This window comes from Hibiscus syriacus, unplaced genomic scaffold (assembly GCF_006381635.1).
Source record: "Hibiscus syriacus cultivar Baekdansim isolate YM2019G1 unplaced genomic scaffold, ASM638163v2 tig00001349_pilon, whole genome shotgun sequence".
Lineage (NCBI taxonomy): Eukaryota > Viridiplantae > Streptophyta > Magnoliopsida > Malvales > Malvaceae > Hibiscus > Hibiscus syriacus.
Genome location: NW_024061867.1, coordinates 596036 through 720720, shown reverse-complemented (window position 1 = coordinate 720720; position 124685 = coordinate 596036). Strand labels below are relative to the sequence as shown.

Genomic DNA, 124685 nt, shown 5'->3' with positions numbered 1-124685 from the left:
TGTCATTTACCAAGATCCACTCTAGAGAGATTGTCTTGTTTTGAAAAAAAATGTTTTTCTTTTTCTTTTATTTTCAAAGTTCTGAAAATATCAAAAAAGAGTTTCGAAAAATGTTTAATCAAAAGTTTTGAAAATATTGCCCCTTTCACGGTTTTACAATTGAGACAAATCATAAAACTAGATTTCATTTGATATCAAAGAATTAATTACATTGTTAATCCTTCAATAAATTATGGCTATTTGACACGTGCCAAGATCAAATCTATTTTTGGGAAATGGTTAAGGAAATGATAAAAAAAGTCTCAGGTTATTGTGTTTGGTCAAAGGTTTGACATTTTTGTTTTTTTGATGCTCAAAGGTTTGATGGCGTAGCTTGTATGCTCATCTATTGGAAGTGTTCTCCGATTCCCAGCTTTCATGGTTATGCTCGGATTGTGCGATACCTTATCAAGGAATTTGTGCGATCGCCTCAGCTGCCCAATTTTTGTATTCGAGCTGCCTTTTCAAGTTTTCAATTTGAATCTTTCTTTGGTTTCAAGACATCATTCGTAATTTATGTCTTGAACCTCCCTTTGTTATTTTTCTCTATCATACATTAATTACTTTGTTTTTTGCAAATAAAGATTAATCCTAATGGGCGGGATGAAATCTGAAGATAGTCTCTTCTGTTTAGAAATCCATATATGATTATGTTGCGTATTGTGAGTACTATAAAATTATACGCAAATAATGTGCAAGTATACACAATCGCTCAAGTAATAAAGTGATGAGTGAGTATCGTCTCCACAGGGATTGGAAGGATATTGAGTAAAGTTTATGCACTATTCCATCTAATTATAGTTAGTCTTGATATAAACAAATGCCACAACAATGGATATGTATATGCTGGTGGATGTGGAGTGATGGTCTGATGGTGTAGCGGGTGGAAATGCAGTGGCAAGAACAAATGTTCAATGTTGGAAATGATGAAATGTCAAGGTAATGAAAAGTGGTAAAAACAGAAAATAAATGGAATGAATGGTAGGGATTGATTTGAGGATGCTATACTTATTTTTCAGACATATTTAAGTTTTCTGGACTTCACTTACTCGACAGGGCTTTCCTAAAGTGTTATCAAATGAACCTAACAGAATAGGATGCCAAGGCATCTGCTCTCATTCAACGATGTTGGCCAGCCTACCCTATTGCCTTTTTAGTCGTTAAAATCATATCCTAGTCTCTCCCGAGATCTAAGGGATTAGGTTATAATATTCCTAGGCCGGTTCAAAGCCCCTTGAAAATACTATAACCCTTTGCTTATGAGGATCTTGTCTTGTGGTTCTCTCGAATACTTACAAGTATTTTTAGCTTAGGTTTCTCCCGAATACCTAAACTTCATCTAAGAAATGGACACTCTCATGCCTCTTACAAGCCTAGATGGTGAAGCATTCATAAGCAAAGCAAATAAAGAGCCAAGATAAGCTTAAATATACCATTAAAATAAAGTTTACACAACCATAAAACAAACCACCACCAAATCAATTAGTTCATGGTGGGCTTCAAAATATCCATAGAAAAATCCATAAAATATTCGTTCCAACAACCCACAAATAAAATAAATAAAATAGTAGCAAAGGGAAGTGAGAAAAAGAACACGCGTCACCGGATGTCTCCTCGGCCACCACGAACCACCATAAAAATGAGATTTTTCTGCTCTATGCGTATCTTTTCTTCCACATACTCTCTCTCTTATGAGGTGTAATATATAATAAAAATATCTAGGGGTAATGATGAGGTTGTTGGGTGATTGTTGGGTGCAAAATACCCCTCATACCCCTAGAGTCACACCTTGTGTGTGAACCTTATCCTCCATGTGGCAGTGGTCCCATAACAGGCTGTTATATCCATCATTTCATGTGCAGAGCCAGCTGGCCTCGTACAACTATATCTTTTTGTCATTTTTTATGCCAGAAATGCCAAGGCATTTCAATTTGCGTGTGATGACGCGGTATTACTTCCCAACTCGCCTATTTTTTTTGTTATTTCTTGCACATCACTAAAAACCACACATTCCTCCTCATATATCACCTTAATAAAATAAAAATAACCCAACCACCAAAAATGCAATTAAATGCAGCTACCTACATCTAAAATGACCTATATGTACCCTTAAACAAACAATAACTTAAGTGAAAAAGACCTTAAAAATAGTCTTTTTACGTTGTTATCACACTCCCAAACTTAAGCTATTGCTTTTCCTCAAGCAATGGATATCAATTAACACAATCAAAATGTCATGGCAATTTTCAACAGTAGGACAATAAGATAAGAATTGAATTTCAACCCTTAGAAAAATTGGCTTCAACATACTAGACATATCAAGAATTCAAGTATTTTTCCCTAGGTCAAGATTCTTTATGGTGTTGTGTATGTGTGATTGTATCTAATCTATACTTAACGAATTTAGGCAATTTCTAATTGAGTTCCCTAGGTTTGCCACGACATTTACTCATTCATTAAGCACATTTACACTTCATTTTCACTTACTACACATTTTTTCTTTTTTTCACTTTTTTTACGCTGCTACGAAGGGAGTCAGCTCATCACACCTACCATCCCACACTCTATGTGAAAGGGAGCATACCTTCCACCCCCAAGCTAGTCAGGTAGAGTCATTCTATGACTACTTTCATTCACTCGTATGCACATGGCTGCCATTTATTAAAGAGAGTTCCAGGCAATGCCACGACAAAGAGAAGTGTCCCTCTACAGCTATGCCGAAGCATTTATTCATGATTAAACAAGATTCAAACATAAGGGAGTTCTTAAACAGTGATTTATCATTTAAGCATAATACCATATTTTAATGGCAAGGCTAACAAGAGTTCTTTCATAAAAACTTCCTAAGTTCCTTAAGTATAGAGAACATACAAATTGTGTAAGAATAATTCATAAAGCATCAAGCCCTAGAGTCAGTTCTATCATTCTCAACAGTCATTTACATTTAATTTCTAGCCTAAAAAATTCATCATCATCGGGTATCATTAAAACATTTCATTTAACTGTCCTATCATTTACTAATGTCATGACATAACATTATGCTTATATTATCATGCACATGTTCTACAAAGAACACTACCTCCCCCAAACTTGAGAGAAGCATTGTCCTCAATGCTGAATAAAAACTAAGTTAAAACTAGACTACATGTTATGCGATGCGATGCAAGGTACCTTGTCTTCCTAAAATGGTGGTGGAGTTACGCTGACAGTGCTAGTAGTATTGCGTCTGGTGTACTTCCTCAGTGATGTGGGGCTTTTGCCAAGATCAGAATTGGGTTCAGTGGGTGGTGTGCTAGGGTATTCAGTGTTCTTAGATGTTGAGGTCTCCATACGCCCAATAGATGACTTCAGACGTCATCTAGTCCATGTTGACTGAGTTAGCATCCGTTGGCTTGGGTGTACTGTCTTGTTGAGTGACATTTGGAAATGTCATGGCATCCTCAGATGCTGGTAAAATCACATCCATGATGATTGGAAGATTATAAGTCAAATGTAGGAGCATCTCCTTATGAACAAGTGTCACTACTGCATCTTGTAGAGCCTCGATTGCATCTAGCTTTGCCGTGGCATATTGGTTTGCAGCATCCTGTGAAGTTCCCTTGTGAGATTTCATCATACTCATCCTTCAAAACACCCTTCATCCTAAAAAGAAGTCACATTGACTTTTCAAAACCTTTTTCTTACAAAATATTAAACATTTGAACTCATTTTAGGAAAATACCACAATATTCTATTAAATTGTGTTTCATATAAAATTTCCAATTAAAAACGTATTTATGAACAGTAAAATATATATAAACAGTACCGTATGAACAATACCTGCTACAATACTTTCAGCAAAATACTTATAAATTCGTATAAAATCTCTATTTACATATAAACATTACAAAACTTAATCATATGATTTTACAAAACCGATTAAAATATCGGATTTAAACCTTTATTTACATGCCAACCACTATCATTGTTACAAAATACATACTATACAATTATTTTCTGATCTGATCTTTGGAAATGAGAAACTGACCTGTCTTGCATAACTTTTACCAATCTTCCCCTTCTCGGAACCTACACGTGAAACAATCACACGCTAAGTCGTTGACTTAGTGAGGCATATTAAACATAAACTATACCCATATATCATTTCATATAAACAAAAGGTATACATATGCAAATACTATCATATCATATAAAAACATATATCATTAACATGCTTTTCAATACTCATATTATTGTTACTAATTCCTTGTGATCATATAAGCATGTGTTGAACATTTCTATACATATCTTAGAACACATAATATCCTATAATCCATGCAATACCGTTCATATCACCACAAGCATATGCATCTTATATATTATATTTGTTATTGTCTCTTTATTAGCCTATGGTACACTGGTGAGAACTGAAGGTATGTGAGTACACTGAGGTTGTGCACAAATGCTGTCACCACAGCTCATATAAATTGCACCGAAGTTCCACGTAGAATTTGTCCCGAAGGACCGCGTAGAAAATGCACTGAAGTGCCACGTAGAATTACACCGTAGTGGCATATAAGATTGTCCATAAGGACCACATATAAATTCCTCAATAACCATATACATATACCAAGGATCAAGTAAGTGTCTCAAAAGACCTCATACATGCTCCAAAGAATACATATACGTCCCGAAAGACCACGTAGAATTTATCCCGAAGGACTGCGTAGACCCTCTACTCTTGGCATGCCAACTATACCTATAGCTCTCGTATCATATAACATGGGCATTATTCTTATGCTTCATATATTCATGTACTCATATTATTGTTATTATGATCACATATCACATTTGCATATAATCACATAGTTTACTTTCATGTCACTTTTCATATGAATTCATATTCATATGTCACATAGCTCGTATCACTTTGCATGGATTCACATAAACATATATATCATTTGATTCATGTCTTATTCTTATATCATCATATATATTTTATCTATGTTTCATCACCTAACCTCATATCATATAACATGCTTTATTCTCTTATGTTCACATGACATATAATGCATACAAATTATATTCACATATGCCTTTACTCACAAATTCATATATCATACAAATCATGTCATCTCTTGTTCTCATATGCTTCACATGCATCACATATATCATATAGCACATATCAGTTTATATAATCAAGTATACATTTCATGTCATTCACATCCTTATAATCAATACTCCATACACTATAACTATTGGAAATAGACTTATCACAAGTCCAATTTCTTATAATCTTATAAACTAAAATGAACTCATAAAAATAATATCAATCATATAACATTTTAGGAGTCACTTCTTACCATAGTAACTCCGTCACTGGCTCATCGCAAGCCAATATTTTTCGATAGCATCAGTACAATTAAATTGCACTAACCTTAGCCTTGCTTTGATTTGAACCTAATCCTTTGATTATTCCGGAACTTGTTTAGGCTCAATATCTACATAATTATAACATTTCAAAACACTTATCAGAAGCTTAAACTTCAAACTTGATGTTAATAACTTAAACCGGTTTTATGAACCAAATTCTATTTTTTCATTTAGGGGGAATCGATACCCCCCAGGGGGAATCTGTTCCCCCTGCACATACTGAAATTTTCGTTCAAGAGGGGGTATCGATACCCCTTTATAGGGTATCGATTCCCTATGCCCAGAAATTGTATTTTAAGTCCGAAAATCATCAATTTTCACTCAATTCTTCTATTTTAAACCCCTATCATGTCATTAAACCCAACCACCATTATTTAAACCAACTTATATTCATGAAAACCATCTTTAACCTCAAAATCCTATCCCTCATATGTAATTCAAGAATCATACTCAAATTTCAATATGTTCTAAATACAATTCTAACACTTTATATTCCTTAATTAGCATGATGACAAGTCAAATTTAACTTCAAATTCAACTTGTCGACTCTTTTCCATAAATTCAATTAAAACCCCATTTTCTTTAATCTCTTATAACTTCTTCATCTTTTGATTATAAGATAACTTAAGCTCTCCTTAAGTTTAGTTATCATCTAATGATCAAAACCCAACTTAAAATTCAGTTAATAATCAAAAATTAAGAAATCTTACCTTTGCTCTCTTGCTCACGATGGAGAAGAAGAAGAAGATAACTTCCCCTTTCCCCACGTGATTCATTCATATATAGGAAAAAAAATATCTTTCCTATCAAATGACCATTTTGCCCTCTGTTTCTTTTAATAATTACTAATAACCCTTTAGGAATTATTTTTAAATAAGTCATTAAACTATTCAACTTTAATCATCAAATTCTAAAATTTTACAATTTAGTCACTAACCCGTAGTTTGGGATGTTACACCGTTGTCGTGGCATCTTTTAATTGTTTGGGCAGCAAAGTCTTTCAAGAAGTAGGGGTCATCATCCTGCATCAATCTGTTTTTGCCATGGCTATTCAAGTACGGAAGCAAAACACCACTAACTAGAAAATTGACAATGTCAGTGTACCATGACAATACCATGGCAAATAATAATTTCTCATCAGGGAATTATTTCTCCATTTTATTCCTTAGTGCTTTAACAATTTCTAGCCTAGAAAAATGGCCAACTAATTGGGGTTGAGTAAATTCAATGAAATCAACAGGTTCAGATTCCGTACCTGGTCTAGCTATGAATAAGCTAGACTGACCGGTCTCCTTTGAAATATCCTTATGCTCATCTTTGTCGTCTTTATCAAGCTTCAAGTAATCACCAGTGCCTGAAAAATTGTCGTGGTAGAATTCTGCAGCTTCCATTTGGTTATCAACTTCTGCTAGTAGGGGTTTTTCTTTTGTCGTGGCATTATTTTGTATGCCACCATTGTGGTTACTCACTGAACCTTCAACTTTGTTCTCCAGCAAATGTGTATCCTCTTGCAAATGAGATTCTTCATGCATAATCTCATAGCTAGGTTCTTCGAGTGTTTCTCCCCCAAACTTAGCATCTTTGTAGATCTGGGTGCCACTCCCTAAGGTGAATGTACTAAATTGCTCACTGTCTTTAGCCTCAGTGACTTCAGTATCACTACGCAATCTGTCTGGTTGGTATTCTTGTAATGCCGTGGCAATTTGATCCACTTGCATTTCCAAAGCTCTCAAAGATAAATTATGACTTTGCAACCATGTCCCTTGACTTTGTAATAATTCTTCTTGACTCTTAATAGATGTGTCATGTTCTTGTAATAGAGTCTTTGCAGTTGCCATAAAGTCTTGCATAGTGGCCTCTAGAGAACTTGTATTAAGTGAAAATGTTGTCCCCTTCCTTAAAGTATGCCATGGCATATACGTTCGAAAGGCTGTGGGCTCATCCATATACTGTTGCTGAGCGAGATGACTAACATTACGAGCTCCTTGATTTTCCCATAAGAAATTAGGATGTTGACTCCATCTATTGAAGTTTCCCACATAGTTGATGGTTTTTTTATTGTTCAGGCATTCACATTCATGGTGATTGCCACAGCATAACATACATGCCGAGCTAGCAACCTTTACTTCTTTCACCTCATTAGAATGTTGCAAATCCTTCAACATATTGGTGATGGTAGAGAGTTGGGCAGATACTGAATCTTCAGTTTCTAACTTGAATGTCCCAGATGCCTTCCTTCTAGTTTCAAACCATAAAGAGAGAAATTGGTAATCATGGTTAGCAATTCGATCAAGAATGCATTGACTCGTCATCAGCTTGGTGAAAAGATGTTATGACATTCCTAAGATGGTTGTTCATATTCGGTGGATTATGCCGTAGCAAAAATATTTTTGCACAATTCAGCCCAAGACCTTATCGATCCAGAAGGTAATCCATTGAGCCATGCCCTGGCATGATCTTTCAAAGAATATGGAAATAACTTCCATTTCAGCACATCTTCATGCACACCTTCTTGTCGAAAGGAGTCACAGACCTCCAAAAAATGATTGAACATGTTGCCTTGCATCCTCATGAAGAGCACCACCAAACTTTCCAATCAAGTCCAACATGTCGAACATAACCGGTTTGAGCTCAAATTGGGTTGCCTGAATCTTGGGAGCTATAATAGCAGGTTTTAGGTCATCCAATGTGGGAGCTAAGTAATCTCTAATAGTTTGTGGTCGAGCAACATTCCCAGCATTTGAAATTGTCGTGGCATTTAGAACTGCAGGATCCTTCACTTGATTATGAGCCTCGGGTTCAATATGAAATAATGGTTATTTGGGTCTTTTTCGTGTCATGCGACAACGTAACACCTGAAAAAGGTAAACACAAAAACAAGTAACAATGTACAAAGAAAAGAAATAAAACGGTGCAACAACTAAACTCAACATCGCCAATTGCCAATCCCCGACAACGGCGCCAAAAACTTGTTGCGTATTGTGAGTACTATAAAATTATACGCAAATAATGTGCAAGTATACACAATCGCTCAAGTAATATAAAGTAATGAGTGAATATCGTCTCCATAGGGATTGGAAGGATATTAAGTAAAGTTTATGCACTATTCCATCTAATTATAGTTAGTCTTGATATATACGAATGTCACGGTAATGGATATGTATATGCTGGTGGATGTGGAGTGATGGTCTGATGGTGTAGCGGGTGGAAATGCAGTGGCAAGAACAGATGTTCAATGATGGAAATGATGAAATGTCAAGGCAATGAAAAGTGGTAAAAACAGAAAATAAATAACAAATAAAATGAAAAGAAGATAATCCTCACGTGACAAGCTTCCAATAGAATGAATGGTAGGGATTGATTTGAGGATGCTAAACTTATTTCTCAGGCATATTTAAGTTTTCTAGACTTCACTTACTCGATAGGGCTTTCCTAAAGTGTTCTCAAATGAACCTAACAGAATAGGATGCCAAGGCATCTGCTCTCACTCAACGATGTTGGCCAGCCTACCCTATTGCCTTTTTAGTCGTTGAAATCATATCCTAGTCTCTCCCGAGATCTAAGGGATTAGGTTATAATATTCCTAGGCTGGTTTAAAGCCCCTTGAAAATACTATAACCCATTCCTCTTACAAGCCTAGATGGTGAAACATTCATAAGAAAAGCAAATAAAGAGCCAAAATAAGCTTAAATATACCATTAAAATAAAGTTTAAACAACCATAAAACCAACCACCACTAAATAAGTTAGTTCATTGTGGGGTTTGAAATATCCATAGAAAAATCCATAAAATATTTGTTCCAATAACCCATAAATAAAATAAATAAAATAGTAGCAAATGGAAGTGAGAAAAAGCCTTCGACGCGTGCCACCGGAGGTCTCCTCGGCCACTATGAACCACCTTAGCTCGCTAGCTCCTTTCGGAACCTAGCTCGCCACTCATTGGAGCTTTATCAATGGAGGAAAACCCAAGGAAGAAGAAAGGGAAAAGGAAAATAAAAATGAGATTTTTTTGCTCTATGCTTCTCCTTTCTTCCACTCTCTCTCTCTCTTGTGAGGTGTAATATATAATAAAAATATCTAGGGGTAATGATAAGGTTGTTGGGTGATTTTTGGGTGCAAAATACCCCTCATACCCCTAGAGTCACACCTTGTGTGTGAACCTTATCCTCCAGGTGGCAGTGTTCCCATAACAGGCTGTTACAGCCATCATTTCACGTGCAGAGCCAGCTGGCCTCGTACAACTGTATCTTTTTTTTCATTTTCTGCATTAGAAATGCCAAGGCATTTCAATTTACGTGTGATGTCACGGCATTACTTCCCAGCTCGCCTATTTTTCTTGTTATTTCCTGCACATCACTAAAAACCACACTTTCCTCCTCATATAGCGCCTTAATAAAATAAAATAACCCAACCACCAAAAATGCAATTAAATGCAGCTATCTACATCTAAAATTACCTATATGTACCCTTAAACATACAATAACTTAAGTGAAAAGGGCCTTAAAATAGTCTTTTTACGGAGTTATCAGATTAGAAGGGACTTTTAATGCACGTATCGTAGGTCATGGTTCATGGTTATGAAAGAAAGGGATAAAAGACCCAAACAAGTGTGTTGAAAACATTTTTTGATATTTCGATATAACAAATTAAGTTAAATGAATTTTAAGATTTTACAAATGATTTTATAATTTTATATTCGATTCAATTAACCGAATATCAAATTATTACTCCAAGTTTTTCAAGATCAATTTTAATCCTTACTAAATGTGTAAAATTGTGATTTGTACTTAAACTATTTTTGAAACAATTTTCACAAAGTATTTTGAACCAAAAACAAGCCTTAAATCAATTATTCAAAGGCATGCACCGATGCATCAGTACATGCATCGATGCATCAATGAATTAATTGAACATCGAATGCATTCCATGCACCGATGCACTCTCCATGCATCGATGCACTCTGAATATTTTCAAAACATCGAATGCATTTGATGCACAAGCCATGCATCGATGCATCAGGCTATTTTTCAAACATCGAATGCATTTCATGCATCGATGCACACTTGGTGCACCGATGCATCAAGTGTTCCAACGGTCAAAATATTTGAATTTTACACGAATGCACCGATGCATACTTGATCATGCATCGATGCATGAGACGCTCCACCTAGAAAAATTAATTGTTTTCACACTTAAACGGCTCTATTATCCCCACTAATTATCACCAACGTTCAGAATTGATTCAAGGGGTATTTAAACAAGTTCTGGAGCCATTGATCAAGAACAAGAAACATCAAGCAACTAGAATCAAGAGAGAATCAAAGAGAAAGCATCAAACCTCAAGTTTGAGCATTTCAAGCCTATTTTCATTCAATATTCACTTTGCTTTCAAGAACACTTTTTTTGTGCTCAATTGTATTCATCTTTGAGTGTTCTTTTCTTTGTTCTATAATTGTGCAAACATCTTACCTTGTGAGGTTTTCTTGTAAGTTTGCAAATTTGTAATCTTCTCTTTGAGAAAAGAGTGTTCTCAAGAGTTAGGGTATACTCTTGAGGGAATTGTAAGGTTATCTCTTTGGCCTCAAAAGAAAGAACAAATTAGTGAATTTGTTGGAAAATCCTTAGTGTGGATAGCTAAGGTAGTGGACGTAGACTTTGTTTGAGAAAGTCGAACCACTGTAAATCGCTGTGCAATTACTTTCAATTTTCTGCAAAAGCTTCCACAAAATTTTTTATTGCCAATTCACCCCCCCTCTTGGCCAATTTCGTCATTCGATTAACTCAACAATTGGTATCAGAGCCTCACTCATTTGAAGGTTTAATCACCTCTTGAGTAGATCCAGGAAGAGTTAAATCGATAAAGATGGCGTCCACTTCCGGTTCATTCTCCATGGAAGAATCCAGACCAATTGACGTGTCTCCTCACTTCAATGGAACAAATTATCGTCGTTGGAAAAGGTGTATGATGATATTCATCAAAGCTTTTGATATGGAAGCTTGGATGATAATCAAGAAAGGATATTCCTCTCCTACTAAGAAGGCAAAGAAGTGGAGTGTTCAAGAACGGAATGAAGCTCAACAAAACTCAAAGGCTATGCACATATTGTGTTGTGCAATTGATCCTAATGTATATAAAAGAGTTTCTTCTTGTTCAAGTGCCAAGGAAATGTGGGAAAAGCTTGAGGAGATCTATAGAGACGAGGAAAAAGAAGAACCAATAAAAGTGATGTCTCTATTAGCTCTCACAGAGCCAAAGGTATCTTCTAACTCAAATAGATTAAATTCAAAATCCTTTAGTGAGTTACAAGATGCTTATAATAAATTGTTTTCGGAGTTTGAGACCATGAACTCCAAATACAATAAATTGATTTCTAGATTTATAGCTAAAAATGAGTTTATTTTGAAAGCTAAAACAGACTTGGAAAATCAAAATGAAATGTTGAAAAAGGAGTTAGAGCTTTCAAAAATAAAATCGGAAAACTTTGAAAAAGAAATTTTCAAATTAAATAACCTTCTTTTAGAAATCAAAATGGATTTTGAAAAACAAAATGAAATGCTGAAGAAGGATTTAGAATTTTCAAAAATGAAGTTTGAAAATATTGAAGAGAAAATTTCGATTTGAAAGTTAAGCTTGAATGCCTAACAAAAGAAAAAGAAATCATTTCAAATAATTCAATAATGACAATATGCTCACATTGTCATTATCATGGTCATAAGGAACATACTTGTCCTTTAAAGAAAGGAAAACGATTTAAAATTAGACAAGTATGGGTTCCAAAAGGAACAAGAGGGATTGAAACTAATGTTCAAGGATCCAAAGCAATTTGGATACCAAATCCACCTAAATGTCTCTTGTAGATGTGTGGGAGCAATGGTGATGAAGATGATGAGATTCAAGATGCTTTAGCCACACATGAAAAAGAAATGGGTAACCTCTAAACTTAATGTTATTATTTTATTTGGTTGCTCATTTAGTTTGTGCATACATGAGGTTTCAAATGTTGAATAATTTTGATTTTGCAAAATTGTTTATTCTCATGTATGTTGAAAATATTGTTATGATGAACATTTTAAGTTATATTTATTTTTCAGAATTTTAGTTCATCATAATAAAACTTGGTCAAAATTTTAACGTAATTGATATTCATTTTAAACCATTGATATAAATTTTCAAACAATTTGATTTTTGACCTTAAATTTTGTTTTAATGTTTATGCAAGTAATTTCAAAGTTTTAATGATATCTCTCTAAATCGATATCAATCTTTAATGCATAACATCTTTATAAAACTTTATGCATAAGCTCTTAATTTTGATAATCAACATTGCATAATGGTTTATATGTGAATGGGTTAAAGCATAATCTTTTGAATAATGAATTTGACAAAAGATACAATGTCTTATTTCTTTTAAATTAAAAGTTTGAAAAATTGATTGACATTGCATCTATTTCGATTATGCTTATTGGTCATAAATAGGAAACATATACATGATGCATTTATATTTTATTTACATGACTATTTTTGTGCCTAGTTGCTAAGGATGAGCATGATAGTTGGTTATGGCATAGGAGACTAGGACATGCTAGTATGAGTGTTTTGCAACGGTTAATTCAAGGAGACTTAGTAAGAGGGTTGCCTAAGCTTAAATTTGATAATGATAAAATCTGTGATGCTTGTGCTAAAGGAAAACAAAAACGAGTTTCTTTTAAATCTATTAATGATGTATCAACTAGTAGAGTATTACAATTGATCCATTTAGATCTTTTTGGGCCAACTAGAACTACTAGCTTGGGAGGAAAACAATATGCATTTGTCTTGGTAGATGACTATTCTAGATACACTTGGGTTCTATTCTTAAGTACTAAAGATGAAGCATTAGAAAATTTCATCACATTTTCAAAAATAATCCAAAATGAAAAAGGTTACTCTATCACTAGTGTTAGAAGTGATCATGGAACTGAATTTGAAAATCTTGGATTTATTGAGTTTTGTAATTCTAATGGTATTAGCCATAATTTTTCAGCACCTAGAACCCCTCAACAAAATGGAGTTGTTGAGAGGAAAAATCGAACTTTAGAAGAAATGGCTAGAACCATGCTTTGTGAAAATAATTTGCCAAAATATTTTTGGGCGGAAGCCACAAATACCACTTGTTATGTTGTAAATCGAGTAATGATTAGGCCAATTTTAAAGAAAATTCCATATGAAATTCTCAAAAATAAAAAGCCTAACATTAGCTATTTTCATCCTTTTGGATGTAAATGTTTTGTTTTAAACAACGGTAAAGAAAATCTTGGTAAATTTGATGCTAAAAGTGATGAAGGAATTTTTCTGGGTTATTCCTTAAATTCTAAAGCTTATCGTGTATTTAATAAAAGAACTTTAGTTGTAGAAGAGTCTATACATGTTGTTTTCGATGATAATCCCCTTCCGAGGAAGGATTCTTCTGTTAATGATGATGTAGGTATTGTACAAGCAAATGACGTTAGACACGACGTTGGAGAATCATCATCAAAGGAAGAAACAAAAGATGAGGAAACTCATGATCCCCTCGAGAATCCAACCATTGAAGAAAGTGAAGTATCTTTTCCAAGAGAGTACAACTATGTCAAAGATGGTGAAATTATAGGTGATCTATCAAAAGGGGTAACTACTCGATATTCTCTTAGAAATATCTGTAATTATGTTGCATTTATTTCATGCATAGAGCCTAAGAACATCAAAGAAGCATTAAAAGATGAACATTGGATTATGGCTATGCAAGAAGAATTAAATCAATTTGAGAGAAGTAAAGTATGGACATTAGTTGAAAGGCCTAGTAATAAATCTACTGTAGGTACTAGATGGGTTTTTAGAAATAAACTTGATGAAAGTGGTAATATAGTGAGGAACAAGGCTAGACTTGTTGCTCAAGGCTATACTCAAGAAGAAGGCATAGACTATGATGAAACATACGCTCCCGTAGCTAGGATGGAAGCAATTAGAATGTTATTAGCATTTGCATGTTTCAATGAATTTAAATTATATCAAATGGATGTTAAAAGTGCATTTTTAAATGGTTTTATAAAAGAAGAAGTGTACGTGGAACAACCTCCAGGTTTTGAAGATTCAAATTTTCCGGATCATGTTTTAAAATTGACAAAAGCTCTTTATGGTTTAAAACAAGCTCCTAGAGCTTGGTATGAAAGATTGTCAAATTTTTTAATTAAAAAAGGTTTTTTAAAAGGAAAGGTTGACACTACATTGTTTTTAAAGAGAAAAGGTAAATATTTATTAGTAGTTCAAATTTATGTTGATGATATAATATTTGGTTCTACTAATGATGTTCTTTGCCAAGAATTTTCTAAGCTAATGCAAAGTGAGTTCGAGATGAGCATGATGGGGGAACTCTCATATTTCTTGGGGCTCCAAATCAAGCAAAGAAAAGATGACATCTTCATCAATCAAGCTAAGTACGTCAAAGATATGCTCAATAAATTTGGACTGGAAAATGGGAAACCTCATAACACTCCAATGAGCTCTTCAACAAAGCTTGACTTAGATGAAGGAGGTAAATGTGTAGATGTTAAATTATATAGGTCAATGATTGGCTCTTTGCTTTATCTAACTGCAAGTAGACCGGACATTATGTTTAGTGTTTGCTTATGTGCTAGATTTCAATCATGTCCTAAGGAATCACATTTACTAGCTGTTAAGAGAATCTTTAGATACCTTAAGGACATTCCTAGTTTAGGACTTTGGTATCCTAGAGACTCTAGCTTTAGCTTGCATGCCTTTTCTGATGCGGATTATGGAGGATGCAAATTAGATAGGAAAAGCACCTCCGGTACTTGTCAATTCTTTGGAAATATGCTGATTTCTTGGTTTTCAAAGAAGCAAAATTGTGTTGTATTATCTACCACTGAAGCGGAATACATTTCAGCCGGTAGTTGTTGTGCGCAAGTTTTATGGATGAAACAACAACTTTTTGATTATGGAATTGAAGTAGGTACCATTCCTATCAAGTGTGACAATACTAGTGCTATTTGTCTCACTAAAAATCCCATCCAACACTCTAGAACTAAGCACATTGAAATAAGACATCACTTCATTAGGGACCATGCCACTAAGGAAGATGTAGTTCTAGAATTTGTTGATACTTTGCACCAATTAGCGGATATCTTTACAAAACCCTTAGACAATGAAAGATTTTGGACACTTAGGAGAGAATTAGGTTTGACCAACCTATCTTCACTTAGTGTTTAAAATAATTTTAGCACTTTTAATAAATACTGAAAAATGCTTACTATAATAATTTTTGATTGCATTCTTGCTATTAGTTAGGGGGAGTTTATGATTCTTAATAAAAATTAATTTTATGTTCATATAAAGTTTGAAGATTAATTTGATTGATTGAACATAATTAATTTTTGATATATGAGTTGCCATTACCATTAAAGCCAAATTATTTAGCATTTTAAGTGTTTAAAACGGATTTTTGACATTTTTGTGCTTCATGCACCGATGCATTTAACAATGCATCGATGCATCCTTGAATATGCATCGATGCATAAGACCATGCACCGATGCATCCGTCGAGTTTTAGGTTTAAAATCCTCATCTTCTTCATTTTTCTCAAACCCTAAACACTAAAACATACTGCCATTCGACCTCTCTCTCTCTCTCAAAATCTCTATTTTTGCTCAAAATCTTTGGGAAAACATCGGATTCTTCAAGATTTTTATCCTACAAACCTGCTACAATCATTAAATCGCTCAAAACATCTTCACATTCCCCTCAATCCGAATTTTTTCAAGGTAATTTTTCAAAAACTCTATTTTATTAATTTTTGAACTTAGGACTCGTTTAGATTAGTTCTAGTTTGAAATAATTATCGGGCATTGGTTATATGATGATTCTAAACTAGTTTCTACAACGAATTTCATCAAAAACACATAATTTTTCAAAATTAAAATTTCGAATTTAAAAAAAAAATTAAAATTAAAATTAAGTGATAGTTTTGATTTAATTGTGTTGTTTTCATGAAAACTATACATATTATGATATTATTTTAAAATAGTTTTCAAAACTTTGCCCATTGGGATTATGTTAGAGAACCTTGAATTATTGAGGACTCATTTGAGTTTTAGGATTAATTGTTGTGCATACATGTATTTTAAAATTGCAGGTGATATTCCTTTTCCGATTTTCCTTACCATGACTAATCCTAAACGCCCTAGGACATCCTCTAGTCGGTCTCACCAAAACCGTCCTCCCGTTCCTCAACATCCTCCTCCCGATCCTCCGATGGAGTAGACTTACTTGCCATGCTTTCTTGTTCTTAAAACTTGGATTTGATTTTTGTGGTTTGATTGATACTTTGAACTTGATTAGTTGTTGGATGTTTGTTTGAGGATGCTTGAACTTATTATATATATTTGGTTTGACATTTTAATGCTTTCTGTTTATTAATTTTGCATCATTAGAAATTTATGACCAAATTATGCCATTTCACATTTTATTATGAATATTGTTTATGAAAACTAATGGCAAATCTCTCTTTTGATTGTGATCTTAGCAGCTTATTATTAATATATCAATTGGCTAATGTTTTTCAAAATTCTTGTTTAAAAAGTTTATATAGAGTCTTTTTGATTTAACAAAAAGGGGGAGAAAATTTAAGATGTGCTATAGTAAGGGGGAGTAAGTTTTTCAAAATCGATTTCAAACAAATCTTAAAATTACTCAAATATTTTGTTATATCAAAAAGGGGGAGATTGTTGAAAACATTTTTGATATTTCGATATAACAAATTAAGTTAAATGAATTTTAAGATTTTACAAATGATTTTACAATTTTATATTCGATTCAATTAACCGAATATCAAATTATTACTCCAAGTTTTTCAAGATCAGTTTTAATCCTTACTAAATGTGTAAAATTGTGATTTGTACTTAAACTATTTTTGAAACAATTTTCACAAAGTATTTTGAACCAAAAACAAGCCTTAAATCAATTATTCAAAGGCATGCACCGATGCATCAGTACATGCATCGATGCATCAATGAATTAATTGAACATCGAATGCATTCCATGCACCGATGCACTCTCCATGCATCGGTGCACTCTGAATATTTTCAAAACATCGAATGCATTTGATGCATCGATGCACAAGCCATGCATCGATGCATCAGGCTATTTTTCAAACATCGAATGCATTTCATGCATCGATGCACACTTGGTGCACCGATGCATCAAGTGTTCCAACGGTCAAAATATTTGAATTTTACACGAATGCACCGATGCATACTTGATCATGCATCGATGCATGAGACGCTCCACCTAGAAAAATTAATTGTTTTCACACTTAAACGGCTCTATTATCCCCACTAATTATCACCAATGTTCAGAATTGATTCAAGGGGTATTTAAACAAGTTCTGGAGCCATTGATCAAGAACAAGAAACATCAAGCAACTAGAATCAAGAGAGAATCAAAGAGAAAGCATCAAACCTCAAGTTTGAGCATTTCAAGCCTATTTTCATTCAATATTCACTTTGCTTTCAAGAACACTTTTTTTGTGCTCAATTGTATTCATCTTTGAGTGTTCTTTTCTTTGTTCTATAATTGTGCAAACATCTTACCTTGTGAGGTTTTCTTGTAAGTTTGCAAATTTGTAATCTTCTCTTTGAGAAAAGAGTGTTCTCAAGAGTTGGGGTATACTCTTGAGGGAATTGTAAGGTTATCTCTTTGGCCTCAAAAGAAAGAACAAATTAGTGAATTTGTTGGAAAATCCTTAGTGTGGATAGCTAAGGTAGTGGACGTAGACTTTGTTTGAGAAAGTCGAACCACTGTAAATCGTTGTGCAATTACTTTCAATTTTCTGCAAAAGCTTCCACAAAATTTTTTATTGCCAATTCACCCCCCTCTTGGCCAATTTCGTCATTCGATTAACTCAACAAAGTGTTTAAAGGTGATTGAACCAAGGATCAATTCATTCTGATGTCTTCAATCATATCTTGCTCAATTTGAATCTTCTCGTATGTATCTCTTTCTTGATGCTCTATGATCTTCGAGTGGATTGATTCAATGATTCAGAAATGATTGTGCTTGATCAATCTCATTTGATGCTCTATGATCTTCGAGTGAAGTGGTTCAGTGATTCGAAAATGATTGTGCTTGATCAATCTCATAGTTTGAATCTCAATGCGTCGTTTGAATCGAGAGAATCTTTGCATATGCATCTTGTCTTCTTTTTTCTTCAATTTTCCTTTGTGTTTTCTCTTTGCTTTTTTTCTTTTTTTTGTTCTGATTGAATCTTCGCACTTGGCATTTGGTTCACCTTTCGATATCTCATCTGAATCAATGTATTCACTCTTGCGAGCATATTTTCTCCACCTTGCCCCCCAGTGTAGAGGGTGATCCTTGGTTAGGGTTGAATCAGAAGAAAAATATTATAGGCTCAAAACGGGACACAAGGGATATATATTTTCTCCTGTTGTGAAGGGGTAAAGAAATAAAGTCGTTCATCATTTCATACATGGAAGCTTTCACAAAAGAGGTATCCCAGGGGGATAGATTTTCAAGATTAATTTTATTCACATGAAAATAATGTAATTAATGCATGATAGAATTATTTCGAGTGAATTCTTCTTTCTGGTTCTTGCCCCCAACATGTCTTAATGTTCAGGCTTCCTGTGAGATACCCCAAGTTGTGTCTTAGAAGAATGCTCATGTTCAAATGAACAACTCAATGCCTTGGGTTTTAATGGTATAAAAATGTCAATTTTGAGTCTAAAAAGACAATGGTGTGATTTTATTGACTCAAAGAAAGGTATGAGTGTATCAAAAAGATAAATCCATTGTTAAAAAATTTCAAAGGGAGGTAATGTCAAAATTTGGTCTTTTTGGTAATGACCATGAGTTATTTTAGGTAAAGAATCAAGGTATTTTATTTTGGGGTTTGAGACAGGATAAGAAAGGTCTAATCTTGTCATATGTCAAAAATCTATAATTCTTGAAGAATTAAAAGAATCCTTAATTCATTTAATAATCGAAGAACTAAAGATTAAAATTTGTTCAATTGCTCCACTTTAGAAAGTAGCATAAATTCAATCGTTTAAAAGATTAAGCAAACATGAAAGACCAAAGACGTGTTCAAACAAAACAATGCTCTAAGTGCAAATGGTATATACAATGTCCCCTTCTTCAGCTGTCAATACCCCTGAATCCATTAGATTTTGGATCTTGCGCTTCGGTGCCTTATAGTTCTTTGAGGAGTATCTGAAGCTTCCTATATGGTAACTGCACACAGCTTCAACATCATAGCCCTTAGGATATGGGGATTCTATTCTCAGATCATACTGGCAGGCTTTGTCTTACAATCAGCTGATCAGGCACCCACTGTATTGATTTCAGTTTTTTTAATTGTTAAAATCTCGCTTCTATGTGGTGTCACGTGATTAGGACCACTTCATCGAATCCTCCATGAAGAAATTTCATGTTTATGAAAATGCTTAGAAATAAAATGTATATGCAAAAATGCATGAAATGCTTGAGGCATTGATCCGAAAACATGTATGTTATTATAAATAATCCTTATTGGGGACAAAAATGTTTTATCTTTTAAGATATAAAAATATCCTGACAGCTTCTGACATGTTGACTAGTCTTTTGCCTTCTTCTGTCACTGGTTGAATAACATGTCGAACCACTTCGGCTTCTCTGGATGAACCGTGCAAATATTGAGTTACTTTTTGTACTAGTCCAAGAAGTCTTGAATGACTGCATCTCTAGCATTTATCTTCTATTGAACATGTTCTCAACGAATACGTCATTGGAGCCCTCAATTGATAAGAACTATGTGAAATTCATTTGTCTGTTTCTTGAATTCGTCAACAATGGTCTCCAATTTCAGATTCGTTTTGCCATTGTTGTATTTGAAGGGACCCCCAAGATCTGTAATCTTCATCTTGCCCCTGCAACCTCTGCCAGTCAGTTCTTCCAAGATAGACTTTCATTGTGCTTGATGTTGACCCGGTTCATTCTGAGTCATTTATAATGCAGTAGAGTAATATACTCTTCAATTGTGGGCACCACGTCTTCTGGATTGAATGTGACACGTAGTCGCCTTGTAGACTGTCCTCTGCATTTTCATCTCTTGTATTACAACCCCTTTGTCCATTAATGCAAATTATTTATGTCTAACAAACACGTTTTTGGTGGATCAACACCTCTTTTGAATGATGCAAATGATGAAAATAAAATAAAAAAGAATAAAAATGAAAAGAGTTAGTGAGACAAAAATAATTAAATCAGTCATGAAAATAAAAGTATTACCCCACATGATATATAGCCCACATGCTCATGATTCCTACCCGGACATGATCTCTATCCCGCAAGTTGATTTTGAGCAAGTCCTAACCGCATAAATTTCTAGTTCACATGCTTTGAATATGAAATAAAGCATGAAATAATATCAAAGCAGCCTAGGGTTTGGAAATGAGGTTTTAGGGTGGGCTCTAATTCCCTGTACTCTCTCGGTTTAGGTTCTAAAAAAAGGTACCCGAGTTCTCCTTGCTGGTGCCCCCTTGGGCTTGCCAGACCCTTAGTCCTAAGCCTATTACAAGCTTGTGTGGACTAAGTTAAACTCGAGAGGACACATTGCCTTATGTCTGTGCGGTGAATAAATTCACACGAAGACATAAGGTATATGAATCTCAAAGGTTACTTGTTAGGCCTGTGCGGTGAATAAATTCACACGAAGGCGTCGTTTTCACCTCTACTTAAATAGGGTTCGGAGCTCAGGTTTATAACCTTAAGTGAAAAACAAGTTTGGGAGGCTGAAATCATTAGAAAACGATTAGTACAACTATTTACTCTAAAATATAATCAAAAGTAAGCAATAAGGATCGAAATGTTACCTTAAAATTTAAACTTACCCTTCTCGTTAAAAAGGTAACTGGAAACTACCTTAGCCTGACTCACTTACTTGTCCCCAGCGGAGTCGCCAAGCTGTCGTAACCGTCTTTCGGGTGGACATAGAGTTTTACTATGATTCAAACTCCTAAAAATATGATAGAGTTCTACTATGATTTAAACTCCTAAAAATAGGATCCATAAGCATTATAAATAGTCATTGTAACTCACTATTGTAACACAGGATTTACAAACAAAAATATAGAGGAAAGCACGAAAAAATACAAAGGCAAAGCTATTGTAAACGATTCGAAAAATAAATAAAAGGTAGCATCTTTTTTACCTTGATTCGTTCATTTCTCGCATGTGCATGTTTTTTTTTCTTGAGATTTGGTTCGAATAACCCAAAACATAAGTTGCGCCGATGACCAAAAAGGGGTGGGGTTTCGAACCTAGATTTACCCTCGAGGCGTGTTCCTTTTTTAAATATTTAATTCTCCCCCTAAATCATTTTTTTCTTCGAAATTTGCCCATCGATTTGTTTTTTCATTTTGATTTGGTCCCTTAAATTTACGTTTTAATTATATTATTTTATTTATTTAACTTTATTTATATGCGCATTTCCCTTATTACTCATTTTATTTAATTGATTTGTTATTTTTCTTTTCTTTTTTTATGTAACATTTTTTTACATCTTATGCATTTTCTTTTTTTACTTTAGTATATATTTTTTATTTTTTTAGATTACATATATATATATATATATATATATATATATATATATATATATATATATATATATATCTTATTTTTATTATCTGTTTTATTAATTTATATATATATATATATATATATATATTTACTATTTTTTATGTTTTTATTTATTATATATATATATATTATTTTTACTTTTTTATTATTATTTTATTTATTTGTTTTATTTATATATATTTTTCTTCTTTCTCTTTATTTTTTTTTATATTTTTTTATATATTTTTTATTCATTTTACTTACTATTTTATCTTTTCTTTCTTTATCTTATCTTTTATTTAATTTATTTTTTCTTTATTTTAATTTAATTAATTTATTTATTTCTTACCTTTTATTTAACATGGTTTTTTAACCTTCTTAAGGGCACACATTTAAAACTAATTAAGGTAAGTAATTGGGATCGTATTTTCACCTTTTAATTTTAAATTACAATTTTCTTAATTTAAGACAACTGAAAATTACGTAGTATCGAAAGGGCAGTTCAAGGGTGCTAACCCTTCCTTGACTGTAACCGACTCCCGAATCCGACACATCTTTGAAAAGACGCAGATCAGGTAAGAAATAGGGTATCTGATCAATCCATTTGTTTTAAAATAAATGGTCAGTGGCGACTCCAATTCGTTTAATCCAAGTCGAAACCTAAATTTGGGGTCCATCCGAAAGACGATTACTACAATAAGAGTTAATTGCAAGTGAAGTCCCAAACTATGTATACCATTCTAAATTTTGATTTACTTTTTATGTTAATCCTCAAACTATAAATATTAATATATTCTAGGGTAAACTACAGATTTAGCATCTCAACTATCACTTTTATTTTATTTTATTTTATTCATTTAATTATTTTTAAAATTATATCTAACGTTTAGTTTTAATTTTAATTTAATCACCGTATCGTTAAAAATGAATAGAACTAATAACATGATAGTTTTTATCTTTTAAATAATAAAATAATATTATCTTATGATGATATATCAATTTCATCATTAACATTTTAACAATGAACGATCAAAATAAAACTATATTAAATATCAAAATAAAACTAATTTTTTTCCAGGTTTTCGAATAGGGTTAAATTAGGGAGAATGTCTCATTTATATTATAACTTATGAATCCACTGAACTAAATGTAATTAGAAAATTTTAATTATATTCTTTAATTTTTAAAAAGAGAACTACAAATTATATTGTGAATATAATTACATGTTTTATTTTATAATTAATATAATAATCAGTAATTATATAATTATAATTTATATTGTTAAACATAATAAAAATTAAATATAATTAAATTTTAATAGACTAAATATAAAAATAAATGTCTAAATTATACTCAAATGTGATTTTTAGTACTTCAAAAAAAATTCATTAAAAATAGGTGCTTAACATTTTCTCGTTATACTTTTAGGTGTTCGACTGTAATAACTGTTAAATTATATTGTTAACCGAGGTACTCATATTTTTCTTAAATTTTTATTTAAAAATAAGATAAAATAAATTTATTATTTAAAAAATTCCAAATGTTTCAAAATACAAAATGACCCTTAAGATTACCAAAAAAAAAAAAAAAAACTAAATTCCTCCCTTTCGTGCCTCCCCTACCCCAATCCCCAACTGCAACTACCTTCCCCTATTTGCAACCTTGGGGTCACCCCAACCACAGCGTATCTGACCTCATGTATGAACATCGGCGAACTGATTTTTCAAAGCAATTAGGATTTCGAAATTTAATATTTTATATATAAGAGTTTAATATTTTGATTTAGGAATTTAGGTATTAAGATATAAGGATTTCAGTAGCAATGTTGGGGTAAAAGTAAAGGGTTTCAACCAGTGAGTCTTTGGTCAACAGCGTAGACCGATCGATAGTGGTGATGGAGGCCGATGAGGAAGGAGGATTAAAATTAGATATTTTAGAGATTTTAAGGATTTTGTGATTTTGTAAAGTATATTTATTTTTTTTAATTTAAATAAAATTTTCATAAACGTGACATGTGTCACTTAACAATCAAATTTAATGTTAGATACTTAAAAATGTGTAACTTAACAATCAAATTTTAATATTAGACACTTTAAAATGTAATGAATAAAACATTAAACGCCAATTTTGAGTGAAATTTTTTTGGACACCTATTGTCAATTTTAAGTATAGTTAAGGGATGAGTCTCCAGCACACGTCGCATACCGCAACGTACTACTAAAGAGACGTACCAAAACACACCACTAACTAAAATGTTCTTATTAAGTAAACATTAGAAGGGTTAATTATACATTTAGTACTTACACTATCATTTTTATTTCGTTTTGGTACCTAATTTTTTTAAAAAAAACTATTAACAACAATGTTGATGTGGCATGATATGACAATTTTTTTTTTCATGTCATTTTTCTATTTCTCCTTTAATATTTTTTAATCAATTTTATTCAACCAATAAAATGGTGAACCTTGTCACCAAATATGAGGATAAAATAAAAGCAAGTATTTTTGCTCTTAGCATGAATTAAACCTAGACCTCTTATACGAATAGGGATGGCAAAAAAACTCGAACCCGACAGGAAAAACTGAAAATCGAATTAAACGGGGACGAGAAAAAACCGTTTATGTTAAACGGGGATGGGGACGGGAAAAACCATTTATGCTAAACGGGGACGGGTTTGGTAATCCCCGCCCCGATTACCCGCCCCGATACCCGACCCGCTAAATATTAAAAATAATTATTATATATATATAATATTAATAAATTAAATTTAAATTCATATATATATATATATAATATTTATATATTTAATTTAAATATATATATCAGGCCTGATATCCGTTTAAATAACCGTTTATGCTAAACGGGGATACTCGTTTCCCCGATTACCCGATGGGGATCCCCGTTTAAATCCCTGCGATTTTTTAAGCGGTGACGGGTACATGTTTTTTAAACGGGGACGAGGACGGAGGACCAATACCCGGCCCGAACCCGACCCGTTACCATCCCTATACACGAAGTGTTGGACACTCAACCATTAAATTAAGCTAGTCATTTATGTTAAATTTACCATATTTTGTATTTAGTTTATATAATAATATCACTTCAAAATCAATATTTTCTGATGATTATAAAATTCGAATATGTGACACTTTAAATTAATGATCGAAAGCTTAGTCATTCAACTATAACGAGAATCTATTTCCATTATATCGAACTTAATACTTACTTGTATCATTATTAAATTAAAGAATGATTTTTCACTTTATTTGGAAATAAAAAATAATTAAATAATTCTGTATTTATAAATTTTAAATTAAATTATTCTAAAATGTTTATTTATAATATTATGAAAACATTTAAAATATTTGTTTAACTTTTAAAATCATATTATTTATTTATCTAAAACAATATTATTTATTTATTTGAAATAATATTACTTTAAAATTATCTATTTAATTTTAAATAATATTGTACGGAACCAATGTGATAATTGGATACTAAACATATAATTTACCCTAAATTTAAATTATTTAAAATTAAATAGATAATTTGAAAATAGTAGTATTTTAAATAAATAATTAGTTGGATTTTAAAAATAAATAAATATTTTATAATATTGTAAATATATTTTTTATAAATATTTCATATACTTTTTATAAAAATATAAAACTATTTAATTATTTTTTATTTCTAAATAAAGTAAAAAATATTTTTTTATTTAATTATGATATAAGTATTAAGTTCAATATAATAAAAAAAATTTACATTATAGCTGAGTGACTAAGCTTTCGGTGATTAATTTAAAGTGTCTTATATTTAAATCTTATAGTCATAAAAAAATATTGATTTTGTGATGATATCGTTATATAAGTTAAGGGTTAACTACATGGTTAGTAACTTATCTTTTAGTTTTGTACACTTATAGTCACTGATTTCAAGATTCATAGGATATGGTCACTTGCGTGTTTATTTGAACAAGATTTGGTCACCCGAAGCTAACAACCGTTAACAACAGTTAAATATTTTGATATATTCATATATTTGGTTCCTATTATTTACATATTCTCTCAATTTATTCATACTTTTAATAAATTAAAATAAATTATATATTTTTAAATGAAAATAAAATATTTTGAAATTAAGTTAATAATAAAATATATTTAATAAGTTAACATAAAAATATTTTAATTTAATAAATATAAAATTATATTATATATAATTTGGGTCACATGTACCCTATTCATAATTTTTATTTTTTTTCTTTAAATTATATTATTTTATAAAGAATTATATAAAAAATTATAAAATTTAAAAGTCTATAATATATCTATAATCCACACATAAAATTCAAAAATTCAAATTACATAATTGAAATAAAATTTATTAAAATTTAAAATAAAGAAATATAATTAAATTTCAAATGTTTTGAAGTTAAAATAAATATTTTAAAAAATAATTTAGAAAGTTAATGTGAAATCATTTAAGAAATTAAGAATTTATAACGTTATGATATCAAAATTTAATAAATTAGGATTTTATAATGTTAGAGTGAAATAATTTGATAATTAAGAATAAAAATTTAATATAAAATGAAATGAAAATAAAAATATATAATAAATAGGGTATCAGGTTAAAGGGCACCTAATTAACTAACATTTTGTAATCCACGCTCGACCCATAAACATGGGTGATATTAAGAGCAAGAATAATTTCTATCTTTTTATCTCGTACCTAATTGGTTGAATAAAATTAATTAACAAATACTGACAAATAAAAAATGTGATGTGACAATTAAAAAAAATAAAAAAATAATATGTCATGCCAGATAAACATTATCGTCAATAATTTAGAAAAATTAAAGCTTAAATACTAAAATGAAATAAAAGTGATAATTTAAGTATAAAATGTGTAATTTATCCTTTTACTATTAAACATGTTACGGTTTGATATGTCATTTTAATGGTAAATTGTGATATGTGACGTACACCGTCAATTTTTCATAATTTAGACACTTATTTTTATTTTAAACTTATTTTATTAATCAAATGAATTAAAAAAAATTAAAGGAAAACTTAAGTAAGGACGGTGCATATCTAGGAAATGGCCCATTATTGTTATATTTTAGAATTCTCAGGGTCCTAGGTCATGGATCATCAACGGCTCTCACATGCTTGACGTTGATTTCGAATTTTCTTTTTGGGACGTTGTCTGATGTTATGATTAAAGAAGCCTCAATCAATCACATGGTTTCATCTTAGCCTCTATCATCATAGCCATGCTCCGTCCCATCAAATAAACTCTGCATTCTTCGTTCTTTTGCTTTACCATACCATCACAAATTAAACAGAAGAATAAACTACACAAATTATATAACGAAACAGCGTCACAGGTTAATGTTTAAGATTCGTTATCTTTGAAGCAGAGATGTGATGCGATGTACCCCATTATTTTGCAGAAAACAGCGGGCCATCTCCTCAATCAAATGATGTGTTTCTAATATCTATCAAGTGATTTGTTAACTAAAAAACATTATTTTTTTAATATAAATGAGACGGGATTTGAATAATTTAAAAAACAATATGCTTTTTAAAAAAATCATCAATTTTATCAAAAATAAGAAATATTTAAAATTGCAAAGTTCATAATAATAATTATTGTAAATAAAACATATATTTAGAATATTTTCATATAATCATTGACACAGTAGACTAATCACTTACGATTATATCATAATCATATAAAGACAATGGTTAAAAATCTAATCAATAAATTTGAGACCTAATTATATCGATAAATGAATCACGAAAGGAGATCAAAGTACTGAAATACTCATCTGAAAAAACTATAAATCAATGACAAGCGACGTGAGAATATTATCCACGAACACTAACCGTGTATTAAAATCCAATATGATGGTCAAAAGCAAGGAATATCAACAAAAATACATATAAATGTCATATTAAATAGTTTAGACAAATGTTAAATTCAATCTTAAAACTTTAGTGAGAACCGATCAAATAATCGAAATGTGTAAAAAAGAGAAAAATACACCATAAAGACATAATTATTAGAAATTAAAAATAGTAACGGAGAATTAATATGTGATATTATAAATAAAAATAAAAATTCAGCCGATAGAGAATCAATTATGAGACTGGTGCCTTTGTTTGTCAAACAAAGGTTAAAAAAAAGAAAAAAAATAGCATCGAAAGAAAAAAATATTTAAAAATTCAATTAAAATTAAATAAATAATATAATAACAATAGAAAAATTAAAATATTTAAAAAGGTCTTGTAGTGGTATGTGAAAGTTATGAAATTAAAATATTTTATTAATAGAATATAAAATATTAACTAATATTACAAATTTCAGAAATTTGGCAGAGGGGGAAGCGGGGGGCACCTGTGGTCCAATAAAAGCCTGCCATCCATAGCCCCTTTTACTGTTCCTGCCTTTTACTAACCTCACCTACCGTTCTTGCCCTTCATCTGATTTCTTTTCTCCTTGGGGTAAAATCGGTCCATTTCCACAATCAGTAACTTAGGATCGTTTTATTCAGGTAATTTTACAATTAGTAATATCATATTCCGAAAATCAAATTATCCCATTTAATTTTGCACCATTGTTTGATGAGAGAATCTTATGTTTTAAATAAGTGGGGTTGTGTTGGCTCAAATAAAGATTTTGCCTCCAAACAAGAAAAGTTACATGGATAAAGCTGTCACATCTACTGGTCTATGGACCGAAACCCATTACTACTTTCATTAATTGATTCAATTTATTAATTAATAATTCATTTAAATACTTTTGTGCTTATTTTTTTTATTAAATTAAACTCAAAAGATAATAAGATTCCTTTTTATTAAAAGGTAATAATATTAATATTTTCCGCACCTATGGCTTAATTTTAGATATTATTAATATAAATAATAATACTACGTCAAAAATTTTAAAAGTTGTATTCATTAAATTTATATTACATGCAGTGAATTATGAGGAAAACGGTGCAAAGGATATTGACAGACAAAAATTGTGTTTTCCATTTACTTAAAAACATGTCACAATATCATTCTGCATCCTGTTTCTTTTTATTAATTTCGGACATTGTTGTTGGCCGTTGCTACTTGCAATCTTCAAAAAGAAACACAAATAATATAAGCTCCAAAAATTGTCTGTCTTCGGTCCTCTCCTGCCTTTTTGAGTTTGAACATATCCACTCTACTGAAAGCAGGAAGATCTCATCTGGGTTAACTGAGAAAAAAAAAACAGGTTGAAAAATTCCATTCATATTTTGTTATGTCTAATGGCTAATGCTGTTAAAAACCAGGTTTGTGGTGTGCCAGAAAACTTAAGGAAACAGCTTGCAGTTGCTGTAAGGAGTATCCAATGGAGCTATGCAATCTTTTGGTCTTTATCAGCTACACAACAAGGGTATTTTTTTCATCAACTTCAATCATATTTTTTTATTTCAAGTCTCCATTTTTAACTGTGATGAATCACCAGGGAGCTTCAATGGGGAGATGGTTATTACAATGGAGACATTAAGACTAGGAAGACCGTACAAGCATTTGAACTTAAAGCAGATAAAATAGGCCTACAGAGGAGTGAACAACTGAGGGAGCTTTATGAATCTCTGTTGGAAGGTGACACTGATCAAACTAAAAGGCCTTCAGCTGCATTATCACCGGAGGATTTGTCTGATACAGAGTGGTATTACTTGGTCTGCATGTCCTTTGGTTTCGACACCGGACAAGGGTAATACTAATGATTCACTAACGTCTTCCATGTGTTTGTTGTTTTGCTTAATGTATGTTTTGGTGCTCTGTTTTGTTATCAATTCTTTTTATTACATTGTTGCATAGGTTACCGGGAAGAGCACTGGCCAGTGGTGAAACCATATGGTTATGCAATGCTCAACATGCAGATAGCAAAGTATTCTCCCGCTCTTTGCTCGCAAAGGTTGGTGTTTTGCCCCCTTGGCTCGAGTGCTGTTAATCTTATGCCAACTGACTGATATTTTTTGCCCGTGAACTTGCTGTTTACATGACTCGATGTCAAAACGTTTCCCTTAGAGTGCATCTATTCAGGTAAGATTGTATCGATCTTGTCATCTGATCTTCATATGCTGATTGGTTATCTTGGGATTACTTGATCATATTGGATATTGTTTTTGTTTTGCAGACTGTGGTATGTTTTCCCTACCATGGAGGTATTATTGAGCTTGGTGTTACTGAACTAGTAAGTTCCTTTTTGATCTTGGTTGGGAGATTTGAGTTTATAATTTAGAGATGAATGCTATTTTCTCTGAAAATTACGAGTTATTTAGGTTCCGGAGGATCCAAATCTGTTACAACATATTAAAGCTTCCTTGCTGGACTTCTCAAAGCCTGTTTGCTCCGATAAATCTTCTTCAGTCCCTCATAATGCAGATGATGACAAAGATCCTATATGTGCAGAGATCAACCATGGGATAGTTGATTTGTTGGACTTGGATAACCTCTATTCCCCTACTAAGAAAATCCAATTCGATCATGAGGAATTCGACGAATTTTGTGAAAGTATCAATGAAGATTTCAATATCGTTTCCCCTGATGAGTGTTCGAACGGCGGACAAAATCATCAGTTGGATGACTCGTTCATGCTCGAAGATGCGAACGGTGTTGCTTCTCATGTTCAAAGTTGGCATTTCATGGATGACGACTTTGGTATTCGAGAAAAAGCTGCAATCTCCTCTCCCAAGCTGGAAAGTGCAGGCCATTCTCGTTTTAAAGAACTCCATGAAGGCAATCACATGACACTGAGCTCATTGGATCTCGAAGTTGATGATGACTTGCACTACAAGAGAACTGTTTCTGCTATTCTAAGAAGTTCGAACTGGTCGATCGAATGCCCCGGTTTTCATACCTGTGGCTATAAATCTAGTTTTATAAGATGGAAGAAAGAAGGGATGGCAAATTTTCATAGACCAAGGGTTCAACAAAACATATTTAAAAAGATTCTATTTGCAGTGCCTCTAATGCATGGAAGCAATTCTCTTAGGTATGTGAAGGAAAATGGTAGAAAAGATTGCCTTCGGAAACCGGAAAATGATGAGAATGCCATAGGATGTGCCTTACCAGAGAAATTCCAGATCCTCGGGTCAATGGTTCCTTCCACCAGTGAGGTTAATGGACTTTCATCCATTGTGACACAAAACATACATATACATAGTGTTCAGTGTTCTACAAATATAGAACTTGTTTTTGCAGGTTGACAAAGAATCAATTCTCAAGGATACGATTAAGTACTTGAAAGAACTAGAAGCAAGGATAGAAGAACTGGAATCTTGCAAGAATTCGATTGAGTTCGAGGAAAGGCCTAGACGGAATTGCCTGGATGCGGTGGAGCAGACGTCGGATAATTACGAAAACAGGAGGACAGTCGACAATGTCAAGAAGTCTTGGATAAACAAGAGGAAGGCTTGTGACATTGATGAAAGCCGCCACAAAACTGGTTCGGATTTAAAGCGGAGCACTCCAAAAGATGGCTTTGCACCCGATGTGAGAGTAAGCATAAAAGAACTGGAAGTTATGATTGAAATAAGGTGTCATTCTAGGGAATTATTGTTGCTGGATATCATGGAAGCTATAAACAACCTACATCTGGATGCCCACACAGTTCAATCGAGAACTCTCGACGGTCTCGTTACATTAACCCTGAAATCTAAGGTTCGATCGATCAGATTCTCATTTTTAATAGAATCCTGAGTTCTTTAGGATAACCAGACTTTTTATTTTTTATTTTAACAGTTTCGAGGAGCCGCCATTGCACCTGCAGGGATGATCAAACAAGCGCTTCAAAGAGCTGCAACTAAGTGAGGATGAGAAACGAAATCATAAACTAATCATCAACCGGTGTCTACTTTGTAGGATTTCAGGGTTCAGTATGCTGAATTCTTGTTTTTGGGTTACTTGATAACCAAGAAAATGCAGTGGTAAATGAAGAAGAAGACTGATAACAAAGCATTTGTTGTCAGCCATTGTAGCCTTCCTATTGGCTACTATAGTGTTGACCAAAGTCTTCAATTTATTTCACTACCCACTTCCAGTTTATTACAAGGCTTTAAGTTGAATCTCAGTCAAGAAATTACTTAATTTGATCTAAAATTATTAAACCAGATTTCATCTTAATGCTTGGTCCCCCCTCCCCTCAAACCATCAGTTAAATATTGATAAATAACATCGCATTGTATGCACTTACAATTTGAAAAAAAAATCACATAATATAGTAAATTCTAGTTAACAATTAAAAAGTATGCCACTCAAAATTTTATTTTGTTTCATTTTTTGTACGGTAAAAATATATTATTCTTTTTAGAGGTCTTAAATTTGAGTAGTTAATTTGAGTAGTTATGTGTTGAGAGTGTATTTGCTATTAATTGACTAAAAAATTTGAGTAGGGTGTCCGTACCATTATCAACGGGTTAAAAAAATTTCTGAACATATACTATAAATTAAATGTTAAAGTACACAAATGGTCCGCTACTATAGGATATTACTTTGTTGAGTTTCTCGACTATCAAAAGTTACAAAATGATATTATGAGTATAGGATGTTATTTTTTAGTCCCCGACTTTTAAACGTTACAAAATAGTCAAATAACTATTCATATGTTCCAAACTCATCATTTTTCGTTAAAAGAATTACGTATGTTTGAGCTAGACGTTAACTTGCTGACTGATATATGATGAAATTATATTTTAATGATGTCTATTAACACTGTCGTTGATTTCAAGCACTAGCTCGGCGACATAATGTAAACAGAGATTCAATCCACAAAATACAACTCAAGTTGTTATGAGATCATATTTTATCATATCCAAGTCAATAAGTTAACGTCTAACATAAACAATCGTCAATTTCTTTAATGGAAAAGAATGAGTTTAAAACATATGAATAGTCAAATGACCATTTTATAACTTTTAATAATCAAGAGATTCAATACAACAATACCCTATAATTGAAGTATTATTTTATATCTTTTTAATAATTTGAGGACTAACAAAGCAACACACCAGACTATATGTATACTTTACCTTAAATTGAAGTATATAGATTACATTTATAATTTACGGATAATACGGGGACTAAAAGAAAATTGTATCCAAAATTTTGTGAATGGATTATTTTTCTAAAATATGAATTTATTTGCAATCATATAAGAATATAAAAAGCAAATACAACCATGTCAAGCCTGTCCTATAATAAAAAAAATGTCTCCGTCAACCAAAGAAGCTATATAAATTTCTTGCAAAATTTTGAAAACCCATTATCTATTTTCTTTGATTCAATCATTGTTTTGAAAATCGGATCGGTCGGTTCAACCGATTCAATCGAAAATCATTGTCTAGTCCGGTTCAATCTAAACCGGTTGAACCGCTACTAGTGAACCGACCAAAATTGCTGAACCGTTCGAACCAGACCGGCTAAAAACCAGAAAAAACCGAAAAATTTTATTTTTTTTAAAAAAAATTATACCAAACGTCGTTTGTTAAACGAGCAAAGTCGAACTCGAGTATTGCTGAGCTCGACTCGAACTTGAAAACTTTAAAAGTAAGCTCAACTACACTCAAACTCACAAGTTAAAAATTATCAAGTTCAACTCGAACTCGAAATATAATATTAAAACTTGAGCTCAAAAAGGCTTGAACTAAAAAAAATTTAGAAGCTAGATTGAAGCCTAAAATTCGAGCTTAATTGAAGTGAAAGAATAGTTCACTCAATGCTCACAAAAAGGCTCCATGATTTTGAATGCCAAATTACCTCTATTATTTATAGAAGTTAGTTGTGATGCTCTTCTATGTTTCTTAGCATTGTGAGATTATTTTGTTCTCATATTTTTACTCTTTAGACTTTTGGGATTCTCTTTTATGTTTCTTAGTATGTGTGATTGTTTTTTTTTTAAAAAATTAAACTAAACAATATCATTTTGTTATGATTATTTTAGCCCCAAATTTATTTTTTTAATTATAGTTATATAATTATATTTATTATTTAATATGTTTTACCTTAAATATTATGTTGTAGTTAATTTGAATCATTTTGTTTCACTTGATTTTATGGTTTTTAATTTATATATGTTATGACTTGTTTTGAATATAACTTGTGATATAAAAATTATTTTTTATTAAATATTTTTTGTATTTTATTTAATTTTTTAAATAATTATGACGTCCTCCGGTTCTTCCGACCGGTCAGACCGGTTCGATCGGTTGAACCAGAGAACTGGTAACATGGCCGGTTCGATAACCGATCCGGTTCTGAAAACCATGGATTCAACCCTTTGCATCTTTATTTTTCCTCGTTCGATCAGAAAACTGAGGTAGAACCCAGAAATCGTACGGTCAAGATTCATTGTTATGCAAAAAAGAAAGTGGTTTTAGTGCGTTCCTTTTGGAAAGATGATTAGGAGGGAACGATTTCCAATGGTCCTCAGATTGCTTAATATCGTCAATAGTTTCGAATTCAAATCTCTTTAAAACCCTTTAAAGGTAAAATTGTTTGAAGAGAAAAGAATGTTAACGAAAGACCGTTGCTTGCAAACATTACTTCAAGCACAAGCTTTTATTTTTCATATTATTTCCAGTGAATTATGCTTTAAAAATCTAATAGAAACGACGACCTGTGATTGTAAACAAAGCAGCATCTTTTGCTTTTACTTTCAGTTATAAATTCAAAAAAGTCCTCAAATATTGAACCCCCACTGACCAAATTTCCATGGTTTATTGGCAGAGCTGAGAATAGTGGTTAGATTTAAGCTCAAATGGAGAATTTATCAAAATTCTAATGAAAACTACGATCTGGGTTATCAGCTTTCGCTGCCTTCTGTCGATCAAATCGACCAGTCGATTCCAAAAACTCCGGGATACTCGACGTTTAGTGGCGGTTCTTTTGTGTATGGCAGAACTTTTTCTGGAAGATCTGCATTTTCGGAACCTGTTGATGATCGTAGCTGTTTTAGTGAAGCTTCGCCTTTTCACTGGGAGCAACAAGATCCGGGGCACAGAATCAAGCTGTTCTTAGCAGGCTTCGAACAAAGAAACTCGAAAATAATGTAGATGAAAAACAGTTCGAGTATCTACAGTCATTGGAATTAGGTGAAAATATTTGGAAGAAGTGTATTTGTTCTGAATTATGATGTTTCTTCTTTATGCTAACTGTTGTAAAATTTTGTTGATAGAACTTGAAACGATCAGAGTGCTGAAAGTATTAAAATGGTTTTCAAGTTTCGTAACCAACTTTGAAAAAATGATTTTCAAAGTTTGGTGAATGTTTCTTTGAAAATGGTTTTCAAAGTTTGGTAAATGTTTCTTTGAAAAATAGTTTTTCAAAGTTTGGTAGATGTTTGTTGAAAAATGATAATGGGATAATCACAATTAATCCCTAGGTTTTAGGGTATTTACAAGATTAAGTCCTTAAGTTTCAACTATAAATACCCTAGCTCATTTAGCTTCAAAACCATCCCAAAAATCATTTTTTTCTCCCAATACTAGAGAGTTTTCTTGTGAGTAGTGAGTGTTTTGTAAACACCTGTAAATTTTATCTCTTAGTAAAAGATATGCAGCAGTCCGGAGACGTAAGCACAATTGGCTGAACTCCGTTATCAATTTCGGGTATTATTTTTCCGTTTTTATTTTGCATTCTCAGTAATCTGGTTATAGAGAAATTACTTGTACTTGGTTTATTTCCCAACAACTGGTATCAGAGCTTTTGGGTTGTGAATTTTGTCAATTTTTTGCGAGGTTACTATTTACGTGAATAGTGAATTTCGTGAATAGTGAAATTCGATCGGCGATACGAATTTGTCGACGGAGGTGTTCTAATACACGGCGGTTCGCAAAAATTGTCAGAAACGATCCAAACGAAGCCAGATTCGAGTGGGAGCGATGGCTGCAGACGAAGGGAATGTGAAAATTGAAAAGTTCGATGGTACGGACTTTGGATTTTGGAAGATGCAAATTGAAGATTTTCTATACTAGAAAAATCTATATCAACCCCTCTCAGGAAAACAACCAGAGGGCATGAAGAATGAAGACTGGACTCTTCTCGACAGACAAGCCCTCAGAGTTATCCGACTGATGTTATCCCCCAATGTTGCTTTCAACATAGCAAAGGAAAAGACCACGGCGGGTCTTATGACGGCTCTCTCCAGTATGTATGAGAAGCCATCGGCCTCAAACAAAGTTCATTTGATGAGGCGATTATTCAATTTGCGGATGACGGAAGGGGCATCGGTGGCATAACACCTAAATGAACTCAACACAATCACAACTCAGTTGAGTTCAGTGGAAATTGAATTTGATGATGAAGTTCGAGCTTTAATTCTCTTATCATCTTTACCAGACAGTTGGAATGCTACTGTTACAACAGTCAGCAGTTCGTCGGGAAACAACAAATTAAAATTCGACGATGTTCGAGATCTGGTACTGAGCGAAGAAATTCGACGGAGAGAATCGGGTGAAGCATCAACCTCCTCAGCCTTGCACACGGAGTCCAGAGGGAGAACTTCAGAAAGAAATTCAAATCGTGGCAGATCGAAATCCAGAAAGGGAAAATCAAGAACATGAAATAAAGATTTTACCTGTTATAATTGCGGCAAGAAGGGCCACTTCAAAAGAGATTGCCGAGCACCGAAGAAAAATACCGGCGCACAGGAATCTACCAACATGACGGAGGAGACAGGTGATGCCATGATTTTAAGCGTCAACAGTCCGATTGAATCATGGATTTTGGATTCAGGGGTATCTTTCCACTCCACGCCATGCCAAGAAATCATGGAGAACTATGTCAGTGGTGATTTTGGGAAGGTTCATCTTGCTGATGATGAAACCTTGAAGATCGTCGGAAAAGGAGACATCCGACTAAAGCTGCCAAACCAGACCACCTGGAAGCTGACAGGAGTGAGACATATTCCTGGTCTCAAAAGAAATTTGATTTCTGTAGGACAACTTGATGGAGAAGGATACAGTACAACCTTTTCAGGTTGTGAATGGAAGATTACCAAAGGAGCACTCGTCATTGCTCGTGGTAAGAAGACTGGTACTCTCTATGTAACCTCAAATTTAGAGAATATCATTGCAGTAGCAGATGCTGATGGAAAATCAAACCTATGGAACCAAAGGCTTGGCCATATGAGCGAGAAAGGGATGAAGACACTTTTGTCAAAGGGGAAGCTGATGGATCTAAAGAATGTAGATGTCGGACTATACGAGGATTGCATCTTTGGCAAACAAAAGAAAGTCAGCTTTGCAAAGATTGGTAAGACACCCAAGGCTGAAAAGTTAGAGTTAGTTCATACTGATGTATGGGGACCATCTCCAGTTCCATCTCTTGCAGGCTCATTATATTATGTCACCTTCATCGATGATTCTACAAGGAAGGTGTGGGTTTATTTTCTGAAGAAAAAATCAGAAGTTTTTGATACCTTCAGAAAATGGAAGGCCATGGTGGAAAATGAGACTGGTATAAAAGTCAAGCGGTTGAGGTCTGACAATGGATGAGAGTACAGAAATAGGAGATTCAGAGATTTTTGCGCAAACAATGGGATCAAGATGGGGACAACAGTTCCCATAACACCGCAGTAGAATGGCGTAGCAAAGCGCATGAACAGAACTCTGAATGAACGTGCCAGAAGCATGAGGATACATGCCGGATTGCCCAAATTTCTATGGGCTGAAGCTATCAACACTGCATCTTACCTGATCAACCGTGGGCCCTCAGTTCCTTTGGATGGCAAAATACCAGAGGAAGTTTGGAGCAAGAAAGAAATAAACCTTTCACACTTAAGAGTGTTTGGTTGTATTTCTTATGTACATATAGACTCTGCTGAAAGAAGTAAACTTGATGCTAAGTCCAACAAATGTGCCTTTGTTGGTTACGGTGGTGATGAGTTTGATTATTGGTTTTGGGACTACAAAAATCGGAAGATCATTAGAAGCAGAGACATCATTTTCAATGAAAATATGATGTACAAAGACAGGTCAACCGCAGAATCAAGTAATACCGAAGCTGAAACAAAGGAATTTGCTGAGTTCGATGAGATTTCTAGAAATGATGTTCATACCAGTCCTGAAGCAGTTCAAGAGGAAGAACCAGGCACATCAGAACTAAGACGCTCCTCCAGAATTCCTAAACCAACCCAACGGTATGCTCCTTCTTTTCACTACTTGTTGCTGACTGACAATGGTGAACCAGAGTGCTATGATGAAGCAATGCAAGTGGAGGATTCAGTCAAGTGGGAGTCTTCCATGAAAGATGAGATGAACTCGCTTTTGTCAAATCAGACGTGGGAATTAGCTGAATTACCACCAGGCAAGAAAGCGCTTCACAACAAGTGGATTTACAGGATCAAAGAAGAGCACGATGGGAGCAAACGCTATAAAGCAAGATTGGTTGTCAAAGGTTTTCAGCAAAAAGAAGGTATTGACTACAATGAAATTTTCTCTCCAGTCGTGAAACTGTCTACAATCAGACTGGTGTTGAAAATTAAAGCTGCAGAAAATTTACATCTTGAGCAGTTAGATGTAAAGACAGCTTTCCTTCATGGTGATTTGGAGGAAGAAATCTATATGAGGCAGCTAGAAGGCTTCATAGAGGCAGACAAGAAAAACCTGGTATGCAGGTTGAAGAAGAGCTTGTATGATTTAAAACAAGCTCCTAGACAGTGGTACAAGAAGTTCGATAGTTTCATGAGTAGCAGTGGTTTTACCAGATGCCAAGCAGATGATTGTTGCTACATCAAGAGGTTCGACAATAACTTTATTATTTTATTGTTGTACGTTGATGACATGCTCGTTGCAGGCTCAGACATGCAAGAGATTATAAACTTGAAGCAAAAATTGTCAAAGCAGTTTGCTATTAAGGATCTGGGCGCAAAGCAGATTCTTGGGATGAGGATCAAGAGAGACACAAAGTCAGGGACTTTGATATTATCACAGGCTGATTATATCAACAAAGTACTCTCCAGGTTCAACATGCAAGATGCTAAACCAGTAAGTACACCTTTAGGTGTTCATTTCAGACTCTCCAAAGAACAGTCACTAAAGACGGAGGAAGAACGTGCACACATGGTGAAGGTGTCGTACGCCTCATCGATTGGAAGTCTGATGTATGCCATGGTTTGTACCAGACCAGATATTGCTCAAGCAGTGGGAGCTGTTAGCAGGTACATGAATAATCTGGGCAAGGTACACTGGGAAGCAGTCAAATGGATCCTCAGATATATGCGGGGTACCACAAACAAAGCACTTTGTTTCAAATGTGGAGATACGATACTGACAGGCTATGTAGATGCTGACTTAGCCGGAAATGTTGACATCAGAAGGAGCACTACAAGGTATGTCTATACTCTAGGAGGAACCGCAGTGAGTTGGGTTTCTCAACTACAGAAGATAGTTGCTCTCTCCACAACTGAAGCAGAATATGTCGCTGTTACGGAAGCTAGCAAGGAGATGGTTTGGCTCCAAAGTTTCTTGGAAGGGTTAGGCAAGAAACAAGAAAACAATGTCTTGTATTACGACAGTCAAAGTGCTATACATCTAGCAAAGAATCCGTCTTTTCATTCCAGGACAAAGAACATACAATTGCGATATCATTTTATCCGGTCTCTTCTGGAAGAAGAGATTTTGAAACTTGAAAAGATCAGTGGAGCTCAAAATCCGGCAGATATGTTGACAAAGACGGTGACTACAGACAAACTGAAGTTGTGTTCAACTTCAGTTGGCATGCTAGAGTAACAAGACTAGAAAAGCTGTTGCATAGATCGAGGTGTGAAGACAGATTAAAATCAGTCTTCAAGTGGGAGATTGTTGAAAGTATTAAAATGGTTTTCAAGTTTGGTAACCAACTTTGAAAAAATGATTTTCAAAGTTTGGTAAATGTTTCTTTGAAAAATAGTTTTTCAAAGTTTGATAGATGTTTGTTGAAAAATGATAATGGGATAATCACAATTAATCCCTAGGTTTTAGGGTATTTACAAGATTAAGTCCTTAAGTTTCAACTATAAATACCCTAGCTCATTTAGCTTCAAAACCATCCCAAAAATCATTTCTTTCTCCCAATACTAGAGAGTTTTCTTGTGAGTAGTGAGTGTTTTGTAAACACCTGTAAGTTTTCTCTCTTAGTAAAAGATCTGCAGCAGTCCGGAGACGTAAGCACAATTGGTTGAACTCCGTTATCAATTTCGGGTATTATTTTTCCGCTTTTATTTTGCATTCTCACTAATCTGGTTATAGGGAAATTACTTGTACTTGGTTTATTTCCCAACAGAGAGAAAGATTTACAAAGCTTTTACTGGGAGAGGATATGTCAGGGAGTGGTAAAGGGGTCTGCTCAGCAGTTACAATCTCCAATGCCATAACCAATCTCTACGGTAACATAAACATGTTTTCAGACAGAAATTGACTTTGTTTTTATTTTTTCCCGCTTATTATTACAAGATGATATCTGTCCAGAATTTTATTACTCAATTGACTACGCCGCACACACACAATTGCTTAAACTGAAGTCCTTTAGAGAAAACAAGATTCACTTTTATCACTACTTTCACTCACTTTTATCTTTCGATTCTATGATTTGTTTCTGCAGCAACTGTGTTTGGATCAAATTTGATGTTGGATCCATTGAACCCTGAAAAGAGAGCACTGTGGAAAAGAGAGATGAACTGTCTTTTATCTGTCTGCGATTATATTGTCGAATTTACTACAAAGTCGCAGAATTTGCGCAATGGAAGAGCTATTGAGGTAAGTTTTCATAGTCCTTACCAAAACTTTTGTCTGAATGTGAGCTTATCTGCTTTAACATGATGTTTTGCTTTTTTCTTTTTTCTTTTTTGGAGGGGGGGGGAGTGGTATTTTTAGGTTATGGAAAGCAGACCAAGATCAGATATTTATGTCAATCTTCCTGCATTGAGAAAGTTGGATGCAATGCTCATTGTAATGCCAAAAAATGAAAGTCATAATCCTTTTGTAATTACGAAGGTTCATCTCATAGCTCTTATGACATCCTTTGACAGGAAATACTGGACAGTTTCGAGGACAGAATTCTGGTATGCAGAGGAAGGGAATTTATCGTCAAATTCCAGCCGAAGGCTCGTTTCAATGGATTGTTAAGAGAGACGACAAGAAATTGTGGGTGCCAATGCCATGCATTCCTCCGTCGGGTCTCTCTGAGAAAGCAAGGAAACACTAGCGACACAAACGTGACTGCGCCAATCAGATTCACAAGGCAGCTATGGCTATCAACACCGGTGTTCTTGCCGAAATGGAAATCCCAGACTCATATGTCGAATCTCTTCCAAAGGTTAGTCGTTTTGCTCATCAAGTTGAAGCAAGTACTTCCAAAGTTTGAACAATTTTCTTATTTGGACCCCCATTTTGTGCGAGGAAACTTGTACAGAGAGGAAGAGACAGTATCGGAGACCAGATTTACCGGTCCATGCATGCGCCAGCAGGAAAATTCAGCCCGGACCATCTGCTTGATAGTCTGAATATAACATCTGAACATGAAGCACTTGAGCTAGCGGACCGCGTGGAAGTTTCGATGTATACATGGAGACGTAAAGCATGCATAAAGCATTCGAAATCGTCATGGGTATGGTAAAAGAGTTGATGTCTGATGTTGATTGAAGTGGCAAAAACCATGTAATGGCTGAAAGAGGAGAAAGCATGTTTTTGCCTTGAAGCAGAGGTATCCTGAACTTTCACAGACCACCTTGGACACATGCAAGATTCAACACAATCGGGTAAGTCATAGATGAAAAAGAGAGCTGTTACAGCTTTCTGAATTCGGGCAATTGAAGATATTCGTATCCGACACATTCGAGTCTGAGTAACCTAATTCTTTTTTCATATTTTACCATAAAATGTGGAGTTTCTGATGGAATTTCATCTGTGTTGCAGGATGAGGGGCAAGCAACCCTTGAGAGTTATTCAAGAGTGTTGGAAGGTCTAGCTTTCAACATTGTAGCTTGGAAATGAAGTTAATGGAAACAGGTAGGGGGCTAACTCATTCCAAAAGCGCCTTACTAAACTGTTTCTGCTTATTTCATTTTGTACAAGAATATAATTTATCAAATTTTTGCTTATAATAATTTTATTACATATTTTAAATACTATTACATTACCTTTGAGAGAATGCATTTGTTGAGAGCTAACGAGGCTTTTCTCGCCGGAAGAGAAAATGATCGCAGTGACCAACTGACCCTTTTAAGGTGAAAAATTATCATTAGTCCTCGTACAGTTGTGAATTTTGTTCATGTTCTATAATTTAATCAATTTTAGTCCTTATACTTTTGGAATCCTGAAATTTTAACAATGCCCCAAATAATGCAATTAATATAACTAAAACCAACAACCTACACAATCAAATTAAGTACAAAATTTAAAAATTCAGAGACAAAATGTTACATACCAATTTCTAGCTAATACCAAAATTTGAAATGAAGCAAAAGCTGGCCTTATACATTCGCCATCTGAAGCCTGCCGTATGTTATGTATTTGTTTAACGACAAATACCCATCCATCTTCATACCAATTTAAACACAGTAGTCCACGCGTGTCAGCGGACAAGCGTGTATTCAAGCATGCAGTAATGTATGCATGACAGTAACATAAGCATTCGTGTACATGGGATGGTGATGCATTCCCGTCCATGTGTGTTTCAGTGTTAGAAAGAGAGAAATGAACTTCAAGGCACTAAAAGATTGATTAGCAAGAATAGCTACATGTAATTCTTGAGATATTATACCTGATCAATTGGTAAACTGGAACAATTAATCTCTATATATACAACAAAGCCCGAACCGCACCTCTGAGTACACGGCCCAGATGGCGGTGAGACATAAAATAACAGTAAATCTGCAATGCCGAATACAAGGCCTACATCAGCACATTTCTTTCACAAGGATTCAAGCATGCCCACCCCCAAAATATGAAGAAAAAACAAAAAAAAAAACCCACCCCCCACCACTATCAAGCATGGCCATGGGACAGGCAAGGTCAATGTGCACAACAAATCACACATTATATTACCTGTTCCGAGGGGTCTCGTGAACCTTAGAGACCAAATCTAAAATGAAGTTGAACCTAAAATCAGCTGTCATCGTCCACAGCGCCAATATATGACAGGTCTGTCCGTCTCTCTCTCACAGCCCCCTTAAGCCAACTAGAGGCTCGAAGATTATCCTGGTCACTGCTGCTAATAGCTGCAGTGCTACTAGAAGGACCTGATCCCGCTCCATCTTCCAAAAGTGTCCATGGGTCAATTTCCATTTCATTCTCCTGCAGTAATGGCATTGATTTGGATTTTCCTGCCATTGCATTTCGTGCCAATGCAGCCTGTCTCTGAGGGGCATTCATAGTTCCAGTGTAAGATCCAGGGACAGAGACGCTAGGTTGAAGTGAACTAAGAGCACCGATAGGAACAGAAGGTGGTTGGCAGGAGATCGAGTTGCGAAGAGAATGAAATAATATTGGCATCGCTGCTTGGATTCGCCATCTAATCCTCTCTGGCAATTGCATAGAATCTAATTCGTTCTGTATCCAGAGGAAAAGAAAGGAACCACTTCTGAGAGGCAAAATCAATTGAAAGTCCATAAACCAACAAAAACATTTGTCCAAATTAAAGTTACTATGACGATGCACCTCTTTAGCATATGCAGCATGCACACTTTATTTATATCTCTCATTAACACCTCATAACCTAATTTCTGCACATTATTACGACAACTTTCTTTACCTCCAGAACTACCAAAAGCCCTAATAATTTATTATTATTTATTATTCTTTTACCAAAACAAGCAGCAGTAGATTCAACCAGCAAAATGATAAAGATAAAACCTGCAAGCCCTCCACTGACTCACGGTCAAATCCAGAAAAATCCTTAGCATCCTTGGACTTTAGCCAACTTGGTCTGCAACTGCTCAGCAACCCATGTAGAACCAACAATAAGCGATCAAAAAGACTATCTCCAGATATTTCTGAGGATACAACAGATGGCATCAATTCCAGATCCTCGTGTACAACCCTACTTCCAAGCAATCGAAGTATTACAGAGGCAAGCATGTGCCGCATGTTTCTTGCTGATGGTTCCCTGAATAATCCAACAAATGAATCTCGGTGACTAGTTTATCATATACTTGAAATAATAAAATAAAGATTTCATGACATTGTTGCACCTGGACTACCAAATACCATTTATATCAATTAAGATGAAAAAATCCATTACCAAAGGATGTCTAAAAGTCAATGAATCCTGAAAAAAATATCATAAAAAAAGCAGAAAGATCCCTATCAAGTTTCAAAAGACGTTTTCAACTTAAGAATTTTATCATTTTATGAACTAGAGATTAAAAAAAATTCAGTGGTTAAAGACTGACAAATCACTGAAATAAAAGGTTCTTAACCTAAGAAGCAATGGTTTGCAATTACGAAGTAATACAAAAATGAGTCAGTATTATGGATAGATAACACAAAGAATTAAAGCTAATTTCTGAGATTCCTTTCAACAGAATAAATGGAACTAGAAAGGCTTCAGCTAAGAGTGAGGTAAGATTGACACAATTAACCATGGGGACTTATAAAGAAAATAAGAAGGAAACTAGTACCTATTCATTTCCAGCAGAAATATGCATGTACTAATAGAAAACCAAACCAAGACACTAAACAAACAAATTGACAGAAACCCATGAAACCTTTTCATAGCAACAAGAAAAGCTTCTAAGTAAATTGGAAAACCAAAAAAAAATGCCCGACGAAGCAGTAAGGATAGAAACTGATCATGTTTATTTAAAGTGGAATAAATGAAACAAAGGGAAAAATAGATCATAAATTTACCCATCTGCACATATTATAGGCAGCAATCTCACAATAAACTGCAATCTCAATGACATAGAGGCTCGCAAAGCTGCCGGGGAAGGAGGTGAAGACTCCACAGGTGCCTGTGTTCGTCTAGCCAATCCAGGACTACCACCTCTAGTACCTTTGCGATTATTAATTTTATTAGTAGAACCTTCAATTCCAGAAGCAGCAGTGCCAGTCTGCTTGCTTATGCCACGAGTAACAGAGTTTATCTGTTGCTCAATGCTGTTAAACTGCTTTATCAAATCACTTGCAAATATATTATATGAGTCAGCAGAGCTTTGGTCTATGCAAGGAAGAACCAATTCAATGAAAGCCTTCTCGGTTACATGCTGCTGGCTGATACTGGAACCTTCAACATCCACTTGTGTGGACCCTTTCACACGCCCCTTTGACTCCATACCCTCCTCAATGACTTCACCTTCTTCAAGAGAGGCGACATCAGACTTTTTCTTCTCTCCACTGTTTGTCACAGGATCAACACCTGAATAGGACCATCCCCAAGGCTTCCAAAACTGTGCCTTTGTAGAAAGGTTTTTAGTTTTAGCAATATTACTGAGCCGCTGCCTAACAGTTTTCCGCCCCAAGAGAACATCCGAGCCACCTAAGAACCATTTAGCCTGCATCAACATTGAATCCTCTAATGATTTCCCAAAAAGATGAATCACCTCTGAGAAAAGGGGAGCAGCATCAGGTCTGACCAACAATCTAGTGAGGATAATCTCAATGAAAACCTTCTCACTTTCAGAAGGTGAGGCTCTTTCAGAACTGGGTGAAGAAGAGTGAATAGCATCCACCAAGGACATGTCATGGTTTTCCATCTTATCAATGAGTGATTGTTCATTTAAAAGAAGTCTCAACTCAACCCACTGCCAATGAAACTTAGCCGGTTGCAGAGTGTCCAATGCACGGACAAGTTCATCCAAAAGCTTAGACCAAGTCTCTGCACGCAGCACTTTAAACTCACCATGTCCAGAAACCCTACTCCCATCATCCTGTGTAAAGGCAGATGGCATTTTACAATCAATTAATGCGTTCAGAAAGAGCCTTGCACGAAGAGGGACAAAGGCCATGGATTTCAAATGCATGTCCAAACCATTCAACTCTAGCAAGGCCGCAAACTCAGCATCAGTTGTATCTGCAGCTACAATATCATAAAATCCATGAGTATCCCTCATACAAACATCTCGAAAAGGTCTGTGTTTTACGGCATCACCAATGGCCATTGTTAAAGACCGATACAATTGATGGATATCTTCACGACTTGAAATGTTACCATTCAAAATGAATCGCTTCCATATAACAAAAGCAAATATTGCATAAGCTGGTGGAAAGACCAAATTAATCGGGAGTAACCTTTGCATCCTTGAAAGAGCTAAAACAGACTGTTCACCCAAGAGTTCCAAAACTAGTCCATCACAAACAGTTCTGCAGTTCCCAACAAACAATCGAAACCAATGCACATATACTTCAACTGTGTTGTCTGCCTTAAAAGCCCCAACAGATCGGGCATTACCATTAGAAGTGGTTTTTGTGCTCCTAACAAATTGAACAACGTCCAATCCTTCCTTTAGTCTTAAGACTGTTACCATTCTCTCCAAGCTAATAACCCCATGAATAATGGCCCCAATGACGAGGGAAGAAATAGCAGCTGCCATTTTGGTAGTTCTCCCAAAAATTGCTTTGGCAGAACCGTGTGAATTGTCACCAGATATGTTTAGATTAGAATCAAGAGAATCTGGCTGAAACTGACCCCGAGAGGACTTTGCAGGAGCAAAAGCCCCTGCTAAAGCAGAAGAAGCCTCTGTTGCAAGAGCTATCTCAAATGCTTGGCTTTTGCGCTCTCCAAGAGCTTCCTTCAACAGGCATAAACATAATAAATGAATGTGCAATATGCGCTTAGCAAAATTCAAGGAATTCATAGGCAGCTGATAATTTGAATAATTGCTACCACCAGTAAAATCAAGTATCTTTGCTAGGGTGGGTCCAACATTGCTAACAATGGCAGAAACAGCAGAAGACACTAAACCCGGGTCTCCTTCCTGAAAAGCGCCACCAGTCTGCCTAAAACAATCCATTAGTCTCATGATGATTTGTTGAGCTACTTGATAATCATCATCTCCTTTTTCAGTGACGGGGCTTTTCGGGGCATTGGCTGCAAAATGACGCTGAACAATATCTCTCATGCTTAAACCCACTCTAGATAACCGTCCAACAGTTATCCTCTGACGGCAATAATCATCAGGATCTTCGGTCCCTGCTGGAACTCCAAGTGGAAACCCAAACTCTCCCTCTGTTCGTCCAGATTCAAGTTCAGAGAGAAGTCTTTTATCACAAGTCCCCTTGAAATTCATCTCCCATTCATTCACACTGGCAATGTTGCCATACCTCTTCAACAAATAACGGGCAAAAACTAGGGTTCCAGAACCTGTAATTCTTCCATTTGTGGCTATAAAAGCTGAAGCACAATGCATTGTAGCAGACAGAGCTTCAGGCACAAGATCTGCGGCAATAAGTATGTTCTCATACCTGAACAAAATTCATAATTAAGCATGTAAGACAAATATGAAGGTCATGAAACATAGACAGCAATGACAAAAGATTTTGCCATGATTGTTGCAGTGGCTCAATATTCCAAACTTGAGCAATAAGAATAAGAGAAAAATAAGCATTCTATTCCAATCAGACCCCAAAAAAATGCATCATAACACTGTTCCAGGCACTCAAATACACAATTCACAAACAAATGAACAGTTTGCTTTTAAAAAAATTGCGGAGGAAAGAGGGAAAAGAGGCTAAAATTATTGTTAAAGATAAAAAAACCAGCAAGAGCACCAAACCATACTGCAATACAATGGTCACTAACAAAGAACCAACATAGAGATGAGCAAATATTATAGACAGATGATTTGCATGATAAATTTAATAAAAAAATGAGAAGACATATGATTTCACCTTCGGAGACATGACAAAAGATATGCCTCCCCCACTTCACAAGCATAGTTTTCCACATTCCTGGGAACCACAATATAGTTTCTCCCACCATGAATAGTAGGACTGGGATTACTAATAGCTTTTGGGAACAGCCAAAGGAGAAACTTGACAGCTGAAACTGAATCACAAGAAACATCCAATAGATACAGAATGGCTGATAGCTCATCCTCCACAAGCTTCCACCTTAAAGGACCCTTCTCATCAGCTGCAACAAATGGCCGGCCAACCTTGGCAATAGATTTCTCGGACTCTTCAACAAGATGCCTAACTACAGATAGCAACCAAGCAGTGACAATCCTCTTCTCTACAAAGCGAAGCTGCTTTAAACCCCTTGCAATTGAAAAAATATCTCCATGATGGGTTGTTTTGACCCCGTCAGATGGTTTCAAATTCTCCACCTCAGTTCTATGATGTGGACAGCTTATCTTGTTATCACACACATGACTTGTCGATGCTCCCTGACTATCTTCGATTCTAGCAGCAGCCAACTGGGCTAGACTTTGAGTTTTACGGACAGTCTTTTGCCTAACACGAGATACTTGCTTTGCCGACTTAAGCAGGGGATCAACTTTGGAAGACTCTAAGTTTTTGGTACCCTTCCTCACCCACCAACTATCTTCATCATCTGATGGAATTGGTGAAGATACTTGAAGGCATGAACTCTTATCCTCACTCAATTTCCGTCTTTTCACCCTTTTACAGTCTTCACACCCAGGAGTAACTTCCAATGAATCTGCCCTATTGTAAGTTGACCTGACAGACCTTTTGGCACTCCCTTGAGACTCGTCCACTCCAGCATCAGAAGAAGTAAATGATGAACTGGGAAATTGCAACAAAACTGAGATGGAAGACTTCAGTTCTTCAAGGTTCACTTCTCTCCTGGCAGTCTTTAAAGCCTGAACAGTTTTCCTCTGATCACATGAAACTTGGGAATCAACATCTCTTCCTGAGGTAGAGTGATAGTTTTGCTTTTTAGCTGGTACATGAGAATTGTTTACACTGTTAGATGAATCAAAAAGACGTTCATGAAGGACAAGACGACGCTCATTTTTGTAAACATTTACAGCCTCAAGCAGTTCTGAGCCCTCAGCAATTCTTGCTTCTTCCAAAGCATCAAATAAAAACTGCCCTGGGAGCTGCTTCAAGATTCGTTGGTGTCTCTTCCTTCTCAGGTCAGCCATTGATCCATTTGTATCAATAATTCCACTAACTATCAGCTGCCTCACATATGCTTGAGGATAAAATATTCCAGAACGTATGAGTTCCAATACAAAAAGCTGAAGAAGCTTGCTACCTTCGCCTTTATGCCCCTCGTGCTGATCCATCCAGCACACAATAATATCATGCAGAGGACCTGGGCTGTCAAATATATCAGAAGAGTTGCTTCTTCCATTCACACCTTTTCCATTGCTTTTAACTTCATGTGTATTTCCCAACAAATCCCTGCTGGAATAGCTATTCTGCTTACTGGTGTTCTTTCTTGATGCCCTTCCCTTCTTCAGCTGTTTCTGCAGGTCCTTCATTTTCAGCTTCAAAAGTTGAATTGCATGATAAATTTGTGAAAAATCTTTCCTGCCAGTGAACTTCACATCAGAGGGTGTAGCAGCCCGAAAATCTCTGTAATCGCAAGTTGCCCACTCACAAAGTAAAAAAACTGAGCAAATCAATGACAAATTCACAGTCTGAAGCCATTTTAGTGATGATCTTAAGCATGGACTGACTGCTGCTACCCAGCTTTCGCCAACTGCTGGATCATAAAGGTCACTGAAGACCTTTTTATAAGAATCTATCAGATCTCCTTGCAAAAGGGCTTTATCCAGGGTCTGCACAGCTTTTGCCACACTTTGGCTAGGATATCCAGAGCTTGCACCTTTAGCAAGATTATCAGTGCGTTTCCGGATGGTGGAAACAACATGATTAAACGACAAGGCTTGGTATTGAGAATCAAACCCTTTACTTCTGACAGCATTTGCATCTGCCAAGTAATTTTTTATTTTCCCTGCATCATCTGAGGACTTGGATAGAAAACCACCATCACTCGGTGAATGTGAGAGTACACAAGTCGGTAAAGGAAAGCAATCTAAAACAACAAAAGTATCCGGCACAGCCTGTATCAAATAGCGAAGCATCTCAACCAGCGCAGACATTGTGTAAGCTCTCCGAGAGTTGTCAACCAAATCAGAACCACCAGGGGAAGGTTCACAGATGAAGCGAATAGCTACACCCACAAGATTGCGTACATAGGTCTGACATAGAATGATGGTTTCCAAAACTCCATAAATGATAGGCAATAGCAACTGTAGAATCTCAAGCAATTCCTTCTCCTGGAAAAGCACAAATAATAAGAAAACAGAAAATTCTCATAAGCCCATATTTCCTATATGAACAAGTCTCTCAGCACAGTGGAAAAATTATATGCAATGAGGATAGATTACACGAATATGATACCTGCAGTTGATTCAGAACCCAATCAATGATAAGTGAAGGAAGAACCAGTCCCTCTGCATGATGCCACTGCAAGAGCCGCACTACATACCACCATTTAAAGTGAAGAGATGGCTCCTCACCATCAATAATTGTTGGTGCCTGATCACTCCTATGGTGTGAAGACCCGACATAAACCATTTGTGGCAATCGATCTCTACCATGTTGAGCAGAATGAGAATTATTTCGTGAAAAAAACTCATCCAAAAGATACTGCAAGTAATCAATAACATCTTTTGTCCATAGCTCCGTGCGCGATAATTGAGTTTTATCAGGTGCTCCAGAAGAAATTGCAGAACCAGGACGAACCTGAAAAGATAACCATAAATCCACTACCTTCCAATATTATGAATAAACTAGCCCAATTATGGAAAGAATGACCAGAGGGTATAAATATATTAAGACAATTGTACCTGATTAAGATATGTTACTTTGATAAACCAAGTTGCTCTCAGCAATGGAACATTATTCCTAATAAGAACCTCTATTAGGGTTCTTTTTTTATACCCTTGAGGTACTTGATCAGCCAAAGAACACAGAGGCTTGTGTTGCAGTGATAAGCCCTGACAAACATGAACATAACAAGTCCTTGAGTTCACACAGTATGCGTTTGCCTTTTTCCAAGTTTAATGAAGTCAAAAACAACAAGAAAAAAAGAAAGTCGTGCACAACCACATAGGGGAATATGAACTTACCTCAATCCATTTTTTTCTGAAATCTTCATTGCACGGCCTTTGTTCAGGGAAAACCACAGGTTTACTTAACAGTGAACCAGAGAGGGGGACACCATAAACCTGACCAGCCTGATAAAAACAAAATATAGGACTTCAAGAAGGAAGCAAAAAAGAATAGAAAAGAGGGGGAAGGCACAGAAAACATGTACATAAACAAGAAACAAGTAAAGAAACAGATTGGAGGTATGCTAATGAAAGGGGGTCTGTTTGGAGGGAATTCATTTGTTCTAAATACAATATGGATCCATCTTGGTTAATGTTTGACAGCAAAGTCCCACAAAGAGTATCTTGGATTTGGAGATCGGTGGTTATGAATCACTTTAAAGAAGACAGTATTGGCTCTAAGTTTAGAAGTTTGTATTCTTTCTGAGTTGGGGATGGCAGATTGATTAGGTTTTGGCAGGATAATTGGGCTTTGGACTATCCTCTTATTATTATTTTCCCTCGATTGTTTTCCATTTCCACAAACAGAATGGGTAATCTGGTTGAATTTGGGAATTACAGCTCATCGGGTTGGAGTTGGGATGTGCAGTTTAGAAGAAATTTAAGCGACTGGGAAGTAGAACAGTGGGTTAACTTGATGAATGCTATTTCCTCTGTTTCTTTATCTACGGAGTTATGTGATGGGGTGATTTGGAAAGGTACTGGAGATGGGGTTTACACTGTTAAATCTGGAACTAAGATTTATTCAGCCATTATTTCGGATTCGGAAGAGGTATATTTCTGGAAGAAGATTATTTGGAGGGGCCAGATTCCACCTAGAGTGGAGTCCTTTATGTGGCAGGTGTTGTTAGGGAATCTGGCTGTTGGACAGAACTTGTTAAAAGGGGAATACAAGGAATTGTAGACATTATGTGCCCTCTTTGTAAGAAGTTGGATTTGGCTGAGTATTTTTCCTAGCAAGGTTTAGACTAGCTTCTTGGTTCCTTGCTAAGTACAAAGAGGTGTCTATTGCTAAGGACTCTCTTATTTCAGACCCTTCATTAGGGGATTTGTGCTCTCTTTATCCTAATCGGCTTGTAACTAAAATTCCTTGGTCTCCTCCTCCTCAAGGTTTTGTAAAGTTAAATGTTGATGCGGCTACTACAAGAGATTGGAAGAAGAGTGGGATAGGAGATGTTCTAAAGGATTCCTCGGGTTTGACTTTAAGTTCTTTCAAGGAAACTGCTGGTCTGGGCCCTCCAACTTTTATGGAATTAAAAGCTATTCAGAAGGGTCTAATGTTCTATGTGAATTTACGTGAGAGGAAGGGTCGTCTGATTATTGAAAGCGACAGCAAAGTTGCAGTAGACTGGATTAAGAAAGTGGATCTAGTTCCTGATGTTTATGCTTTTTTGATTAAAGATACTGTTCATAGGCTTAATGTTTTAGAAGGTGTTGTCAGATGGGTTAATAGGACAGCCAATTTAGAGGCTGATGCCTTAGCTAAAGAAGGAATTGGCTGATTCTATATTTATATTTTGGATTATTTATGGTTGTTTCGAGTTTTTTTTGGTTGGTTGGGTGTATGATGGTTGTATCTTATGTAATTTTATGGTTCAATAAAATCCTAAGGCACTCTTTTCCTCCTTCCGCTGATTAAGGAGTTCATATAAGCTCCATTAATCAAGAAGGGGGTTTTTAACGAGGCCTGAAGTTTTTATCCAAAAAAAAAAGTAAAGAAACAGATATATTAATAAATATGAAAAGAACACATGTATTACCTTCCTCTTTCGAACACGAGATTCATTGATAGCCCTTAGACACTTTCTAATTGCCTGCAAAGAAGAGAAAGGAACTACTTATTAAAAGGTAAAAAAAAAAACTGACAGTTACGTTACAAGGAAAACCCTTTTTTTGGTTGAAAAATGAAATTAAACATGCATAGAAAGGTCTGCTTGATGATCATAGCATCCCAAATAAAATGGCTTACATCTTTGCATTTCAAAACAACTGGCTTTGTAAAAGCCTGAACCTGAGTCAATGAAATCTCTTTTGAATCCTGAAAAGATGACAGTGCCATGTTATACAACAAATAGGATGCTAAGTTGCTAAATCAGCATGCAGTCAAAACAGCCCTCACAAAGATACTATAGGATTTCAATCTAAGATAAGCACAGAAAAAACAAATGTTACATAAAAACAAAGGAAAAAGCATCATTGAGAAGAAGAAAGTAATGTTTGATAGAGACTAAGACAACAAAATGAGAATCCTGTGCTAGGAGCACATGCATCAGATATTAGTTCCCAAACCATTAGAGTTAGTATATTAGAAAAATATGATTTCACTCATTTCCTATATCACGTAAAAGAGATAAATATAGATTTTACACTTGAACTTCAATTAAGAATATCAAATAAACAAATAATTCATGACCCAATATTTTAATTTTTTGGAGACTCAATTACAATCATTTTACTCAAGCTCAAAAACGATGAAGTATGGTTATCGCAACACTAAATTCAAAGTATATATATATATATATATATAAAGCGATGTGACTGCAATTCATGTGGATTGGTAAAGCAACCATAATTACCAACCACTTGCATGCATGCAGCAGAACATCCACATACAGATGTTTGTGGCAAAACATAAAACCAGAAGTAGTGAATCTTAATCAATCATAAGACAATACCTCCAGTCCATCAATAGTCTCCTTATATCCTTGCTGCACATTTTCTCTAGTGAGAGTCTCCTCAGGACAATTATGGGTCTGAGGATGAAAATCAGGGGGGCCAAGTCTGGAAAGGAATAAAAAAGTTAGTACAAATGATGTTCAATAACTTAAGAAAATGCATTTTAACCCTATGTTTGAATTGGAATAAAACAAGGGAGATAAATGGAAAGGAAGGGAAGGGAAAGTAAGCACCGTTCTCTTGTTTGGATATTTTTTATCTAAACAAGAAAAGTGAAGGAAGTTGAATATCCCTCGAAACCCTTCATTTTAATTTATCCCAATTTGAGAGGAAAATTGGGAACGGAAAGTAAAATTCTGTTAAGATATAAAATATTTTCTCTATCCTTTAAATCTCCCACGTAATTCATTTTATAAAAAAGCTATAATTGGAAAAAGCCATTATAAAAACTATGTTCCTTTCCTTTCCCTTATTAACTCTAACTACTCAAACAAAGTACACAGGTGTCATTTCCCTTAACCTTCCTTCCTTTCTTTCCTTAACTTTCATTTCATTTCTTTTCCTTTATAATTATTTATCCAAACATGGTGTAAGAATCAAACCAATCAGACCATGAACTTAGGCAGCTTCGCATCCCGTTAAATAAAGCTATAAAAAGATTATGTAAGAATCAAGTCAATAAGACCATCAACAGTCAGTTTTGCAATCCGCTATTACAAAGCAATTATAAGTAGCATACAACCTTATTCTGAGACATTACTAAATCATTCTGCTTAAATATAATTAACACAACAATTCAATTCAATTGCATAAATTACCTGGAATTAAGAGGTTCCTTTTCACACTTCAACCTGTAGGATGCTAACTGAGAATGCCGCCTACAAAAGAAAATATAAAATATGATAGGGTAGACAAAAAGTGTACTTCCGGCAAGTAGATGGCTTTACGAATCTCAAAAATGTCAAGGATAAATACGCTAAGAGAGAAAGTGTGTGAGAGAGAGAGTCTCGTCTCAGTATAGAAAATATATTTCTCAGAAAGCAAACAAATGATTTGTTAAAACAAGAAAGATGTCAGACAATATGCTGAAGCATACGTACAATCACAGAGTCAGACAAAAGGACAGAAAATATGCAGTATAAGGTTTAGAAAAACTCATTCCAAACTAAAGTTTTCTTGAAAGTATGAGCAGAATATTCTCAAAATGTGATCATTAATTGAAAATTCATCGAAGAAAAATATCCTAAAATATAATCAAATACGGGTTTTAGAATCAATTCAAGAAAATGAGTATCTTTGAACAGACCACCAAACAATATGGTGTTTTGATACCTAGAATTCAATGAGAAGTTGGATGGCAGTGAAGATGAGTCAGCACGGGAAGTATCCCTAGCTGTGGCTCCTCCTATACTGTTATTGACTGCACTAGTGCAGCTAGTAGCATGATACCTTTGCATTTCTCCCAACTATCAGAGGCATACTTCTTCCAGCATCAAATTCTAAGAAATGTCAAAGCAAAACTGCACAGTGCAAAAGAAAAAAAAAGGAAATAGAAATCAGAACTACCATATAAGGCACAATTAAAGTGGCATTGAAAATAAAATTGAGAGAGAGAATAGATTCAATGAGTGTGTCACCTCAAACATGAAATGTACAAATTAACATCACTCTGACCTGTTGACAAATTGAAAAGGAAGACATCACATCTTTGGGGAAATTTCATGAGTTTATAGAGTTTTTGAGACAAAGAAAAGCAACTATTGATGAAAGAAATCAAAATTTTAATCACTAATGCAGTTTTTGGAACTAAGCATGAATAAAAAAATTAAAAAAAAAGTCAAACCCTCATTCAAACTTAAGTCAGCAGTATCAGTGCTAAGATGCAGTATCAGAAAATTGTATAAATAAAAAGCACCAGACCACTGACGCTCAAGAAGGAACAAAAACTTAAACAGGGATGAATAAATCAAATTTCACAGGTTCTAGGAGATGGAGTTTTGAATATTTCTTCAGTTGAACACTTAAGAAAGCATGATCTAAAAGTGTAGCTTAGTGACCAATTAACAAGTAGTATATAAGTTGAACCACAAACCATGACAACTGTGGAAATAGTCATTTCTAGATCTTACGTGAATAACACAATTTAACTGCAAAACTCTGGATGTAATATGATTAAATTTAATGCCTTTGTTCTACTAAGAAAGGATCCAACTCACAAAGCTTTTTCATACCATTAGTTTAGATAATATAAGAATTAACTTTAAGTCACACAAACATAATTCCAATCGGAACTTCAAAACTCTAAGCATGTTCCAGTAGTCATTTAAATTTTAAACTTAAGGTTAAATATATCAACTCACAGAACTCAGAAATGCTGACCAGGAAGGCAAACTCAAAGCCGCATGACAAAACAACAGCATTAAACAATCAAATGGCTTTGATCTATAAAAATAAACCAGGAGAAACAATCAACACGTGCCAAAATTCAAAATGCTTCCCTCCCCATGTGACTCAATCCAGTTTACCGTCAAATCACAGAAGAAATGACTAAAAAAACTTACAGACTTGTTTCAGCGATGAACCAAATCTACTGAATCAAGCAAACAAATAAAATTGAACTAAACGCGTGCTACGTTCTTTACATGCTAAAAAAGCTAAAATTAGAAACCAAATCTTTAGCCTAAGACTATGGAAAACACAAATTACATCGCACGAAACGAGAGCTAGGGTTTATGTGAGCTAAAAAGGATAGAAACTTTCCATCTTTTCTTAGATTATTGAAACTAGGGTTTTGATGGCAAATTCGTAAAATAATGCAAAGGAGACAAGAGATGAAACGAGGAACAAAAAAACATACGAAGAGGATTGAGATTGCGAGCAAAGAAATGAGCCCTGCCTCTGATAAAAATTAGGGATTCGAAGCAGAAAGGGGGGCGAAATCTAGAGAGAGATAAAGGGGATTTTAGAGAGAGAAAACAGGTAAACAAAAAAGGGGAAGGAACGCAGAGAGGAAATTCGAAGGGGAGTCGGGTGTGGGGCTTTGACTATTTTTTTCTTTATAGCTTTGGCTGATCGATGCGATTACGATTTTCCTTTTCTTAGCTTTGGGCAATTGGCCTTCTGTTTTCTTGCTCTGCTCTCAAACAATTAAAAAGAGGAGAGAGGAATTTTTTTTAATCAAATAAAAATACTATTTTTTTTATTGTTTTTATGGTTATTTTCCCATTTTATCCTCGAATCGTTTGTTATTATTGTCTGCCTTCCACAGGAAGGCGATGAGAGAAAGTTGGGGCTGTAATGGGGAACTCATTGTTTTAAAGTGTTGATTAAGTGGATTTAATTGGCGTGGAGTGCTTGAGTTGAGAGCGTGGGCGTGGCATACTTTTCAAATCTGTGATTAAATAACATGCACCCATCCAAACCAATAATAATAATAATAATAATAATAATTAATAATATAATATATGTCTTAACTTTTTTTAAATTAAGATATTCGTGATCAATAATATTAATTAAAACACCAATGAACATCATTAACGTTAACCACTTAATTTAATTTGTAACATTTTGAAATTATAAAGTACTCATGATTATTTATAAATTAATTAAAAAAACTAAATGTAAATTATTTAAAATAAGATATTAATTATATTATTTTTTATAATCTTATTTTAAATAATAATTATATCAAATATTAATCTTTAAATTAAAAAATCTAAATATTTTTCATAGCTTTGAATCTCCCACCGTCGTCGGTAACATCTTTCATCGGCGAGATAGTCTTTGTTATTCATCTCTCCCGATGTGCCGGTTGTTCACCGCCGATTACCGTTTATAACTTTTTGTTGCAATAGATGTTGGACACTAACGAGAGTTGCCTATCACATGCTTGACAAATTTAGATCCTAAACTACATGCAATGTCAAACTATGATCAGATTCATGCACTAATAAGCCACTACAGACCTATTTTATTTTTTTCATCCTGATGAGATCTACTTATCTTTCTGTTTCATGGTTTTCGAGGATGGAGTACTTCTCTTTAGAAAGGGTGACTCGATAGGCCAGTCAATTGATGTTGATGGGTTAAATTACCGACGGTGAACGACGATCATGTCGAGAGAAATAAATGATAAAGATTATTTTGTCAGTAACAGATATTGTTGGTGGTGACAGGAGTTTCAAAGCTATAAAAAAATATTTAGGAGTTAGTATTTGATCTAATTATTATTAAAAATAAAATTATTAAAACAACGTAATTAATATTTCATTTTAAATAATTTACGTTTAGATTTTTAACTAATTTATAATTATACGTTGAGTATTTTATAATTTTAAAGTTTTATAAATTAAATTAATAGTGTTAATAATTAGTGATGCTTATAAGTACTCGTCAAACGTTAGTAAAATTGTTCAATTAATTAATTTTTTTATAGATGATTATTTATAAAATAACCAGGTGATCACAATTTGTACTCTATTAATTGTTGGGTTACGAATTTAATGAGTAATTTTAAATAACTTAAAATTATATATATATATATATATATATATATATATTAATTTAAGTTTAAATAATAGTATTTATAAAATATGCGTAAGTTTATTTAAAGAAGACAAGAAGACATATATTATAATATAATCACAATTAAAATTAATAAAAATGTGATATAAATACGTGTGTGTATATTTTATTGTATCATTTTATTTGTGATATCAACTGAATTATGATAAAGTTAATAATTTTAAAATTAAAATATTTTAAGTAATCTTTTTTATTATTTAATTTAAAATATTGTATAAAAATAAAAATATTGTTTTTATAATATTTTTTATATTTATAATTAAAAAAAATAATATTTTTATATTTAAAATAACCTTAATATAGAGGGAAATTATTCATTTTTTTCAAGTCTATGCAATAGTTATTAGGGTTGTAATCGAGTCGAGTCGAGTTCGAGTATTGATGAGCTCGACTCAACTCGAAAACTTTGAAATTGAGTTCAACTCGATTCGAAAACTCGCGAGCCTAAAATTTTTTAGCTCGAAATCATGAACTGAAACTCGTAAAAGCTAAAAAAAGCTCAAAATGGAAAAAAAATCTTAAACTTAACTCAACTCAAGTCTTAAACTCAAACTCGAATCTAAACATTAAATACATTAAACCTTAATCTTATGATGCGTTTAAAAAAAATCAACGCACAAATGTTAATATTATTAATAATTTATTTTTTAAAAAATCTTTATATATATATATATATATATTATATTTTCAAGTTGCTTACGAGCTTTTCGAGTCTAGTATCACATAGCTCGTTTCGGCTCCTTAAGAACTCCAATCGAACTCGAGCTCGAGTCGAGTTCATTCAAATTGAATATTTATCGAGTTTTGGCCAAATCAATCTCGAATAACCAACGATTTGTCTCGTCTCATTTACAACTCATGTCACACCTCAAAATTTTGGGGCAAAAATATTAAAAATTCATTAACTAAATATTAGGATTTATTTGATATTTTAATAATAATTTTAGGTTAAATTTATAAACCAATGATGCTTCAGGGACTAGCCCCATAATTTCTCCTTCTGACTTAAACGCTAAATTAAAAAATATCTTAAGAAGATAAAATAAAATAATAAAAAGCTATGAGCCTTGAACCCATAACCTATGCACAGCCAAGCTAAGGCTTTATCTATTTAGGCTAACTTACTATTGTTGATTTGAAATGAAGAGTATTTTTTAATCTAATAAAATTTGGTTTAACCAAATTCACATAAACAAAAACAATCATATGCTCGTGAAACCCCAAACCCTATTTCCAAATTTAAACTTATTCAATCTTATTCGTCGTCTTCGTCGTTCAACCGATCTTTGGCCGTCCATAGTGGCCATCGCCACCTCCATCGAGTTCAATATCGATCCACGACTCGTCTTCGACCATCAGACCTTCAAAATCGACTGTCATTTATCGTGAATGTTGTGAAGACTGTTCGAGTCTCACCGTTGTTGATCTCCACCACCGGTCGCCGGTGAGTGTCACCGCCTAACCCAAACAAAACGCCTCGCCAACCTGATCAAAACTCTTCCATACGTTGTCGTTGAAGGCTCACCGATCATCGTGGAGATGTCTCCAAATCTTCGCTGGAACTCACCTCAATTTTTCCCGATTTTCGGTCATTCAAGTTGTTGGTTCGCCTCACCACTGTCACCTTTGGACTCCAATTTGTCATTCGCTCAAAACCCATCCCTTGGGTCACTCCATTGATGTCGTTTCCTCTGTCGCCTATGTTAGGTAAGTTTCTATCACTTTTCGTTTTGTTTGCTTCATGTTTGAATAGATTATTGTTCTGATATAAGTTGGAAATGATGATTGGATAAATGTGGAATAGTCAGACGTCTAAAATCGTCCCGCCGTCGTGTGCGCGTGGGGCTCCTCCCCTATATTGGAACTTTCTAGAACCGCTCCGAGTCAATTCAGATCGAACTGAGTCAACTCGGACCAAACTGAATCAACCCGAACCAACCTGAGTCAACCTGAATCGGTCTTATCCATTGACCAGACCCGTTGACTTTGACATTTGAACAGTTTGACCGTTGACCAAAAGTTAAAATTTTTGAAAATTCATATTTTATGTTTTTCAACATCCTGAGTCTGAATCCGAAGTTCATTTTGCAAATTCGAACCCGAAAGCCTCCTAATTAACCCCTTAAACTCGAATATGCATATGTAATTTAAGTATTTATTTAAGTGGTTTAATTAAGTGCATCTAATTTAATTTGAGGGTCAAAGATTAATTTATGTTATTGTATATTAAGGTATTCGTGTTTCTCCCGGCTGTTTGTCTGCTCGACCCTGGTTTCTCCAGATCCACTCATCTGCGAGAGTCCCTGATTACTCGTATAGTTATTTAACCCCATTAAATACTCAGTTTAGTGTGCTACTCTGATAATAATTTTGTTCTGATATGACTTAGGTTCTCGTACAGTCGAAGAGCGTAGTGAAGCTAGTGTTTGATAGATCTACTAGACTGATTCTTTTTGCAATGTGTGTTCTTTGTGTGATATATATATATATATATATACACACACTTTGATTTCATTGCTACTATTAGTTACTGTTTAAAAAATATTCTCTTCGGGGTACTCTAGGATCTAGTACGAAGTCTATGCAGGTTCAGCTTCGATCAAACTGGTAATTCCTTATATATGTTCAGCATCGATCAAGCTGGTAATTCCTTATGAACCTAAGGCTATCCTTGGATGGGCTCCTGGGCCTAATGGGCCTAGTGGTAAGACCTTATGGATCCAAGGTTGTAACATCCCAAACTACGGGTTAGTGACTAAATTATAAAATTTAAGAATTTGGTGATTAAAGCATAATAGTTGAATAATTCAATGATTTATTTATGGATATTTCCTGAAAGTTATTAGTAATTATTAAAGGAATTAAAGGGTAAAATGATTATTTTTCATGAAAGATATTTTTTTATCTCTTTAAGAAGAGATAAACACGTTGAGGGGAAGAGTATCTGGAAAACTCTTCTTCTTCTTGCTGTCTTCTTCTCCAACATTTTGAGCAAATGTGAGTTTTTATTTAGTTGATTATTTGTTGATTTTATAGTTGGGTTTTGATCATTATATGATAACTAAACTTAAGGAGAGCTTAAGCTATCTTAAAATCAAAAGATAAAGAAGTTATGACAGATTAAAGAAAATAGGTTTTGAAGTGAAATTTTGAATAGGAAGGTTTAAATGAATTTGGAGGATGAATTTGACTTGTCATCTATGAGAATAAGAAATTAGAAGTGTTAGAATTAAGTTTGGATAACATAAAAAATTTGGTATGATTATTGATTTCTATATGGAGAATAGAATTTTGAGGTTTAAGATGAAATAAATGGATATAAATTAGTTCAAGTATGTATATTTGAGTTAAGAATATGAAAGGGAATGAAACATGAAGAATTTAAATTGATATAGTGAATTTTCGTGCATGAATAGTGATTTTTTGGGCTTGAACGAAAATTCCATATTACGCAGGGGGAATCGATATACAGATTCCCCCTAATGGAAAAATGGAATTTTGGTTCATTAAACCAACTTAAGTTATTAACATCAAGTTTAAGGTTTAGGCTTATGATATTTATTTTGAAATGTTATATTTATGTAGATATTGAGCCTAAACAAGTTTCGGAATAATCAAAGGATTAGGATTGAATCAAAGCAAGGCTAAGGTGAGTGCAATTTAATTGTACTTAAGTTATTGATCAAACATTGGCTTGCGATGAGCCAGTGACAGAGTTATTATGGTAAGCAATAATTTCTAAAATGTATGTGATCTTTATGTGTACATGAGTACATGAAAATGTGTATAGGTGTTATATGTTATTATATGCGATATGTGATATTGAATTACATGAATATATGAAAAATATGATATCAACTATGTGATATGCATGATATGTTATCTTATGTGCTATGTAAGGTATATATTAATATATGTAAACAATATATGACATATATATATGAACAAAGGAGAAATTCTATAAGCCATATGAAATAAGCTATGTGATTCTATGCAAAGTGATATGAAATATGTGGCATATAAATATGCAACACATGATACATGTTATATGATATGAACCTATGTGATTACGTGAGAATGAATATATGTCTATGAGAAGACATAAGAACAAGGTATAAGCTATGTGACATGTGAATATGATTCATATGAAAATGTTCTACGTGTAAGTGAACTATGTGCTGATGTGATAATTATAAAAGATAATGACCATTTTATGTGTCATGAGATTTAGAGGTATAGTTGGCATGCCAAGAGTCGAGGGTCTAAGCGGTCCCTCGGGACAATTCTACGTGGTCCTTCGGGACATATATGTATTCTTTGGAACATGTATGAGGTCTTTTGAGACATCTACTTGATCCTTGGTATATGTGTATGATTCTTAAGGAATTTATATGTGGACCTTATGGACAATCTTATATGGCACCACGGTGCATTTCTACGTGGTCATTCGGGACAAATTCTACGTGGCACTTCGGTGCAAAATTATACGAGCTGTGGTGACAGCATTTGTGCTCAACCTCAATGTACTCGAATACCTTCAGTTCTCAATAGTGTAAATGGGCTAACAAAGAAATTTAATAAGTTTACTGAACATGATATGTATATGTGATTTGTTATATATAATAGATCACAGGATTTATGTAATAGTATATTGCTTGGTTAATGCATGATACGTTATGTATAAGATTGTTAAATTATAAGGATTAATGATAATGAATATGAAATGTTAAATGTGTTGATAATGGTATATGTGTTCCATGATCTATATATAAATTTCATGATGATATGTTTATTCCTTGGTATAGTGATATATGTGTTATATGATGAATATATGGTAAGTAAAAGGGATTAATGATAGTATTTGCATATATATGCCTTTTGTTTATATGAAATGATATATGTTTTATATGCCTCACTAAGTCATCGACTTAGCGTGTGATTGTTTCACACGTAGGTTTGGAAAGCGAAAAAGAGAAGATTGATAAAAGTTATACAAGACATGTCAGTTTCTCCTTTCCAAAGATCATATCAGAAAAGAATTTAATAGTATGTATTTTGTAATACTTATAGTGGTTGGCATGTAAACAAAGATTTGAATCCGATATGTTTTAATCGGTTTTGTAAAATCATATGATTGAATTTTGGTAATGTTTTAAACGTATATTTGTAAATGGTAAATGAAAGATGATGAATGTTTTAAATTTTATGAATTTATACATATTTTACAGAAGTATTATAGCAGTACTGTAGCAAGGTATCGATTCCCTGTAGCAGGGGAATCGATTCCTCTTTGATAATTTGGAAAATTTTAGCACTGGGTAATGTAGCAGGGTACTGTTCATGGTATTGTTCATACCGTATTTACTGTTCATAAATACGTTTTTGCCTCAAAATTTTTATAACAAACATAATTCAATAATATATGATCGTATTTTCTTAAAATAAGTTCAAATGTTCTGTTATTTTGCAAGAATAAAGGTTTTGAAATGTCAATGTGACATCTCGGACTCATATCGGGGTCGAATATGGGTTGGGGTGTTACAAAGGTACTCCTTTAGGGTGGCTCTTTTGCTATATGCATTGGGTAAGTCCTTATGGGCGGCTCTTCTACTATATGCATTGGGTAAGTCCTTATGGGCATAAGGATAAGACCTTATGGACTCAAGGTACTCCCTGAGGTTGGCACCTACGCCCTTTGGGCGTAGTTTAAATTCTTATGGATGCAGTTCTGGGGATCTGCATATGGTGTACAATTTGAGGGTTTTTTGTATTTTAAACTACAACTCTACTATCGATTTCATAACTTTGATAATGAACCAATTTTGAAACTTAATTGTATGTTTTAATTTTGCACTGCTGGAACACACTGAGCTCCCTAGCTCACTCCCCCAAACTTTTCTCTTTCAGATACTTTTTGATAAGCAACCCAAACCTGGCACTTAGAGGATCGACACATTCATACATTATTATTTTGTTGTAATGTTTTCATCTTTCGATTTGCCATTATAATGGTTGACATGTGCCTATTTATTTTGAAATATTTGTCTTGCGACGTATATTGCTTTTGCGACTGATGTTAGAATTACATCGATACTAATTTGTGAAAGATTTTGTTTTACTCAGACATTTATAGTTTTATATATTACTCGAATTAGAACTTATTATTAAGAACTATGTTTTTAAAAAGTGTTTATTCATAATATGGATTTAAATTATTGAAAAAAGTTTTGAAATTTTTTATCGTAATCTGTTATATTTAGTCGTAACGCATAAACCGGATCTAAGGGTTACAACCCAATAATCACCCAACTTAATATTTCAAAAAAAAAAAGACATCCGTTGTTCTAAGAGTTAAACTAGTGATTTCGCATCAATAATAATAATAATAAAACATTTTTTCCTTTAAATTTTTGCTTAAATATTTTAAATAACATTGTTTCTCTTATCAAATTTATTGTCAGGTAGGTGTTATACAGTAATAAAATGAGTCGGGTAACAACTAGAGTTGTAAATGAGCTTAGCAGTGTTAGAGCTTCACTTGATAAAAAATGTAAAATTAAATTTGATTTGATTTAAAATTTAATTTAATTTTACATTTTAAAACTATTAAGTTTAATTTAAATTTGAAATATAAAATTGAAATTCGATTCAAAATTTTATGAGTTTAAATTTTATAAGCTCGACTTGAAATAAAAAAATTGAAGTTCAACTCGAAGTCAAAAAACTTAAACTCGAAATATTCTCTTACTTAACTCGATTGAAGTTCAATTCAAACTTAAAATTGAATCTTAAATACATAAAAATCTTATATTGTATTTTACTAAACAAACAACATATAAATATTTAAAATCCTAAAGTTTTATTATATTATTTTTAAATTGTTCGAGAATTTTTTAAATCGAACATCACGTAATTAATTTTTCCTTATTAAGAATTTGATTCAAACTAGAATTAAATTCATTCGATTTGATAATTAATCAAACTTTAATCATATTGATCTCAAATAACCGACTATTCTCACGTGTCATTTACGGCCATAGTAATAACTGTGAATGTATGGAAAGGAAGATGGATAGTGTAAACCTTCAAATATTTGAATCATTAATTGTTTGACGGTGGGTGGGTACTGGCGGCGGGGTTGGTAACCTTCTTTATGGGCGGCGGAACAGCCGTCGGGGTTCATGGACAGGATAAAATGAAAAATAAAACACTGTGGTGGTGGGCACTGGGAAGATAAGACAGTTCTAGAGACTTTATATCTATACATACAGGGTTTGGATCCTAGATGGACTTCAGTAAAATAATTTGAGACTTTTATTTATTTTTCATGTAAGATTTAATCAGAAATCTTAAAATATTTAAAAAGAAATTTAATAAAATATATTTACAAATTAAAATTTTTAAAAATAAAAAAATAGGGGACAAATGTTATTTGTTTTAAAATTTTAGGCCTATATTTATATCTATAAACGAACCGAACGTTCAGTGAACCGTTTGACCGGAAATTCGTTTATGTTCTTTAATTAAATGAACAAACACGAACAAATGCATCGTTCGTTCATTTACATTCGTGAACGTTGGTAATCCGTTCGTTCATTTATGTCCGTTCGTTTATATTCAGCCAAATCTCCATACCCATTTAAAATATTAAGATCCAATCATTAATATTTTAAAACCCAAATAATTTTAAAATCAAATCAGTTAAAGAAAATATAAACCATACCCATTTAAAACCCAAATAATTTTAGTTCTGAAGTTGTATGTTATATTAATAAATAATGAATTTTATGTGGTAGTTGTTGTTGTTGTTTACGTTCGTTTAAGTTCATTTATTGTGTTCGATTATGTTCATTTGTTATGTTTGTGCAGATTCATTTATGCTCATTTACGTTTGTTTGTTTGTTGTGTTCGTTTACATTTGTTCGTTTATATTTGTTCATTTGTGTCGTTTATCATTTAAATGAACGAACATGAACAAACTACATTCCTTAACGAACTAACAATAAATTTTGTGTTCATTTAAATTCGTGTTCGTTCATTTATTCGGTTAAAATTAAACAAACGAACATGAACATACCTTTCGTGTTCGTTCGGTTCATTTAAAGGTCCACTCTTGTCCATTCACATTCATAATGATTGTATCTTCATATAAAGTTAATGATTTTTATTATATGAGTAGATATTATCTTGTATATAATATATATATTTATTTTAATATCATTAGTTTGATGATGTGACATGTTAGTAAGATGATTTAATTTTTATTTTAACCCTTATACTTTAGATAAAATATTGATTATGAGTCTTTTCGTAAATTTAAATTAGTTTAATGACAACATTTTAATTTATCCATTTTTAATAAGTTTTCTTCTCAATCTCTCTAATTCTTCTTCAGATGTCTCTGCTCCATTTTTCTTCTTTCAATGACTCATTTTGCATTTCAAGAATAATGCAAGGTTTCCAATTTCCCATAACAAATAATAACACCACATGTTCAGAGAAAAATGAGAAGGCAGACATCTAGAGATAAAATGAAACTGAGTAATCTTAGTTATACAAACAAAAATTCAATTTTCAAAGATTGAGATTGCAGAATATCAAATCCAACAAGGAACAAGAAGAGAAATAAATTGATATAAATAACCCAATAACTAGATATCACTCTCTGTGGTGATTTTTCCTTTAGAGCGCGCCTCTAGTGAAACATAATCAATGGATCCAAATAACACGATAACTGGTTTTGTGAATTCATCCACTGAACTCAATCTAAAATCCATGATCTTCAACGTCAAATCTTTGTTTTTGCTCAAGAACAAAAAAATAATCCAATTATAGATCTCTATGAACAATGTTCACCTTAACCCCTACAACTTGTGTGATTTGTCGCACCACCGCCATCGCGTCGGCCTCCAAGTACCTCATTTTTACGATGACCCGATTGAACAACTCATTGTCGGAGCAGAACTCCAGTCTCCAGTATTAAGTGAACATTGGTTTGATATTCGTAAACATTGTGGAGGTCGATCACGTTCGGATGCGAGAAAATGTTCTCAACGACCTTTCGTATTACGAGAATTTCGCTGGTCAACCACGAGTCAGAGATGGAAACTCGATACTGTGTTGTCAATATTGTCGCCATTGAATAAGCTCTAGTTTTTTCAGCTTAAGGTGGTGGTGTCACCGTAGTGATGAATCTTTTTAGAGTTTTAATGGTAAATTCTATGCATTTTTCACGATATTTGTTACTTCTTTTTATACTTTTCTTACAATTGAGAACTAGCCTAATTTGACTTAAATAATTATAACTAATAATTAGAAACAATAAGGCTATTGCAATGGAGCATAGATGTATAAAGAAGAAGCAAAGAGAAGATGAGCAATATTAGGGGTTGGAGAGGAAAAATATTAAAAAATTGGTAAATTGAAATATTATCCCTAAACTAACTTAAATTTACAAAAAGACACATAATATGTATTTTTTCAAAAGTTTGAGGGTTAAAATAAAAATTAAACCATTTTATTAATGGGTCATGTCATCAAACTAACAACATTCAACTACTAAGTAACCAAAATTTTATAAAACGATAACATAAGTGGCCAAAACTTAATAAAATAATAACGTAAGTGACCAAAACTTATGGGTTTTTTTATTATTATTTTGGTGATCAAAAGTGCACAAATATGAATGGAAAGTGACCAAAACTTAATTCATATATTCTCTACGTGAAAATGATGTAATTTTAATTTTATATATTTATCGCGTCACGTCAGTAAATTGTTAAATGTTTAACGACCGCTAACCTTCAATGACTATATTTTAATTAAAACAAAATGAAAATGATTTAATATTATATTTTTTGAATTTAATGAAAAAAGTTCATAAAACTCAAATAAAAGTGCCCAAATTTATAGTTTACTCTTATTTTAATATGATATGTCTTATTATATTTTAAGGTTTAGGTTTAAAATTAAGAGCCTAAGATTTTTTAAAACAATTTTTACCTAAAGAGAGAGTGAAGGTAAATTTTACTCCTAATAAATATTAAACTCGTAATTTAGAGAAAATATGATAGTTTAATCGAGAGTTTTTAACTATTTATTTTAGAAATCATTGACGTAATAAGTTTTAGAATTTAGAATTTTATATTTAAATAGACAGTATATATATATATATATATATATATATATATATATATATAATACTACATTGTAATATATAAACTCTAATTCTAAATTTAATTTTTTAACCCTAAATAAAATAAATATTATTAAAATAAATAAAATTAATTAATTTAAATTATATATATATATATATATATATCCCCGATTATATTGTAATAATATGGACCTCTTTATTAATATCTAGATTTCATAAGAAAATCATGTAGAATGATTGATGGCGGTGCAATGGAAGTTGCCTTTGCCTCCAACTTTTTATAATTTATAGTATTAAACTTTTATTTTGCTTTACAAGAGGTTCGTATTCTGGTTTTATAATAATTCATTATATTTTTTATAACCCCAAACCCCAAAATTTCGGTTCCTTTTTTCTAATTTGTCAATCATTAAAGAGTTAATGACAAAGACCATTTGGGTCGATCAGGTGGTGGCTCCGTTGCATATGTCATCTCCTCAGGCTCCGTAAATTTATATAACACGTGACACGTCAACCATCAAATAGTTGAAAGAAGTGGTCATGATTTAAAAATGGGAAATTATCATGTGCAGTAATTTTAATATACGGTTAAAAAAAGTATTATCGATTTTGTTATTATTTAAATAATAAAATTAATAAAAAATTATTAGAAATATTATTATTTATACCAATTTTGTTATTTTTCCACCGGTTTTGTTATTATTGAATAATTTACTAGAAATGTTAAAAAACATTGATGTTCTTGGTAGAAATAATAATGTTTTAGGTATTTTTTATCTGTTTTATTACTATTTAAATAACAAAACCGGCAATACTTTTTTTAATTGTATATTAAAGGTGTCCCACTGTAGAACATCCTTTTAAAAATAATGATATTTTCTTTAGACTTGTCCGATTGATGGAGTTGTTGTCCAAAACTAGCATCCCAATCACAACGAAATCTTCAACAACAAAAATGTTGAAGAATCGGGAAAAGAAAACGAAAGAACACAATAATTTTAATGAGGTTCGGCAATGTGTTTACGTCCTCGGTGCCTAGGCGGCGTTAGAAGTTTTATTCAATGTCACTCTGCTCCATCTCCTGTCCTCTTTACCGATATATTTATGAGTCATATCTATCAAAAAAAAATCCTCCAAAGTTGTTCAGCTTGTCATCAAAAACATTATTTCATAGCCAGCAGAATATAAGAGCACGTGCAGCCATAATTAGAACCAGATAGTCTCGTATATATTTTCTTATGCAGCAAGAGATACCAAACTCACTGAGTGGCAACATTGAACAATTCGCCCAGAAATAAAAAACATCGTGCCATGGTACTTAAAAACGATTTTTCTCTCGATGTATGCAATCGTTATAATAGACGATCGTCTTTCGAAATTAACACGATATCTCCGATAATCGTACACATGAGGATCGAAATAGACTACGATGGTAGTTCTCTTCTCTTAGCACCAGAAATACAAAACGGAAGGATTTTTAGAAAATATTAAGTGGGTGAAAAGCTTTTGAAAGCGTAAAAACATATTGTGTAATAACAAATTGACCGGATGATAATAACAGGTGTGAAAAAAATTATCTTATCCACATTCAACAATTTAAGGGATATTGAACCTAATATGGGATATTGAACCTTACCAAAAAGCTATAAAAAGTGCACCATCAAAAGAGCTGGAGGACAATTAGTATCGCCCGAATTTTCACTTTATGCTGAGAGATGTGGTTATTTGGTCCCATTTTGTGTAAGCCGAGGCATGCAAATTGCACCTGAATTTTCAACCGGCATCTATACTTAATTCTTTTCAGGTTGATAATATTAAGCTGAGGCATCTATACCTATTCACACTCACAGGGACGGAGCCAGAATTAAATATTGGCAGAGCCCAAAATATTAGATTATTTAAGAAAAATATAAAGACTTATTGAGTATTTAAACTCAAAATTTTGCATGAACCAAGCGACCTTAGTGATTAAGGGATTGTTGTTATCTTTGAGGTCCCGAGTTCAAGCACGTATGTAGGGGTATAAGAGTTCATTGTCAAATAGTTGAAAGTTTTTATATATATATTACATTACATTCACCCTAAATTAACAACAACAAAAAAAACTCAAAAATCAAAAGACAACTTCTAATTTATCTAATATTTAAACTTACAATTACTTAAATTGTAATTAGATCAAAAATTTAAGAACCCCTACTTAATTAAATATTTAATAAATTTTTATATTTTTAAATTTAAATATTTATTTTTACATAAATTAAAATATTATTAAATCAAAATTATATCGAATATATAAATTTTAACGTGACGAGTGAGCTTTGTCTCTGTTCAACTAATTAGGTTTTACCCTGAAATATATCTATAAATATCTTCCTAGTGGAAGTTCTCGAAAATCCTTTGAACCGCACAGATTACACTCTTCTGTCGTCATGGAAAAATCTAATACAACTTATGTTATAATACAATATATATATATAATAATACAATTTAGAGGACTTTGACATTTAAAGTTTTATTAAGATAAAATGACCTCTAATTAGTTAAAAATCATTATTCAACTTTTCACGATAAATGCTTATCGTTGACATAAGAATATTATACCATCATTTTTTATATATGATATGTGTCACGTCATCATTAAAACATAATAATCTCACATTAATAATAAATATTGATTATTAATTGATTATCGATTTTTATTTAATCAGTGATATTTTATAAAATAGTAAGTTCAACATCTTACCAATGTATTAAGTTATTAGTCAAAAAAATATTAAAATTGAAATATTTTTCAAGAAAGTTTAAATAATTAGTATTCTTTTAAACGGCGAAAGGCAGTAGGTAAATTATTTTTGTACTTATATTATTTTTTTAAGTTAAGGTGATTATAAAATAATATATAATTTAAATACTCTTAACTATTTGATAATAAAACTCAATCATCCTACTGTAATTGTTAACGTTCGAATTCGTGATTTTAAATAATAACAAAGATTCTTTTAATAACCAAAATAAATTGATTCGTGTGTACTTGTACCATCTCAATTATTAAACAAAGTCGCGTCTTTCTACGGAGCCAAAAGGAAAATCGAATATAAACTCTGACTAGAGAATATCACTCCACAACTTAAAATTTAGAATTGTAATGTCACTGAGAACAATAATCTTAACTATATCGTATTAGTCGTCGTGCATTATTGGATTAAAATTTATAATTATAAGTATATATTTAGCGTATGTTTGTTTGTCGTAATATGAATTACGAAATTGATTTTTTCTAAAATTTTGTGTTTGTTTCATGTAATTCGTTTTCCGGAAAATGTTTTTCTGTATTTGTTTCATGTAATTCGTTTTCAGGAAAATATTTTTCAGTATTTAGTTGGAGGAAAACTGGTTGGTCAACAAAATTTCATTTGTTTTTTCTGAAAAATAACTTACGATCTGATTTTTCTTATATCATTTTCCGAATTTTTCACTTTAAAAAATAAATACTCAAAATAATTTTATTTTATGAATTAAATATTAATAAAATATTTTAATATCATTTTCATCAAAATATTAATTATTAAAATATTTAAAATATATTTATGCGAAACCTTTTTTTTTTCCATATTTAAAGCTGGACTTTCTTCTTCTTAAATGCTCCGTAGATTCCACAAATCTCGAAGAAGCTGAAAGTAAAAGACAAAACAAATGATGCAGCAACAAGTAGAGGAATAGGCGTGTGGACCCGAGCAGAAACCACGTAAGTCCTAAGGCAAAGATTCTTGTCTTTTTAATTTCCAACATGGACAGTATCGTTAATAATCATACCTTGGATTGACTTTCGTAAATTTCCCATGAAAGTTTCTTCCCAGGTAGATGTACAAAACTTGCCTTTTAACTTGAAAACCAGTGATCAGTTTAGGGGCAAATAAGTGGAGAAAACTAGCAATGGATTAGACGGCTGATGGTGCTGAAGCAATATATGTTGCAGTGGGGAAAACACTAGAAGAAAGCAAACACACTTTATCATGGGCGTTGAACAATCTTTCCCCCACAAAAATTTGCATTCTTCATGTTCATCAGCCTGCCAGTTTCATCAACTTGAGTAAGTTCAAATTGGGTGTCTTTACTTCTTTGAAATATGTCAAAATTTTGAATTTTTAGTTGTTTTAGGTCGTAAGAGTTTTATAGCAAGCAGGCTTCAACCACAGGAAAATGGGAAGAAAATTTTAGATAGGATCATGGACGATTACCTTCTTATATGTGATAAAAAATGTGTAAATATCTCTTATTTTTTCCTTAAAGGAATTTGTTTTAAAAGCTGCAGAAAACCATTTTTCTGCTAATGTTGTTGGCCTTTGTTTATGCCTTCTCGTGTAGGTGCAAGCGACAAAGCTAAATATTGAGATGGATAATGCTGCAAAGGAGATTGTTGAGCGAATCCGTGATTACAACATCAAGAAACTTGTCATGGGAGCTGCAGCTAACAAGCATTTTTTCAGAGTAAAAAATAACTTGTTCAAAACTTAGATTATTATCCTGGAACCTATTGTTGTTTTACAACTATGATAATGCAAAATTTGGTTTATTTGCGTGGGGCAACTCGTCCATACAAGGTTCGCGGATCGGTTGTAGTCTTGTTTTTATTCTGTTCTGAAGTTTCTGCATACCTACTTTAACTACTACTTGCTGTAGGTCACTTGTTGAAACTGGAAAATCACACCTGAGTGACCCTTCTTCGAGTTCTAGTTATTTGACATGCTCAGGCAAAGCGACTAGCAATTCGGATCAATCTGCATCTGAGACACCAGGGGATAATCCGGCCTGGCTTGAGTTACATATACTGTTCTACTCAGGCAAAGTCATTGATTACTTTAAAAGCTTGCATCAATGAACCAAATATATACATCTAGAATCTGATCAGATTAAACCATCTGCTAATTGTTTTTTATGGTTTATGAATTTTTCACAGGAAGGAAGTAGTGATGATGATAATCTCTTTGATAAACTTGAACAATCTCTAGTGAATGCTGAAAAATCAAATCAAGAGGCATTGGACGAGTTGGATAGGCGTATGAAAGCTGATAAGGATGCTCTTAAAGCTGTATTACGCCAAGTAATGTCCTCTTTCTTGATTTCACTCTCCTTTCCTCTCAATTTGTGTATATATATTTGCCTCAAACCTGTACAGGTATAGTTGATTGTTGCAATGAGACGTGTTTCTACTATTTTTTTTAGGGAAGAATGGATAAAATTAAGTAAACATTTCATGTTACTGCTTATTCTGTCTATTTTGATGGATATCTACTGTATCAAGTTTTGGCTCAAAGTTCCAAATACCCAGTTTCTGGCCTGAGGTTCTGGTATTTTCATGGTGTCTTTAGCAATCCAACCTGAAGGTTTTTAAAACTGCTATCTCTGATCCCACAACTCTATAATGATAGCCATTATCAACTTGGAGGTAAGTGAAATGAAAAGCTCATACGTTGGAGAGTTTAGACGCCGGAAGGAAACGGAAGCAACACTTCGGAAACAGAACAAGGATCCTGAACAGAACAAGAAGCAGAGATATGAAGCGCGCAACATTGGCAGAACTCAAAAGTTATTATTAGATAATCAAGGTGCCAACTCTGGTCGTGTTAAAGTATTGGAAGCTAAGGTTTCGTCAGCAGCAGAGCAGCTAAAAGTCCGTGAGAGAGAGCGAGATGATTTGCAGATAAAGCTTGAAAACGCTTGCAAGCTAATTGAAGATCACTCTACGAAACAGGAAGAAGACACTTCTAGTGTGCATATGCAGCAATTCTTCTCAGAGTTTTCCGTTGCCGAAATTCATGATGCAAATGAGGATTTTGACCCTTCCTTTAAGATTGCAGAAGGAGCATATATAAATGTACCCTTCGTCACACTGAAGTGGCTATAAAAGTGCTCCATCAAAATAGCTTACAAGGACCATTGGAATTTCAGCAGGAGGTAAGCAAGTATCATCTGAATTATCGCTTTTCGTGACCTTGATTTCAAAATTTGAAGGCAAGCATGACCTCTCAATCCTAAGATAACTGAAACTTATTCAATATATATATATATATATATATATATATATTCAGGTTGATATTTTGAGTAAGGTGAGGCATCCAAACCTGGTCACACTAATTGGTGTATGCCCGGAAATATGGGCTTTGATCTATGAATATCTTCCTAATGGAAGCCTTGAAGATCGTTTGAGCCGCAAGGATAATACTACCCCATTGTCATGGCAAACTCGGATACATATTGCAACTGAGATATGTGCTGCGCTTATCTTCCTACATTCCAGTAAGCCTCAAAGGTAGTTCATGGAAACTTAAAACCCGGGAATACACTCCTTGATACCAACATTGGCTGCAAACTTTGCGACTTTGGAGTCTGCCGTGCACTTTCTTCTCTCGAGAATTCAAGTGATACGACCGATATAAGCCGTAGATTTCCTTATCTGGATCCTCAGTTTTGCTCCACAAGAACATTGACTCCTAGTTCTGATATATACCCGTTTGGCCTTATATTACTACAGTTGATTACTGGGAAACCACCCGTGCTTTTAGCAGAGGAAGTACAATATGCAGTAAATGGACAATATCTTAATGACTTATTGGATCCTTCTGCTGGAGGCTGGCCTTATGTACAAGCTGAGCAGTTGACTCGCTGGGCTTTGAGATGTTGTGATCCTAACCGAAGCTGTCGACCGGACCTTGCTTCAGAGGTTTACAAGATGCTTGAGCAGATTAGAAATGATATTGGACCCTTAACAACATTCCATGCAGGGTCTGATGAGCATAATCAGCCTTCTCATTACTTCATTTGCTCCATTTCACAGGTTAGCTTACGCCATTTCGATTGCCGTATTTATCACGTACCAGGACTAATCAGCTACTTTGTCACGCAACATATAGACGAGAATATGTCTTAAGAGTCTACACGTATGATTGGTTTGCTCATGTTTGCAGAAGGTGATGGCCGAACAATACGTAGCAGCCGATGGATACACGTACAAATTACAAGACTTGCGGAGATGGCTGGATAGTGGTCACAATACCTCTCATGTGATCGGAAATCAGCTCGCTCATCGCACTCTCAACCCTAACTATGCGATTCGTTCAGCAATCTTGGAGGGTGGCAGCAGCAGCGTTAACCAAACGTTGTATAAGTGTTGATCCTTGGTAATGTTTTCTTCATGCTGCTGTTACTTGTTCCAGGAACATATCTGATTGGTGTCCTTTTCCCCATGTTCTATGCTGCATGCTTCTACTTTCTTTAGTCTTCGTATCCGTGTTAGTTGCCAAGCAAAAAGGAAAAATGTATCTTTGTTAAGTTGGAACTTTCATGTCGCTGCTAGTTTAAATAGTATATATATATATATATATATGAATGGAATTTTTTATTTATATATAATTAAGGTAGTTTTATATTATTTATATTTCTTAGTTTTATACTTATTTAAATAGAGAATTAGATGTGAACTAGCTTAAAACTAGTCTGTTACTGGTTAATTTCTAAACGTGTTGTAATAGCTATACTGCAAATATTACATCCAACTCTATCCGATAAAATTATATCCTTCAACTAAAATTCAATTTGGAATTAGAATACGAAATTCGACTCATTTTTGAGACAAAATCTGGCGTGATCCAACTCGATATATATATATATATTAATTTGATAAAATATGAATTCAATTGGGAAAAAATATATAGAGAATGGTGCTATTCCAGTTATTCTTTAATATATATAGGATAATTATATTATTTTTTTGTCGAATAGGATTGAATAAGATATCTTTTACACTAAATTTAAAGTAGACCCAAACATATACTTTAAAAATTTATTTCAAACTTAATTTTTTTTTTAGAAAAATATCTTATTCAGTAAAATCGTATTGAATCGAAACCCGTTCCGGATCTCCATCCTATTCTCTACAAAAAGGTACAAAAGTTTATCAACTGTGAATGGTTCTTTCTATAAGCCATAACTGGCCACATTTAAGTCAGTTATTGGCTGCATTCGTTTCTAAACCATTAAAACGAGCCACGTTGTCAATACAGGATGGACCTGAGTGGGAGGGTTTCTTTGGACGGACGGCACTACAGTCATGGCGAGCTATTCATGCACCATCTTTTACGGTGGAATCACACGTGTGGAAGATGGAATGCGTGCTGATCACCTCTTCACTCTATGAAAATGGGGAAATTGGATGAAATTATATAATTTTAGAAATTAGAAATAACATTGTAATTGTGCAGTCATTAACGGTGTAAATATAATTTACAGGATGAACGTGCATTCTAACTTACTACCATAATTAACCTAAAACATGATTCGGATGACTGGTACACTAACAAGGACAGACACAAGATTTTATTTTATTTGAGGACGAAAATAAATTACTAATAAAAATATTAAAAAAAGATATTTAATGAGAAATTAATCAGAGGGGTAATTGCCCCACCCCTGGATATCAGGGTTATGAAAGTTGAACTAATGAACACAAAAGACAAGCTTCTTTCTTTGGGATGGGGGTTTAGAGAGTAATTTGATCTGACCAGAACTGGCTCAATAAAAAAACACAGTTTCCTTCTTATTTCTTTCTATTATGAAAATACAAAGAGGTTACCCTCACAATCAAAATTGCATACTGACTAAGCACAACAAAGAAACTAAATTTAAAAAGAATAAAAATAAAAACTTACAAAGGATCCACAATACCAGGGATCCCAACCCTTGTAGCTGTCATCTTTCAACGACCTGAAAAAGTATCTTATCAAAATCTGTTCATGCTGCGAGCCGAACGGAGGAAATGCCCATCTTCTCTACTCAGAATCTGGATATCAATACACAAATAATCTACTAGTTTGAACAAAGGGAATCGGTGACAATGCAAACATGTAGGCTTATTTTACATACAAGTTCAATTAGTTAATTTGGCAAGGACCAAAATGGTGTAAAAGCAAACGAAATTACAGTTACAAGTTCAAATACTTATTTTCACAGGCAACATTAGAAAAATATAATAGAAAAGGATAGCATCGTACTTGTGTATCTCCTTAATGAACCATTTCCATTAAGAGAAAAATGCACTGGTTCCCTTTCATGACCAAAAGATAGAATTTCTTGCATTCTTTCGGGCCAATCTGAATTCAATCTACGGGCAAAATCTTCCACCTCCCTAATCAAAAGATTAAAAGATACTGACATTGTTGTAAAACAAGTATAAGATACTGACATTGTTACTACATTCGCTACAGTAAGAATACAGCTTTTCCTAAATTAATATGAACAATAACTAAAAGTAATATGGATAAGTACATAGATTTCAAATCGAGCAATGGTTTCAGATAATTTCCAAAATAGTCCCGATCACAGAATAAATACAATATCGGACTATTTCTATTACTATATAGATGCAGCAGCACTCCCCTCTAGATACATAAAGGGACTTACATGTGTATCACTGAGAAATGAATAAGGTCATGCCATTGTGTCTATTAAGTCCAGTTACTACAATGTTTATTCGGCAGCTAATCCTTTGGGACACTTTTCTGTAAAAGATCAATAGAAAATGGAGGGGAAAGGGGAAGGAAGAGAGACAGTGAAAGAAATGACACCAACACATCCTTAATCCTTATTTTGCCTCCCAAGTATGCAAAGTAAGACACCCACGTGATCATATATATAAAAATATATATGTATACATAAAGTCCAAAACCCACAAAATCATGGATTCTCTATAACCAGATAATTGAAAAAGATTAAAACACCAAGTCTAAGAAGTGAAACTCCAGGATAACATGACCATTCCTTTGATATTCCAGAGGAGGCAGAGGGGGCAATGGTCAAATAGGAAGAGGAAGAGGAAGAGGAAGAGGAAGATTTACAAGGCAAAAATCCATCTTTACCTGTCTATTTTTTCTTTCAGTGCTAGATCAATCTCGTCATCAATATCACCATCATCAAGTTCATTTTTACTGGCAAATATATCATCTTCAACATCATGTAAGTTCGAGGTAGCACCAACACCGGCCCAACTTTTCTGACCAACTTCGGCACTACAGCGCACTGAGTTAAGACCATTTAGCTCCTGGAAGGGGAGAGGAGCTTTAGTAATCTACCAGTATTCCAAGAAAAATAAAAGAAGGCAAAATAGAGGAGGTTCACACCTTATTATGGTTTTTAATGGTTTCATTGGTAGATGTGCTCTTCTGCTGATCTTTTCTTTTTCGGTTCTTCTTTTTACTCTTTGAAGTTTTAATCCCTTTAGAATCTGCAAAACAGAATTCCCTTACCTCCCATGAGGCCTTTAGAAAGAATTAGAAAAAGAAGACTAAGAGGCAAAGCTTTTGGTATCCATAAAAGCAGAACAATTTTAAATGGTTATAGTTCCAGTATATAAAACATATGTGCCAGTACAGAAGAGAAATATCAAACAAACAAGTATAATTAGTTCTCCAAACATTATCCATAACTGAGTGTAAAATCTCAAATGTCAGTTTTAGTTTGTTGGAAAATTATTCCTAAATGATGATCCTCAACAATGATAATTGAAGGAAGCAAATAGGCACATTAATCATCTTATTATCCTGTTCACCAAGTAAAGCAGGCCACCCTGTAACATCTTCAAAGAAAGGTCTGTTTTTTTCCATGCCTTCACAATTTATAGATAGTCAAACTGGTTTCTGATAAAGAAACGCTAAAGAATTTGTTCTTTTTGTCCAATTCAGGTTCTATGATCGACTTTCCAGCCCTCAACTCCCACATGACTGTAGAGAAATAAATGACATTTGGGCATTGAGGTTGAGATTGACACATGAGATGCAACCAGAACAAAACTAAACTATAGTACTATTATACTATTCTTTCTGGGAGAAAAGCTAAGGTATCTAATCAGTAAAAACTCAAAGGTATCTATCAAACTATTCTGACAATATAAGCAAATAAAAAAACAAAGACTCATGAAACATAGAAGGTTTTACAGAACTGTAATCTTTGGGATAAAAAATTAAATATATTCAAACAAAACATATCAGGACATGATTTAAGCATACCTCCATTGTCCCCATTGATAAATGATAAAAGGTCATCAACTGAACGATCATCGACACGCTCTTCTTCAACCTCAGCATTCTGAGACACAGAAGTCTTAACTTATTAACATGCAATTTAGCAGGGAGTAGCATAATGATGCCTTATGAAGTTAATTGGCAAAGCAAGTTCATCTCAACCAGAATTATGCTCCACTAAGGAGTAAAATTGCAGAGGGTAGGAAATAATCAGAGAGAAAAGCCAAAAACAAGGAAGAGACAGTCACCTTTATTTTCTGCCTCTCTTTTAGTTCCTTCCTCTTTTTTGCATACAATCTATTCAACAGTCGAATGCGTGGGTCATCAGTTGTGTTTTTCAAAGGCTCCAACTTTTCTTCCTAAACACCAACAAAATAAGTAATAAAATTACAAATAAGGATTAAGATAACAGACATGATAAATAAAGAAGCTTCAACTAACACCAGACACACCTCAGTAAGATCATCCGGCAAATGAAATATCTCACGTATCTCCTCGGGGCTTTTTCCCTCAATAATTCTCGCAAGAGCGCGACTAGTAAGATCAACTAGAGGTTTTAATTGAAGGCTATCAGCAGCAGATGTCAACTCACAAAGCCTCTTTGTGTCCATTCGGATAAACTTTTCATCAAAAGATTTGCGCTCCTTCAAATAGAAAAAGCAAACATGCAAATGAAGGGGAGAGGAAGCTCTGTGTCGGTTTGCTAAATGAAATTGAGTACCCTCGAAACACATTTACATTTTCTTGACCCAAAACTCAAAGTGGCTAAAGAAATGAATTAAATAAAGAAAGCCGCCTATACCTAATGAAAGTTTAAAATGGGCTCCATATATGCCAATCCAGAAAGATAAAACATCTATTTTAGGAAAGCAAGATGATAACACCAAATATAAGAGGTAAATGCTAATTGAGAAACATTTTTGACCTACCTTGTTAGAATGACCAGGCACTTGATGAAACTGGCAATAATCAATAATTAGGCTTAGCATGGCAGGGTTGACTCGCTGAGGAAGGGATATAGCACAATTCTTGGATGATCCCATGCCCTTTTGTATCACTTCATGGCATATCATGGGACAAAACATTGCAACCTCCCGTTCTACTTGTTGGATTGAGCCATCAGCAGTTTGAAGCCAAATGTACGACTTCATCATCTGAGAAGATATCTGGAGATGCTTCAGAATTAAAAGTTAAAGATACACTCAAGAACAAGCCAAGCACACTCAAACTATGTAAAGAAAGCCCAATAACCAAATAGAAAAATAGTTGCCACCCACACCCATCTCAAGAAATTATTCCATTGGGGTGTCCATCTACCGTAAGTCCGTAACTCACAATATGCAGATTAAAAAAAAATCAAGTTACGCACATTATTGTTAAAATTACAACTAAACAACTTTGTTCACAGCATAATAGTTAGGTCAATATAAAACCAGAGCTAAACCTTTTCCTAGTTAACTAGGATATTTAGTTGCTACGGGAATAAATATAACCTTGAACGATATGCCTTTTATACCCATAACAGAATCCAGAAGAATACGATAGAAATTGCTCTTCTTTTGAACTATATACTAATGATTAACCTAAAATGTAAAGACATCACCAGGAAAATAAATAGTCTATAACTTAAGTGGACTCAATAAAAATCGTACCTCGGGTTTGATGACTGCCATATTCACTTCCGACATTTCAAAGTATATTTCGCACACCAAGAAAGGTCTTCCTGTTTAGCTTGTTGTACAAGAAGTTGTACACCCTGCTTCTCTTTTGCTCAAAGGCTTGGATACAGTAGAAGAAACGACAGGTTTTCACTTCTTAAGTGACAGAGACTCTCAAATAGGTAACAAGTTTCCCAGTGTAATATTATCAGCGTAAATTTCCCCACTTGCAAGAACATTGATTTTTGGAAGTAGATCTCAAGAAGTACTTAAATATGGATCATGAAGATGTTCAACCAAAAACAATAGAAAATATGTGGCAGAGTTACGAACAGATATTTCAGATCAAGTAGAATAACTGCATAAATAAACAATTGTATAAAAAATTAGACAAATTTCTGCAGTTAAGTAGTTGACTACATAACATGTTGCAACTTGCAAGAGAAGAGACATAAACAAGAATCTCAACATTATCAAGGTTCTTATCACTGAAATCACTAGCATCAGAGTCAAAGCCAGCAGCAGAAGTAAAATATTTATCATTTCAGGGGAAAATAACAAAGTAGTTGAACATTTAAATAATTAACCAGGATTACTCTCACCGGAAAAAATGCTTTCCTTCTACTGAACTTGCTTTAAAGAACCAAACATTCCACATTAAGCATACAAATATTTTCAGTGCACCAAGACAAGCAGGAGTCATGGCACGATGATTCCCTCATAGGAAATCAACATACAAATTTCTATCACAGACAAGCCTGACACCTACTGTTATGCTCTCTCCTCTGGTAAACTAAAGTTATCAATTAAACATTCGAAGTTATGCAGCTACAACCCCACTGTTGATGTGCTCGTGATAAAAAGAAAAAGAAAAGAAAGAAGAGATACATGGAACTGTTATACCAAAGTCAACATGTATCCTCTCAGTACCTCACTTCCACATTCCATTTGTCTTTGCTGCAAATGGATAATAAATCTTACACAAGTGTTTGTGTTACATCCAATTTATCCAACTGTACTCCCTCTAAAATTACCTTTCCTGAATTACCACCATTCTTGAATTAGTCCTTAATTAACCCTACTTCCAAAAATTCTGAATTCAATCACTTCAGAATATTATTTCTCATATTGCAACCATTCCACCTCTATTACCATTTTAGGAACATAATTTCATTTAATTGGCTTTTAAAATGAGGTATTCAACTTATTATGGCAATAAGAGGAAAAGCTAGGTCACTCGACGATTATAAGAATACCGAACTACCACGTGGCATCCAAAATTTTCATCTGCCAAGGTTCTGGGTTATAACAAGATAACAGAGCTATATTTCGCCCTATCTAACAGTTATTTTACATAAAAACTTCTTCAATTGCATGCAAACTAAGAGCCAACCTATTTTCTTGCACGTATCAGTTATCAACACAACCTGAAAAACACCTTATAATTCAATATTATAATCAGTTCATTTTCCTATTCTTAATCAAGTTTTATTAGTTATTATTCCTTTTCTCAGCAACCAAACACCTTTTAACAAATACGAACACATATAGCATCAAATAAACATAAATGAATTTGCAAAAAAAAAAAAAAAAAACCTAAACCTACCTAGCTCTGAAAGTCGAGCAGCTAAAAATGGGAAACTGAAAATTTGAACCAAAAAAATCAAAATAAGAAAACGAAACACATTTCCGTTGTCACTCGGTCATATAGACAAACAAAAGCAATGAAAGAACGATTCTCGAAAGTCAATCTCAACAGATAAGTACAAAATTGATTTTCTCTTCCCTTCTAATGTTAGATATCTAGTATTTCAATTACTTATATTTTTTTTCAATTCGTAAACAATACAGCGTTGTTTCGATTATACCTGTGTAGAAGGCAACGGTGGTTGCAGAGCTTTCGAACTGCTCGGATACGGCGGTGGTTGGCGAACTCCGAAACGGATAAATGAGAGAGAGAACGGAAAAGGAAAGAGAAAGACATAGTGTTCCTCTTTTTTATTTTCTCTTTTTTTAATGTAACGCATAATTATTTTATTTTTTAAAATATAGTTAAATTTTTCGAAAAGATAAATATTGTAAAAAAAAGGAATTTGTGCCCAAGGTTTGCGAGCCGAGTCATCCTGTCTTTAGAAGAGCGAGGGTCCGTTAAAACGTCACCGCACAGTTTTTACTCACACGTGAACGCTACTTCAAGTGGGTTAGGGTTTCGTGGTGGCTCTTTCTTTCATTTTTTATTTATAGTTTTTTTATTCAAATCCACCCAACCAGGAAAATAATCACGTGCGACAGTTTTAATATACGATTAAAAAAATGTTATTTGTTTTATTATTATTTAAATAAAAAAAAAAGTAAATTATTACCAAAAATATTATTATTTCTACCGATTTTACTATTTTTTCTATCGATTTTGTTATTTTTTGGACACTTTACTGAAAATATTAAAAAACATTAATATTTTATGTATAAATAATAATATTTTAAGTAATTTTTACTAATTTTATTATTTAAATTATAAAAAAATTGACTTTTTTTAAAACTATATATTAAGAGTACAGCACAATAAAACTTTCCGACCATTCAGCCACCCCTGAAATACCAAATATGCAGTTCTCTTTAAAGAGAAACTAATATTAGTAGTATTTTTTTTTTCAAGAAACTAATATTCCAAAATGTAAAGTTCTAAATATTTATCCATAAACTTAACCTCACAATTATTTACTCTTAACGATAATTTTTTACCATCTTTATTTACTAATAAAATTTAACTTAAAGCATTATTTATTAAATGCTTAATTTACTATTCTCTCTATCTCATAGTTTGTGTCTTATATTGATTATGCACAAAATTTTAGGATGTATATTTGACCAATGAAAATGATAAAATTATTCTTAAAAGGTGATCGATAAATTTAAATGAATTATTTTGATAGATATTAAAAAAATATATGGATAAAAATGAAATATAAGTTTTGATATTTGTGACTTTTCTAATATGATACTTTGAATGTGACAATTTTAAAAATAAAAATGGATGTCCCTTGTTCTCATATGTAAAGGGGAGGTAAGATAGTAGGCTGCCCCCAACACCAGGTTGAGAGCAGCTTCCATAGAAGACCTCCGAATTATGAAATACCCTCCGTGGGACTCGATCCCACGACCTCAAGGTTAAAAATCTTATGCTCTACCAACTAAGCTGAATAGTCATCTCTAATTTTAAAAATAAAAAATACACTTTTAATTGGACAAAAAGAATATTTCTAGTATTAAATTTTGTAACTCAATACTTATACATATTAAAATTAATATTCTTTAAATTATACATAACACGATACTTAACAATGGTAAGCTTCATTTTATTTTTTAATAAAAAGAAATTTACATGTGACATAATAAAAAGAAATTTACATGTGACACGTGTTATGTGCCTCATAACGATTTCTAACTATCGTTACAGTGTAAACACTTTAAGAGTAATGCTGAAAATGCTACGTCTATTTTAAGCGAATTTTTTTAAATGTCCATAATTAAATTTTTGAATACTTATTTTTATATGAAACCTTATGAATATATTCAATTAGGGAATTATATATTTCGATACCCAACATTAGGGTTTTCAGCCGTTTTCTAGACCCTTTTTGTTTCTTTTGTTTCTCTATTGTTTTGATCTTGGGGTTTGTTCGTTAGGGCATCTGAACAAGTGCTGGGAGAGTGATGGGGGATATTGTTAATGAACTAGAGGCATTTGGAGTTGGAGGATGAGGAAGTTCTTCGTTTGGAGAATACAGATACTACTCCGTTAGTATCATTTGAGAATTGTCTGGTATGGAGATTTTTAACAACAGGCAGTGTGAATTTTCAAGCGATGAAAACCATGTTGGCGAAGGTTTGGCATCTCATTGGAGGTGTTTCGATAACCGAATTGGAGGCTGGACAATATTTGTTTCGGTTTTATCATGAGGTGGACGTAGAGAGGGCGTGGAGTGAAGGCTTGGTATTTTTATTCCCACTAACTGATCGATTATAGGATACTGAAGGATGAAAACCCGAATTTGGTGGAACTTAATAATGTGGACTTTTGGGTGTTGGCCAATGATCTACCGGTTGGTTTTATTTCTGAACAAGTTGCTAGACAGTTGGGAAAGCTTGTAGGTGATTATGTGGATTTTGATGCATCGACTATTGCTTTAAGGTACAAGGGTTTTTTACGCATTCAGATTAGGGTGGATGTCAGGAAGCCTTTGAAGAGAAAAATAAGCTAGCTCTGTCAAATGGGGGTTTCACTTACGCCACATTTCAATATGAAAAATTGAGAGTCTTCTGTTTCTTGTGTGGGAAATTAGGACATGGTGAAGGTTTCTGTCCTTTACAGGTTCTTAAACAGAAACAAAAGCTAATGCTGCAGTGGGATATTTCATTGAGAATCCCACCGCGACGTAAACTGTTTACGCCTAGTCCATGGCTTCGAGAGGAGGGGGAGCAACAAACAAGAGAGAGAAAATTCGAGTATAAAGGGGGGCAGTTTGAGGGGAGGTAGTAATCAACGCTGGATTGAGACATCAAGGGGGGTTGTAGTAGTTTGAGGACGAACATGGATGTATTGATGGAATCGGCAGAGGGGGATATCCCGATGCACAAATTGGATGGGGGTAAGAGACAAAGGAGTCTCTCGATGGAGAAAGCAAGAGTTAATGAAAATGATGCTGGACGAGAAAACATATCGGCAGGCCTGAATTCGCAGGTCAACTAGTCGTAATGAAAATCATAAGCTAGAACGTCCAAGGATTGGAGATGACCAGGATGGTTCGTCGTCTCAGGAATGCGCTGAAAGACGTTAATCCCTCTGTAGTTTTTTTTATGGAGATAAAACTACAGAGAATCAGTATGGTAAATATGCGAAAATCTTGTGGCTTTATTAATGAAATTGAAGTAGAGTCGCGAGGTACTTGCAGAGGGTTATGTTTAGCTTGGAAGTCTAATTGTAATGTTTCGTTACGTTCATTTTTTTTTTCGCACACATACGTCTTGATTATATTATTGATGATGAGACTGGGGTTACTTGGAGATGCATGAGTTATTTTGGAGCTCCGGAGGAAGGTAGACGAGTAGAATCTTAGAATTTTCTGAGGAGTTTAAACGATATTCTGGATATGCCGTGGGTAGTGTTAGGTGATTTTAATGAGATTATGTTCTCATATGAAAAAGAGGGGGTCTGGTACGTAGCGAAAGACAAATGAGGAGTTTTTGCGAGGTACTTGATGATTGTCGGTTTCATAGCATAGGGTATTCTGGTACTTGGTTTACATGGGAGAGAGGACTACGGGCGAAAAAAATATAAGAGAGATGCTAGATCGAGGAGTAGCTAATGATTCATGGCTGAGTCTTTTTCGTCAGTATTCGCTACAACATTTAATGCACAGTTTTTCAGATCGTTGCCCATTATTTGTTACTCTGACGACCACGGCAGTTGTACCCCAGTGTTGACACTTATGTTCGAAGGTTTATGGTTACTAGAAAGTTTGTGTGTGGATGCGATCACTAGTTCAATTCCTGAGAAGTTAAGCTTTATGTGTCATGGTATTGATAAATGGTTCAAGGAAACCTGTCATAAGAATCACATGCCAGCGAATGATTTAAAAAATAAATTAACTGAATTAGTGGAGCTTTCTCCTACGGATGATGTCCTGAGAAACATAATTGATACGAGAATGCAACTAAATTTAGAGGCAGATAAGGAAGAGTTATATTGGAAACGAGCACATGCTAATTGGTTAAAAAAAGTGAAAATAATACATCATTTTTTCATCGATTTGAGTCCAGTTGAAAGTGGCATAATCGTATAAGGGCTCTTAAATATGAAGATAGGGTTTTAGAAAGTGACGAGGAGTGGATGGGAAATTTAGCACAATGGTACATTCATAACTTATTTCAATCAATTTTTCCTTCGATTGCTAATGATGTTCTGGATGGTATTGATTCTTGTATTACGGGTGAGATGAATAATTCACTCTCGAGATCTTTCACAAAGGAGGAAGTTACTAACGCGGTGACGACTTAGTGTCCACTAAAAGCGTCGGGAGAAGATGGGCTTGGTGCTTTATTTTACCAACGGTTTTGGCATTTGATTGGTACTGAGCTGTCAGATTACTGCTTATATCTTATCAAAGGAAGGGCATAAATAGATATTATTAATCACACTCGCATTGTTTTGATCCTGAAAGTTGCTTCATCTACTAAATTAACTCAATTCCGTACAATTAATCTATGCAATGTCATCTACAAAATAGTGTCGAAAATGTTGGTGTTCTGCATGCAGTTTATTTGGATAATTACATTGATGAAACGCAGAGTGCGTTTGTCCTTGATCGTTTGATATCGAATAACATTATTACTGCATATGAATTGTTGCATTCGTTCATGAAGAAAAAGGGTGGGGTTGCGGTAAGTGGTAACTATATAATCACAAGAACAAAAAACAGATCACAGAAAGTGGTAATATAAACACAATTCGGAAACTCTTTAGGATGCAGCTATGTAGCTTTTCGTGAGAGATAAAGACAAATAAGTTAATCAAATAGCAAACTAACATATCAACACCCCAATCAATCTCCTCACTTCGCTTTTTCATCATCATAAGTTCAAACTTTCACTAGGGAAGGTGACCCTTCCAAAAGAACCTTGACGGTGGCCACCGGAGATGACTTCTTTGAGGCGATATATCGAACCAAGCACCCTACCAGTCTTCTGTCAAAACCCAAAAGGTAAAAAAAGAAAAGTCGGTCTTTGAAGACAAAGAAGGTAAGTCATAGATGAGAGAAAAAGAAGGGGGTGAAAGGGATACAGAAATAAGAAGGCCGCGTGCTCAAGATGCATAGTACTAGACATTGGCAGATGTAGTCATGTAGACTTTGGCCGGGGTGGACACGTGTCTACCCTAAAATCCGAATATCCTTATGTTAGTAGTTCATTTTACTTTGGGTGCCCACCCTAAAATTTTATTTATGCCTACCCCATATAAAAAATATATGTTATTAATACAAGTGTGCCCACTCTAAAAAAAATTTCTAGATCCGCCACTGGTACTAGAACAGTTCAGATCTAAGACAGCCGCCTACAACGAACAGATATCTCAACTTCCAAAAGTTCCAAATTTATTGAATAAATAGTTGACAAGTTTCTTAAACTTCAATATTGTTGAATAAACAGTTGGCAACTGTATGGTTTCTAAACCAATTAATATTAACATGCAGGGCGTCACTAAAAAATATAAAATAGTAGAGCATAGGATCTTGTTTCCTTCCTCAACTTTTCTTTAATTCCTCTCTACTTAGTCCAACCAAGAAATAGGTTTTCCTTTTTGCAAAATATTACACAACCAACTTTACCAACCGTTTAATCCTATCAATTCCAAAGTCTACATATTATCCATGTTCACATAGATAGTAGACACACATATTCATGATAATATGAAAACACTAGGTAAAATGTAGAACCTGCCTTCTCAAAACCTCTTCCTTCACAAAAGTAAATTTGAGACTGAGCTGCCACTATGTTGCAATGCTTGCAACCTATCTTGTTGCCAACGCTGCCCAAGAATCACAAGGCCCAAGACAGCGGCTGCAACAAAAACAGACCAAAAGGCATTTACCTCTTTTGCATGAGCATACAATGAAATTGCTCTTCTCTTCCACCAAGCTTCACAAGGGAGATCAGAGCCATCAGATTTATCTTGTAGAGGCTTTGCAGACTCAGGCATGTCTGAAGGAAAACCAAAACCTTGCTCAGAAGCTTCAATAAGCTCAGAAACCGTGGTGGTTGATCCACCGAGTGCTTCCTCACTATGGAAAGAACCAAATGTAGCAGCACTATACAAAATCTGGTCCTTGTTGATCAAACCCAGTCCTTGAAGTGTTGTTCCTTCTTCAAACTCTGGACCATGTTTCTCATCAAAAAATTCCATACCTGGAAATTCGTCATGTACATTCAACCCTTTCAAAGACCAATCTTCTTCTTCTTTTGTCCTAGATCTATCACCTTCTTCTACAACACCGGATTCAGAGATCACATCCTTGCCAGCATGTTCGCTAGTACTATCGGGTTCCAGTGGCAAATTTTCATGCTCACTGGGGGGAAAGACAAAGTGACTGGACATGAATAAAGCACGAGAAGTTTCTGCTTCTTCCACTTCATATGAATCACCTTTACTATCATCCTTTGTTTCAACTTCTTTTGGACCAGGAGCGGCAGCATATGCAGATGAGGTAAGGGACACAACTTCCCATTCATTACCACGCGGGATGTTTTCCTTTCCTTCCCCATTATCCGCCATTGTAAGACTTCAATGCTTCCTAGAGTTAATAGAATTAATTATTTTAACAACCACAGAAAACAAAATAAAGGGTTCCATACAGCTTGCTTTCCTTGTCGAGAAAGGGAGGAGGAACTAAGAATTACTAACCGAATAAACCTATAAAACTTACAAATTAACTATTAGAAAGCTAAAAGCAATTCCATAAGATTAACATGGGCCTAAAGATTTTTCACGAAGGAATTAATATGAAAATAACATTTTTAAGAGGACTATTTTCCTCGAAGAAAATACAAAATTTATAGTATTTCCCCTGCACCAAAATCAACAAAATTTTTTATAATAATAATAATAATAGCATCTGAGAATTTTTTGCAGCACGCGCAGGTCAGTCGATTTAGCAAAACACCGATACCGTGTGTATACTTAATAGATAAACGTTAACGGTTCCCAGGATATCTTTTCTATCGGACTGTACAAAAACCAGTACATAAACTTGACCGGCTAAATATCAAGCATCGACCAACAAATCAAATCAGTCTAACAAAAATTAACTTGAACGACGAATCAAGCAGCTATTCAATCATACATCAGAAATTAATCAAAGAAAATAGAGATCAGAAAACGGTATCAAACGTAGCCATACGATGATTACAAGAAACGATCAAGCATCAGAAACAGCGACAAGAAGCAGAAAAGACTAGTCATCGTGAATAGAAAATCAAAAGATGATCAGTAATCTATGGTTCTGATTTCTTCAAATTCAAAAGAAATTAGCAAAAAGATAAAACAAATGAAGACGAAAACCTAAGGTCAATACTTACCGGGAGAGATCTAAAGCGTACTAGATCAGTTTGAGAGAGAAACAATGAGTTAACTGTTTCGAGAAGAGGGAACGGAAATCTGGGTCAGCTTTTATAGATCTCGAAAAGTATTCGTAAGAGGATGATGAAAACCGGAGAAAAAGGTAACTGTCATATAGTGGAAAGGATAAAGTTACCGGCAGTGGCAGGTAAAACAACGCTCCCTAATTCTTCTCGTTAGCCGTATAGTAGGGAAATGGAAATAGTGTGCAGTGGAACTTCGTGCGTTTGCGTGAGCTTTCAAAGCCACATTCCTCTTGCCATACATAAAAATGTTCTAGGATTTTTTACTAAAATAAAACATTTTTTATAATTAATTAACAAAAATTATAAAAAAAAATATATAAAAATAATACTAATTCTAGTCACCTAGTGTAAACTTACATTTAATCAATAATACTTTTAAAAAATAACGATCAATTAAACACATTTTTATTTTATGCGATATTCCAATTGAAAGATGTTTGATTAATCATGTATACTGATTTTTTAAATCATAAATTAACTGTTTCATTATCAATGTTTTAAAATATTAGTGATTTAAGGAATTTGAGATTATTCGTATTTATGATATATGTATGTCGAACTCTTATAGTTTATAAAAGAAAGGTATTAATTTTTTGTTATATATAAGTTTTAGGTTTAATATAAAAATAAATGTTCAAATTATATCTAAGATTAAGTTTTAGTGTCTAAAGAATTTTTGTTTAAAAATATGTTCTTAATGTTTTCTCGTTATACTTTTAAATGTCTAATGATTAAAAAATTATTGAGTGACAAGCGTTACTATTATATTTAAAAAATATATTTTTAAAAATATTAAAAATATTACTTTTATAAAAATAAATCTAAATTCTTTAAAATTACTAAACTCCCTCAAATCTCTATCCTTATTTTCGTTGTCAACGACTACACAACATTGATTATTTATATTTTTCTAATCTCTCTTTTCCGATTAAACTCAACTCACCAAAATGGTCCTTGATGTCGTCCTTGCTTTCTTTGTTGGGAGGTAAGAACGAATGGGATGTTAGGAGGGACGGACGAAGGAAAGGGACTGGAAAAATAAGATTTATACACAAGATAAAATTCATACACGGCATAATTAAATTGGTTATAATTTTGTAATTTGATTTGATTAGATTATATTGAATAATCTAATTTTTATCTTTGATATTGTAACATCCTAATCCGATCTGATCCGAAGTTCGGAAGATTTGAATGTCACACGAAACCATAAAAGTGACTAACCATTTTTTTCATTTAAAACATCATATACTTTTGAAAAGACATTAATAATAGTAATAAATCATTTTTATAAATTGGAGCTTCACTGTTTAAAACAATTAATACAACTTAAAGTTTACAAATCATAATACATAAGTAAGGGTCCTATGAATACACATGCTCACTACAAATAAACATATAGTACTATGTGAGGAATGTTGGAAATCTCGCTGCAACGGTGCTCTTCGAACGACTCAATATACTATCCTAAGAACAAAAAAATCCGAACGTTGAACTTACAAGGCCCAATAGTATAATCACTAATCTAGAACATCATATGAATCTCATAAACATAAGCAACACCATGACTAAACATATATCAGGTCTCTAACCTCAGTATCATCTTATATGCATCATCATGCATCACAAAATGATAGTACTTGGTATCACAAAGACATCAAGTTCAATCACACAAACAATGATAGGCATCATGGCTTAGTTAGAGGATTACTTAGCATCCTAGTACTCACACTCCTCTATTCTACCAAAGGTACCCTAGATTAGACTTGGGTTACATAGCATTGGAATCTTCACCTAGAAAGGCCCTCATTGCTCGATACCTAGGACGCCTCCGAGTCACATAGCATTGAAGCCTACATCCTGCTAGTTTACTCCTCATAGTACTTGGGACGCCTCTGGGTCACATATCATCAGAGCCTATGTCTAACTAGCAATTGAAGTTTCGTCGCACTGACTCAAATATATTTGGATATTCTATACTGTTGGGATTTTCGGAAGCTCGAATCGACAACCGGAACGGTTTGCAAAGAGGAGTCGGAATGGTTTTGTGTTTAGGGAGTAAGGAGATTGAAAGATAGGGAATTGCACATCGATTTATAGTGGTTCGACTTTCTCAACCAAAGTCTTCGTCCACTACCTTAGCTCCTCACCAAAAATTTTCCAACAAATCCACTAATTTGTTCTTTCTTTTGAGTACAAAGAGATAACCTTACAACTCCCTAGTTTTTCCGGGCTGAACTAGAACTTTTCCCCTTTACAAAAGGATAAGAAATGTAAACAAGAAAGCCTCTCTAAGGTAGGTGTTTACAATAATTAAGCTCACAAGAACAAAATATTTACAAGAGAAAAATATTTACAAGAGAAAGATGAAATAAGAATGAAAAACTCTTCTCTTGTGTTTGATTGCTTGGATAGTTGTTCTCTTACTTCTTCAAGTGTCCTTAGCTTGTATTTATAGTTTGGAATGTGTTTGAAGTCGTATATAGCCGTTGGGGATGTTTTGGAGCCGTTTGGGGATGATAATCAATTAATAAAACAGCTTGGAGCGTAGGGAGAATCGATACCCCTCATAAGGAATCAGTTCATGTAGTGTAAAATTCAAATATTTCGACCGTTACACAGGGGGAATCGGTACCCTTTGGATATTTTGTTTTCTCTCGAAGCCAAAATCCTAGGGGGGAATCGGCACCCCTTGGGAATCTGGTTTTTCTTGAAGCCCTTTAAAAATAAAATATTTTTTGGCTCGATTAAGGCTCGAAATACTTTGTAAAATTTGTTTAAAAATATATTTTAAGATTAAAACATAATCTTACACTTGAGTAAGGATTGAAATTGACATTTGAAAAACTTGAAGTAATATTTTGATATTCGAATAATTGAATCGAATATATAATTTAAAATTCAATACAAAATCTTAAAATTCATTAACACTTAATTTGTTATATTGAAACATCAAAATGTTTTCAACAATCTCCCCCTTTTTGATATAACAAAACATTTTAGTAATTTTAAGATTTTCTGATTGAAAATCATTTTTGAAATTACTCCCTCTTACTTTAACATTTCTCCCCCTTTTTGTTAAATAAAAAATAATTCAATCTTTGAAGTTCAAAATAACTTTGGAGAGTAAGTAGTAAATAAAATCATTTGAAAAATCAAAGATCCCCCTCAATAATAGCATTCCAAACAAAATTTAGCTTTTAAGATCATGACACTTAAATAAAATTGAATTTCAACAAAGAATAACAAACATGTTAGTAGCACATGAAATTCAATACATCAAAGTCTAAAATACTTTATGCAATATCAATTATTGAAATTAAGTGCATATGCATAAAGTTTTCCGAAAATGTTATGCATTTGAAAATTTTGATAACAATTGTTAGAGATATATCTTTTTCATTTTAAATCACATGCATAAACATTTAATTTTAGGTCAAAAATTTATAATTTATAAAATCAAAGTATTTGAAAAGTTGATATCAATTGTTAGAGGGATATCATTTGCATTTAAAAACAATTTGACCAAAATTTTATTATGATGAACTAAAAATTCTTAAAAATTAATATATCTTTAAAATGTTCATCATAATCATCTTTTCAACATACATGAGATTAAAACAATGATGCATAATCATTTAAAACCAAAACTCATGCATGCTTAAAATCAAATGAGCAACCAAATAACCAAAAATATAAGTATTAAGCTTATAGGTTACTCATTACTTTTTCATATGTGGCTGAAGCATCTTGAATATCATCATTTTCATCACCATCGCTCTCACACACCTACAAGAGACATTTAAGTAGATTTTGGTATCCAAATTACTTTGGATCCTTGGACGTTAGTTTCAATGCCTCTTGTTCCTTTCGGAACCTATACTTGTCTAATTTTAAAACGTTTTTTTTTCTTCAAAGGACAAGTATGTTCCTTATGGCCATGATAATGACAGTGTGCGCATATTATCATTATTGAACTAAATGAATTATTTAAAATGATTTCTTTTTCTTTTGTTAAGCATTCAAGCTTAACTTTTAAATCAATATTTTCTTTTTCAAAACTTTCAATTTTTATTTTTGAAAGATCTAAATCCTTTTTCAAAATTTCATTTTGGCTTTCAAAATCTATTTTTGTTTTCAAAAGAAAATCGTTTTCGATTTTAAATTTTGAAATCATTTTCTTATATTTGGAATTCATGGTCTCAAATCCCAAATACAACTTATTATAAGCATCTTGTAACTCATCAAAAGAATAAGAATTTAATTCATTTGAGCTAGAAGATACCTCGGGCTCTTCAAGAGCCATTAAAGACAACCTTTGTTGGTTCTTCTTTCTTGTTTCCATGGATTTCCTCGAGCTTATTCCAAAGCTCCTTGGCATCAGAGCCTAACTCGTTTAAGACTCCAAATACTTTGTAAAATTTGTTTAAAAATATATTTTAAGATTAAAATGTAATATTACACTTAAGTAAGGATTGAAATTGATATTTGAAAAACTTGGAGTAATATTTTGATATTCAAATAATTTAATCGAATATATAATTTAAAATTCAATATAAAATCTTAAAATTCATTAACACTTAATTTGTTAAATCGAAATATCAAAATGTTTTCAACATATACACATAAGACGATCATCATACTATTAAAGTAACTCGGGTTTCCTTGTTGTTTCTCGAGTGTCACACAAAGACTAATCTTATAGAATCTTACCTCATAAGGTTATTATGATTATTACACATGTAACATTATTATCAATTATATTATCATTATTATCAATTACCTCATAAGGTCCGTGAAACGATTGATGTAACATGTCAACAGACATTTATACCCTTAAAATAGATAAATAAATAAATAAATAAATTGTTCAAAATAAACATATACGTAAATTAATTTTTCAAAATATATAGATAAATAAATTATTCGAAATATATAAATAAATAAATATTACCTCAAGATTTGTTCGCCAATAATCGAATACATGCCTTCGATTAACTCTCACTAATCTCGCCATAATAATCGTAATGGATTAGATAAAAGAGAGAAAAATGAGATAGAGAGATTTTTTTTGGAAGAAAAGTGTGAGGAATTTGGTTTTGAGGGACATATTTATAGGAGTCCTCGCACCGCCTAAGCGAGGCAAACTCGCGTTGTATAAGACGTATAGAAGAACCTCGTGCTTTCTAGGACGCGAGGTTGTGGAATCAAATTTCAAATCTTTTGAGAACGCGATAATTTTTTGATATCTCAGAGACATCACATTATGCGTAACATGAGGTCATTAATTGAAATATTAAATTATATTCTCTAAAAAGTGTATCCACGTTGAATGCACATCGTGCCTTGTACAACGCGAGACTATTATTCGCGTTTCTTAGGACGCGAGGCAGTCCTACGTGTGCAGTTTTGAGGTATTTTTCTAACAAATCTAATTTGTGGGTATTGTTTCAAAAAATTATATTTTTTGAGGTTTTAAGTAATAACGCCTACAAATAGTGTCTAAATTATCATTGTCACTGGATGGATAACTTATTTTTTATACGAGGTAAGTACAAGATAGTATTTATTTAAAGATAATTATCAACCTTTTGACATTGAATTCCCACTCCCCTAGCGTTCTCAATGCCCGAACCTGAGTCCTTAAGGAAAAGCAACAATTCTTTTATCACATATGCCACTTAGTTCGTGCGATGAATAACTTTTTAAATGTATAACAATTGTGAGATATATATATATATATATATATATATAAGTTATCTATAGATCTTTATTCTATTTTTTTATATAACTATCTATGTTCAATCTATTAACATATTAATTCATATCTAAAATGGTAGAGACTTATTATAAAAAAAATCTTTTTAATTGAATTTATTATATTCACAACAATCACCAAAATTTAAACTTTACATGTTATTTTAAGAAGAGTTAATTGCATCACATGTCCTCAAAGTATGACCCTTGTTTTAAATTTATTTCAAAAATTTTAAATCTTTCATTTTCATCCCTAAATTATAACTATCATTCTAAATTAATCCATAAATTTTTTAACATTTCAATTTCATCTCCAAACTATGACTTCTATTCTAAACTGGTCTCCAAACTCTTTGAACATTCCAATTTCATCCCAAACAATACGTAGATACTAATGGCATCCCTTATTAATAAAATCATAAGGCCATGTTATATTATTATATGTTTGGGAAAAAATAGGTTAAATTATGGTTGGAACTAATTACATATTTGGATGAATTTGGGGATAAAATTGGAATATTCAAAAGTTTTGGAACCAGTTTAGTAAGAGGGTCATAGTTTAGGGATGAAATTAGAATGCTCAAAAGTTAAGGATTAGTTTAGAACGAGTATCATAGTTTGAGGATAAGATTAGAATATCAAAAGTGTAAGGACCAATTTAAAGTGATGGCTATAGTTTGGAGACGTGATACAATTAACTCTTTTAAGAAAAAAATATTATTTGCTTTCCATAAACAAATCTTTTTTTTGGGGGTCAATTCCTAATCTTTTATGGGCCCGTATGTCACTTCGATTAGAGATGAAGAAATGCCCAACAAAATATGGGCAAATTAAACTCAATCCACGAAAAAAAAAAGCATTGGATGGGTTACTCGGTTGTCGTCGACCGGCCATTGATGGATATGGAATGAACGAAAATGAGTGGGAAGTACTTCAACGCTTCTCAACCCTCTCTAGTCTTAAGAGCCACTTTCTAACAATGGTTCATTGAATATTATAGTCTAAATTATAAATTGAGCTCTAAATTTTAAAAGTTAATTCCCTGAGAGGTTCTTGAATTATAGTCTAGATAATAAATTGAGCTCTAATTTTTGAAATATTATAATCACATCAATATTAAATTAATTATATCTTTACATTAACCCAACTTTTAACTTATGAATTAAATACAAACTCAAATACGATGTACACCATATTTATAGTACTTGTACCTACTTCATGACAACCTTAATATGATATGATGTAAAATAATAAATAATCTTCGTTCAAGAGAATATAAAGATATTAATCATTTTTTTAAATAAACTCTCAATCTTTTAAAACTTTTATAATACAACTTATAATTATTTAAACCATTAGGTAATCAGTGAGCCAATATTTACTTATTAATTCATATGAATTTTATGTTTGAAGCATAGTATGTATAATATAAATAAACGACGAATATAAAATCTAATTAAGTAAATTAATTTAACATGAACCAAGGGTTCTTAGTGCTTAAGAAACTTTTTATTATTATTTAAGGTTCTAGATTTGAGCAATGTAAAAATTAGTGTTCCTTGTCAAATGACTAAATTTTTTTGAACATATATTATTTTTATGTATCTCATATTTATAAAAAATTAAAAGTTATATAAATACACAATAAAACACACACACAATGACACAAACCAGCCTTAATCAAAAGTCTTATTTTTCCTTTTGGATGTATTCTAGTTGTCGACATTAACCTTCTTTTCAAGGGAACCTCAGGGATTGGGCAAATGTAGCATCAACAGCAGCTTACAAAACTACAACTTCCTTTAATCTAAAACTTCACCCTCAATCTACAAATAATTATCTATGCCTATTATTATTGATTTAAATCTTACATAATATAAGCTGTATAAAGTTAAAATAATACATTGTATTGTAAACTTAAAAAATTAAATTAAATTTAATTAAATAATTTAATCTAGATTTGGCTCATATTTTAAATAATTTTTTATCTAATTTATTCATTTGATTTACTATAATAAAAGTTAGATAATAAGTTGATTTTTTTTTTTGCTTATTTAGGATATTGAGGATATTATTTATGGGATAAGATATTTACTACAATATTGATAGAAACACATGCGAACTACTTAACGATTTTAGGAAGACGACAAGATCATTCGACATCTTTTGAATTATTATTCTGATAGACTTAACATATTATGATTGTATGTAGCCTGAAAAAATATTATATTTTATGTATCTTTCTGAAAACATTGTATTTTATATTTATCATTTTAATGATATCATAACAAACATTTTATTTCAACAAATAAATTTTTTCAACATTTTAAATGAATCAATTTTTTATCCTATTTTCTATAAATAACTAATTAAATATTTTATGTATGCCACAAATATTTGTATATTAGGAAGAAGAAAATTCATTGTTTTTCTTCAAGAGAAGATGATGGATATAGTAAAAAGGAAATTTTAAAATTTCATCCCAAAAGTATGAGGGGAGCCGTTAAAATAAAAACATCGATGGATTTAAAAATATTTTTAAATATAAATAAGTATAGTAACAGATTCAAAAATATTATTGAAGGTTGACACATATATATTAACAATAAATCTTTTTAAATGGATAGGTATAAATAAAATTTTAAGGTGGATATCATCAGTAAAAAAATTAACTAATCGAAGAAAATTCAGATTTCAAGGTGGACAAGAAAATTTTCAGGGTGAACACTATCAATAAAATAAGTAATTAATCGAAGAAATTTTTTTTATTTTAGGGTGGGCACATACCCGCCCTTACCAAGTTGTGGCTCCGCCATTGAATACACACATGTTAATAACATGAAATTTTTAAGTAGGACAGACGCAAATAAAACTTTAGAATAAATACAATTAACAAAATAAATAATTAACCGAAAAATTCAAATATCATAGTGGACGTGTACATCCTCATCTCTAAATGATTTGATCTGTCACTAAGTATGAACTTTTGTTAGACAATCTCTTTTTAAACAATGATTTTAAAAATTACTTTTAATATATTATGTGACAAATTAAAAGACATAATTGTATTATATTCACAAATATATTTTAATATATTTGTGAATATAATATGCAAACAGAAGAAGGATCTCAAGAAGCAAACGAAACAAACAAAAATTATCCAAAAGATCCAGAAAGAATTTCTTATGTTGCTATGGTGGCCAGCGGTTCAAACTACAGCAAAAACCCTCCCGTCAAGATGCCTCAAGAAGAAATAGTATTTCAAGATGGAGATATCATAATGGACAATTCCGGAGAATTTCCAAGGATAAGCTTTTCTAAAAGAATCCATGACCTGATAGATCAAAACATGAAGCAAGTTGTTATTACGAAACTATTGGGAAAGAAGATTGGGTATAAGGCGCTGATTAACAAAATATATGCGTTATGGAATCCGATAGGAAATTTCAACTTGATCTATCTTGAGAATGATTACTTTTTAGTGAAATTTGAATATCTTGAAGATTATACGAGATTTTTTACTGAGGGTCCGTGGATGATCTATGGAAGCTACCTAACCGTTCAACCATGGTCAAGAAACTTTTCCACATCCGAAAAGCATCCTTCACAAGTCATTGCATGGTTGCGCCTCACTGGACTACCCTACAGGTATTATAATACAATGTTGATTAGAATAATTGCTAACACCATTGGAAGAGTCATCAAAATAGATTATAATACCAAAGCTGGAGAAAGAGGAAAATTTGCCAGAGTTGCAGTGGTTATTGATCTTAATAAACCGCTTATTCCATGCGTGGGGATCGGTGATTTTATCCATCAGATTTAATATGAAGGATTGCAACAGATATGTTTTAACTGTGGTACTTATGGTCATGCTAAAGAAAATTGCAAAATCAATCAGCAGAAAAATCAGATGGAAACTACTAATACTGACCAGAACAGAGAATCATTCTCAACAAAAGATAACAACAAAAAAATGTTTTTGGCCCTTGGATGGTTGTTCAACCAAGAGGCAGAAACAACAAATTTCAAAGAACTCAGAGTAAAAATAAAGAAGTGGAAATAGCAGCAAATCAGGGATCCAGATTTACACCTATTCAAGAAGAAATGTTAGAGGAAGAACCCATACACAGTACTAAAGAGTACCAATAGATGAACAGGGAAGGGGAGATGCATAAAGCTGGCACCATTTCAAAAAAAAAAACTATAAACCAGACAGGAAATAGCTCGAAGGATAGAAGAAGGATGGACAACATAGCCAATGCATCACAGGGAGAAGAAAGTACATAACAGATTCTAAAGAGAGATAACTCCACTAATGTTGGGAAAGACCAGAACAATTTAACTGAGGTCCTTATTATAGAAGTTGAAATGGAAATAGGTCAAGACCCTACCAGGAAACAGGACAATGGAGGAATACAAATTACTGCTAAGGAGAATGCTCACATCAAGGAATACAGATCAAGTTTGGGAACTGGAAACCACACAGCTATTTCGATTCAAGAAAAGGACTACAAAAGCAGTCAAACCTCTAGATGGAATTTCAATAAGAAGCCTAGTCATATTTCACGTATAAAAAACAAAGGTCTGAAAATTAGAAAATCTAAAGACCCTATCACTCCCAATGCTCCACTTCTATCCGATTGGATCCAAGAAAATAACATGAACTTAGAGAATTTAGCCCCACCTGATAATAAAAGTCCTAACACTAATCTGACCCAACTTGTGGAACAGCCTAATCAAAGCCAAATTCAAGAAATATAACAGAAGAGTAAGGAACAGACAGATAATATTACCTCTCTCGCTTAAAGATGATGAAGATTATGTTTTGGAATACCCAAGGGGTCATCAAGCCCTCCTTTAGAAGACATTTCAGAGATTGTGTCAATAACTATAAGCCTAAGATCATTACTCTGATGGAAACCCATATTAATGGGAGAAGAGCAGATAGAATCATCAATAGTATGGGTTACAACAATTCTTTCAGAGTTGAAGCGCAAGGGCACAATGGTGGCATTTGGGTTTTATGGGATAACTCGGTGGAGGTTAAGATTTTAAATGTTTCTAACCAATATATCCATGCTCATTTCAGATGCAGAAATAGTAATTATTGGGAATACTTGACAACTGTGTATGCTAGCCCTAACCAAAGTATTAGAAAAGAGCTTTGGGAATTACTATTGAAGGTTAAACCGGATAATAATGCTCCTTGGATCCTAGGAGGGGACTTTAACTGTATTCTGAAACCTGAAGAACGACTTGGTGGTAACAACCGTTATAGAGTTGGGATCAAGCTCTTTCAATATTTTATTTTCAACAATGAACTGATAGATGTTAATTACCAAGGAGATGAATTTACTTGGCGTAGAGGAAACCTTTGGCAAAGACTTGATCGTTGTTTGATGAATATGAAATGGCTCGAAGTTTTCCCATATACGAGGGTGTATCATCTTGACCGTATTGGTTCTGATCACTGTCTTATTATGCTACAAACTGATCAACATCACAAAGACAGTAGAATTAAACCTTTTAGATTTCTGGCAGCCTGGATGGAGCACCCGGATTTTGTTAATTTTTTGAAAAAAGAATGGGCTAAGCATAATGATTTTTTGGATAACCTCAACTATATCAGACAAAGCATAGGTATTTGGAACAGAGAAACGTTTGGAAGCATTAATCAAAAGAAGAGGATAATTATTTCTAGATTAAAGGGAATTGATAAGGCTCTTCGTAAGTATAACTCTAACAGACTGTCTAATATTGAATCTGAACTGAAGACTGAACTGGACGCTATTTTAAGACACGAGGAACTTCTCTGGGCTCAGAGGGCGAGATGCAAGTGGATTACTCATGGGGATAAAATTACCAAATACTTCCACTCTTGTGCAATAGCTAAAGGAAGAAGAAAGCATATTATGGCCCTAAAAATTGATTCGGATATATAGTGCGATGATCAGGAAATTCTTAAAGATCATGTCAAGGAGTTCTATAAGAAGCTATTCACAAGAGACCCTTTGATTAATCAAAGTTTTAGTAATCAAAAGCCTTTCCCGAAACTAAGTCAAGATCATTAGAATTGGCTTAATAAAGATTTTGACAATATTGAGATCAAAGAGGCTTTATTAAACATGAGTCCTCTCAAAGCCCCTGGTCTTGACGGTTTCCATGCCACATTCTACCAAAACAACTGGGACACTGTTGGGGATAAGGTTTGCTACCTAGTAAAACATTGTCTGAATGAAGGTCAGATCAATGAAGATTTAAACAGAACATGTCTAGTTTTAATTCCTAAGGTGGAAAATCCCGAAAGAATTACTCAGTTCAGACCCATTAGTCTTTGTCATGTCATTTACAAGATTATTACCAAAGTTATTGTCAATCGTCTTAAACCTATTCTGCCTATTATTATCTCTAACAGCCAAACGAGCTTCGTTCCGGGCAGGGTGATTACAGATAATATTATTCTTGCTCAAGAAGTCATTCATTCAGTGAAGAAGAAGAAAGGAAGAAAAGGGTGGATTGCCATAAAAATAGATCTTGAGAAAGCATATGACAGACTGGATTAGAACTTCATAAAAACACTATGGAGAAGATGAATCTTCCTAATAAGATCATGATTGCTATTATGAATTGCATAAGCTCGATGACTATTCGGATTAACTGGAATGGAGAGCTTACCGAACCATTCAAGCCTTCTAGAGGGATTTGACAAGGAGACCCTTTGTCTCCATACCTATTTGTGATCTGCATGGAGAGATTAGCACAAGAAATTAAATTAGCTGTAAATCAAAGAAGCTGGAAACCTATTAAATTGTCTAAAAATGGTCCTAACATTTCTCACATTTTCTTTGCAGATGATCTTATTCTTTTTGCGGAAGCTGACATAACCCAAATTGAAGTTATTCAGAATACTCTCAACAGATTCTGTTACAGCTCAGGATAGAAAGTTAACCTGCAAAAATCCAGTATATATTACTCCAATAATGTTGATACATAAACCAGAAATTCTATTACCAACATGCTCAACATCAAGGAGGTGGATAATCCTAGAAGATACCTGGGAGTTCCTATGTTACATAACCGGATCAATAAACACACCTACAACAGTATCATTCAAAAAGTTAAGGACAGACTCACAGGATGGAAAACCAAAACACTATCCCTGGCAGGAAGAATAATGCTCGCCAAATCAGTTATCTCCTCAATTCCTACTTACACTATGCAATCAATATTAATCCCCAAAAGAGTGTGTAATGAACTGGAAAAACTTACCAAAAATTTCATTTGGGGAAATTCAAATGAGCATAAAGGTGTACATCTCGTGAACTGGGAGACACTCTGCATACATATCAAAGGAGGAGGACAAGGACTTAAGAGTCTAAGAAGTCAAAATGAGGCTTTTATTTTTAAACTAGCGTACAAACTCATTAACAGAATTGGTCTTCTGTGGGTGCAGGTGATGAGAAGTAAATACAACATGAAGGAAATCATACCAGAAGAGCTTAAAAAAAGGGGTGGCTCACAATTATGGAATTACATCTGCTCCATATGGCCGAAGTTTCAACAGAACTTATGATGGAATATTGGAAATGGAAAACAAGTGGAATTTTGGCATGACAAATGGTTAGACAGTAAAGAACCTTTATCCATACTATGCAATCAACCAAGGGAGGTGCAAAATGACAGATCAAAAGTTAAAGAGTGGATTAACAAGAATGGTACGTGGGATTGGAACAAACTTACAAAGTTATTCCCGGATCAAATCATCAATATGTTTAAAGCTACTCCACCCCCATTGGATGAGTCCATCACTGATTCTCTGGGCTGGATCCTCTCGGAAAAAAGGTTTTTTCGGTAAAATCTGCATACAATTGGATTGTGAATATTAGCAACGTTATGGAAGAAAAACTATGGATCAGCATTGCTAAACATAATAACATTCCCAAGGTGAAGATATTCCTATGGCTTATTGGAAGGAATAAAATTCTGACTAATTCAGAAAGGAAGCGCAGGCATATGACAATGGATGAGAGATGCCCTATGTGTGGTTACGAAATTGAAGACATCAATCACACTCTGAGATTTTGCCCTAAAGCTTTGATTATTTGGGCAGAACTTATTGATAACAAGAATATGGATCAGTACCTGAGAAAGAATATGGAGGAATGGATTATCGAGAATCTTGAAATCACCCAGTCTCCAACTTCTAGAACTGAGAATTAGCCTACATTCTTCAGCTCCATTATCTGGTATATCTGGAAAAGAAGAAATCAATATGTGTTTGATTCTGAAATGATTGAAAGAGAATCAATCATACATCAAGCTGGAAGGAATACTCATTACAAATGGAAAAAAACCAGGAAATGGATACTGCAAAATCAATACTGATGGAACCAGAAATCAAAACAACGAGGATGCGATGTGCGGAGCAGTCACTAGGGATTACAATGGTGACTGGTTATGGGGAGTGGGCAAAAAAATTGGAAGATGTACATTACTGGAAGCGGAATTATGGGGAATACAAGAAGGAATAAAAACGGTGTGGATGAAAGGTGAAAGAAAAATTATCGTGGAATCAGATAGTAAGGAAGCAGTGAACCTGATAAAGAACAAATCTTTCGAACACATACATTTAACAATCCTTTAACATATTGAGATTCTACTCAAAAGAAACTGGGTTGTGGAGTTAGAGAACGTACCAAGGGAGGCCAACTGCGCCGCTGATTTCATCGCCAAGCATATGAAGAGCCAACAGGAGGAAAATAAATTTCTTAGTAATTGCCCTAAGGAAGCCGAGGAGATTATTCTAGCTGATAAAATGGGCACCTAAGAGACCCATTATCCTGTATTCAACCAAATATATATATAATACAGAGATAAAAGAAATTCATGTTCAATTTATTTCAATTAAATCCATTTTCTCATATCATCGTATTTGATCTCAAAAATTTATTAATATCGAATAAAATCATTTTGTGTATCACCCTTTTATTAATTACATTTTTTAAATAAATTAAGACAGAATAATGATTCTAATATTAAATATTAAAGTAACATTAGGAAGATAGTTCAAAGATTAAATCATGAAAAAAATATAAACCTGCCAAAGTTTCTTGAATTATGATAGCTCTCCAGTTCATTCAAAATCAAAGCTTTTAATAGAAACTCGTTTTAAGTTTCCTAGGCATTATTCTGGGTAACCGATTAGCCAATTAAATTGGCTACCACTCCCCTGTATCGGAGAGCTTTTGACTATGGTGTGCCGCCGACACAGCCTCGTTAGGCAAATGGCTAATGCCCATTGAGTAAGGCCAAAAGCCACCGGTTCAGCCACTACTTAGCAGCCATATATCACCAGGCACAGAATCCGTACATTATACATCCATTTACAAAAATCAACAAAATTAATTCAAATTTCGTTTTCTGATCGCCTTTTTGTCCCTTTTGGTATATATTGTATCGGACCATACGAACATGTCCAGTCATTTCCATTGTGCATGCATAGATTCAGCAACTTTTCCCTCTTTTTCCAGCCCATCGCTTTGTCATTGTTCATATACCCCACCACGCTCCCCTGTTCTTTGTCAGGTATGCTGACGTTATTAATTAATTTATCTTTTATTTTTAATTAAATTTAACTACAATATTATATATATATTTTTAATGATTTTCAAGTAAGAGTTTCATTAAATAACTTCAATGATAAAATTAAATTTTATTTTATCGATAAACACTAGCTTTAAGTAGTTGCGTTTATATTGTGTATGTATTGTCAATAGAGATGATAATATGTCGGGTTTTTGGTCAATCCGACCTAATTTAAAAATATGCACCCTCCACCTGAACCTGGCCTGAAAATTCTATATCATATATCCGACCCGACCCGATATAAATTAAGGATTTAATTAAAAATAATATTTTTTAAAGAAAATTATATTATTATCCTTGGGTTTGATTGGGTCGGAGTTTTTTTACCCTCCACATGAACCTGACCTGACCCGACTTCACCCCTTAAAATATTCGATCTGATTCAACTCGAACCCGAATATTTTAAAAAAATTTGATCTGATATGGTCGTATCAGGTCAGAACCTGTCAAATACAAATAAAATTATCATCACTAATTGTTAATATATTAAGAAATTTTTGAACAAATACCTATATTAAGTCATTCATCCCATACTATTTAAAGAAAAAAATAAAAGTGCATACGATAGTTCATATGCATTTTATCTTATTATTTATCCTATATATCATATTAATAAATAATGTTATATATAATAACTTTAAGAGATATTAAAAAATTAAAGAAAAAATCAACAATTAGTTAGTTTAGTGAAGTTAAGTGAATTGAAGTACTAAATTTTTTAATTACGGTAAGGGTTAGAATTCTATATATAAAATTCTAATGAATATGTAAACTTAGTTTGAAAGTTAGCAGAAAAGTTACAATAGTATATGGTCATTGAAATTGTTCAAAGAGAAAGGAAGTTGTTTCCAATTTCGTCATCTCGCAAATGATGTGTGCTTACCTCCATTTGACATTAAGGGAGCGTTTGGTTCAGAGTATCTCATATTACCCTGAGAATATAATGTTATTCTTTCGTTTAGTTGACAAATATTCTCAACCCCTGATAATAAGTTATTTCCAACAGTGGTATTTTGAAGGTATATTACCGGAAATGTGATTATTCTATTTCCCTTAAGTATTGTACATTCCTGGCATTTTGGATTAAAATACCCTTAGTTTTTTTTTTAAAAAATATCCTCATTCTGTCGTTGAATAAAAAAAATCTATGAATGTTAAATTATAAATTTATCTTTAAACTATTTTAGATTTACAAAAAAATCCATAATTAGAATTTTATATGAAGTTCAGGGGTTAAAATAAAATTTTACCATTTAATTAAATCTATTTATCTTTTCAATTTTGTAAAAAAAATTATATAAATTTTATGAATTTAATTTTTTTTAAAATATATAAATTAATTATAGTAAAATTATAGTAGAATTCATCTTGTTAAAAAATAAATATATAATAAAGACAATTTGGTAAAATATATGTTCCAATAATATTTTATTCCTTTAACCAAACATTATAATCTTATTCCATCCGATAATCTTACATTTCGTGAATCAATCACACTTAAACGGTTTAAAATATTGTTGCATGTGCTTGGTATTTGGCAATGGAACCAATGCATCTAGACATTGGGATCCCAAACTTATTTTTATCAATTTCCTTTTCCATTATTTGAAGCGTCTAATACTCCATCATTATAGACGCATCGATTACTTTATGAAAAAAAAGTAAAATTGGAAAATAAGATATATTTGGTAACAAAAATTAAATTTAAAGAGAGAAAAGGAGTTTATGGTGAATAACGCGGTTCTTAAACTAAAATCCATCACTCATATAAACCATATATGTTAATACATTTAGGTATTCTTTTATCCTACTTGTTATTGTTTCATATTCTTAACATTAGATCTTTGTATATGTGGTATTTGAACTCGATATCTCAAAAATTAATAATAAAATCCTTAATCGTCGATGACAACTGTTGTTTTGGATGTCAAAATAAATTTCTTATTTTCAATCAATAAATAAAAGAAATACGTAGTAAAGAGAAGTAAGAGTCGATTTCACAGGGACTTAGAAAATTATTAATTTCTGTCTGATTTATTTATATCAGGCGAGAAATAGTAAAAATTGGGAGATTTTGGTAAAAAGATATTAAAATAATAAAAACGATTAAATAAATAAAAGCAATTAAAGTAAAAATAAGAAGATGAAGATTGTGAATAAATATGGAAAAAGTAGCCTCAAGCTTCGCTTTGACTCAATTTCCTTTAGATCATCGAATAAGATTTTCTCTTCGAGATTCACGTCGGTTACTTTGTCTACAAGGATTTTCCCCGTGACTCTATCTTGTATACCGAATACCCAAGGCAATCTTTGATTCCGACTTCGGTAATTGATTCTAACAACATCAATAGTCTTAGATCAATTACCGTTTAAGTTTGTGGCATCCGACTCGGATTGTTGCTTCGATAACCGTCAATTCCGATCTCAATTCCCTCTTGGAGAAGCTATCTCGCCAAGTGTGTTTCCAGGAAGTCGAATTGCTTTCTATAAGCCGAATCTTCCTCCCACACATTTAATCGCAACAACCTCTTGACCAAAGTCGATATTTGATTTTGAAAACTGTTTTGATTTTGAAAAATAAGCGCAGAGATTGAGAGAGATATTCTAAAGATATTAAGGGTCTGTTTCAATTCTCCCGATTGAATTGAGTCATCGCGATAACTCTCGGCTTATGAAAAGTTTAGCTAAGCATGACAAAAGTCATACTTAGCATTTGAAAACAAAGCTTGGAAAATAAAAGAAAAATGAAAAGAACTTGAAAAGTAAAAAGAGAAAGCTTTTATAAAAACTAGAGAGAAAAGAAGATTGTAATTCGAATGATGAGTTTAGGCTTACCCCAAGTGGGTGTTTATAGCCTCTCAAAGTCTAAAGGATAAACAAAGAAAACAAATAAAATAATCCTAAAGATAATTATTTTTTAATTTAAATTCAAACTTAAACTAGTCTCCTAATGTAACTCTTCTCGTTAATCTTCCAGAAGGCGTGCGGAGGAAGTATTCTAGAAACCGTCGCTGATTGGACCTTCTAGAAACTGCCACATCAGACCGCGTCATGCCCAGAGTCGTGCCCATGTCTCCAGTCGTGACCAAATAATAAAGAAAATGTAGAATGCGCCTGTTTTGTCACTAATTCTGGAAAGTAAGGATCTGCACGAAAACAAATATAACACGACCAATTTAGCAGTAATAATTCCTCAAAACCGAAGAAATAACAAGCAAATATTAACGATTATGAACACTCGTAAAATTTCCCTCACTTATCTCATGCTTGTCCTCAAGTATGATATAATCAAATAAGTCAAAAACTTCATTAAACGTTCTTTGTCAAGTTTCACATTCAAGGAAAGCAAGGTAGAGACCACAATAACTATTCAAGTAAATAAATCAATCAATTGAACATCACCAATTGGAACAAGTCAAGTGCAATTGTAATATTCATTCATTCATTCATTCATTAATCTCAATGCTCATAACTCAACACCTTACCATGATTCACTCAAATCACTCAATGTGTTTGGTGTAAAGAAATGCTAAATGTCAGAATCGATATGATATTACCATAGACCTGCAAGTAAATCAAATCTCCACTACTAATAAGAACAAGATGCATAAAGCAAATGGTCTTTTATTGGTTGTAATGGGGCCTAGGTGAAGGTGGGGAAAAAAGCTAAATATATGGCTAAATATTCAAGGCAAAGAACTAACAAATGATAATCTAAACTCCATCAAAACATTAAGCACACCAAGATAAAAAGACAATATATCAAACAACAAATTTCATTTCAAAATACATTTTTTCCCTTTGTTGTTGTTTTGTTTTTCATTTTCACGTCTTTTTTTTCTTTTTTTCCTTTTTTTGAACAACTCTTTTTTTTCTTTTTCTTTTCGAAATGTTACTGTTTTTTTTCTTTTTTGAGCATATATCGGATAATTCCTCACTTGCCATGAAAAAAGGTAGAAAAGAGGGATAAAACAAAAATATTTGGGTTTATAAATGTAGTGAAAACAAAGAAGCGAGAATAGGCTCAAAAGTATTTAACTAAGGGGAAAAATGCATGGGTAAGCTATTTAGTGGGGAAACGTGATGGTTAATCTTAAGGTGCCCAAATCATTTTTAAGCATCATGTTCATGTGTAATCTCGACAGTATTCAACATGCAGGTTCTAGAATATCAATGCCAAATTCGACACTCAATCAAACAAAATACGAGCGAAAATGATATGCTCGTAAAGACTCAAATCTCACCAGATTATTTCATGCATTGAGCTAATCACATTTCAACCAACAAAGGCATGAAATATCACAAAAGCACCAACTTATCACAATTCATGCTATTCGCTATCAAGAACATCCTAACCTAAACAATCATATGTTCCCAAACAAGCATAGCATTCCAAAAAAATTTAACAAGACAAAGACAATTAACAAAATTTCCAACAAATCCAACCAACACATACTAGAATCTAATCATGAAAATAAGCAAAAAGGAAATTCAACTTATACTCTAATCCCCTTCACTTAAAGCGTTTTGCCTCAAAACGAAAAATTAAAGTGCAAGAGAATGAATAGAGTATTCCTCGGATTTAATGTCGACCGCGACCACGGCCTCGACTGCGGTAGGATACGCTCGAACGTAGAAGTGGGCTGACCGGATTAATGTCGTGAACTGGAAACATTATCAGGTGGTATTGTCGGTAGAAAACCAATATCTAAATCCCCTGTAAAACGAGATAATACATTAGTAATAGTTGAACGAAAATGGGATCTGAGTTTACCTTAGGAGTATTATCCGTTGTTGCCGAATGAGTGGAACAAAATGGAAATCCAATAAGCATGGTCGAGAGGAAGAGGTTGTCACAGTTGGCATGGACTAGAATCATAGAGACGACGAGAGCAGCGAATAGGAACAGCGAATAGTGCTTGGTCCGGGGTGGAGGAACGTTGGCGTTGTCGGGTTGGTTTCATGTGCGCACCATCGTGGAGTAGAGAGGAGCGGATGGCATGGGAACTTGTTAGCGAAGCCGTAGGGTTCGATGATACTATCGACGGTGAGGAGAAGAAGGGGCGACGGTTTTGTGTTTGTTTGGGGATGGCTATCGAGTTGGAGAAGCTAAAAGGGGGTGGGTTTAAGTTTGGCTACTGTCGTGGGGTGTTTAAATTGGAAATAAATGGTGGATAAAAGTGAGTTTAAAATTGAAAAGTATATTGATAAAGATTGGGGTTTGATGATAATAGGTGTTGAAATTGAAAAAGTGTAGTGCTAATAGAGGTGAGGTCCGCGGCAAAGAAGAGAGATTTGGGGAGTATGGGCGGCAGAAAAGAAACAAAAGGTGGGAAAAATTGGTTTTGGGTTTTACTAACGTGTGCCACCCTACTCCAAAGGGTTTTGCTAACGTGCGCCATTTATGAAATGGTGCGCACAGTTGGGCTTCTCCCTTTTTTTTTGCTTTGTTTGATTGTGTATTGTACTGTAAGTTCCGAAATTGGCACTGTTCGTATGATGATTCTGCAATTTATCGTCATTTAAGTTCGAATAAAAATATTTGGTTCCTGCAAAAAAAAAAATTAAATTAAACATGCTTGATCGAATAAAAATAAAAAGTGAAAATAAAAATAAAAATAAAAATTTAACGGAAAAACAATGGGTTGCCTCCCATGAAGCGCTTTTATTTAACGTCGTTAGCTCGACGACCTGACTCAGACTACATGTTCCGTGACAGACACTTCCACTTCATTCTCTTTTTCCAACTAAGAAATTTCTTATAAGAAATTCAATAAATCTCATAAAGATTTCTTCGAATATTTCCCAAATTAAAATTCCTGTCGAAAAGAATGGTTGTTAAAACATTTTTTTTACCAAAGAATGATTTCTTCAAACAATTCCTCGATGGTTTCGACTTAATTTTTAGTGCCTGCAAAAGGGAAAGTAAATCTTTAGTTTTTAAAGGAGTTAAGATCAAATTTGAATCAACAACTGAAATATTTTTCAACTCCCTTATGTCATCTTTTTTATCATCCGATTCCTTACATAAATCATCAACGAAGTTAGATTCGTCATCAACAAGCTCAGCAATGCCAACAAAATTAATAATATGCATGTTGTCCGGATATCTCATTGCTTTATAAACATCAAATTTTAAGATCTCACCGTCGAACTCTATAGTAAGAATACCGCTTCGAACGTCAATTTTTGCACTTGCCATGCTCAGAAATGAACGACCAAGGAGGATTTCAGAACCAATTTTGCTACGATCATTTTCCATATTAATCACATAAAAATCAATAGGGAAAATTAAATCTTCTACCTCTACTAGAACATTTTCTATGAGTCATTCAAGATAAATAATTGATTTGTCGACTAGCTGAAGTGTAACTCTCGTCTCCTTCAAAGGCTTGGTGGAAATTAAATTATAGACGGAGAGAGGCATTACATTGATAGACGCACCTAGATCGCACATAGCTCGCTTGATTTTAACCTCACCGATTTTACAAGGTACTGAAAACATACCTTGGTCTTTATACTTTGGTGGAAGCGGTCATTGGAAAATTGCTGAGACGTTCGCACCTAAATCCACCTTCTCGTTTCTGGTAAATCGCATTTTATTAGTGCATAGATCCTTCAAGAACTGGACATACCTTGAAACTTTCCGGATAACCTCAAGGAGAGGTATGCTAACTTCTACCTTCCGAAGTACGTCTAATATTTCATTTTCCTAAATTTTTTTAATCTTTTTTAACTAACCTCGATGGAAAAGGTGGTGGTACGTCATAGGGGGATGGCATCGTGTCATCCATTTGTTCTTTATCATTCTCTTCTAGAATCCTGCGTCAGCTGCTTCTTCTTCCCTTTGGGAGTTTGAAGTTTCTTCTTTCTTCTATGATCTTGCTATTACTTCCTTTGGGTCTGGTTGTTCAACAATTGTACCGCTTCGGAGGGTGATGGCGCTAATATTCTCTATTGGATTCGGCTTAGTTTGTGATGATAGCCTCCTTTGTGACTCTAATCTCCCTACGGCTTGAGTCAGTTGGTTTATCTGTTTGTCAATCTCTTGGAAGTGGGCTTCAATTCGAGTCTGGATTTTTCCTGGGATAGTGCTAACCTCTCGACAATCGATTCTAATGATGACTTCTACGGTTGTTGTGGTGGTGGATGTCTCGCTTGATAGCCTTGGTTTGGTCTCGAGTTCTGAGTGTAACTGAAGTTCGGATGATCCCTCCATCATGGGTTGTATGTATTACCGTAAGAGTTATAAGCTCTTTTGGGAGGACCCGGAAAGTTTCCGATTGCGTTGACTTGAGTTTCTGCATCATCTTGAATCAGTAGACAATTGTCTTTTGGATGATCAGGTAATGCACATATTCCACATGATCGGTTTTGTCATGTCTTTCCTGCAACAAGAAAGTTTACTACTTCGGTTAACTTGTCTATTTTATTTTCTAAGCAAGATGAACTTATCTCATTAACCCTTCGAGAAGGTTCATTGTTTGTACGAAATTGTTAGGAATTTATGGCCATCGTCGATATTAAGTCTCTAGCCTCAGTAGGAGTCATATTTACCAAGGCTCCACCGCTGGATGCATCGATCATCTTCATTTCCAAGGGAGATAATCCAACAAGCTGCTTGATTCCAAGTATTCTCCTTCGTAGTTCACTTACTTTTGCTGCAGGGAAAAACCTGTCAAGAAAAAGACGAGTCATTTGAGCCCATGTAGTTACAGAATTAGGAGGAATATAAAATAACCACCCCTTAGCCGAATCGTCTAAGTAAAAAGAAAAAGCTCTAAGTTTGATTTGGTCCTCGGTTACTCCATGTGGTCTCATGCTGGAGTAGACCATATAGAATTCCTTGAGATGTTTGTGTGGATCTTCGTTCGGCAATCCGCGAAATGTAGGGAGGAGATGAATAAGGCCAGTTTTTCATTAGTATGGAGTTTCGCCTTGGGGAAAATCAATGCACAAAGGCCCTTGTTCAGTAGGTGTCGCGGCTAACTCCCGAATAGTAGGATCGGCCATCGAAATTGTATTAACAGATTCACATGAGTTTGATTATTCTTCTCGATTTGATTATTGTCTCATTCTTTCCCGAGGTGTATGTGCGTGGAGTCTCCTAGCTTTGGCTTCAATGTCTGGGTCTTACTCCACTAATGCTCCCGGATTAGACCTGGTCATATATATAAAAAACAAACAAAAATTAGTAACTTTGGCGAAGTCCCCGGCAACGGCGCCAATTTGACAACTGTCATTTTGGATGTCAAAATAAATTTCTTCTTCTCAATCAATAAATAAAGGAAATACGTAGTAAAAAGAAGTAAGGGTCGATTCCACAGGGACTTAGAAAATTATAAATTTATGTCTGATTTATTTATGCCAGTCGTGAAACAGTAAAAATGGGAGGATTTTTGTAAAAAGATATTAAAATAATAAAAAGCGATTAAATAAATAAAAGCAATTAAAGTAAAAATAAGAAGATGAAGATTATGAATAAATATGATAAAAGTAGCCTCAAGCTTCGCTTTGACTTAATTTCCTTTAGATCATCGAATAAGATTTTCTCTTCGAGATTCACGTCGGTTACTTTGTCTACAAGGGTTATCCCCGTGACTCTATCTTGTATACCGAATACCCAAAGTAATCTTTGATTCCGGCTTCGGAAATTGATTCTAACAACATCAATTGTCGTAGATCAATTACCGTTTAAGTTCGTGGCGTCCGACTCGAATTGTTGCTTCGATAACCGTTAATTCCGATCTCAATTCCCTCTTGGCGAAGCTATCTCGCCAAGTGTGTTTCCAGGAAGTCGAATTGCTTTCTATAAACCGAATATTCCTCCCACACATTTAATCGCAACAACCTCTTGACCAAAGTCGATCTTTGATTTTGAAAACTGTTTTGATCTTGAAAAATAAGCGCATAGATTGAGAGAGTTATTCCAAAGATATTAAGGGCCTGTTTCAATTCTCCCGATGGAATTGAGTCATCGCGACAGCTCTCGGCTTATGAAAAGTTTAGCTAAGCATGACAAAAGTCATACTTAACATTTGAAAACAAAGCTTGGAAAATAAAAGAAAAATGAAAAGAACTTGAAAAGTAAAAAGAGAAAGATTTTATAAAAACTAGAGAGAAAAGAAGATTGTAATTCGAATGATGAGTTTAGGCTTACCCAAAGTGAGTGTTTATAGTCTCTCAATGCCTAAAGGATAAACAAAGAAAACAAATAAAATAATCCTAAAGATAATTGTTTTTTAATTTAAATTCAAACTTAAACTAGTCTCCTAATGCAACTCTGCTCGTCAATCTTTCAGAAGGCGTGCGGAGGAAGTATTCTAGAAACCGACGCTGATTGGACCTTTTAGAAACTGCCACGTCAGACCGCGTCATGCCCAGAGTCGTGCCCATGTCTTCAGCCGTGACTAAATAATAAAAAAATACAGAATGCGCCCGTTTTGTCACTAATTCTAGAAAGTAAGGACCTGCACGAAAACAAACATAACACAACCAATTTAGCAGTAATAATTCCTCAAAACCGAAGAAATAACGAGCAAAGATTAACGATTATGAACGCTTGAATTCGTTTTGTTCGTATTAATTGATAATGTTATAATATATAGAAATATATGACTACAAGCATCCTTAAATGCATAATATATATAATTATTAAGATGAGCAATAAAGAATAATTACATAAAATTAAATATATAAATAAATTAAAAAAATAAACAATTTTATTTAAGAAATAAATAAGGTGTTATGATTACCTAAACCCTCACCCACTAATTATAACGATTGCCTATATATAGTTCACTTGTTCTAATGATTATTTAGACATGTCATACTAATAATTACACCTAAACTAATTATAATACATTCTAATTTTTAGACAGAGTTAATAAACAGTATGCAATTATAAATAAACAACTTATAATTAAGAATATATATTTTAAAAAATTCATCCACTGCTTATTACCATAACATAAACATACCACATGCGTGTAATTAGAGACAATTTCATATTCTATTAAAAAAAGAAGACAATTTCATATGTTTATAAAATTCCAAACAATCCGTGAAAAAATAGTCAGCCGGCGTCTGACATGTATTTAAATAATAAATCATGATTAATTAAACAATAGAAAGTAATAAAACTTTACCATATAATATATTTTATGAATAAATAGTAAATGCGTGTTGGCGTTTGAAATCCTCTTAAGTATGGGTCTCTGTCTTAAACTTCAGACCGTTCATCATTTAATACAGATTTTCGTGGTCTGAGCTAGCCGCCTCTGCTTCACAGTTATCTTCTTCGTTCAGTGTAGCAAATTCCTTTTCAAACCTCATTAATGGCTGCTCTAAGGAGCTTACTCAGGAAAAAATCTTTAACATGCAGCGAGCTGATGATGACAAGGAGGCGTCTCCACTGAACCGATTATCGATTCTCCTTCTTTTGCTCAAAGACTTAGGGATCTTCCCAAGGATCTTCCTGGTACTAAAATCAAGAGGGAAGTTTCCCAGGTAATCTCTCTACTTCTCATGAACTTTTGTTTATAATTAATTAGACTTTAATTCATTCTTCTTTTGGGTTTTGGCCTTTTTTTTCAAGGTAATTTCTCTACTTAAATGTATTTTTTTTAAATATTTTTATTTTCCTTCTGTAAACAGATCGCTTTTAGAAAGTGTCATTGTAGTTGTAGAGCATAGATTTGTTTCCTTGGATTGCTTTAGCAGAAGATAATTCCTCGTATCTCCTGATTTTGCTCTGCATTTCTAAATATTTATTTACTAGATAATATATTCTACCTGTAGTCGTTGATGTATTATCATCATTTTGATTTTTTTTAAATCCTGTCTTCTCTTTAATCGTTTAAAATTTTGAAATTAATGTTTAAATGAAGTTCATCCTTTATCTAAGAATTGATTCTTCATGTTTCAGCTAATTGGAAGGACGCCTCTTGTTTTTCTTAATAAAGTAACCGATGGCTGCGGAGCTTATATTGCTGTGAAGCAGGAGATGATGCAGCCCACTTCTAGCATTAAAGACAGGTATTGGTTACCCTGGAGCCCTTATTGGCATCAGTAACCTCTACACAAAAGTATTAGTTTGAAGTTTTAGAGATGTAGAACATGTGAGATAAGGTCGAATCGAAACTAATCGAACGCTTCTCTGTCAACAGACCGGCACTCTCCATGATCAACGATGCGGAAAAGAAGAACTTAATTTCTCCCTGAAAGGTTTGCTGGGCGGCCGACGACCTTGTTGAATTGTTGATACTAACTGTGCAATTATACACGAGTTGAACTCTACCCTAACATGTTTTTTTGACTTATAATGTTAGACAACTCTGATAGAGCCGACATCCGGTAACATGGGGATAAGTATGGCATTTATGGCAGCCATGAAAGGTTATAAGATGGTTCTGACTATGCCTTCTTACACAAGCTTGGAGAGAAGAGTGACAATGAGAGCATTTGGAGCTGATTTAATCCTCACTGATCCCACCAAAGGGATGGGAGGAACAGTGAAGAAGGCTTATGAACTACTGGAGTCCACGCCGAATGCTTTCATGTTGCAACAATTTTCGAATCCTGCCAACACTCAGGTACACTATTGTATACTCGTTTAGTTCTACTTTGGTTAGCTAATAATGTATTACTATAGTTATTTGGACTGACAATGAAATCTTGCTCAAACTGGAAACACAGGTGCATTTTGAGACCACAGGCCCCGAGATATGGGAGGATACTCTCGGTAAAGTTGACATCTTTGTAATGGGAATAGGAAGTGGTGGTACCGTTTCTGGAGTCGGACAGTACCTCAAATCCCAAAATCCTAATGTAAAGGTAATCGATTACTATTTCTTTCCAAGTTAACTTTTTGTAACAACAATGCTTTCTTTTATATTTGTTACATTTCATTGCTGATGTCTGCTCCTTTTACTGATAGATATACGGAGTGGAGCCTGCTGAAAGTAATATACTGAATGGTGGCAAACCAGGTAAACTTTGCATTGATTGATATTACTCATATGCTGTTTTTCCTGGAGGTAGTTTCCTTATATTAAAAATTGCAACAGGCCCTCATCATATTACCGGCAACGGAGTTGGGTTCAAGCCAGATATATTGGACATGGATGTAATGGAAAAAGTTCTCGAGGTAAACGATAATTGATGTTCTTATGTCGAATAATGATCTACAATCTTTTGTTGAATATATGATCCTTTTGAGGCTTATGTTGGGATATCGTATGACAGGTCAGCAGTGAAGATGCAGTAAATATGGCAAGGGAATTGGCTCTGAAAGAGGGACTTATGGTAATAACACAAATCATGTTCTGATTTGCTTTTGTCGATGTTTCTGTTCATGCATCAAGATGTTACTGACGTTTTGCGGAATGCAGGTTGGAATATCATCCGGGGCTAACACTGTTGCAGCGCTCAGACTTGCAAGAATGCCCGAGAACAAAGGCAAATTGATTGTGGTAAGCACTTGTTCCGTGCAATTCCAAGTTAGATAATCAAAGGCATGTAGTTTGAGAGTAGTATACCAAACTTTTTCCTGTAATGAAATTTCAATGGTGATTCTCACGTAATGTCTTTTTGTTTTCTCTTCCAAAACCAAATTTCAGACTGTTCATCCAAGTTTTGGGGAGCGATACTTGTCATCGGTCCTGTTCCAGGAATTAAGGAAAGAAGCCGAGAACATGCAGCCGGTTGCAGTTGACTAAACGCTCTTCCGGCAGGGCGCATGGGCGTATGAGTTCTATTTGGTAAAAACCCATTTGTATCATATTCACTGTTGAACTCTGTTTGAAATGAAATCGGTAATAATTGGAATTTGCACGGAATGAGTCTGCATAACCGACGAGTGACTATGTCTTAACATTAATGTTCCATCCCGGCCATTAAGGTATGTCTTGAATATCAATTCTTGATCTACGCAAGTAATGAATCCGTAACCGTACCAAAATAACAAAGGATTCATTAGATCAGTGACGATAACTTCGTAAGGTATAAATCTACCCATGTCGAATTGGATTTTTGGTGCACTTGAATCTGATCTGAAAATTAAATCCATCCACTCGGATCTCATCAAACTCGACTTTAAGAAAATCTCATCCAATCCTAAATCCGACTTGATTTTTAGGTCAAAACTTGTATCTGACTTGATCAACCTATATTGTTGAAAACATTTTTTTGTTTCGATATAACAAATTAAGTTTAAATAAATTTTAAGATTTTACAAAATATTTTTTAAGTATATTAGATTTAATTAATCAAATATCAAATTATTAAGTTCAAATTCAAACCTTACTAAATGTGTAAAATTGTGTTTTATACTTAATATATTTTTGAAACAATTTTCACAAAGTATTTTGAATCAAAATCAAGCCTAAAATCAATTTTTCAGAGTGATGCACCAATCCATGCATTGATGCACCATGAATTAAATTGAACATCGAATGCATTTCATGCATCGATGCACTGAGGATTTTATGAAAACATTGAATGCATTTGATGCACCAGCCATGCATCGATGCACTCACCATGCATCGATGCACTCTGGCTATTTTGAAACATCGAATGCACTTGATGCATCGTTGCACTCTTAGTGCACCGATGCACTAAGGGTCCAACAGTCAAAATATTTGAATTTCACACTGATGCACCGATGCACCATGGCTATGCATCGATGCACTGATGCTCCCAACTGAATTTATTAATTATTTTCACACTTAAACGGTTATATTGACTCTACTAAGCATCCCTAACGTTCAGAATCATTTGAAGGTGTATTTAAACAAGCTTAGAAGCAATTGATAAAAAACAAGAAACAACAATCAACAATAATCAAGAAAGAATCAAAGAGAAAGCATCAAACCTCAAGTTTGAGCATTTCAAGCCTATTTTTCATTCAAAATTCATTTTGCTTTCAAGAACACTACTTGTACTCAATTGTATTCATTTTTTAGAGTTATTTTCTTTGTTCTAGAATTGTGCAAACAATCTACCTTGTGAGAATTTCCTTGTAAGTTTGCAAATTTGTAACATTCTCTTTGAGAAAGAGTGTTCTCAAGAATTGGGGTATATTCTTGAGGGAGTTGTAAGGTTATCTCTTTGGCCTCATAAGAAAGAACAAAATAGTGATTTGTTGGAAAATTTTTAGTGTAGATAGCTAAGGTAGTGGACGTAGACTTTGATTGAGAAAGTCAAACCACTCTAAATCGCTATGCAATTACTTTCAATTTTCTACAAAAGCTTCCACCAAAATTTTAATTGCCAATTCACCCCCTCTTGGCCGATTCCTTCGATCGATTAACTCAACAATTAGTATCAGAGCCTCACTCATTTGAAGATTTAATCGCCTCTTGAGTCGATTCGAGAAGAGTTACATCAATTGTCAAGTCATCAATGGCCTTTACTTCAAATGTCGACTCCGGTCTCGATTCGATGCCCGTCAACAAGCCTCCTTCTTCAATGGAGCTAACTATGCCTATTGGAAGAATATGATGATGTATTTCATTCAAACAAGTGACATGGGAGCATGAAATGTTGTAGAAGATGGATATATCAAGCCTCTCACTCATCCAAGATTGTGGAGTGAATGAGAGACAAGAATGTTCCAGCTCAACTCCAAAGCAATCCATATCATATTTTGTGCTCTTGGACCAGATGAATATGGAAGAGTTTCATCTTGTACAACCGCCAAAGAAATATGGGATAAACTACAAGTCATTCATGAAGGCACCGACGAGGTAAAAGAATCTAAAATTAATCTTCTAACACATAGCTAGAAAATTTCAGGATGAAACCAAATAAATATATCAAAGCTATGACGGATAGATTCTCAACGATTGTCAATGGTCTCAAATCATATGGAGAGATAATTCCAAACGAAAAGCTTGTGAGGAAGTTAGTTTACTCACTTCCAAAATCATGGCAATTTAAGAAGACTGCAATCATCGAGGATAAGAACCTAAAGTCCTTAACTCTTGAAGAGTTAATCGGTTCCCTCATCACTCATGAAATGATGCTTGAAGATGAGGTGGACCTCGATAAGATTGACGAGACACCAAAGGAGAAGGAGAAGAAAAAAAACATTGGAGTTGCTCTCAAATCCACAAAAGATGAGAGTGATTCGGATGACGATGACGATGACGAGGAAATGGCATTGTTTGCCAAACGGTTAAGAAAAATTGTTGAGTTAATCGATCGATGGAATCGGCCAAGAGGGGGGTGAATTGGTAATAAAAATTTTGGTGGAAGCTTTTGCAGAAGATTGAAAGTAATTGCACAGCGATTTACAGTGATTCGACTTTATCAACCAAAGTCTACGTCCACTACCTTAGCTATCCACACTAAGGATTTTCCAACAAATTCACTAATTTGTTCTTTCTTTTGAGGCCAAAGAGATAACCTTACAATTCCCTCAAGAATATACCCCAATTCTTGAGAACACTCTTTTCTCAAAGAGAAGATTACAAATTTGCAAACTTACAAGAAAAACCTCACAAGGCAAATATGTTTGCACACTAGAACAAAGAAAGAACACTCAAGAATAAATACAATTGAGCACAATAAGTGTTCTTGAAAGCAAAATGAATATTGAATGAAAAATAGATTTGAAATGCTCAAACTTGAGGTTTGATGTTTTCTCTTTGATTCTCTCTTGATTCTAGTTTCTTGATGTTTCTTGTTATTGATCAATGGCTTCTAAGCTTGTTTAAATACACCTTGAATCACTTCTGAACGTTGGGGATCATTAATGAAGTTATTGGAGCCGTTTAAGTGTGAAAACAATTAATATTTATGCTTGGAGCGTGGGGGGAATCAGTTCCCTCTCATAGGGAATCGGTTCCCTAAGTGTAAAATTCAAATATTTCGACCGTTGATCCGGGGGGAATCGGTTCCCTCCGAGCATACTAGAATTTCTCGGCGCCAAACCATTCAGGGGGAATCGGTACCCCCATGGGGGGGGAATCGGTTCCCTTTGGACATACTGAAATTTTTGGCTTTGAAATGATTTGAAATACTTTGTAAAATTATTTTGAAATTATTTAAGATTAAAACTTAATTTTACACTTAAGTAAGGATTAAAAATGACTTTTGAAAGATTTGGAGTAATATTTTGATATTCGAATAATTATATCGAATATACTTAGAAAATCTTTAGGAAAATCTTAAAATTAATTTATCTTAATTTGTTATATCGAAATATCAAAATGTATTCAACAATCTCCCCCTTTTTGATATAACAAAACATTATGGTAATTTTAAGATTTTGAAATCAAGTTTTGAAATTACTCCCCCTTACTCTAACACTACTCCTCTTTAAAACGCTTTTAACATTTCTCCCCCTTTTTGTTAAATCAAAAAGACTCGTAAAAGATTTTAAACAAGGTTCTGAAATCATTTAGCCAATTGATGATATATATATATATATCTTAAGATGCTAAGATCACAATCAAGAGAAATGTTAGCCATTAGTTTCATAATCAATATTCATAAACAATGTGACATGGGAAAATTGGTCATATAGCTATTGATGTAAATGATGCAATAATGAATAAATTTAACCAAACCAAATATATAAAAATATAAGTTCAAACATCCAAAGTAAAAACAATCCAAAAACATTCAAAATGTTGAAACAATAAGCTTTAAGTTCAAAGTACTAAAGCATAACACAGAATCAAGCATCCGTAGGAGGATAGGGAGGAGGAAAATGAGCTCGCATAGCGGCCATCTCATGTGAGAGTGCATCAATGCGTTCATTCATAGAAGCATTGTTTATGCGTATCTCCCAGAGAATTTCCAATTGTTGAGCTCCCATTGTGGATAAATGAGATTCTATGGAAGTGAAGCGAGAATCTATGGAAGCATATCGGAAATCGAATGTCTCCATAAAGGATTGAAAGTATGGAGGCATTTGATCCTCTGGTTGTGCTTGTTCCTCTGCTCGTGCTTGTTCCTCGTGCTGTTCTGGTTCATCGTCAGAGTCGTCAACTTCATGCGATTGCTCACCGGTACGAACCCAAAGACTAGTTTCTTCATTGACCTTCCATCTCAATTTAGTTAAAGAGAATAGATTGATTTGGTTTTTGAGGGGAAAGGAAGCATCAAGACCAACTTTAAGCCCAACATTCTTAAACAGATTACTAAGAATACAATCGTAAACTAAAGAAGAACACAATTTCTTATTGGGAACAAGATTTACGGTTTCGACAAGTTTAGCAAAAATAATATGTGGAAGGTTAATTTTGTGATTATTTTGGACACAATGAAGCCAAAATATATCTAAGGCTCGAAGAGTAGAGTAACGGCCTCCGAATGGTCGAAACCACCAAGAGATCATAAGGTGAAGAAAACGGTCATGAAGGTCTGGAACACTTGCACTATCCCTTCGCTTATACTGAGATCCTACCGTAAGTTTTTCATTGTCTAACCCTTCATTATCTAATCCTAATGCTTTGGCAATGGATTCCGAGTCAAGATGAAAGAATCGTCCTAAAAGATAGGATCGGATCCCTATGGTTATGGTTTGCTCTCGGTTTTTAATGCAAACAACATTAGAGTAGAAGATACGAACAAGTTGATGGTAGACAATGGGTTCAAGCTCAAAGAGTTTGTCAAATTTCCATTCATGAAGAGTATGAAGATGACGATAATTGATGTCTAGCATGGCTTGAAGAGATGGGATACGTTCTTCCCGGATTTTGTAGGACTCAAAGTATTGACAAAACCTATAGTAGAGATTTTGTTTACGACCGGGTTCATTGAAACAAGAATTGAGAATGGTCATGTTTGGATCATCGGGATTAGGAATAGGAATTTGTGGGATAGGTGGAGGATTTGGAGGTGAGTTTGGAGGTTGGCTAGAACTACTAGAGGAGGCCCTAGAACGTTTATGAGACATGGTTTAAGATAATCGGAATGGAAAGATAACCTGCATTTTTAAAAACATATGTATGCAAAATAATCAATCCCAAAATTCAATTGAGTCCTCAATATTTCAAGGTTCTCTAAACCAATCCTAATGGGCAAAGTTTTTGAAAAACTTATTGAAAAATAAAGTTTTGAAAATCAATATATGTATAGTTTTCATAACAACAACATAATTCAATCAAAACATAATAATTTGAAAAATAATTTTTTTTATTTCAAAAATTTCAAATTTTTTTTTAGAAAATTCTTGTGTTTTTGATGAAATTAGTTGTAAAATCTAGTTTCTAATCACTAAACAATCAATGTCCGATCTAAAGTTCAACCTAGAACTAACTAAAAACTAGTTCTAAAATCAAAATTTGATGAAATAGAAGTTTTAGAAAAATACCTTGAAGAATTTCGGATTTGAGTGAGATTAGATGAAGTTTGCACGATTTTGATGATTCCAACATGTTTAGGAGATGATATTTGAAGAGAATTCCGATTAAAAATGTTGTTTTGAGGCAAATTGAAGATTTGAGATATGGAAAGAGTGATAGGCGGCAAAGGAAGAAGAAGAGAGGGTTTGAGCAAAAATAAGGGTTCTGCCCGATAAAACCAAAACTCTCATGGGGTATCGATTCCCCTGTGGGGGGAATCGGTTCCCCTTCAAGGGGGTATCGATTCCCTCTGCACTAAAATGCTAAAATCTGATTTTTAAATACTCAAAATGCTAAATTAATTTTCTTTAGTGGTATTGACAACTCATATATTGAAAATTAATCATGTTCAATCAATCAAATTTATCATTAAAATTTATTTGAACATAAAGTTAATTTTCACCAAAAATCATAAACTCTCCCTAACTA

The 124685-nt window shown here is 33.7% G+C and overlaps 5 protein-coding genes and 3 pseudogenes across 9 annotated transcripts; 5 read left to right on the top strand and 3 right to left on the bottom strand.

The window, feature by feature from the left end:
* Positions 1-29223: 29223 nt before the first annotated feature.
* Positions 29224-32042, top strand: LOC120126003 (transcription factor MYC1-like). The gene is made up of 8 exons (XM_039144312.1): positions 29224-29533; positions 29606-29857; positions 29965-30061; positions 30175-30189; positions 30284-30340; positions 30429-31265; positions 31351-31809; positions 31891-32042. The coding sequence occupies exons 1-8, from the start codon at positions 29406-29408 to the stop codon at positions 31957-31959; spliced, it is 1914 nt and encodes a 637-aa protein (XP_039000243.1). The 5' UTR covers positions 29224-29405; the 3' UTR covers positions 31960-32042.
* A 2331-nt stretch (positions 32043-34373) lies between these two features.
* Positions 34374-42116, top strand: LOC120125446 (annotated as a pseudogene).
* A 703-nt stretch (positions 42117-42819) lies between these two features.
* Positions 42820-56938, bottom strand: LOC120125989 (mediator of RNA polymerase II transcription subunit 12-like). 2 transcript variants are annotated; one of them, XR_005516419.1, is made up of 15 exons: positions 56685-56938; positions 55465-55501; positions 55160-55347; positions 54646-54705; positions 53827-53932; positions 53121-53189; positions 52912-52965; positions 51170-51277; positions 50888-51037; positions 50439-50783; positions 47952-50314; positions 44973-47525; positions 43977-44229; positions 43170-43673; positions 42820-42995 (listed from the first exon to the last, which is right to left on the bottom strand). XR_005516419.1 is itself a non-coding variant. In XM_039144302.1 (13 exons), exons 2-13 carry the CDS (start codon positions 55282-55284, stop codon positions 43230-43232), a joined length of 6630 nt encoding a protein of 2209 aa, XP_039000233.1. In that variant the 5' UTR covers positions 55285-55326; positions 55465-55497; the 3' UTR covers positions 43177-43229. The 2 variants fall into 2 exon arrangements, 1 of the variants encoding a protein (XP_039000233.1); XM_039144302.1 differs by lacking the exons at positions 42820-42995; positions 56685-56938 and having other exon boundaries at positions 43177-43673; positions 55160-55326; positions 55465-55497.
* Positions 56939-72471: 15533 nt separating this feature from the next.
* Positions 72472-76780, top strand: LOC120125436 (annotated as a pseudogene).
* Positions 76618-83329, bottom strand: LOC120125970 (SKP1-like protein 21). 3 transcript variants are annotated; one of them, XR_005516417.1, is made up of 11 exons: positions 83166-83329; positions 81292-81655; positions 80569-80805; positions 80092-80283; positions 79888-79998; positions 79625-79703; positions 78740-78843; positions 78479-78660; positions 77615-77748; positions 77273-77403; positions 76618-76755 (listed from the first exon to the last, which is right to left on the bottom strand). XR_005516417.1 is itself a non-coding variant. In XM_039144285.1 (10 exons), the coding sequence occupies exons 2-10, from the start codon at positions 81325-81327 to the stop codon at positions 77393-77395; spliced, it is 1086 nt and encodes a 361-aa protein (XP_039000216.1). In that variant the 5' UTR covers positions 81328-81655; positions 83166-83329; the 3' UTR covers positions 77105-77392. The 3 variants fall into 3 exon arrangements, 2 of the variants coding, with proteins under 2 accessions (XP_039000216.1, XP_039000225.1); XM_039144285.1 differs by lacking the exon at positions 76618-76755 and having other exon boundaries at positions 77105-77403; XM_039144294.1 differs by lacking the exon at positions 76618-76755 and having other exon boundaries at positions 77105-77403; positions 80569-80793; positions 83166-83328.
* A 5469-nt stretch (positions 83330-88798) lies between these two features.
* LOC120125953 (ATG8-interacting protein 1-like) lies at positions 88799-90635 on the bottom strand. 2 transcript variants are annotated; one of them, XM_039144269.1, is made up of 2 exons: positions 90430-90635; positions 88799-89667 (listed from the first exon to the last, which is right to left on the bottom strand). In XM_039144269.1, exon 2 carries the CDS (start codon positions 89624-89626, stop codon positions 88814-88816), a length of 813 nt encoding a protein of 270 aa, XP_039000200.1. In that variant the 5' UTR covers positions 89627-89667; positions 90430-90635; the 3' UTR covers positions 88799-88813. The 2 variants fall into 2 exon arrangements, with proteins under 2 accessions (XP_039000200.1, XP_039000206.1); XM_039144275.1 differs by having other exon boundaries at positions 88799-89645.
* Positions 90636-101063: 10428 nt separating this feature from the next.
* LOC120125428 lies at positions 101064-102197 on the top strand. Its single transcript, XM_039143859.1, has one exon. The coding sequence runs from the start codon at positions 101064-101066 to the stop codon at positions 102195-102197; it is 1134 nt and encodes a 377-aa protein (XP_038999790.1).
* Positions 102198-116222: 14025 nt separating this feature from the next.
* On the top strand, positions 116223-118620 carry LOC120125942 (annotated as a pseudogene).
* The last annotated feature ends 6065 nt before the right edge of the window (positions 118621-124685 follow it).

Excerpts from the sequence above, each read along its gene's own strand:
- LOC120126003 (XM_039144312.1), top strand. The coding sequence starts at position 29,406 with ATGGCTAATGCTGTTAAAAACCAGGTTTGTGGTGTGCCAGAAAACTTA. Across the intron at positions 29,534-29,605 it reads TTATCAGCTACACAACAAGG|GGAGCTTCAATGGGGAGATG; the intron begins GTATTTTTTTCA and ends ATGAATCACCAG. Across the intron at positions 29,858-29,964 it reads GGTTTCGACACCGGACAAGG|GTTACCGGGAAGAGCACTGG; the intron begins GTAATACTAATG and ends ATTGTTGCATAG.
- LOC120125989 (XM_039144302.1), bottom strand. The coding sequence starts at position 55,284 with ATGCAAAGGTATCATGCTACTAGCTGCACTAGTGCAGTCAATAACAGT. Across the intron at positions 50,784-50,887 it reads AAGTAACATATCTTAATCAG|GTTCGTCCTGGTTCTGCAAT; the intron begins GTACAATTGTCT and ends TTATCTTTTCAG. Across the intron at positions 44,230-44,972 it reads CCTATAATATGTGCAGATGG|GGAACCATCAGCAAGAAACA; the intron begins GTAAATTTATGA and ends TGGATTATTCAG.
- LOC120125970 (XM_039144285.1), bottom strand. The coding sequence starts at position 81,327 with ATGTCGGAAGTGAATATGGCAGTCATCAAACCCGAG. Across the intron at positions 79,704-79,887 it reads AAGAGAGGCAGAAAATAAAG|AATGCTGAGGTTGAAGAAGA; the intron begins GTGACTGTCTCT and ends TCTGTGTCTCAG. Across the intron at positions 78,844-79,624 it reads TATCAATGGGGACAATGGAG|ATTCTAAAGGGATTAAAACT; the intron begins GTATGCTTAAAT and ends TCTGTTTTGCAG.
- LOC120125953 (XM_039144269.1), bottom strand. The coding sequence starts at position 89,626 with ATGGCGGATAATGGGGAAGGAAAGGAAAACATCCCGCGTGGTAATGAA.
- LOC120125428 (XM_039143859.1), top strand. The coding sequence starts at position 101,064 with ATGATGAAGATTATGTTTTGGAATACCCAAGGGGTCATCAAGCCCTCC.